Source organism: Agelaius tricolor, unplaced genomic scaffold (genome assembly GCF_023055355.1).
Source record: "Agelaius tricolor isolate 1412-34295 unplaced genomic scaffold, bAgeTri1.0.p SCAF_10, whole genome shotgun sequence".
In the NCBI taxonomy this organism is placed as follows: Eukaryota; Metazoa; Chordata; class Aves; order Passeriformes; family Icteridae; genus Agelaius; species Agelaius tricolor.
In genome coordinates this window covers 22645390-22767285 of record NW_027269270.1, presented here as the reverse complement: position 1 = coordinate 22767285, position 121896 = coordinate 22645390, and the positions used below count along the sequence as shown (strand labels likewise).

General features: G+C 39.0%; 1 long non-coding RNA gene across 1 annotated transcript; it reads right to left on the bottom strand.

Annotated features, from left to right (window-relative positions):
* Positions 1 to 12362: 12362 nt before the first annotated feature.
* LOC139593828 (uncharacterized) lies at positions 12363 to 113291 on the bottom strand. The gene is made up of 3 exons (XR_011680404.1): positions 113178 to 113291; positions 13660 to 13730; positions 12363 to 12410 (listed from the first exon to the last, which is right to left on the bottom strand). It is a non-coding gene; the product is annotated as an uncharacterized lncRNA (long non-coding RNA).
* Positions 113292 to 121896: the final 8605 nt, after the last annotated feature.

Genomic DNA, 121896 nt, shown 5'->3' with positions numbered 1-121896 from the left:
CTATTTACATTTTTTTCCTGTTTCTCTGTTAGCCTATTTTACTATTTTCTAATGTTGGTATATCTGGGTTAGAAAAGCTTTAAGGATAACTGCTATCAAAATTAAGTGTAAATGACCTGCTTTCTGTTCCTTTTTTAAATTGGGATTTTTAAGTGTTCTAAAGAATCCTAGTCCAGGGGGAGTATATTTTTGTCTAATTGGTTAATATCAATAAAAACAAATATTACTGCCTTTGACCAAGATCTGTGAAAATCCCCACAGGAGGAAATTCTGTTTCCAATCTCCATTTTGAGCTCTTAAGCTCTATTCAGAAATTGGGCCATTTTTTTGGAAACCTGAGCACACATTGCCTTGCAGACTTGATGCAAGTGCCACCTGGGAAAAAAACATTCCACTGCTACATGAAAAAACTTGAAACTTGCCAAATAATCTCAAAAAAAAAGATCCAGAAATTATTGCACAGTTAACTTTGTGCTTTTTTGCCTGGTGAATTCTCTCTTGCCTTTAATAAAAAAGGCAACACAAATACTGTTTTTGGAAACTATTAGAAAAAAAGAGAATAACAATACTATGGAAAGCTTAATTGTCCTTCTACCTGAAGGACACTTTCTAGCAAAGTGTCAATTATTTATATCACAGCTCTGATAAGAAAGATCAAGGAAGACTGAGTCCTCCTTGAGGTTGAACTTTCAGGAGAGTCTATCACAGCTACTTTTGTTTCCAAAAAGTCTGCACTTTTCATCTTGTCATACATTTAATTAAGAAGATATTTGGTGTCAGAAGATCATTGTTTCTGTTTGTACAGCACACAGCTTAGCAAGTCCAGCTAAATCCTTTGGATTCCTGCTTTCTGTGGCAGTAATGTTTTCTGTTTGTCAATTCACTTCTGGCCTGATAAATCCTAAGGCTGGGAATCACTGTGCTGCTTAATTAATAATAATAATACTTATGAAAACAGTAGAAACAATACACTATTTGAGACTGAATGGTCTTGTTCATTATGAAACACACACAGCAGAGCAAAAGAGGATTCTGGATTATGATGAGCACCTACAGCTACAGCAAAAATAATACTTCTAGGGACATCTGGATCTAAGAAAGCTGTACATTAAAACCAACCCCTTTTCTGTGGATTTCTAGATGTCACTTTTTAGAGGCAGAAGAACCACTGGTGTGTAGCTAATATACTAAGTTAAATGGAAATTAACCAAAGCAGTACAACTGCATTTGAAGCTGGAATCATATATTACTACAGTATTTTTTGTTGTGGTTATGTAATAAGGGAAAGTGAATCTTGGAACCATGTAGAGAACAGCAAATTTACTATAACTGCCAGAGACAAGTGGGCATGAAAAATGATCAGTTCCTAAAAGCTTTTAAAGCAGCAATGTTTGTCCTTCTTGGCTTTATGAAGGTCATAAGTCTCTCTGCTATGATCTAAGAAATGCTATAACAAGGTTCACGTAAATGCAGCTGTGTCCTGAAACTGTGCTCAGAGAGACAAAATTCCTTTACAGAAATAGCCACTCAACTTTTATCTGCAGAAGACAATATTCTGCAGAGGACTTTTTCAGAGATGCAGCCAACTCCCTACCACAGTCCACTGACAGAATGATCTATGGGAATTTTCCTGCCAGGAAAGCACTGTCCAAAACTAACACAAACTTAATTTATTACCTGCTTGGTTTATACATTTCTTCACTGTGTCTTCACTAGGTATACACAGATACACACACTAATATATTTTGGTATTTTATATGTAGACATATGTATATAATATATATACACATATGTACATGCATACACACACATCTATAAATACACACATACATGTATATATATATACTACATTCTTAATTGATTTTAGATATTATCTAGGGCACCCTACAGTCTGGTCCAAGCAAAGGAGCAGACAAATGTTTGCAATTCCCAGCAAAAGGAATGACCAAGTTGAAAATAACTTCTCTCTCAGGGACCCCAGCAGCACCTGGTCGTCCTCTGCCACAGCTCAGTCCCATGGCAGTGGGAACTTAACTGTGCTGGTCACAACAGGAGGCACAGGAGGAGCTGAGGCTCCATCCAGCCCAGATGGAGGAATTGGCAGTGCTGTAGGTGCCAGATACTCCCTCTTGCTGGACATTCAGTGCTGTGCATCACTGTGATTCAGAAACACACAACCTGGCTTCTGCAAAGCCTAATAAAAGAACCTGGAAACTGAGAGGAGTGACCTTCCCTGATGGGTTCTTCTCTGTATCCTTTGTAATTGCCTCCTACCTGGTGAGCAGCAGTAGAGCAGACACCCTGTACAGTGACTGATGATCCTATTCAGTGCTATTAGGAGTAAACTGTGGGCTCACCCTTTGCAATGCCATGTTATTCCTCAGGAACAGCTGCCATCAAATATTTCCCAGTTTTTGGAATTGGTACCATCAAAAATAACATAAGTTTGAAGAAAAGAATGGCCCTGGTTACTAACCTGCTGTTATTTTGCCTCAAGCTGTTTGGAATCAACTAAATAAAAATTATCCCCTTTTAGGAAGGAGCTCAACTTTCTGTACTCTGCTGCCCCTTCCAAATAAAGTGTCTTCCTTTGTGATGGATGTTTCCCTGCCCTTTTCTCCAAAATGCTCAATGATGGAACACTCACAGCCTTTCTAAGCAATCTGTTCCAGGGCATTTTCAGAGTCAGTGCTCCTTATTATCCTTGCTTTTTAAAGCATTTGTGTTGCAGTCAATACAAGATTAAATTTGGAAGATGGCTTTGTCCAGCTGTGTTCTTGTGCTCAGAAGACACAAGTCTGCACACAATATTAAAGAAAAAGGAAAACAAATAAGAACAGCAATACTTTTTCCATCTAATTCTTGCATAGCACTTTTCCCTTGATAAATTTCCAAGGACTTTATAAAGAAAAGACCTGTCTTATAACACCTTTCTGATAGATGGGGTAGGGCAGACAACAATCAATGAAATTTGTGCAATTCTTCCATTACTTCACCAGAGGAGAGAAGAAGAGAACACAAGCATTTGCTTAAACACCATCTGCTTTCGTACTTCATTCTTTTGTGAGAGTTTTGAAAATACTGCCCTAAACAACCAAGGAAAGGTGAATTATAGTCATCCCAGGTAAAGAATATTATCCAAAGAACATGTATATCAAGATATACCTTTCCATCTACTTTAGTGGGACTCAGGTGAGATTCATAAGCCTTAAAATGAGTATTTATAGTGCTGTTAGTATCCTGGAATGAAAACCTATTTACTCAATCATGAATAATGATATGAGCTCAACCTTTTAAAAAAATATGAAAAACAACTCCTTTTATCACCCACCATATTTATGCTAATATTTCAGTAAGGTTATGGAGTTTTGAAGTACATTATACAGTCCCAAACTAAAGTTTGACAATTAACCTTTGAAAGGAATTCTGGAACAAGAAGCCTCAGAAAAATGTAATCGTAGCAATTTGAGTTCTGCAGTCTGGATAGCCTGGGATACAAAAAAAAATCCAGGTCAACTCATCAATTCCAAAGGAGAAACTGTAATTTCACATTTTGCCTTTGCTTTAAAGGTACAGTGATTCCTTATCATCACACACTCGCTGCAAGAAGGGATGGATTCATAAAAATATGTCATTTTTAGAGTGAGATATGAAACAAATCATCAGCATGCTGTCTCTTAGAAGATAGATTATTTCAATTTTAGACTAAAGGAAACTGGAATAGTGAAGAATCTGTGTCAGCTCAAGAAACGAGACAAGAAATTCTGGCTTCTTTATGTCCCATACTTAGAGATCTGAATTGAGCCTAGGATTTCCAGGTTGAATACAGAGTATAAATATAATTTTTTTACTGATAAAGATAAGGTTATCCTAAAGTTCCATATCTGATCATTCTCCATTCTGTACAATCCTTATTTTCCGCCATAACAGCTCACCACCCCAAATGTAGAGACTTCTTTAAGTTCCACATCTGAGGGAGATTTAAGCCTGGTGCTTACCTGAGTTTCATATTTCCATGATATTTTCCATATTTGTAGAGAAATAGAGGCATAAAACAGGGGAAGCCTGTGGGAAACAATCCCAGAATTCCTGTTCCTAAATTTCTCTTTCCTCCATCTCTCCCTCACTCCTCTTTATTTTCTGTTAGCAAAAAGATCTATTATGGTGTGGTGAGCAAGAGTACATCCCAGCATGCAGCTCAGTGAGAGAAGAGCTGTTCCATGGGCTTGGTTACAGAGAAGATGAACTCTCCTATCCACTCACCTTCCAATCCATGCTCAAGAGATGAAGTGCACAATTGCAATGGTTACTGTGGGGTTAAAAGACATAAATTGGGAAGGAAAGCCACGTGTGTAGACCAGGCCAGAAAGCCACCTCAAAGTAAAAGACTCACAGACATCATAAAACAGCTGTTTTCTCCTTTTATTTTTAAATTCACACTCTGCATTGAAGATATAAAATCTCAGTTGGAACCTGAAGCCAAATCCAAAACACAATAACAGTCACAGTTAGCTCAGGGGAAGTGTGAGAAACAAGAACAAAATCACACTCTCTGATGAGTATGGATTCACAAATCAATGGAGACAGGAAAGGAAACAACACCAGGCTCACTTTGTAAGGCTGTGCTCTGGTTTGACAACAGGGAAGCTGGCTCATCATTTAGCCATTCCACCAGCTATGGAAACTTTGAAGGATTACATGAAATGCCACAGCGCAACATTTAATTAAAAAAAACCCCACAAATGACAACATCAAAACCAAAAAAACTCCACAATTTTCTGGTTGTTAATGCAATAGAAAGGAATTCCCAGCAGCTCTGATGAAGGAAGCATTGGGCAGCTAATCACAGGTCTTCCCCAGCACACAGACATTTTTCAAAAGGATCAGCATGAAAAATTGCTTTGCAGACTGACAGCATAGGAGGAGAGCTGAGCTGTGAAGAAAAGCTGAAAAAATATTCACAGTTCAGGTGTTGGCCCCTCAATATTTCCTCTGAGCATGTTTGCAAGGAAGGTCACAGGCAGTGAGTCCCTTGTTGCCCACAGGGAGCTGTTCAGTGCAGATGTAAAGGGGACAGGACGCCTTTCTGCATAAACTCATCCTAGAACCACCGTCATCTCCTTTTGCTCCTCTGTCCAAAGGCATAAGAGCTTTTCCAGACTTTTCCACAGATCTCAACCTGTGCACATAAAGCAGAGGTGGCAACCCCCCTTCTCTTGCCTTAGAAGAGCAAGACAAATCAAATTTACAGATGTGAATATACTTTTGCTGCATAACTACCCTCAGCCATTAGGAAGGCAGTGGAGCTCAGGCTCTTGGCAGACTTGCCTCTAAAACTACAGAGAGAAGAAAAAATACATATTTCTTTGGCTTCTTTAATATTTTCCTGATATTGATGCATGAAGCTACTAAGTGGAAAGGCAGTCATCATGCTATGAACATGGAGTACAATTAAGATATCTCAATGCACTTTCTGATTAAGAGAAAAAAATTATGTTACCCAATATTATTTGCAACTGCACAGTTGAAAGTTCTTTAGGAGAATCTAAAGGCTAAATTTAAGACTTCAGGGACCCTTTTAGGTTCCTCTTTTTCCATTATTGTCAGAGTTTCTGAGGATTTACTCAGAGAAACAGCCTCAAATTTCATTGAATTTCAAAAGCTTTTGGGTGTCTCACAGTTACCAACTCTTTTCAAATGTATAAAACAAAGAGAAAGAGAGAAAGAGGCCATTTGTCTAAATTTATAGCAGTTCTATCCATACTAACATCCTGATGTTATTACTGGCAAAATATCTAAAGTTTGATGATTGATGAGTAACTGAGACGAACATCAAATGCCAGTAATAGGAAGCGTACTTAGGAGGGAACTGCAAAAATTTCTTAAGCTTACCATTTAATCTTTTATATGCTCAGGTGTTGATATAAACTTGTCAGCAGTATGACCACTTCTTTCTTTTTCCTAACCACAAGAGCCATAAATTTAATGATGTCTATAATGTACTCCCAATACCCCAGAGGTGAGCAAACCTGCAGTTACAACAGCAATAATAAAGAAACAAAAAGATTCTGATTCTCTCTTGCGAGGCCAGAAGTGTTGGGCAGTAAACAGGAATTTACTCTTATAAAAGGAATTTTATGACAAGGATGATAACTAAATATGTGCCTAATTTATACAAGTCAATAGGTGTTCACCCTTGCATACTTGTACATAAGCACACAGATATACTGAGTAGTGCTCAAGATATGAGGAAGTTAAGAAAAAAAAAGAAAAAGCAAAATATATAGAAAAGAAAAAGAAAAAGTAAAATATATATTTCACGTAGCTCCCCCTTCCCTGCTGTTGAGATAAACAAGAACCAGTGCTGAAGTTCAGATTTTGGAGCTCTCTGCAGTGAGCTCTGAAGCAGCAGCTTGCAGGTGAAAAATTCCATTGCGCAACCTCGCCAAGAATTATCTTGGTATGGGAATAAAGAGGAACACTGACACACAAAAAATGTGCACTGGGTTTGCTTTAGAGCTCACATAGCAGTTTACAGCAGCAGAAGGCCAAATGATTAGAATTCAAGGCACCAACACTGTGCCTGATGAAATGAAAATTTCATGTTGGATAAGTGCTCAAGTGAGATAACTTGGTTTTATTTCTACTTTCTAGAGCATGCAGTCAGAGATGGCTGGTGCCCTCAGTGCAAGCTGTCACCAAAAATCAGCACATTAGGAAAATTTACCCTGGCATTGAGCTATTTCCTCAGATTAGAATAGGAAATCTGCTGGACCTGTAGGAATGGTAACCACTGTGGAGTAGATGAGCAGATTGGGTTGTGATCACAGTGCGTGTTGAAACTCTATCACTTTGCACGTGTTAAGAATACGTGTTTCCTTACTGTAGAACCACTTCCTTTTTGGTTTTTTTTTTTTTTTTCCCCTTCTGTCTGATTGACACACACCCAAAGAAAGAGCTTTGCTGACTGAGAAAGGAAGGTCCCCGACTTCCAGCAGAAATCCCTGAAACCAGTGTTAATGCTTTGAGTTTGCCTTACACATTTCAAAAGAGTTTTGACTGACAGAATACACACAGGCTGTTAAAATCTGCCTCCTGAAAAGGCTTAGAGTATATCAAAGCTATCTTCTTTGGGGTTTTGTGTATAAATATATATCTCATGAACATGGGGAGACAGTTAACCCACACTTGGTTCAGTTGATCAGAAAGGCTCTTTTATCTCTTAGACATATTCTAAATGCTTTTATCATCAAGAAATGATTGCAGTAGATACTTTGGTGAAAGCATGTCACCTGCTCCTTCCACACTTTGTTGCTTCAATTATAAATACAAATTAACACCCAGACGAATGCAAAGCTATTAACAATTTTGGCATTTCAAATACTGTGGCTTGTTTTACCTACATGAATCTGCTGTTTGAGTGTGGTAACTATTATTTCTTTTTCCCTTCACGACACACTACATAACACATTGCTGGAACCTGGCTAATTTAAAAGGATACAGTAGGATAAATTTCAGGATGGCCTGAAGACAAGACATCCTACATGTTGTCAATATTCACAGCCTAATCTCTCCGGCTACCTAGTATTTATTAGCTCTTTTAGCATCCTACAGTTATCCATTCATTTTTCCCCACAATGCTCCCTGGGAGGTAAGTCATGTTCCTCAGATAGGAAAAGGAAATTACTACGCTGTTTGGACAGAGTGCTTTTGAAAGGGGATCCATATTGTCTTAAAACAAGTCAGGTCTTTTAAAAATTGTTCAGCTATTTAAAGGGACCTCTGGAGGTCAGAAACTATCATCCAATTTCTATTATAGCCAGTTTATGCCCATTTTTAATGATATTAACATGCCTGGTTTTCCACTGCCTTTGTGCCTTCTGAATCTTCACCTTTTTTTTGCCAACCTCAATAAATTAAGCATGATTGGTCTCTGTGATGAAATAACAAATTCTTCTTCATGATATCCCTAGCCTCAGGGAACTGCACTGTCTTTGGTACCTTGTTTGAGTGTGCAGAGACAATGCATGGAGCCAGCTGAACCCGCACTGTGGGCAGGCTGGAGCCAACAAGCAGATTGCTCATCCCACTTTTGGGATGCTCCAGATGGGAGCCACACTGCAGTGGTCTGGCTAATGACCAGTGAGGCACAGCAGCTGAACTAACATGGTCACACACACCTTACCTGGAAGAGGAACTGAATAAGCAGCCTGAGCTACTGGTGGCAATCTGTAGCAAAACAAACCAGCATCCTTTCTACAGCACTAGGTCCTACCTTCACTGGTTAATTTCTGTGGTTTATAACCCTAAAGTTAGACTAGATATGTTAATGGTTTATAATTGAACTTCCAATTTTTGTTTTGTTTTGTTCTGGGTTTTTTTGCATGAACATATGACTAGAACTTGTTTCTCTGTGTTAAGACCAAATCAAACCTGTACTTGTGCCCATCAGTAGCATTTCAAAAACACAGAAACCACAGTCATGTGAGATACAGCACAGTCAAAACAACTCTACCTTACAAAGTTAAGCTGTGCAAGGCAATGGAGTGACATTTATGTGGTCTCATTCAACACTGCAGAGATTATGTGCATCTCCTTGGGTAAGTCACCCACACAAAACTTCTCAAGGATTTAAGTACCTAATTCCCAAGAAATCCCTAGGGCACCTAACTTCCTGTGAGGATCTGGAATTATATTAAAACATGTGTAAATCCTCAAGGTGTTAAAAATAAGGTAAATTTATTTTCTTCTACTGTTTTCATTGCTTTTTTATCCTCTCATAGCCTAACATTTGTAGGACCAGGAAGTTTTGCTCCTGCATGTGGATGGAGTCTTACAGGAGAATCAAACTTTGTCTCTGTTTCCTAAGGCCTTATCTCTACTTCAGAAGGCCTGTGTATATTGCTTGCAAAAAAGTTATTATTTTCAGTGTTTTACTGAGGAATGTTGGTTGCTGTGCCTTACCTGCAATGTGCTCTGACAGCACATCTTTCTCTGCATTATTGTATAATTAAGAAATAACTATTCTTTGCCAGTTATTCTCTAGCTTTGTTTCTCAAGGCACAGGAAGTTCCTGTGATCATCTGACATTTATTTGCTCATCTTCCTTGACTGGCCATTTTAAACAAAATTTGTCACAGTTTTGAAGGTACAATGTTCCTACAAGCTTAATCATAATATAAGTGAGGGAGACTAAAAATAATTCTACCTTCTTTGTGAAATTAATTTATCTTTATCATTAACATTGTCTCAATCATGTGTCAGGAATCTTAGACACACACCAGATTTCTAGTCAGGAAACCTCATTATGCTAGATACTGCACAGATACATAAATGCCCCAGGCATTCTGCAATGTAAATGAAACCAATCTCACCTTCATGATATCGGAATATCTCAATCTATTCTATTTTTAGTTAGAGCCAGAACTTGCAGATCCTGCATATCTTCAAGAACAAACAAAGTGACACAAACATAAAAAATTCTATGAAGAGATCTAGAGGAAAACAACCAACATTATGAAATTCAGGGGGTTTGAAACAAAAGAAAACCAAAATAGGCTAAGCGAGAAAACCATTTATCCACGCCAGTCCAATCTTGCTAGAAAGGAAAGATCCAAAAGGCATTAATTCCACTTCTGTGTTATTATCCCCAAAATGCATCACTGCAATTTGGACATATAAAGTGTCTTCAACAAGCTTGGAGAATAAAATGTTGACAAAGAAATATGTGTTATTAGTTTGAGCTGCTAGGTCACCCGCGGGACAGCAATACAAACAACCTGGCTAATATAGCCGAAAAATAAGTGAGTGGTTCAGGCTGTAGTCAGAGCAGGAGAGGAGAAAAGGATCACTAATCTAATGAAGAAGGACAGAAAATGAATACCAGGTTGAGAAGAAGCATGTTGGTGGAATAGGTGTGTCAAGAGAGATAGCTGCATAGTTCATCTAAATGACAATATGAATGTTCTCTCCTCAGGCTCTGTTTCTTTCTGTCTTGTATATTTTTTTTTTGTTGTTGTTCTTGTTCTTGCTTACAGCAAATAGCTAGAAGGGAAACAGTGTGAAGCAATGATTACTATCTCACTAGTCTTAAGCCTTTAGGCTTGTCCCCCTTCCAGAGGCAACCTAGAAAGAAACAAATTATCAGTTTAGGGAATGTGGAAGCATGAAAAGAGAAAAAATAAAAAAAAGGTGTACAGGGATGAATGTGATTTTAATTTAAGCCTTGTTATTAGATTGTTTACAAGTTGAAATGTGTTATCTATTCGGCTGCAGGTGAGCTCCAGCCATTCCCACTTGATTACAGTTTTTTGCTAATTCTCAGTGACCTGAAACCTGTCTAAGGAATCATGCATATCTTATTTTAGCTCCATCAGACTTTACTGTGATGTTTTTTTTAGCCAGAGCTGTGACAACAAGACATAAATCTGAGAGGAATATGCAGGAGATCTACTGGGGTTCTACTCAAGAGAAAGGTGTGCAGAAACATGGAAACAGCGGATCCTCCAGGACTGGAAGGAGCCTAGAACACAAGCTGGGAAAGTGAAGGTGTGCCTTGAACATTAACGTGTCTTGCCAGTGCCCTGCCCTCAGCAGTTTCACAAGTCAGTACCCAGAGCAGTCCTTTTGTGGTTTGAGAGCTACAGATCTACAATAATTTCAGTGGATCCCTACAGGAGCTGAGAAGGTGCTGCCACTTCCAGAATCATAGTCATGGGGAAACTTGGGCTGAAAGGGATCTCTGGAGATATCTAGATCAGCCTACAAGGCCAGAAAAGTTGTCTTCAAAATTGTGGGTGCTACAACTGGCTCAGGGTGCAGGTTTAGCTCAAGAAGAGCAATTGCAGCTGCAGTTTGTCAGGGTCAGGAGACACTGTGATATGTGCCCAACTCAGACCTGCTTTGCACAGGACAATGCACGGATACAGCGCATCCTGATAGTTCCCATATGTTCCTCAAAGAAAATCAGGTGAGTCTTTGTAAGATTTTTTAGTTTCCTCTTTCCAAGGCTGATCAAATTGGGTGCTTTAAAAGTAGGTTTTCTACTCTTCCACTATCAGAGTTAAACATAACAAAGGTAGGGATACACGACTGTAGTAGTGATGGATTTATTAGAATAATATTACCCCAAAAGCTGGAAATACAAAAGGATCCTTGAGGGAATGAGACAGTTGACTGTAAAAAAGGTTCAACAGTGATCCAAGATGCTGCAAAACCAAGATATTCCTTCATAGGATTTCAAAATAAGATTGAATTTTAGCAGCATTTGGAGCCTGAAAAAACATCTAATTTCAGGAAAATGTGTCTTTGAGTTGCAGGGTATTTTCTTTTGATAAAGAACAGAAGATTCAGCTTATAAAACCAGAGAGCCGAATCCTAGGATATTCAAAATGTGCTGAATGCTGACTGAACACTATTATCACTTAAATAGAAAGAGCAGATTGACTGCTTCTGAAAATCTCATCCCCAAATCCAACCAGAGTGTTTAATCTACCCCTCAAGTCCAACACAAGTTCACATTCTGATGGATATATGATACTGGCCAAATTAAATTGACCCAGAGTGTAAAATTTGATATTCCTCTGTAGTTTTAGCATCTTTCTTAGAAATATTTTCATCACCTTCAGATCATTTCTATCTTTTCTCCACCCACTTCTATTTTCTATTGTCTGCAAACAAGAGGCATTTGAAAACCCTCAACAGGATTTCTTGGGAGACATTAAGTACTATCACAAAAACAAGCTGCAAACTGTGCTGAAAAAAGCTGAGAACAAAACAAACACTTTCCTTTCAACATGATACAATGAAAACAGGTAAAATATCTAGAGGGAGTGACAACATAAAATTACAAAGTTTATCCATACTTAGAAGTTCCATTTCTTATATCCTCTCTGATTAGTTAGAAGTAGCTTATAGAAAACTTGTAACTTAAGAAGGCAAGGTGAGGTTTGACAGATGTTTCTCTTAGGTTCTTTCTTGATTTTAAATCATTGTTTCCAGATTTGTTTTTTTGGTTTTTTGGTTTGGTTTTTTGGGTTTTTTTGTCTTTCCCTTTTTCTTACAACAAAATGAAAACTTAAGGTCTGAATTGATTCACAATGACTGCATTACCTGCCTGCTGGGAAGTAGTAACCCCACATTGGCAAGATTACATTTACAGCTTTACAACTTGGAAGCAAAAAAAAAAAAAAAAAACAGCTCGATATGATGAGTTGGCTTAGCAATATTGGGGAGGAGAGAAAAGAAAAACTTTTTAAAATTGAAATTACTCACCTGCTGCTGCTGACAGTCTCAAGCTTTAACAGCGATGACTGCACAAATCCATCAGCAGCAACATGCTGCAAAAGCCTCTGCTAAAAACAGCAGCAAGACTTCCCATTCTGCCATTTATTTCCAAGCACATATTGGAACTGGAAAAAGTTCAGAGAGGAGCAGCAATGCTTAGCAAATATACAGAAATGCCTGTGGTTGAGAAAAGACATTGAAAACATCAGGACTGTGGAGAGTGTGGGGAGTTAGGATGGGAACTCATTGTTCATCTCTTCATGAGTACAAGATATAGGGTATCCTATGTGAAGCTTCTCGTTGGCAAGTTCAAAACAAACAGGAAAATAAAACAAACAGGAAAGACAGGAATTTTCTGCCCTTAGGTGTAGGAGATTTATAGAACATGAAGGTGGATGATGCTGTAGATGCTAACAGGTGATATGCATTGAACAATAAAGTAATTAAGTTTACAACAGAGAACCCATCAACTATTGTTATTGGCATGGCATTCCAGAGTGCACTGGGGGAAGTGCCATATATGCTTCTGCTGTTCTCAGTCTACTCTAGGCATGTGCTTGTCACCAAAGCTACAGACCTGGCTAGAGGGAATTTTTTTGAACGTGACCCCCTGTATCTACTCTTACATTCTAGGAGGGTGGCCATAGCTAAGGTAGCACTGGCGTTCGTCTTGCCTGTGAAAAAATGCCATCAGTGGCACAAACCACTACACTGAGAAGGTAACAAATATTGAGCTTAAATCCTCCTCCTCCACCCCAGTGAGCTCAACCAAGAGTGAATCTCGTGAGGTTTTTCTCATCACTGGCAAAGCAAATTCAGAGATTTCTTGCTGTCATGCTTTCGAGTTGGCATGCAATCTCTCTGCTCCCTTTCAAATGACTTTTTAAAACATTTTTGCAGCCCCTGTTTCCAGCTACTTGGCAACAGGGAACACCAGAGCTGTAGTGAGACACTTCTAATGGTTTGGGAAGCATGGCTCTTACTGAGATTACAGGAGAAAGCTTTTTCTCTTTGTTTAGGGTTTTGTTTGGTTGCTTGCTTTTTTTCCCCAGGTTGTTGACAGAAAACAGTGTCTGCAATAATTCTGGGCCTAATTTGATTTTCAAGCTGTTAGAGACCTGGCACAAGCAGAGCAGGTTTTGTCAGTGCTGAGGGATTTTTATTTGAGAGACAAAATTAACTCTGTCTTTTCTTCTTCACTTTCCTGAATGATATTGGAAAATGTGGAGCAAAAGCAAACAAAGCCAAAAAAATCTCAAAGGCCTGAAGATGTAGAGGACACTTAGATTTTCACTTTGCCCTGACCACTGGGATTAGCAATCCTTTGGGTGAGACACAAACTGAGGTACCTGAATAAAAGGGGATTTACTTTACTTGTTTTTTGATGAACTCTTCATTATCTGATGCTCACAAAGATGATGAACTCTTCATAATCTGATGCTCATCTGGAACAGAAAATATAAGGTCATCACTCATAATAAACCATCTCTTAATGAAAATTAAATAAATGCACAAACCCATGCATTTTGAGTTCTGCTACTTCTAATACTCCGATACCAAAACCCCGAGCCTTGTAGGTAGCTCTACTTCAGTACCATATAAAAGTGATGAACTCACAAGCATGACTCAAAGAGATATAGTGTCCCTTTGGGTTACTGAGTAAACTGAGTCATTAGTGATGTCAGACATGCTGCACAGGAGGGCAAGTGCTGTGGGAATTCCTGCTTTTTGCTGAACATCTTGGTCAGGGCTGAGCTCTGCTCAGAGCTTGCTAAACACCAAACGCTGCTAGGATGTGTCTGCAGTGACCACTGCATAAACACTGCCAAAGTGGTGTGGTTAAAGACAAGCTGCAATGAGAGCACTTCAGCTGTTAGCTGCAAGTTATACCAGATAATGAGTAGTTTGATAAAGCCTAGGAGGATGAATGAAGAAGGAGAAATGGAAATAAAAGTAGTGTCCTGAGACTGAAGAGACCAGGCGTCAGATCCTAGTGCTTCTGAAGAATTCTGCCCAACCATGGACAGGAGGCCTTGTCACCATTTATCTTTCCTTAGGGTTGGAGGATCGCAGCCCAGGGTGACCCAGGTCAGTTCTGGGAGCCAGGCATGGCCAGTCTGTGCTAATATTCATTGCACCTCTCCGTGACTCATTTCAAAAAAAGGACTGAGAGTTGTTTTTACTTGCCTAAATGCCTAAGTAAATCACCTTGAGGACTTTGAAAATAGCAACTGCAGCAGTCTGGATCCTGAACTGTCACAGTTCATCCCTCTTGTTCACTGTGGACCTGGATTTCCTGGAAGACACTGGGTTTTGGGATCCATATACAGTGTGATGCTGAGAAAGCAGATTGAGTGGTGAAGTCTTTGTTTAACATGCAGGGCCTCTAATTGCTATAGAAAACAAGATTCTGAAGAGCCTTGAAATTTTCACTGAATGAACAACTGCAGATGTGTATTTTGTTTATCTCATTTTGTTTCTGAGAATTGACTTCAGGAAGGGGGAAGACAAGGCCCCTTTTCAGAGCTCTGAACTTCAGTGAGAAATGGAAAGGGGGAAGATGGGAAGATTTCCTGCACTGGGACATCAGCAGATTCCAGTTCATTCAAAACTGTGCTGAATTCGAAAGGCAGTTTTGTGGTCTTCATTATTCAGGGAGGTTGTAATGCATACAGAACGCTTGGGAAGTAAAGTAATTGCTTGAAAAAATAATTAATTATCAATTCAAAGTCAAATTAATAATATATATAACAATACAAATCTAAATGTAGTCCAAATCATCCAACAAAAACAATGTACACACTGAAAGAAATAGGCAGTCACATGTGGAAGCAGGTAGGTAACAAATTGCATTTGTCTGCACTGAACCAGAAAGACAAAAAGATCCAGGAATCAACATCCTTACTCTCCCCACTGTTACACATGAGCTAGAGAAAAATAAATCATTTGGCGATTAATAAAAAAAATTGGCTTTCTAAAGAAAAGACTGATTTCCCCCCATATAATTGATTTGGCTTTCACTTTTCTTTTTACTTCCTTTCTTTGAATGAAGTGCCAGAGGCAGTAAACGAGGTGCTTTAATACCAAAATTACTCTGAGAAGTAACTTTAATCACATACCTCAAGGTTTTTATGAAAAAAAAAAGCCAAAAGAGTATATAGAGTATTTTGTCACTTGCAAGGAAGAAAAGTCTTGAGTTGGAATGGCTGAAATTTTTTTGTTAAAAACATCCTTTTTCATTTTAACAATTTTATTTTACTTTTGAGGTAGGCTCTCCTTCCTGTGGTATGACTTCATGCAGAACAGTTTAAGACTAGGGTAGCACTGCAGTTTAGGCCTCAGTCACAAAGTGATGCAAGGAGTGGGGTGATGAGATGGCCCCCACAGGTGGTGCCCCATTTTCCCTTGCTCTCCCCAGAGTTCATTTGTTCCCACAGACAGTGAGTGGGAATCCTCCTCAGCACAGATCCCAACCCACTGCTGACGCAGTGCCAAAGCACAGCCCTGGCTTCTGATGCCCAGTTCAGTCCTTCTCTAGTCCCACACTTCTGAGACCTTGAGCAGCTGTGTTCAAGACAAAGATAAGGATGAGGAACCTCAGCTGCTCTTCCAGCTTTCAAAAAGCACTCGAAGACCCAGCTGATGATAAAAATAAAAGAAAACCAGCAGATAAAAGTGTAACTCGGAGTTTTGATAGCAGCCAGGAAAGAGCAGTGCAAGTGCTGATTGTAAAGTGATAGACAGAGGTTTCCATTTCACACATTTCCATTCTAATCTTGCAATCCCAGTCCTACAATATCAGGACAGATCCCTCATGCAAGGAGGAATGAAAAAGGGACAAAAGAGAGGAAATAACTATGAAGCCCATGGTGCAAAAAAATAGAAAAGGCGAAGGGGTGTTTAAATGTTCAGAGAATTTCCACTCTGCAAACTGATGTAGAGGCAAAAAGGCAAGATGTGTTTTTGGCATAGTTTTAGGAAAAGCTCCATGTGAAGGTATAATTGACACCATTTAAATTCCAAAAGCACAAATGCCAAGAAACTCACAGCACTGTCAGACAATCAGACGATCCTCTTATGAGTCACCCTGATCCTCTGAGATAGCTGCCTCTATCTTGTGAAGAGCCAGGGGTCCTTCAGTGAAGAGAATGATGATATAATGGGAACCTTGGTAGCTCTGCTTTTAGGATCCTTCATAAGAATGCACATAATGAGACAATTTAAATTTTAGACTATCCAGAGAGGCAATATTGAGAACATGCAAGAGATGAAATCCTGAAAAAAAGGCATTGAGAGCCTCACCATGAACAGAAGCAAAAGCCTATTGAAGGAGCAGGTGTCATGGAGAGCTGTTGCTGACTGAAAAACAAAATCAAGAACAAGGCATGAGGGAAGGCCTGGATCTCTGATTTTCCATAGAAGAAAGAGACAATACAGTGAGAGGTAGCAAGGGGTGTAATGCAAAGAACTGAGCCAGCAGAAGTACAAGGAAAAGTTACACTCTAATGTTAAGATCTTTCCCAATGTTTCCTTGTATTTGTAACTATTTGTAAAAAAAAAAGTTTAAAATCTAGAATGTACAAGACATAGAGAGGCTAAAAGCAAAGATAGCAATGAAGATATAAAAATGGATGAAATATAAAAAAGGATGAAACATGAAAGAGAAAGAACAGGTAACAGGACAGGGGGCACAGCCACAGTTCATTTAAGTTCTGATTTCTTCTCTCCATCTCCAGCAGAACATATGTGTATCTTACTTTGAAAAAGCACCACAGACTCTTTGTTGTTATAGTCTTTAAAAATGCATCTTTAAACTGATTATAATCTTATGCCAGACTTATTATCATTTCAAGACATCAACTGAACTGGAATGGAAAGCCTTCATTTTCTTAGCAAAACTTTGCACCTCATAAAGGTTTTATCTGTTGCTATGGCAAAGGCTTTACCCAAAGGAGTTACTTGTAGAACACCACAAGAAGGGGGAATTTTTCAGTTCTTTTCACATGCACATTTTTATACCCCAGACATTTTAATTTAATCATATTTTCCTTTCATCCTCCAGACAGTTTCTTTTATTCCTGACTAAGATGCATGTCTACATCAGTGGCATGGAAGGATCCATTCTTATCATCTTCCCCACTGTGACTCAAAATCTACTTTTAATTATAGAATATCAGCTATTTCTCTTTGATGATATTCAAGTGCCTATTCCAAATTGAAAGAGCAATAGAATAACTGCCTTGGTATTTTCATACGTAGAGTGATGACCTTTTTAATATGATTTCATGGAAACAATGGAGTTACATTCATCAGGTTATATAGAAACTGGCTGCTTCTTATTTTTTTCAGACATTCCATTTTCAATTCACAATGACATTTGATAGGAGACATAAAAATGCCTGTAGATTGGTGTTTTTTCAGCCACCTCATCCGACAAGAATTCCCCCTCCCCTCCGCCCCATTTCTTCTTACAGAGCTATGTTGTTCACTCATTTGGGACTACTTCAATTTGCTTATTAAATATGTAAGATCTTCATTATGCAGCCAGGAGCTGAATCATGTAAGATTAACACAAAGCCCTTGTGAGAGGATTTTTTTAAACTTTATTAATATTAATAGTACGGGCAGCTCACGTAATTTTGTAGTTTCCAAACCCAAATGTCAATACAGGGGATAAATTGTACTTTTCTTTCTTGCCTTCTTAGCCTTCTTTGAAGAAAGGATGACATTCAACTTAAATAAATACAAAACTTTACACATTTCCAGTTAGGTTCCATTTTTATATCCCAAAGAATCACAGACTCTTTTGCCTGGCCATTGATAAAAGGGGAACTTGAGGAAACAGGTAAGAATCCTAAGGATTTTATTCTTTATGATGACTTATGCAGCATCATAAAGCACACATTTCTTAATCAAGTAAAATACTTCACTAATTACCTAACAAGAAGTACAGTAATAGCTTATGAGTGGGAACCTGGATTTGAACCCATGCACAGAACTGAAGGAAAATTCAGATGGTTGTATCCAAAGGAGGTTGTTTCCAAAGCGGGCAGCAGCTGAGGAGGAGCCTCTTACACCTAACCAGTACCCAATAGGAGAGAAGACAAAACCAACTTTTATCCCCCTTCCTGTAAGAAAGAAGCCTGAAATATGCTCCTGAAATGCTGGCTTGCAGGATCTTCTTTCCAAAGAGCTTAGCACACTTCAGTCCTTTCTTTCCACACTTAACTGGAGGAGGAAGTATCACGTACTTGCCCTGGATACACAGAGACTTAACAGATGAGGGTTCACCCAAGAAGTGGTTTCTATCCTCTGCTCTATCTGACAGAACTCGATTTCACATCTCAGAGAAATCTACAGTGGAACATTGTGACAATTTCCATGTTGTTAACATCGTCACTTCCCCATCTCCACTTCTGACTTTTGCTGCTGCGTTTTTCCCCTGCCTGCCCCGAGTGCAGCAGGCCAGCTCTGCCAGCTGCTGGAAAGCAGGGCCAGCACCTCACAGCCTTGGGCTGTGCCCCTCTCAGGAGGTGGTCCTGAGGACACATCATTGGGTTCGTTGGTTTTCAACATACAAACAACCCTGTCACCACTCTTAAAAAGGATCCTTCTATTCCTTTCTCCAGGATTGCTACTTATTTTACTATCAGCTAAAATACAGCACCACTTGTTATAGCATCTTCTAAAAGCAGGCTCCTTTCTCACAAAACAAGAGAAAACTGTTAATTGTCAGGCAAAATCTGCTGCTCCTCTCACCTCCTATTTCACAAGTAAGTAATAAAAATATTTTTTTCTATACAGAGAGAATTTCATCAGGGTACAACCAACCTACAGTCTGCTGCTTGTATCGTTCTAGGGAGAGAATATGGAAAAGCAACAGGTAGAGACAGAAAGAATCTGAGCCTTCTGCTGTTTCAAGTTTTCTATAAAAGAGAGAAAATCAGCTACAACTTAAAAGAAATCCATAATATTCAAACCTCTGGAGGTTATGGCTCATGGCACATCCCATGTTTACAAACTATTCTGTGCAGCTTCCAGGAAAATCCATAAACATTCAAATATATGTTTTAGAACCACAGCCCAGCAAAAGAGAATGAAAATTTACTATCATCTTGTTGGATGGATGGCACTGAAGTTGTAAAAGAATAAAAATACTTTGCAGTATTATGGAGCTAATCCTAAACCCATCAGCTAGATCTTTATTCATACAGATACCAGGTGACAGCTTGTGCATAGTTTCTACATTGAGAAATGAGCACAGTGATTGTCTATTCAGACATGTCCTTTAAGAGACAATTCTTCCAAGTTTAACATTTTTAAATATTGGAAGTTTTCTCCTTCCTTCTTCCTTTATTTTTCTACATCTTTTCTGCAAATAATTAAAACAAGAAAAAATCCTACAAAAAATTGAGCCAAGAAAAAAAATAACATGCCTGGAAGAAAAATAACACTGGATTTGAAAGGAAGGAGCTTGTCCACATTATACTTTCAGTCTCATTCCTCAGGCTGAAGACACTTAAATTTTTGAGGCACTGATCTAAAGCAAAACAGATTTAAAAATTTATTTCTCTTAATCATACACAGTGAAATGGAGTTTGAAAGTTGTAACCCACAGGGGCACTTCCTGATTCAGGGTGGTTGCAGCTTTAGCTTGGCATCAGTAAACAATGAGCAGCTCTCTCTTCTGTGGTGCCTATAAAAACCTTATATTTGCATATACAAGTAAATTAAACTGTGTTCTGGGAATGACTCAAAGAAAATGAAATCAATCACATTTATAAGCATCTTGTAACCTTTACCCGTTTCTCTGGAAGAGGAATAAAATGAAGACAATTGTACCTTGGTTTCCACAGTGTTGTCTGGGTGTTTGATAGTAATCTGACTGGGAAATGATACCGACAGCAAGATAACAAGAAAACCCATTTATCACTGTGACAGGTGCTGGGTTTCATATGAGTTTAAATTACCAGTGATGGAGTAGGGTTGTCTTTCTCTCATCTCAACCTCATAACCACTGTTTAGACTCAACTAAAGTTTCCATTTCGTGGTAATCAAGTTACATGGAGTCAAATTGTTATTCATGAATTCAAGGAGGTTAAGACTTGAGATTCATTAATGTGATGTTGTCAGCCACAGAGAGCAGGTCCATGGCCTAGAACAGTGTGGTAATTGGTAAATCTGAATGCTGGGTGGTTAATGGCTGTTTATTAGCCTCTAATACATTCTGTGTTATTTAGTCTTACAAGATTTGACACCAGATATTTCTAGTGAGTCACAACACCCTGACAGCTCACCTTTCTCGTATATCAGTGGACGTGTACCAGAGCTTAACTGTGCTATTGAGGGAAAGAAGTACAAATCACCACTTCTACCTTCTGCTGGGCAGAGTGATCTGCCCCCTTTGGATACCTCGGGACTTAAGTAGCTGTTTTGAAACCCAGGGCACCATTTATAGACAAAGATAATGCTGGCTGTGTCATTTCCATGCCTCAATTTTTTTGTTTTTTCTTTATCTTTGAGAATGCTCTACTCCCTTGACTGTTTTTCTAAGGAGAACTCAAAACTAAAAGAAATAAAAACATGCTTATGATTTCTTTGGAACTTGGTCTATCAAGAGCTGTTTAATTCAGAAGCACAAAATTTTACAAGGCAACAGTCTGTAGTAGAAATATCCCTTTTCACATCTCATTTTGATGGAAGGATGGATTGTTAAATATGAAAGTTTGCAAGAGAAATTCACATTCACAGCATGACACTTGGCTTGGAAGAGAGGCATGTGTTAAGGCTAGGCAGGGTTCAGCTGAGTCACCAGGCCCTTCACAGGCTATCAAAGTCCTGTCAACATTTGGCACCTCATTTAATTCCTGCCCTTAATGTAGTGTGCTGATCTGTGCTTACATAGGCAGGTTCCTCATCATTTGATACAGGACACCAAATCATAGCTCTGAAAATATGGGGTTTGTTTATATAATTCCAACATAATTACCTTATATGTACTGTATTCTTTTTTCACCTTGCCCTTTATGTGATATCCATCCTTCAGGTTCCCTCTCTTGAGAAAATTAGAGAGAGGAGGAATAGAGTTGAGTTTATTAGGTTAAAAAAGAAAAATATCCTTTAATTCTCCTTTATAACATCTCAAATTCCTTTATTTTTCTCTGCACTTGTTTCAGTTTCAAATCATTCTCTTACACAAATCAGAAGAGAAGTATATAAGGAATTATGGTGTGCTGACTGTGGCTGGAAACACGATGCCCACCAAAGCCTCTGCCCTCCTCAGCTGAACAGGGGAGAGACAATAAAACTAAAATCTTATGGATTGAGATAGTGACAGACCTTGGCCATCAGCATTCACTCAAACAGACATCAGAGAAGATTAAAGCAGTTTCTCACAGAAACAGTAGCCCCCACTTGTCACACGACCCTAATACAGGAATTAAAAACTGTACAGGCTTTGCATATTGCTGCTAATACTTTGTTATTTCTGTGGTAAACACTTTGAGACATAGTAGAATGATATTCTCTTTTTTCTATAGGAGTTTCATACCATGACTGAGCAAAACACCAAACATATTTTCCTTCCCTCCTAGTGCTAAATACTGCCCAATTTTTTTTATTAGTTTTGGCATGCATGACCTTCTCTTTCCATTACATCAGGACCTCAAGATCACTCAGCAAATTCTGTATAGTACCTGGATCCTTACTCTTTATTGGCATCCTTTTTATCATTGAAATATTAACATGTTTCAAAAGCATTGCATATCGTGCTGGTCACAACAAAAAATGTGATGGGCATATGAAGCAACATTAGAATGTCAATTAAAAAGTTTCCTTCAACCCAATATTTTCCTTAGCTGTATTTCAGTTTCTCATGCATCTTTCCAGGCTTCTAGTAGTTCTCTTTCTTTTAATCTTAGTCAATAATTTTTTTTTTATAGAAAAATATGAAAAGCTTCACAGAAACCTAACTAGGTTACATCTATGGAAACTGGACTGACAAGGAGTTTTTTGTGGTTTAATGCCATTGAGGTGTTTTTCACCTAAACTCACAGGAACATTTTAAATTAAACCCAAACCAAATGGAAACTCCCTATATCTTGTACCATACTTTGGGTTCCTCCTAGTTTCTCAAAAGGATATAAATATACACTGGGGTCAAGGTTTGGGCAGCATTCGCAGCACTACAAGGCTTTGAGAAGAAAGAAGCAAAACTAGGCAGCTCCAGCTCAAATTGTTTTTCACTCGGAGTCAGGGCTGCTCAGCAAAACCAAACCCAGTCACAGGTCTTTGGGTACACATCCTCAGCCAGCCTTAACTGAAGGTCTACTAAGGAAACTCTACATTGTCTATCATAAAACACAAACCCCCAAATGTGTGAAAATTATTTCCCATATATATTGTAAACTCAACTGCTCTTTTTGAAGTGTACGTAGCAAAGGTATTATGCATATAAATTAGCTTTTCAAAACCATGATCACATCTTGGTTCACATCTATGAACTGAGATTGAGCCTCTGAAAAGACACAGAGATCTTATTGGTGGGGGTGTTTTTGCTTTTAAATGGCATTCTATCAAAGAATGACAACAACAACAATAAAATAAACAAGCCAGACTTGATACGTTTCATATTGTGATGCAGTGTCATGCATATTAATCACCATAATGAAACTTATTCCAAGTAATTCACATGCTGCATAAACAGCCTTGTAAAGTGATGCATTTTAATTGTAGGCAAGAAGATATTATTGAAATCTATGACAATTAGAGAAAAAAATTGTGTCTTTGTACTATTTTTGGTGTGTCTAGTTTTGCTTTTAGCAAATAATTTCAATAAAATTTAAAGACAGAACCTTAGGAAACAATATGAAAATTCTTTTTTCCTCAGCAAGAAATGAACTTGGAGAAGAATTGTGCAACATGACCAAAAGCATGCACACCTGATGGGTTAAGCCTCTCACACATGGTGGGTTATCAAGTCTCCAAAATTATTGCAGCAGTCTCTATTCATTTGTGTACACTGGTGGTACAGATGATGAAAGTGACACAGTTGCTTTCATTATTAACTTCATTATATGATCTGTAACATTATTAGCAGCAAGACAGCAAGTACAGAAGGCAAGCTGATAATGTAATCAAGCACAATACACTGAATAATTGTGAATAATATGCTATTTGCATAAAAAAACCCCTTCTTGTTAAAATCACAGCCAGGGCAAAAAGCTTAAAAGTAAACTCAAAATTTTTTTTCAGTAGAAACTACAAAAAACAGTAAGAACCTGGAAGAAGAAAGGTGTTTTTCAGAGGTTTTTTTGTTGATATGTGACACTAAAAATGAAAAATATTAGTGGTTTTGTTGTCATTCATATTGCAATTGCTTTAAGTAGCCCCAATCAACAATTGATTTGAATCTGTGCTTGAAGTTAGTGGGAACTAAATAGTCTTTCTCTTATTGGACTTTTTTTCTCCACCTGTGGTGGTTTAACCCCAGCTGGGAATGAATTGCCATGCAGCCACTTGTTCACTCCCTTCTCCTTGGTGGGATGGTGGGGAGAATTGGAAAAAAAAGCAAAACTTTTGGATTGAGATAAGAACAACTTAATAATTGAAGGAACGTAAAATAAAGAATAAAAGGAATGACAATTAAAAGAATAATTGTAGTGAAGAGGAGAGAACTAAAACTCAAGGAAATGAAGTGACGCACAACGCAAACACTCCCTACCCACTGACTGGAGCCCAGTCAGCCCCCAGGAGCAGCTGGTGCCACCCCACCCAATTCCCCCAGTTTATGCACTGAACAGGATGCTCTGTGGTATGGGACATCCCTTTGGCCAGCTTGGGTCAGGTGTCCTGACTCTGCTTCCTCCCAGCTCTTTGTGCACTTCCTCACTGGCAGATGGTGGGACACTGAAAAGTCCTTGACTTAGAACATGCAGTATTTAGCAACCACTAAAACACCAGTGTGGTACCAATATTATTCTTATACTAAACACAAACACAGCACTATACCAGCTACTAAAAAGAAAATTTTCTCAGCCAAAACCAAGACACCACCTAAGCTTTCTTTTGTGGTATAGATCTTTCTGGAAATTTTATCTTCTAGTTGAACTATACACAGTATGTAGAAAGATGATACCATGTGCATGCTTGGAGATCTTAATAACTAAGATAATATAAATAACAAGACAGCAGTGTGGATTAGTCCGGTCAAATTCTTCATGTAAAATGGATCTGTAAAGCAAGATATCCATAGAAGCCAGGTCTTTACCTTTTGGTCTTTAAACAATTCCTCTGGAAGGGATTAAAACTTTGATTTTTAACAATGGTTTCATTATGTGTGACAGCACAGACTGAAGACTAAACTTGAGCTGTGACTAATCTGAGACCAAATAACCCCACAATTATTCTTCTCTGTCTGCTTGGCTTTCTAGTCCAGCTCTGTTCCAAGAGGAGAGTTGAGTTCTTTGAATTGCCATGGGTCACTCTTATACCCAGACTTGTCCTTGTAGTTACAGCAATGCAATAACCATACTTGATGAGTTCTGCCTAAACCCAATTACTCCAAGGGCAAAAGAACCACTGTGAGCCAATATCCACAAAGGTGTTCAGATCTTGAACCTCTGTGAAATGGACCTAGACAACTCTGTTCCCTTCCTGGCATAACTTGCTGCAACTGTCAGGTATTTGCTGTGTTTGTAAACTAGTGGTTTTAATCACAGTACAGATTCCATCTCAGTCATCAAATATAAATGCTTTAACAGTGCACTTGTCTAATTCTATCTATAACATCAGGAGCTAAGTTAGGGTCCTTGAGCATGTGATGACAGGTAATTAACTGCAGTCACGGGTGGGTTAATTTCACTGAGAAATCTCGAGCACTGAAGGCCTCTGAAATTTGCTGTATCCCTTGTTCCTCAGGAGAACTGACTCCAAGCTAAACCTCAAAAAATTCATCACAAAATATTACCATAAAACAAGATAAGAAACACAAATCCCTCTTCAAGAAAATAAATAAAACATCAGGTTTTATCACTCTCCTCTAATTAACATGGCAACCATTCTCTTCCTTCCTGGAGCCCCCAGGGCAAATGATATCAGGTGGTGACATGATGCAAACACCTCGGTGAAAAAGGGAAGCAGCTGGTGGGTGTTTGAAGGGGGAGTTATTTCCTAGCAATGCAGACTCCTCTGGAACTCAGCTCACACTTTTTGCAGATAAATAACTTACACATGCTGTCAATATGTCACCTTTGGAGAAATTACAGTATGTATAGTATGCAAATTACATACAGTCACTGTGCATTTTGATTTCTTCCCATTTGTAGAAATGGAAAAGATATACAAGAACATAAAGAGAAGCACAGAGGACTGGGTGGCCACAGGCAGAGAAAGCCTTCATTAGTAAGTGAAGTTCTGCTGCAACAGAGGAAGACACCTACATCTGATGTTTTGATAATAGAGTTACAGATGTGAAACTGTGTTACACTCCTCTTATCTCAAATCCACATCTGTGCAGCCTAAGAAATGGCTGATAAACATATATGATTGGTGACTATGTGACTGACATTATAAGGGTTAAATAAGGGGATAAAACCATCATCTTTGGGCCTTAAAATCTGTGATAGCCTTTTCTGCCTCTTAATGTGATAATATCTGTCACACACCCTGAACTAATCCCACAACATGGGTCTTTTCATACACTTCCTGACCTAATGTCTGAAATCTATCCCAGGACTTCTCTAAAGCAAGTTCAACAGTCTGCATTTTGTTTCTGTTGAGCAGCATCTAGAGATGGCAGCAACAAGGGATTTGCAATATATTTTGCCAACAGAAAAACTTTGGTATCTGTTTTTACAGCCAAAGATCACCTTCAGTAGTGATCTAATCCAAATGTTAATGCATCAGGATTCCTTCCCTTAACTTCAGTTCTATCCAGATCACAGGAATTTTCTTAAAGTGCATCTTTGCCATGTCATTGGCCAGGGTATATAGTAAACAGAGTGGAAGGTGGTCCACATCTTCTGGTAAGACTCCTCTGAAGCTTTGAAAAGCTGGAGCATGTGTAGATTGTAAACCTGGAAGCAGTTGTGTAGCAGCGACAGCTACACATGTACAGTATTCCCTCTCTGATAACAATATTTTGAGGAGATGGACAGCTGGTGACCCAAGTCAGAGTGCAGCAGAGGAGTACAGAGCATTCACCACACACAGCTGCTCAAAGGAGATGAAAATTCTGAATATAAAGGTCCTTCTTTGCTTTCCCAGACATTTTGGCATCAGGCAGGCAGTCACAGGATTTGTCAGAGCAGGAATGCACTAACAAGTGAGGGCTGAAGCCCTGTAGATCAGGCTCATCACTGCCAGCACACCCAGAGGAAGCGCACAGTGAGGATGGACTGAGCACAGGCCTGGCTGGGCAGCAGGTCCTGACACGTGGGCTGCGGCAGCCTGTGTAGATTAATAACAACGACTGTGCAAAACAACTGCCCTTTTCTAGCCTATGACCTTGTTAGCTTGAGAAGCATTATAAGAAGTAAGAGATTATGATTAGCAAACAATGGATAATGTTGACAACAATGGTAAGGAAAAGCAAGCTGCTTTTTGAGCATTAGAAATGGCAAAGTACAATTTGCTGTGCCCATTACCAGGAGACAAGCAATGAGATGATAACCATTCCTTTAAAGTCACTGGTGGATTTAAATTTCTGCCTTTATAAAAGAAATTCCAAGAGAAAAGTTACCAAGAGGTGGAAGCTCAGTGGATTAGGGGAATGAGTGCAGCTGTAGTGGGGAAAGACTTTAGGATGTGCAACAGACATCCAGAAACACCAACACACACACACACCTTTGGTGCTGAGAAGGATCTAGCCTGAAAGCACATAGCAGAAACTGCTGATTCAATGAGGATTTTTCCAAAAGGCCAGAAGTTTACAACTGTGTTACAAATTCTAGACAACAGTTGAGGCACAGATAATAATGAAGAGAACAAGAAAAACAACCCACAGTGCAAATAATTGACAGCTCATGACAGAATCCAATACAAAATGTAGTAAATAAAGGTCTTTGTGATGGGATGCAAGTCTGCTTATCCAATTACAAAGGCAGTCCCAGAGAATTTGTAATTCATTTAGCATCATGGAGTACCTTAGCACAGCATCTTGCCAAATGTTTAATTTAAAAGACATAACTCCAGAGTATGTTATGACTTGTTTTACAGATTAAAGAAACAGCTCTTAAAATGGAACTTGTAACAGAATCTGTGCTTTCTTCTGATTTCTTCAAAATTGTCAAGACTCTGCATGAAAGGTTGATTTCTGGGAAAAACAGCAGCAGCAGCAAACAACAACTCATATTAGCATTCTGACTTTGATGGACTATTTACAGAGCATATGGTCCCGATTGCCAAAATGCTTGTTTGAAATTACGTCAAATATTATATTCAGTTACATGGCACAGAAAGCAGAAGGGTGAATACTCTTCTTTTTTTTTTTTTTTTTTTAATTCCTTTTTTTTTCTTCAAGGAAAGCAACTCTGGAGCAAATTGTAAATTACACTGGAACTTACTTCATACACAAACACTTCTAATTTGCTGCAAGTTATACCATCACACATGTCATATTGACTCGTTGCCATTCTGCCACAGTGCAGATTACTGCCTGAACTGATGCAGAACTAGCAATCTGTGTCCTATCAGCCTAACAATCTGCAGGTTCTAGCTACAGCTGGCTGTGCCAGCTGTGAATCTCCCCGTGACAGAAAAACCAATCCCACCTCTTCAAGTACTTATGGTGAACTGTGAACCATTCTTTTCATCCTTTTGCCCTAAAAATAGTAAGTTCTGAGGTCTTTTTTCTCCTTCAGGTCCAGAGCAGTAATTTGTCAAGCTTCTCCTGTAATGTCAGTAATGTGTACTCCCTTCACATATTTGCATACAAGGAGTGTAGCCTATGTGCAAAACATTTTTTGTGTGTGGAATCAAGCAGGCTTTTTTTTATTAGCAATGGTGTTTACAGGGTATGTTTAATGATCTAGACATGTTTACCTTCAAGAGAAATCTACAAATGGACTTTTAAATGGAACAAGCCAATGAGAAAACAGCTCCATCACTCAACCAGCATGGGGAAAAAAAATAAAAAAGGCTAACTTTCATTACAAAATTAATCATGTATTCCATGCTAGCTTGACCTATTAAATACATCACATTCAGCCAACCCCTGTATTTACTATGAATGACCTTTGGTTCCAGGAAGATATTGCCAATACAGCAAGAGAGGAAAGTTTCAGCACTTTTTCATCTCCTGTGTGAAGTCTTGGAGACATTTTGCAGAGACTGAAATGTTGACAGTGTTTACATGCCCTTTCACTGTGAAGAAAGGAAACAAACAAAGTAGAAAATTGGGTTATGTCCTTTTCAACAGTTTATAGTTGCCTTGGGTTCTGTCAGAGGTGATGATCTACTGATGTACTCCCTTTACATTTACCCGTAGCTAACACTCAGGGCTGTTTGAAACTCATACACAACCACGTTGTCTCATCATGTTCTTGATGTTAATCAGGAGAAAGAGCAGTAAGATTGAAAATGTGAAAATTTCACCATTTGAAATGAAGTTAATTACCAAAAAAAGGAAAGAAGAATGTAAAAACTGGCATAAAATTACTCTTTTTTACTCTTTTCCCCCCTACTTTCATTCTTCTAAAACTAGAAAAAATTACCCTTCTTTTCAGAATTTTTTTTTTTTCAGAATTAACTTCTTTTCAGAATTTTTTTAACAGTTTAAGAATAATCCTGAAAATTCCTGGTAAGACTACTTTAACAAGAGCACCAGGAACTGAGAGAGAGTGACTGAAAGCAAGTCCATTAGATTCACTACCTATTTACACTCTGAGACTGAAACTTAACAAACTAAAGTCTTGGTGAAATTAAAACAGCATTAGAAACCTGCAACATCATTGCAAGTGCAACAAAGAACACCTTGGCATAAAACAACTATAAAGGAAAATAAGAGATCGATAAGTTTTTAGAAGAGCCAATGAAATAATTTGAGCAGAATGATATAAGACACATTAAAATAGCCTTATTGATGCATGTCCAGGTGCCAATACTGTCATTTAAAGTGTACCTAACTTCAAGCATTCTGATTCTGATCAATATGGTCTCCTTTCTGAAAAAGAGATTAACCACCAGTGATAGATGACTACTTTTTATCCATGTTCAGTATAATTGCTGATCCACCATTTTCAATCAGCATTTCCAAGGACGTGATAGAGGTCCCTATTTAATCTTTTGTGAGACTCTGGAAGGCCCCAGAGGACAGTCAATAAATACTTGTCAATAAATACTCTAGAGACTGGGCTAGAGCTACATTTAATTTCCCACTGGAAGAACTGCTTGTCATGCAATGAGGGAGTGAAGTGTGTAGGCTTCCAGATGTTTGTACATAAATCTAGCACTGGACACTGTATGCAGAAGATGTTTTCAGAGCCCCTCAGGTGGGTCTGGCAGCAAAACCCCATGGTTCAAACCCTCTCTGGAATGAAGGATGAGCTCCAGGGACCTGTAAGGTATATTGCTTGCAAAGATTGCTTTGTTGCAGTCTCCAAGATGTTTTGAACAATCTGTCTCTGACCTTGGCTCAAGAATATGCCATCAGAGGAGAACTAAATAAAACCACCTAGTTTTCCAAAAATGAAAGAGAGTCACACACCAACCAATTGCTTGCTGTATTAACCTGTGCTTCTCATTGCTCCTCCCAGTGTTTCTGAGGTTCTTCACTCCATGCAAATCAAACACATTTGTGAACTCCTCAGGCTATTCAAGCACATGGAAGCAAACAAAACCCTGCTGCTATCACACAGAACAACAAGCACTCTTATAAGTTTCCCATCCCTGAAAATATCTGATGGAACAAGCGTGTCTTATGCAAAATCAAAGCAGAACAGTGTATGCATCTGGTGTGATAGGAAACTTCAAGGGACACGAGGTCCTTGCCACAGGCAATGCATGCTGCCAGTACTCGTGCTGGTGTCTGACTGTGGACAGGAATTGTTTTGCTCAATATTTCATTAGTGCCTTATGTAGCACTCAGATGCTGAGTACACTGAGCCTTCCACTGCTATCGGTGCTCAAGAAGTTCTAGAAAAATTCTTAGGGAACTGTTCTCAAATGAGCATTTTATTTGTGGAATGCTTTATGTTGGCAAAATCCAGGGCTGGTATGAGACAGTGAATGAGTACAACTGGCACCTGGAGCAGGCTGGAATACCTGTGTTAGCATTTTGATGTGCCCAGGTGGCACCTTCTAGGTGTAATTTTGCCTCGTGTTTATAGGAGGAGGTGCAAGGTACTGTCTCAAGGGTATGGTGTGTGCTCAAGCAGCTCCCTGTGGCCAAAGCCTTGGGCCAGTTGCCACTGAGAGTGTCCCACTCGTGAGTGGGTGCATCATCACCTGCCAGGCAGAGACCTGGGGCTGGCACCTGCATGAGCCTCTTTGCTGGAACACCTGCCATGCAGACATGCGATTTGAGAGCTCTAATGGAGTGCAAAATCAACTCCCACATCTTTCTTTTTTTTTTGTTTTGTTTTTTGTTTTGTTTTGTTTTTTTTGTTTGTTTGTTTGTTTGTGTTTGTTTGGTTGGTTTTTTTGGTTTTTTTTTTTGGTAGTTGTTGATGGTTTGGGGTTTTTTTGTTCGTTTTTGCACCGCACTGGTAGGTAATAAGAAAAACCTGGCAATCCTCCCTTTTATGTACAACTGATTGATGCAGTAATCACAGTCAAGGCTTATGGCCAAATGCCAGTGGATAATGCACCTACCACGTGTGACCCTTCAACAAACAGCCTGAGTTTAACTGCTGCTTATCTCTGAGATTTCCCAGTGGCACCTTTATACTGTAAGCAAGGTGTTATCAGCACTTGCTAGGGACCACACAAATGTGTCACTTCTTTGCAAGGATCACAGGAGCCCAAAACGAGTTTCAAGGAAAGATGATACTGCCATCATCTCTGTTTTATCTAGAAACCATTGTGATTTTCGGTTCCTTTTCCTTTAGGATGCAGCACACAACTGGTTGTGGGATATTTTTGGGAGTGACACAGTGTGATTTAACACAAGAATAACTGCAAGAGTCTTCTGTGGAGGACTGTTTTACCCAGTAATTCTGTTTGGGTGACAGTTGATGGTAGCTACTGGTACTGGTAGATATAATTACACAATAAGTTCACTCTGCAGAGCAAATAATAATGCTGAAAACTAACATCAATACATCTCAGCTTCAGGCACTGGGGAAAAAAAAGAAGTGGCAGGATGTTTTAGAGCAAGTTTATAAAGAGACAAATTTTTCAAGGTCAGTCAACAAATTCTTCACAGCAGTGTTATTCCTAAGAAAATAGATTTTAAAATTCACTTCTAAAATTAAGTTATATTTTACACTGGAATTTGGAGTCCAGTAGAGTTGAAAGGATCACCCAGCAAGTTCAGTATTTCTGTTTCCCATGCCTGGGGTCAATAAAGGACATAACTATGGTATTTAGAAATCCTCAAGTTATTACTTTGCTTAAGTCACACATTTTATTTTCATTTGGTTGCTTAGTCTGTGATATATCCCAAATACGCTCATGTAAAAAATGCTTTTCAAAGGATTTTTAAGTGACTTAGTGACAGGTCCCAGAGCACTATGAGTTGGATAGAATTTATTATACTTAACACAAACAGCAATTTTGGCAGTACCTGTCAAAAGAGTACAAGAGATACCCTGTTATGAAAAAATACATGGAGTGAAGGAAGTATGAAGTTGCAGAGCACTACTTCTCCAGGGAAATGACCTGCCTGACCACATTCTGGCTCATTTGTCTATGGTGGTTCTCAGCTGCTGAGTTGCCAGGTTTAGGTAATCTGAGATGAAAACATGTCACTGCTGGTCTGGATTCTTAGTAGGGGTAAAATTAGATTTCAACATCTGAAATATCATATCAGGAATCAGAAAAATTTGTTTTTTACTTATTTTTAGAGAACTAATTTCCATAACCTATAAGCACATGTTTTCAACTAAATAAAACAATAAATTTAAAATTAATTTCTTATTTATTTATGATTATAAATCATCACCCGGATATGGAAAGGAAAAAAAAAGAGAGAAAGCTGTACCATAAAAAAGGCCAAAATAAAAGAATTCTAGGGAATATTCTGATAGTTTATATGTTAATAAAGCCAAATCATGATGTAAAATAACAATTCAGACACCAATTTTAAAGACTGAAGTGTCAGCTGATAATTTCCTCCAGCATTCTCCATATTACAGTCTAAATAACTTTGACCCATTTATTTACTCTTGATTGTGAATTTGTGCTTTGGACAATATGAGTCAACCATTGTCTGCATTTCTGCATCAAGGCTATAATTCTAATTTGATCTATTTTTCAAAAGATCTCCAGTCTTTGATTTCCAGGGATGGAGAATTCAACATATCTCTTGAATTACTCCAATTATTAAACTACCTTTTGTCTCAAAAAGGCATTGGAACCTTATTATTAAAGAGTTGAAAGTCTTCAAAATCCTCCCACCATGTACAGTTTTCTGATACAGATCATCAGTCTCCTTTCAGAAGTCTTTTTACCTTGCCAGTATTTGTTGACCTTATTCAAATCATATCCCTTACAAATCTTAAACCCCCAAAACTGTCCTGATTCTCGTGCTCATGTCAAGTCTGCTGTACATGGAAACCTTTCTGTAGGTCAATTTTAACCCCTTGGACCATCAGTGGAACTCCCCCTCACAAAAGCCGCATCCCTCCTAAATAAAAACGGAGCACGCACCAAGACCTTTTCAGTCATTTACTCCATGTCAGGCTTTGAACTAACAGCCATGTTGGTTATGTGTCAGGTCACATCTACACAGAGAGTTTGTTTCCCAGCAGTCAGTATTCCTTCTCTGAACCGGGGCTCCAGCCCTCTGAAGAGATGTCACATTAATAAACTGAAACGGAAAAATGGCTGCTTCTTCATCTTTGGCATTCCTTTTTCATTTTTTACGTCAAATAAAAATAGTAAGTTCTTTGACACCTGTACTGAATTAAGACCTAGTGGCAGATCTGAAATATATAATCCTATTTCCAACCACAGTTTCTGGGATTTCACTCAGCAGTGACTCAATGCTAGGGACTTGACTCTGAGACCAGAGCTCCTATTTTCAAGGCAGCATCATATGGTGATCTCATCCAAGAGCCTGGGAAATCTGTGGGAATAACCCTCTGTGAGAAAAATAATTTCCAACAAAAGAGGAAGAGTAAGAGTAAGATATGAATTATCCTCCATACCTAGGTTTATTATTGCCCTCAAGTTTACACATTCAATAAACCCCAAAAACAGCAATAAAAAAGAAATTGTTCAAAAGGTAGGGGTGGTTAATTTTAAATTCAATATTTACATATCACAATGGCCTTTTTCATTACCAGGGCTTAATAAACCTACTTAGAGAAGCTCTAAATATTATGTTTGAAAACTCATTGCCCACATTTACACTTAGAAATTTTGTCAAAAGTTAAGATGAAATTATTTAAAAACATGTTTGAAAGAACTTGTCATGAGGCTATAATTTCAGGTCAATAAAGATCATAACAATTTACTACTGCTTTTGAATTTGTGTTTTGGAGGATCTGAGACAATTGTCCACATAAAGCATTAAAACATTAATTCAGATCAATTCATATACATGATGGATTTAAAATACATAGCATTATGGAAGATAATGAAGAAAAAAATTAATTTTGCTATCTTGTCACTGTGATAATTTCATGCATTAGGCACAGCCTATTCTTGTTAGGAAACATTAGATACTATTATAATTTGAGCTTGCATAATGCAAGAGGCAAGAGTTTGGGAAAAATACACATGTTAGCTGATAATAGATTCAAGTGCACATTTTTTTCCTTTTTTCCCCCCTCCTCTTCTTAAAGAGGATTAATCTTACTTTGGTGCTTAGCAGCCAAAGACAATAATGTGTATAAAATTAAACGGGAATTACTTTAGAATTTTAGATGAAAAGTTGCTTTGGGAATAAATTGATAAAAATCAGGTCAACTGTCTGCACTGAACAGCAATACAAGCAAATCCAGAACCAACAAACAGTAACCTCAGCAAGACAAAGATCATTTTACAAAATTACTACTTTTCCAAATTTGCAGGGTGAATACTTAATAAAAAGAAGATTTGGGATTTGTACGTGGATTTAAAAAAAAATTAGAAATCGCTGATTTAATGAGGATTTGGATCAGCAATACACAGGCAGTCAGAGGACTGTGTTGAAGATGAACATGATAATAACAAATGAAATCTTGTTTAAAATTTGGGGTCTTGGCAGGTGGTAGGCAATTAATGCTCCAAGGAGAATTACATTGCAACTCAACAGATTTAACTATTTTCATCTAGGAGATAAGAGAGTTAACATAGGATAAAGACTGTCTCTACCCAACTCTCCTGACAGCCATTTTCTAACTTTTTTGGACCTCATGTGTCCCAACCCTGACTGCTGCTTCCCCAACTCCCACTACTAGGAATCTTTCCTCAGTGTCTAATCTGCATGTAGCTGAATTCAGTACATTATCCTCAGAAATAAGTCCATTCTTTTTGTCTTTTCAGTGATATTTTTCACATTTAGGGAACACCACAGCAAATTCCTATGAATTTTCTTTTTCTGAAGTGAAAAACTCCAATTTCTCTCATCTTTACTAATTTTATAGCTTTTTAAATCATTGTCCTCTTCTGGACGGTCCTCATTACGTACCTACTCTATATAAGGATAGCTTGGAGAAGGAAAAAATTATCCTTCTTCCTGTTTTAATGACATATTAAGTGCTTTTCTTCAAAGAGTGTTGAGGTGAGAACAAGCCAAATTTGAACATGAAAGAGATCTGAGCACTTTTACAAAGTAACACCTGTTCTATGACTTAGTCAAGCAAGTTTAAGTTTTTCAGAGAAATTTTCAGAAATTGCCACTGCTCACTCCAAATTATTCAACATCCAAAGAATGTATTAAAATCTTTCAATTGATTTTGAGGGGCTTTAGAAATCCTCCTTCATCCCTTCTCCCAGTAGCTGATGGTTGTTGTGAGTGATTAGGGAAGAAGTACTAATGAAACTCTTCTATTTCTATTGTTTTTCCATTTCCAGTGAAAGCATAAGATATTTTTGTGCTTGCATAAGATGAAGACCATTTGAAATATATTGGTGATTTATACAAAGCCCTTCTCCCTTTGAAATAATCTCAAACTGCACTATTTTTCACATCTACATTATCCTTTTATGTACTACACTCACTGCAAAACTGTGAGAAAACTCTTTGACCTAAATATAAATACAGAGTAATGCATCTTTCTAAACAACATAGTGATATGTTACACAAGGCTCCAAAACTAGTTCATATCTGGCTGTGCATAACTACAGATCAGATACAGGGTGTGAAATAAGGAAATACAAAAGCTCCAAATATTGCATCACTATTTTACAGGGAGTAATTCTCCAGAGACATTTTTCCTTGTAGGTAAAACTAGAAATGTCCTATTTTCACCTAGGAAATTTTTTTTAGCAGTCCTATCCAGCTTCTACTGACATTAGTGGCAGTTTTTGTGCTTGCTTCTGGGACCTGGATATTCATTTTGCTGTTAATCCCTACGAACACATCCAGCATACATCCCACATATCTCAGGTAAGCCCTTTAGCTCTTAGAAATGCAACCCTAATCCAAATTTTGGATCTGACAAGGGGCTCATAGAAGTCACTGTAAAAGTAATTACTTGGGGATCCAATTCTTTGTTCATGAAGGAAGTGTCAGACAGCTGGTAATCTGTGTTTGACTCGTCCTGATGGAAGAAAATGCAACCTCACATAGCAGCTGGAATGAGCATCCTGTGGCTCCTATATTCTGCCAGTAGAGACTCAGGCTCCCAGCCACAGATGATCACAACAGGATAAAAGCAAATCTTTCTTATGTCACCTCAAGCATCATGGTTTTGATACTCACTTTTGATTTCTTTTCTTTTTCCACCCAAGTCACAACTGATCATAAAAGGAGTAATTGATTTTGGCAATTTTTAAAAAACTTTTTTGTTCTTTTGTAAACCATGCCAATATAATAACCAAGAGATCTGCAAATTATCAATCTGCTGCAGAGGGAAGCCTCTTGCCTCTCTGCTGCACACTGAGACATCAGCTGAACAGTCACCAAAGATGCACACTGAATATTGCAATTATCACAAGAACAAAAAGAAAAGTCTGCAGATGAAGGGTAGACAATGTGACAGTCAAGTCAACCAGGAGAGATATTTCCTGATCTGAAACAAGTTCTTTAAAAACAATAAAAACTAATATCCCTCTCATTTCTGTATTTTATAGCCAAGAAGGACATATTATTCAGCTTTTGAAAGGTTCAAGTGCAAGAAAATACATGGCTCTGTCACAGTGCTTCCCAAAAAACAGATTTGTTAAGTGTTTGAGCCTTGATACTATCAGAATTTGCAAAAAGGGGAAAGCAACATACTACATTTATGCAGGAAGGGAACCTGAGGTGTACAGTAACACAGTGGTTGACATGAGGTCTTTGGGATGTCCTTCCACTTTGCTCTGCCATATTTCATTCTGCTGCCCCTCAAATTCCTTGCATGTTGCTGAGTTTAATACACAAAAATGTTCTTTTCAGCTGAACTATAAAAGTGTGAAAAAAACTGTCACCTTGGCTCACAAACAAGCAAACATGGAATCTTGAATGATTTTGTTGGAAAGTTAGAGAGTTATTAAGCCACATAGAACTAAAAAACATCAAAACCAAAAATCAAAATTTAAAAAGCAAACACGTTTTTGTTTATTACGTCAGACTAAATGCTATTTTTTCAGATTGATAGTTCCCAGATACATTTAAAAAAAATATTCAAAGTGTAATGCAGTCAAAATAATGGGAGAGAGGCCAGGAAAACAGTCACAAAAAATCTTACTTCTCTTATAGCATTTTTCTTCTCTGAAGCCCAAACAAGACATATGTCTTTTCATTTGCAGAGTCACAAATCAGATGAATGAAAATGGATTAAAAAACAACTGGGTACCTAGAAGCATATATATCTGCAGTCCAGCTATACCAGCTTGGGAACTACAGAAAACTGAGACTATTGTCATAGCAAAGAAAAATCTTCAGATGCACTAGGATTAGTCCAACAAGAAGTGAATGAGAAGTGGGAATGGATGAGGGAAAGCTTTAAATAAAAACAATAACAAACTAGGTTTGTGTCTGTGTAGCTTGTCTCTGGTTCCTCTGTTAAATGCTGACTCCAGTCAAGTGTCCATGGACAGTCACAGAGATCTCTATGGATAAATAGATCAAGGCTGTTTTGGAAGGGTCACAAAATGTTGTGTGGCTCATAGGAAGAGGCAGGACTGATAAAACATGCTGATGGCTTACTTAGTGGCTTTACAGTCTGCATGAGTTGACATATTGCTATTTTTCCTACTTGAAAGAGATCACATTAAAAGATTAGTATGTTTGTTTATGTATACTCATACCACACAAAGTAATTCAAACTGCACCACATCGCTGAAGCCCCATATTTGTTATTATATTAGTGAGGCAGAGATGGTGCTGTAGAGCAGCATTTTTTTCCTTGATCATAACACTATAATGATTACACTGATTGGATACAACAGCCCACAAATCTGAAGTCTGAGCATATCAAATTACCCGGCTGTGCTTTCTTTAATGCAGGTCTGGACTAGAGCAACTCTGCTGGTAGACTTAAAAGGGTACTGCATGCTTGTAGAGCTCAGGTTCTTCTGAGACCTCTTGAAATTTACTCCAAATGTCAGATGTAAATCTGCTATACAATAAAGCCTTGAAGTTAGAAAGCTGAAAAAGTAAAAGGTTTAGAGACCCTTCAAGGGCTTTTTTCTTTTTCTACGTAAATCAATACTCTGAATTCAACCTCTTTTAGAGAGATATAAATGCAATGCATTTCCTAAAGGTGTTTCTTCTTGACAGCTCTTCAATTTTAAAAGTCATAAAGTTGAAAACACTTTTAGTAATGGAAAATAAGATTTTGTTTTAAAATCCCCGATTTCTATGAATGTGATGAATTTTTTTGCTATTATTTAGGAAACACTGAAATTTCTTCTGCACTCACAGAACTTATTATTTTATTGGAGATTAACTTCTGAGCGAAATATTTTTAAATCAATTCTTTCTGTTCTTAGCTTTTTTTAATTAAAAATAAGATATAGGAAAACACTGAAATCTAAATATAATGGACAAACATGTTCTGTAAAAAAAGCTATTCTGTTCACAGAGGCATTTTGACAGCAAAATATTTAATCACAGCTTTATGATCAATGTCTGGTATTTCATTCCCAGACTGCTTTGTTCCTCTCTTTATATTTCTGATATATTTTGAGACTCATGTGATTAAATAATTTTAATGGAAAAAAAACTCTGCTCATCTGCAATTTGGATATCTTAAAATAAGCAGAATCCTCAACAAACTCAGTTCTGCCTGGTGTATGAAGTCAAGTTTCCCACCTCATGCACACCCTCCAAACACTTCCAGATGAAAACATTTAGCCTCTTTCTTCTCTTCCCTTTTCCACCTTCCAACACTCTCCTCCCTGGAGGTTCCTGCTGTAACATGAGTCACCTAAACTGCAAGCCAGAGAAAACTGGGATGAACATGGAATAGTTTACACTGCCTGGGAATGGCCAGCCAAGTCCCATCAGGTTTGTCAGAAGTTTAGATAAGAATTACAAAAAAGCTTGGCTGGTTTCTGGCTATTTGTGCAGGTACCTGTCTGTGATAAATTTCTTCCTACCATGTGAGCTTCATTGCCTCTCCAAAGAGCAGTTTGCTGCACCCAGGCAGCTTTTTTTAGGCTGAAAAGGTCTGCAGTTGAAGAGGTCAAAGATATGTACCTTACCTGCTGGCTGGGAGCAAGCTGGAAACAAATCATTATTTTGCCTTTCAGGGTGGAATTTTTCTTGGGATTTCTCTATGAGAAATACATATTTTTAAAGCTGTTACTCAAACTTCAGATTTTTTTTTTTTTGCCAATATATTCTAACATTTTTTATGCATTTTTATTTCTAAGCTTTTATATAACTATGAAAATTCACTTGACCTTCGATAATGTGAGAGGAACAGCAATATGGTTACCCCTCTGAATTTAACTGTATTTGAAAAATGAGACAGAAATATGGTTCTTGTGAGCATATTTTGGGATATATTTCCCAAACAAATAAGGGCAGATGTGTCTCCTTTTATATTGATTTTTTTTTCTTATCAGATTATTAATTTTTCTTTGCAAAAAATCATGGAAATATATATGTGATCCCAGTCATAAAAGTATCCCTGCCACCCCCCAGTATCATCCTATTTACTGCCAGGGCACCATGCAGCAGTCCAGGGCAGAATCAACCTTTCTGTAAGACCAGATCCCAAGAATGCAGCAGAACCACTGGCATGGAAAACAGGAAGAGTCATTTCAGTGCTTCACCTGTCAAATGAGTTTGCAAATAGCATTTGATTTCAGTGTTATTTCTGTTCGTTCACACATGTAATAGTCTTAAGAAGGCTTTCAGGGGATTGATAAATAAACTTTCCAGCTTGGAGTTAAAATTTCCATGCATATTCAATGGTTTTTCCTGCCTTTTAGTAGCTAAATGCAAAAGTCAAGATATGTGGCCTTTTATTACCATATTCAGCCTAAATTTTCTATGTTTATTTATATCCTGTAGTTCTGGAGAAGACTGATATAACAACCTGAACCTCACAAGCATTTTTGATCCAGTTGTATGAGCTATAAATCATAAAGCTTGTACTGAAGATTGACTGCTTGTCAAAGGCAGGGACATAGGAACAAACCCAAAAGCAAACCAAAACAAACTTAAATGTTTGGAAAGAATTTTGAAGTCTTAAATTATGTGCCTTTTTGTTATACTGTTAGAAGAAAGATAGAGATGGATTCATCAGAACAAAGAAGAGCTGCAACGAGGGTTTCTAGCAACTGAAGTCAGAAGTCCTAGCACAAAAAAGCATTACCACAGCCTAATTGTTCCCTGGTACTTATATATGGTTACTTGACAAAGTGACTAATTTTTTAAGGTTCTTTCAAGTTAAACACAATCATTTTATAAAAAGAGTATATCTATAAAAAAGAAAAAAAAAAGATGAAGAAGAAGAAATAACCACAGTCAAAAGGAATAAGAATGGTTAATTGCTATTCACGATTTCTTTTCTGAGTGATTGTTTGTTTTAATTAGCAATCATTTTTATTTTTTAAATTACTGAGTTATTTGTTGGTAAACAGGATTTGTTTATTTTTCCAAACAAAGGGAACAGCATAACATTTCTTTCTGACTTTCAAAATATTTGATGTTTTAAGCTCAATAACATTAAACCAGTTAACACTTCTGCCTTGGCTTTCCTGTTCTTGCTTTTTCACTGTTTTTCAAATAGATTTCATTCCTTGTGATTTCGGAGAAAAGACAGAAAATGTGACATAAATGCAAATTGAAGACTGAAGTGATAAAAAAAAAATCAATAAAAATCAAACTAGACTTTTATTGCTATTAAAAGAACCTTCACATTACTCTGATTTTTCATAATCTCTTGGGATTTGGAAACTTTTACAAGATTTTCAGGTAGACACTACAGCTGCTTCTTGATACATTTTTTAAAGAATCCTTGATATACGTAGTGACACACAGCTGAAACCTTGTACAGCAGAATATCAACAGCTTGAATAGTAGTTAGTTTAACTGGGATTTTAGTCAGTAGAAGAGCTGCAGTGCTGGGCAATGGGAAAGACTTCTATTTCTGTGTGTCTGGGCTAAATAAAGCTCCCTGTTCGCCTAGCAGGCAGTCTGAGAGCTTGCTGCCAGTGGTAGGAGGAGGTTTCTGCTATAAAATAACGTTTGAATTGCACACCAAGGCCACCCTGGGGGCAGCTGCCAACCCACTGCTGCCACAGGGCCCTTGGGCAGTGTCTGTCTGTCTGTCTGTCCAGGAGACATGGCACAAAGCAGATGTGGAGTGCCAGCCTCAGCCTTTCCCATGAGTGCTCTCGCAGGGCCTGTGCCCACCCTGCTCATGGGCAGGAGCTGCAGGGGCTGGGCCTCACCAGGGCTTCTGCACGAGGAGGTGGGAGGACACCAATGCTGTCCCTGCTGAGAGAGGGGCAAAAAAAATCTCCTTTCTGGACCTCACAGTGAGGATTAGTCCTGGCTTTTACATGGTGAGAAATGGAGACATGTTGATGTCTTGTTCTCTTAGGTCGTTTGGAAATGAAAATTTTAATTCAGAATCTCTCTACTTAATCACAACCAATTTCTTTCTCATTTTTTAATGTTTACTTTTCAACTGTTGAATTTTTATGTTTTTTAAACATTAATTTTCTACAATAGAGAAGAAATGACTTAATGCATAAAATCCTACAGATTATTAAGATTCCAAAGCAGGATTAGAGAGCACTTGAGTGATACACGGATACACACTTCCCTCTGATACCTGTCAGACATACAGAGATTACTAGGGATCTTCCCTCCCTCTCCCCTTAACAAACCCTTAAGAACCTGGATTTATTGTGACATGCTTCTATCATCTTTTCTTCTTAATGCTCTGTGATTCAACTCTTCCCGTTCTTCTGTGCAAAACCTTCATGGTTCAGCCCTTGAAGTCACTGAGCTCATTGCATACTGCCAGAGGAAGGTGAGATGGAAAGAGTTTCTACCTCATTACTATGTGGAATACTGGATGGCAAAATATTCTCTTAAAACCCATGCTTAATGTAATCACAAATTTACTCAAAATCACTTGAAACTAATTTAAGTGAGAGATGTCACGAGCTGAAATGTCATTTGCCACAAGTTAATGCCGTGCTATTTCTGGAGAAAACAAATTTAGTAAATAGCCTGATTAAAAAGGATTTGTGAGAATGTAAATAAAAGAAGTTCAAAGAAATCAGCAATGTGTTTTATACACAGGCAGTGAGATCTCTCTAGAGCAGGAAGAAAAAGTATCAACCACGTGGAGAACACAACCAGAACAGATATTCTGTGTTTGCAGCCCCGTTCCAAGCTGGCACCCAGGCCAAGAGATTGCAGAGAATCATCCTAACAACCTCAAGACAGATCACACTGAGCTTAGTGCCAGCTGACAGAAAAAAACCATTATTTTCCTCCTTCAATGGAAATTTTATTCAAGCAAAGAGTACGAGATGCACCTCAACAGACTAATTCATTCTCTAGATCTGCTCTTTCCAAAACAGATCTACACTTCAGATATCTGTAGAAATGGCCAGCAAATCTCATGGGAACCATGTTAGCAAAATCCCAAGTGGAAAAAGCCAGCAAGGGAGTTCCAAAGGCTGCTTTTCCTCAAGCCAAATAAATCAAAATTAATTTTTCTCAGGGGGATGAGCTACATCTGAGAATCAGGTTGTTTGAGGATAAATAGTTTTTTTAATTCTTTTGCTTCTGCAGCACCTTTCTTCTTCATAAAGACACCCACTTTCATGGAACAATTTTTGTTTCCTAAAATTTTCATAAAGAGAAAGGATAAAAAATAATCAGGGATATGTCAACAATGTATCTCATTTTCCTATGCTCTTTTCAAGGGAAAAAAAAATCATCTAGTTTTAACTGCAAGTTGTAATGCTTTTATTCCTGTTGTGAAGGACCCAAGCTGCTTGTGGCTGCAGAAAAAAATCCACTCAAAGGGACTGATCAGGTGCTTGCAACAGCAAGCAGCAGAATTTCACCAACTCTAGCTCATAAAAACTGGCAAAATTCTTATGGCAGAAATGGAATTGACAAGTTGAAATTATTTCTATGAAAGTTGCTTTATGGATCTGCAGGGGGAAGATATCTGCCCACATCACTTCCCACAGAACAGATTTCAATGAATTCCCAATAGTGTGTCTGATAAATTTTACCTTTTATTTTTGGTTATCACTGGGGAGGATAGAGTTCCTCAAACATATCCATTATTCAGATTTCTGCATTGATTTTTTTTTTTGTTTCAGATATTAAACCTACAGATTATTATGAGCCATTTGAGCTAGCCTATCATTTTGTTCCAAGGGTCAGGGAAATCATAAAGTACTGCTGTTTCCACTCTCCTTCTTGGGCCATTAGCTTAAAATCCACCACGACTTTCATGGCTCTGAAATTCTCTTTTTGTGATTGTTCATGCTAGCAAAACTTGGATGGTGTGCTGTTACTAGGTGAGGTGTTACTACAAGGTCAAGTTCCTGTAGATAGTCCTTAAATACTTGAGGCATATTTTGTCTCTAGAAGAGAGAGAAAGATACATGGTCCTTGTCCTCAAGCATTTAGAATCATGGGATATATGTTGTCCTATCTTAGCTTAGGTCATGCAGAACCATGGCCTGGGCTTATACAATCACATCTGCAATGATTAGTCAAAAAATATTCAGATTTTGACTCAAAATTTTAATGTGTATGGATTTTTCTTCACCCATCTTTGTTCTACCTGACAAAATCAGTAAGTTTCCAAGCATCTAACCAACATACAATAAAATTCTCAGACCATAGCAACAGTGATGTTATCAATTGCTTCCATTTAGCAGGCATGCAGCTCCACCTTGGAGAATGAGATGCTGCAACACTCCTTGTCCTGCCATGGGGTGAAATCTGGTTTTGTTGCTGCTTCTGTCATAGAAAGATGAAAGAAAGGCATAGAATGACTAGAAGGGAATGGCTGGTGGCTGGCTTCCTTCACTGGAAAGGTACCAAGGGCTATTACATTAGGTGAGTGTCGGATAGAGTGTTGATCTTCTGAGCAGGCCCAAAGCTACACTGTTATATAATAATAACAATAGCAATACCAAAAGAAAAAAAAACCCAAACGTTCCATTAAATTACAAAAATCCACAAAAATTGCTGCCACAGGAAGCTGGAGGCAGAAAGCAATACCAACATCTTCAAAAGAAATAAAATAAATCGTGGCAAACAGCTCTGCAGAGACACTGAAGGTAATAGGCAAGGATGTGCAACCTCTCATTGCTGATGCAGTGCCTGCCCATGCAGGGAAGCACGAGGAGAAGCAGAGAAGCACCCACAGACAGGGCCCAGGCTCACACAGCCATGCTGAGCCCTTTGGTGGCAGTGCCAGGCAGGGCAGCCCTTTGGTCCCACTCAGCAGAGCCCTTCCTCTGCTCTCACCAGGGCACGGCCCTTTCCCCATTCCTTGGCAGATTTGTATTTCATTTGAGAGGTTTCCAGGTCTGAAAGCAGCCTGCCAGCTGGACACAGGGATTTCCTTGTGTGTGATGGGGTTGTGAGCTGCAGAGGCAGCCCTGGGCATGGCTGTGTGGCACAGCAGCTGCCCTGGGGACAAGCACAAGGAGCTGCCCTGGGGACAAACACAAGGAGCTGCCCTGGGGACAAGCACAAGGAGCTGCCCTGGGGACAAGCACAAGGAGCTGCTGCGCTGGGAGCAGCCAGGCCCTGGCACTGACCGTGGGACTGCTCACCCTGCATCCACACCCTGCATCCACACCCTGCATCCACACCCTGCTCTCCTCACATTCATCACTCCTGCAGCTCACTCACATCCTTGGACTGCTGCACTGAATAGCAAAGCTATTTGCTTTTTCTATTTCTTTGCAAAAGGCTCTGTCAATGTGGTTTTGTCTAGGGTGCCTTCCTATGGCAAAACTGATTCCTCCCTGCCTTGTGAATTACCCCTGCATGTTTATGCCACTAGCAAATTTCAGAAATTATGTATATGATGCTGATGTTCTTTCCTTTGGATAGAAGTGAGGTGAGATTTCCCAGCTCCTGCCCCCATGGTGGAGGCAGGGAAGTGACAGGTATGATTCCTTTCCTTCCCAACACTCTGCCCCATGGGACAGGTACTTCTAAATATCCCAGCATATACTGGGAAGTAAAAGGTGTCCTGATGGGACACAAGGAAATCTGAGAAGCAGATAAATTAAAGTCACATCATGTTTCTCATCACATGAATCTGACCACTGTGAATTTAATGTAATATACTCTGATCTTTGCAGCTAAAGGGACACTGGTTTGAAACATCTTTGGCACGTTGATCTCAGCTGCCTGTACTTCCTACCCTTATTCAAAAAAGGACCTGGATATGTCAATGAAAGATGGCTGGTGACCAGAGCACTCAGGATAGACATAACAGGATTAATATTCTAAGCTGCCTTGGCATCCAAACACCTCAAAATAGAGGGAAAAAAACCTTTTTAGTGTGCAGGTACACAAGGACTGGAACTGGTTGCAAAGGGTGGTTATGGAGTCTCCATCCCTGGTGATGGTTAGAAAAACAATGGACATGGTTGGGGACAATCTGCCCTAGCTGTCCCTACTTTGATCATCGTGTTTGAATCAGATGATGTCCAATCTCAGCAATGTTGTGATTCTATAAAAACCTGCTAAAGGTCATTCCAGAGGTGTAGGATGTGCTGAGTGACATCCAGCTGCTCCTCTAGAGGGATTCTGGTAGCCTGCAGGCCCTGTTTCCCTCAGCTCACTGCACACAGACCCCTGGTACCCTAAAGCAGCCCAAATGGCACCTCTGTGTGTGGAGGGGCACACTCTGCCCAGCCTCCTCAGTTAGCTTTGAAAGCAGATTTGTAAAGAATCCCACAGGAGCTTGATGGAGCTCTGGGTGTAAGAGCACACTTGGGAAAGGATTTGAGGGCTATGGAGGCTCTTGTCAAACAGATTTGGCAAATCTAATTACTGCTACTACTACTAATAGCAGACTGACTCTTGGTAGTTTTTGGATTTGTTTCCTCAGCAACTGAAAATTGCAGAAACATTTATTTAATGAATAAACTGGGGATTAGCCTCAAGAAAAAAAAAAGTTCTGTACGTTTTCAGGAAAGATTTAAACAAGTTTCTTAAGATTTATTCATAAACCTTTTAAGTCACACCTCCCAATTCTCACAAATTCATGTGGGCTTAAACTTTTACTCAAAATGTCATTGTAAGCAAATATTTCAGATTTAATGTAGAGCAATTATTTTCGAAAAAAAGCTCCACTATGCTGATTCCTGATTCTGCTCAATTCAAACAAGAGAAACAAAGCCTTGAAGTTAGAGAATTGAATGCAAAGAGCTTGGATGTTGAATCTCAGTGCTGAGTAAACACCATCCCTAAAGAAGTGATATACAGCCAGTGAACCAGCCTTCCTTTTCCATTTTCCCTCAAACTTCATGCTTCAATGTCCCTAATTATTCTCAAACTGAATAACTTCGAGAAAATGTCGATCTGTTCACCAGAGGTCCACAAATAGAAGGGAGAATAAAGTCTTATTTTCAAAAAAACAGTTATATATTGTACCAAGTTCTGCAAGACAGCTAATACCAAATGCAGCAGAGAGAATTCAGGCCTTTGTGGAACAATAGGGAAATAGGGGTAAAACTATATTTAACTATATTTATATTCACAGCCTCCTACACATGGGGGAAATAATTGCTTATGATCAGGAGAGTAGGCACTGATATCATGGCCTCCTGTTACCCTGCTCCAGGTAAGATAAATAACAGGCACTGAACACAGCTTGGGTAGGCATAATTTTAGTGCTGCAGACAATGAGCTACAACCTAATCTTAGACATGCTCCTGCAAGCCCCAGCCCCACTGCTGGGCTGGGGAGGAGGTGCCCAATCGATTTGCAACAGCTTTCTGTTGGGAAAGCTGCACACACCGTTCCCACTCTACTCCATTAGCCCATGATTAAGTGTAAATGACTATAAGTGCCCCATAAGTTTTTACAATATATCAAATTTTCTAAATTCTCTGTGGTTAGGCATGAGTGGGATTCTATTAATATTTTAAATCATGCAGGAAAGCATAAAGCAAACACGCCCTCTTTAAAACTGAGCTGGGGTAGAGGGATCATTCTTGCAAGGTGTAACAGTGTCTACATGACTTATTTTCTAGTATACAGCTGTTTTTGCATGAAAGGATCCTGGAGCTTAAAACCAGCAAGATATTTCCCATTATGTTCCCCTTTCTTTTTACCCAGCAGCTGTTCGATGGAAAACATCAACAGTACACGAGAAAATAAATGGGGGAACATCATCAATAGTTCAGACCAAAGCCAAGTAGCCAGGGTCTGGTGATGGCTAAAAGGACTAGTGAAGAATATAAAACTAGACCATGCATGTTCCTTAATCTCCAGGCATTTTTGGTTCAAGGATCTTCTGGAGACAATTTATTTTGAACCTGACTGAAAGGAAACCTCTCTAACTCTAGAAACCAACAGAAATTATGGCTAGGATGAAAACTAACAAATCTGGTGTAGTTCAAAGCTTTCAAATATATATCTGTGTCTATATATATATATATGCATATTTAATTCTCAATATATATCTGCGCCATGAGGATGGCCTGTTACAGCAATGCCCATAAATAAGTGTTCCAAGGTCTTCATTGGAAAGTCCACTGACCCAAAGGAAAACCCTAGAATGTGACAGCTGAAAAAATACCCCAAAACAAAAATCCAAACAAAAACCAAAACCAAACAAACAAACTAGTCTTAAACTCTTAATATATGAGTTCAAATGGGTCAAAATAAATATCTGTAAAGCTGTGCTCTACCTAGTGGAGCCATGCAATAGACGGCAGCCAAAAAAACTTGCTCCTTCCCCTGTGAATATTCATCTATAAAATAAATGCCTTTGCTACCTGGGAGCAGTGCTCTGTCCCCATGGTCTTGCAAGATTAGCAATAAAACTAATTCTGTTAATTTCTGCAGCTGCTGCTCTGTCTTGGGGAAGGGGTTCTGCTTGCTGTCGAGGCTGTAGTTACAAAGTCTGTATCTCTAAGAAATACTTTTATTATTTTTATTTTTTCTTTAAATGTCAGCACACTTGCCAAAAGGCATTACTATTGCAGAAAAGCTCATCTTTAATATCTGCATCTTATTCCTAAAACAGTTTAGCTTTTTATTGCCAGTGTTTATAGAAAGCCTACAGTAATATAAATGGCATTCATAAAAGTTGCCAGGTTTTTAGCAGCACGCTGTGCCTTCACAGCAGTTACAACAATTCTGCTGCCACAAAATAGTATCCAATTGCAGTATCTACTGGCAGAAGCACAAATTGTTCTCTTAGGTTGGACATTGCTGGAATAAGATCACATTTACTAACACCTTTTTTGTTGCTGTTTTCTGTTTTTTGGCAGGATGAAATGTTTCTCTTTCTTTTGCCACATAAAAAGGAAGGATCGGGGAGTTGTTTGGGTTTGTGCCCTGTTAAGAGAATTATTTTTTTCTTCTTATGATATGAGGCTTAATTATACTTCCCTGTTTGATGCTTGTATTAGAAATTCAGCTTCCCACAACAGTATTTCTCTATGGAAGGTACGTAATGTGTCTAGAGAAATCTGAACTTCACTCATGATATGATGCCAAGATTTTGGACAAAAGTACTTGCTCTCAAGCACTCTAAGGGGCTGCCTCTAAATCAGGATTAAGCCCTTTTTCTCTATAAGCCAAACCATATCCAAAGCAAAAGTCTGTTCTGCAAAAGTCAGGTGAGAGAGGAACACTGATAAATCCCTGTCCCAGGAGAAAATGCACAGACCAGAAATGAACATCAGCTTTCACTTGGAGAATGCCCTTTGCTGTGCATGTTATGAAACCACAGCCAGACATCCGAAAACTGGAAAACTTCCCTTTGCCAGAGCTGAATAAAGACCATCTCCCTTGCCTGTCCCATGCCCAGGACTCATTTGTTTCTAAGCAGTACATTGTACCTGATTCTGATATTGTGGTCTGTCACATGTGCTCAGTGTATATCATGACTGAGTCAATGACCCAAAGGTATTCCCTGGTCAGTTCTGTCTAGGTCTTACCACAAGGCTTTTGGAAACATTCTGTCAGAGCTTTTGTACATTTCTGACCTCTCTCCCTCTTTCAAGAAAAAAGCACCACCCCTAAAGCTCACCAAACCACAGCTGTGACCCATGCAAGCAGCCAGAAATATCCCATTTGAGTACAGCACTGCAAGCTGAACTGAGCTCTCCTTTTAGGACCAAGATTAGAGTTTGCTGGCAAAAGATCTCAGTACCTTAAAAAGGACGTGAGTTTTTCCCTGATTCACACTCTGTTTATGATGGCCTGCCTGGCATCTGGCTGCAGTGCAGAATTTCAAATTTGTTTTTCCTCCAGGGAGTCAGAGTACTAATCTACAGTAACACAGGCTGCAGGAATCTAATCATTGTACCATGACCCCAAATGATCTTGTATGCATTCTGCCTCTGCCCAGTCTATCTTGTGGATTGACAAAAGTTTCTGCAGTCTGGAGATAAGGAATGTGGTCTCATCCATTTATTCTTACTTTACTAGCCTGGAGACAGCAATATATTCCAGTCATTCAGATGAGAGACTTGCTGATGAGCACATGGGAATAAATGGGAACTAGTGAATTATGTGCACAGCCACAATGTGGCTTTAGTGAAGAGCAAAGCACACCTCCAGAGACGTGCTGCTGACAGAATCAAAAAGGTGAAGATGGGAGCATCAAGCTTCTTGGGACATTTTGGACTTAAATAACAAAAGGCAGTACCATGACTTTCAGGGAGATTTCCAATTAGATTGAAAAAAAAAGCCCTAAGCAGAAGATGGTTCACCCACCCTTTCTGTTCTTTTGTTTCATGGTGGTTTCTTCCTGTAAACTTGGAGGAAACATGCAAGTTGTGGGGAAAAGAGAAGGCTGCTTGTCCTGACATCATCAGCTTTCCCTAAAATGATGGCTCTGCAGTGAATAGTTTAGACATGCTTCCTCTTCAAAGGCATCTCTATCCCAGGCTGGGGAAGACAATTCTACCATAGCTTTTATGGACACTACACTATGGGAGGCCTAAAGGAGGCAACATCTGCCTTCCTTGTACACAAATAAATGATTGCACACAACTATCAAGATATAGGGACTTATTGCATAAAACTCAGCAAAAAATGAGGGGATGGTCAGAAATTAAACATGATAAATGCCTGGGAAATCATCTACCTCCTTTGCTTTGAGAGGAATTCACCTATTGCTCCCTGTAGCCCCAACAGGCCAGGCAGGAGAACCAGCCGTGCAACAGAACAGCTCCGTGCTCAGCTCACCAATGTGACAGAAGGTTGTATCAATTATTTAGTGCATGTATATCTCTCAAATATCATAGCAAGTCTTTCCCTATCTGCACAGCAATGCTTCTCACAGTAAGGTAATTTCCAAATTCACAAATTTAAGTAATTTCCAAAGTCACAAAGGTGGACAGTTTTCCTTTGGACATCCCAGTACATTTTCAAGTTGCTTCCCCAAGGACTCCTTACTGCACTGGACCTTTTTCCACTCTGTAATGTTCTCAGAAAATCAAATCATCTACCTTGCCCCATATATCTCCCCATTCTTATTCTATTTGCCCACAGATCCACCAGGATAAAAACCAGGTAGGTGAAGCAGTCTTCAGCTTCACCAAGGTACTCCAGCTAATCTAACATATCTTCCAGAGACAAGCCTAATACAGGATGAACTGAATTTGATTCTAGGTTGGTGCACTGCCAGTGAAATAATTATCATTTAAAGGTTAATTAAAGAATCTGCCTTTGCAGGTTGTGAGGAAGGCACTTAACAGCAGGAACTGAGCTCAGGAGCTGTCGGTTTGTGTGCATAATACATAAAGTTACAGGCACTAAAATGCATACATCTTCCAGACTCACTTTGATCTCAGCCACAGCAGAGTAAATGCCATCCAGCCCTGGATTCGGTGCAGCTGCTCTGAATTTACATGTTATCCGGTGCACTAGGCCCAGGAAACAAAAATGCTTTGAAGAAATCCATTTCATCCTGTCTTTTTATCTGCAGCACCACACACAGCCTGCTCCTGACATACAAAGAGTTACACATTTAAGGTTTGCTAAATTTACCAATCACGCCGCACTGAAAAATAATTTCTTGGTGATGTTCAGCTCTCAAGACCTGGTCAATGAGTGGAGGAGTGAAATGTGATATCTCAGAACAGTGGTGTTTACCTGGTTCCTGCTGCAAGGAGTGAGCTGCTTCCCCAGCCAGCCACAGCTCCCTGCAGCCTAAGTGCCATGGTCAACCTGTACTTCCTGCCCACAGAACTTCACTTTATTCCCCCATGGACATACATCTTTGGAATGCCTCTCTACACTACACCAAGAAGGACAGCATTATTCAAAGCATTTTTTGCTTGGTCTACAAAACCTACAAGTCTTAAGTACATGTGGGGCTCAAAACTTCACTCCATCCTCATTACACGTTGTAATGTATCTACACCTTAAGCATTTTGTCCCTTTTGTTTTGACATGTTCTACTGGAAAGATCAAATATCCATGATGATCATGGTTATTTTAGCTCACCTAGTTTACGCACTACCAAAGTAATTTATGTTGCTGCCTCTGTGTTTTGTTTTTCTTAAAAGGTATCAGTTTGATGAAAGAGATATAATGATGGCAGTGGCATACATCATTTCTTCCTTATTTGCATTAAGATTAAAGTAACATCATTTTAGGATGTGCATATATTTCACACTGAGAGCACGGAAGAAGTTATGGAAAATTCAGAATGTGACAAACCAGCCAAGGATGGAGAGAGAGATTCAACAAACTGTTTAAGAGCTGGAATAAGGGCTTGCCTGAGCAGTTTGTGCCCGTCTCCCCACTGACAATGCTTCTAACAAGCATGATCCTGCATGCTTTTCTACCAGCTCTCCCCACTGTATCTCTTGTGCTGGCACACACACACACTCAGAGTATCATTCAAGGCTATTGGCAACCATGTTCTGAACAGAGGATGGGAGCTGATGTGCAGGTGCAGAATTTTGCATCAGATGCCAGGGTCAGCCCTCCCACTGATGGCAGCTTACAAACAGGAAATAAGTAGCTGAAAATGCTGAAAATGCTGTGGAACAGGGCAACACCAGCAATCTCAATGTGCAGCCTCTGTGCAAAAAGGAGAAGGAGGAGTTGGCAAGAGCTGCTAAGGGATAAGGGAAATAATGTCAATTAAGGTAAGAACAAATTAGATAAAGGGAATCCCAAGAGTCAATATCAAATAAGGAAGAAGGGAGAAAAAGGAGCAGGCAAGGACAGGTCCCAAACAAAATGGAAATGCAGCGACAACTTCTACAAGGCCTACGTTCCCAGGGCAGCCACTCAGGGCTTCTCCCTGCTTAACTTCCCCTCTGTGTCCTTCAGTTTGGTTTGCTTTGCACACACTCCATTTGATCTCCAGCATGCTGAAGGCAAGAACTCCTAAAAGCAATGTTGTTGTCAATTTGGAAACAAAGAAGTGAGTCTAATGAGTTACCTGAGATGTCTTTTACAAAGTCAAACCTCAAAAGGTTTCATTCATGTGATGAAGAGCAGACAGAACAGATATGAAACAGGAAAAATCACAAACAACAACAGAAACAAAACAATTTAGATGGAGCCTCATATTAAAAAATATGTATTATAATTAGATATATATTTTTAAAACAGGACAGCTTGTACCTTTCTGATAAATAGCTACTGTCTATTGGGAAAGACTTTCCTGTAACAGCTACCTACTATTTCCTCATTCTTATTTTCCTACTGGGAAGCAGCATCAAGGATGTGATGCCCTTATATTTAGCAAACATTTAACCAATACATGTTTAATCATTTAAGAAAAAGCATCATAAATATAATGCTTTGTGTATGAGAATCATCAGGGAGTAATTAGAACTCTTAATGCCTACAGAATAAATATGACATACTCCTGTTTCAGAATCACTCTCTAACTCTCCCACAGAGCAGAAATACAGAGGAAGCAATTAAGCAGACAAAAAAAAAAAAAAAATTGAAAAATGTACGTTGAAGGGAAACACTTCTGAAGTTCAATCTACACATTTCATTGTACTTTGGGACTCTGAGATCCCCTAGTGAGCAATAGACCTTTTAACATAATTGATCTTATTTCAGTTAAATTATTCTACTTAGACATCTTTTGACAATAAACAGATTCAGTCTTTTTTTGTCAGAGTTATCTCAGCTGGTCTAAGAAAACTTAGAGCATGTTCATAAGGGTTTAGTTGTTTATTGCAATGAGAATCTTGGTGTGCAAACAATTGGGTGCTCACCAGAAGTCACTGGAGAAACACCAAGCTACAAAGCAGAGATATGGTGTGCCTGGGACTTAAATACAGAAAAAAATGAGTCTTCAGTTTCATTCACCATGACCAGTAATGCAATTTCTTGGCTCTTGCTGATTTTTATAGAGAAATTTTACAAGATCAGTTGGAATTTTCAATAAAAACAAAGACAACCACATTTCATCTAGAAAGGGGCACAGAGGTGTCTGTGTAATTTCCCCAAACTGTTCTCTCTTATTTCATAAGATGTAACTAGAAAGCCAAGCTTCATAGCACAGTTTTAAAAAATCACTGTCAACATTCCCCTAGGATTTCTTAAAATCATTCTGGACAAAGAGAGACCATTCTTGCAGGGGTCACAGAACGAGATGGCCTTCTCAGACAGATCCAGCGCATTTCAGCTCTCCCTGCCAGTGTGACTAAGTAACATTACACACACATCACATCCTGTGCGTCCCTACAACAGACCATGAGCCACTTATGCAAACAGATTATAGCCTCTTACCATACACTGCTTTCTTTACAAAGAATTCCTTTCTTTACAAAGAATTCAAGAAATGAACGCTTTGAAGTTGTAGACAGAACATCAAAATGTAGCATAGAAAAGTTCGGCACATTATATATTTGCAATATTTACGTTAAAATATAAACATAAAAGACTGAGTGCAAATATATTCTTTTTATAGATGAAAGTGAATGGGCAACCTCATTATTTTTCTTTAAAAATGGATAGTACCAGCTGCTTCTAAAGGAATCAACAATAGAACTCTTTTCAATAAAGTACAAAATCCTGAAAATTACTTCATCTTAGCTCAAGCTATAAGAAACAAAGGTGTCCCACACCTGTAAACAGCCACATGTTTCAGAAAGCTAATCAGTGTATTTCTCCTTTCATGAAGAAAATGGGACATATTTGATGTCCACAATTAGATATGGATTAGTTAATAAAGAAGGAGATGCAGAGAACCAGTGGTGAGGGGTCTTCTACCTGCTGTAACCATAGAATAATCACTCATCTCTTTGTGTCTTAGATCCCCAGTGGCACAAGACTGCTGTGAGGTCAAAGCTCCTAAAAAGCTGAACTTCTGCTTATTTGCTAGAGCAGACACCCATATTCTTCCAGAGCCTTTAGCTGACCCTTTACCATTGAGCAGGAGAGACTATGTCATGGACAACTGGACATTGCAAACAATTTTTCTTCTCTCCTGCAGCCTGATAAGATTTGTTTGATCCTCCCATTCCAGATCCTTAATTTGATGTGCCTGCCTGTTCTTTGTATTGATGAAAGGAAGAGGAGTTTCAAAGGCAAAATGAGAAAATAAATAGAATAAAGTTGTGCCCATCATCCTCCCTTGTTTGTAGGAATCTAATTTGTGGCTAAATCTGGTGAAATCTAAAGCAAATACAAATTGATGCCTTTTTCTTTTATCTGTGGTGAGATGGAGTGTGGTCTCTGAATCAAGGATGTTATTTTCTTCAAGTAATCCCTTACATGGATTCAGCAGACTCAGTGATCTACTGTTTGCATTTTGCCCTCTCTGACTAAGCAGAGACTGAGCCAAGCTAATGTGCAGTGCTCTGTACTGATGCTAATTTACAGATCTGGTCTAAGAATGAAAGGTTCATTAGAAGGGTTCATTAACTAATTACCACCATGCTTTAGTATAATGCAATGCAGAAAATTGAAAGGATCTGGCTGGATTGTTTAATGTAATAATTTACATTCCAGAAGTAACAAACTTCATGTTATTTAAATTCACAGATAATTTAAATTTAAGAGAAGCTGCAACACCCCTCAAGAGAGAAATAACAAAGAGTCCTGTGAAGGAGCAAAAGAAAGTACAAAGATATTCAGCTCAAGAAATAATGTCACATGCTGGTATTACACAGAGGAAACTTATCTACCAGGCAAACAGATAGAAGGAAGGAATAATAGGAATATTCAGCATTACAGGAGGGTGACCATCCAGCTGAATCCACAATCCTACATTGTTACATTGTTTGGGTTCAGGGAAACCTCAGGGTGCAGAGCACTGTATAAATGCTTTCCACAAAACCAGTGCCTTCCACTTAACCACCTGTCCCAATCCCCGGTGCCTCTGCCTTGCTCCACTCCTCTGCTGGTTACTTCTTTTCTCTATTTCATCCTTATAACCTCATCCTGCCCAGAACTGCTGTATCCACTGAGAGCAGCCTGGCAACAGGACAGCTTATAAAACTGCAAACCCAGCTGGTGACCCAGTAAAACATTTGGTACCTGGGAATCGGTATAAACTTTTAGTCAGTAAACTACAATCACAAGAGAAATCAGGTTATAATACCCACTCACGGACAAAAATACTCTACAGTGTTGCCTCTTCATTTTCCAGGAAAGAAGTGTGATATGACAGCATTTGGAGGAGGAAAGTAAACATTTGCAATAATGTTTTCAGTGTGTTTGCCCTATTTTGAACTCCTACTGTTGTGAATAGTTTTGACCATCTCAATTCTCCATTCCAATCACACTACTTTCTTTTTTTGAAAGGAAATAAAAGAAGGAAATTAATTTCACAGGCTGGCAATTTGACCCCAGCTCCATCCCTCTGCTCTGCTCTGCCATGCTGCATTAAGAACTAAAGGATTCTTGGGCATCTGGTGGTCAAGGGATCCAGGAACCAGAAGCACTTGTTTCCTCAGAAAATGTTACCAATACTGTCTGTGCATATGCTTCTCTGAACATTGTTTTAGCTCTTTGGCCTTTATCAACCAGATTTGACAGCAGGAGTTAGACATGAAAATAAGCAGCAACCAGTTAAAGGAACAAGACTCTGTAATTAATTCACAAGGAAAAAAACCAAAAACAAACAAACAAACAAAAAAAACATAAAAAATCCCAATCCCTTAAAACTGCACTGTGAATTCAAATGTCATTAGTTGATAGCTGGAAAGGAAAACAAATGTTGCAAATAGCCCGTAAGCTGAAAAATATTTAATTAGAGCTCAAGACTTACTTGGGACTCCAAAAGTTGTTCACCAGAACAAAACTCATGGAAATCTGCTTTTATTATTCCTGCCCCTTCCTTGGCATCTGTGGCAGTTTTGAGATCTGCACTGAGTTAGAGCTCATTTGTGCTCATCAGCTCTGCAGAGTCACTGCTCGAGCTTCATCAAGCTCATTACTTCCCATTTCAAATAGTCACAGAGCATTTTGTCTCACACGTTTGCAAGGGGAAAAACAACAAAAAACAACCTCTCAAGCAGTTGTTTTAAGAATATTTCTGCTGTGCTTTAAAATGTGGGCAAGTCTATAGCTCAGATCCTATAGATTCTGCTAGCAAGGGTAGGAGTCTTGGCACTTAGTTAACTTAGAAGAGGTTTTTACATATTTCTGCCACAAGTGTTTATTACACTGAAGCCCTCAGATCTTCTCCAGGCATTAATTTTTCAGTAATCAAAAATTACTTACTGATCAAGCAGAATATTTTCCTAATCAACACGCGGAGTTCTCTGGGCTATACCTTTCTTTCTTGTGAGGCAAGCTATACTCTGCTGAGGAAATTTCTCTCATCTTTTCTTCACCTGTGAGGATGATATGTTCAATACCAAAGAAAAAATGTTGTCACAGGAGAGGATTCATCACATCTCCAGCTTCAGGGACCAGTGATTAGGACACTTACAATTCCATCAGCTGAGCTGATAATTCCTCTGCACTTTTCAACCACAGGGATTTTCCCAAAGCTAACTCAATATCTAAATATGTTTAGAGACATATTTCTTGGTCCAAAAATGACACAGAAAAGGTAATAATATCCCACTGTTACCAAAAAACTCCAACAAAAACAAACAAAAAAACCCCCAAAAAACCCCAAAAAACAAACAACAAAAACCCCAAAACAGGTACTTTTTTTTGACATATGAGCTGTAATTTTCTTGTCCCTTTACAGCTTCAATTTTCGATATCCTTCCAACAAATGATTTCCCAAATGGAAATTTTACGAATGGTGTAATTCTGAAAATACAGCCATAAATACTTTTATCATTAGAAAGATATCAGAGTTCAGGCACAATGTCACTTCCATTTATTTCATTTTGATAGGTAACTGATTACACCACCATCCTTCCAAATTAAATATCTCAATATACTTTCAGAGGGAAGGCTCTTTCCAGTCAGAAAAAGCTTTGCATGCCATCATTGACACTGTAGGTGGAAAGTATGAAAGATAATCATATCTTATTAATCAGCTCTAATTTGTCACTGCAAATAGACTAGGGTTCAGCACAGGGTTATTTTGGCTCTTTGCTTTGTGTATGTTTGGGATGTGAGGTGGTGTTTGTTCTTCTGTTTTTCTTTCTTTTTTTTTTTTGTTAATGAGCAAGTTGCATTCTGAGTAGTGCTTAGTGAGAGACATAAAAAAAACCCAAAACATCTTTTAGCAAGAAGATTACACCGTAGCAAATCCTACAAGGTATAATAATTCACGAGATCCTTGGTTACATAGCACAATAAATTAGAGTTTGGAATCTCTGAAAGCTCTTTAACCCCAGATGGGTTTGGGGAAGGGAGCTGCTATATATAATTTTTGAATAGAAGAATTTCTGACATAGCCAACCACAGTATGACATTCATTGAATGATTCCTTTGCTTTTTTAATTTGCTGTGTGAGCATATAATTTGAGGAAAATGGCTTTCACTTGCTTTCCCCCCCAAAAAAATTTCAGAAAGGTTAAGAATAGCAAATAGTCATCTCTTGATTTGAAAACATAAAAGACTGTATAATTGCTAGATGACATATCCAGCACAATATTAATTTTCAGACAACTCATTTTCCTAGATGAAAACATAATTCCAAACTGTGTGTTCTGTCTGGGCATGAGTGATCCAAACCCTCATCTGAGGCCATGCCTTTGATTTTGCTGCTCTCCTCAACTCCATTTAATGCAACTCAGACTATGAGAAAAAGAGGTGTGAGAGTTTTCAGTTACATCTGGTCTTTTGCATCTATAATATGTTGCTTTAGTACCTCATTAGACCCAATGACTTTTGCTTAAAGGGATTGCTTTTAAATAACTCAAAATGTTGAAGCTCCTCCATTCCCTCCCAGAGGGTTCATCCAGTAGTGACTCTGACAGGCTGCAATGAAGAGCAATTGGAAGTACCAAAAGAAACCCTATCTTCCATTCCTGAAATCTAGTCCTCCTGGAATCCACTGCAAGCATTTTTTCTAGTCATGCATCCAAAATAAAGTCATGCATTAAATACTCTAAGCTTTTCAGAGGATCTGATCCAAACTGAGAAGTTTAGCACAGTATTTCAGTGGTTTGACCTAATAATTTAGGTTATTTGATTAAATAATCTTTGATATAAGATTTGATAATGCTACCAAAATATATAAACCATGTGGATTTTCTACACTTAATCATTCATTATGTACCTCAAAGGACTGGAACAGAAAGTTGAGTATCTAAAAGTCCAAGGTCATCACAATGAACAGAGGTCTTACATTAAAAATACTAGCCCAAGATGTGATTCCTAGAAATGCTGAACTTTGCTTCACCTGCCTTATCACCAGCAAACTTGGAAGCACAGTAATTTTTATCTTACAGGAAATCTGGCCTTTCCAAGGCAAAAAAAAGCCTGTGAAAGATACATATATGTCAGAGTTTTGCCCAGGCATATGTCTTGAGTTTTACCTCCCTCTTTGTGGACCCATAGTAAAATGATACCAAGAAAACAAACCAAAAGAAAACATCAAATTCTGAAAAATTAAACCAACATCCTGGAACTTAAGATCAAATCCCATTTTGGGCCCCCCTTTTTCACAGCAGAAGAGATTAAATTCTTCAATTTTAAAGTGTCTGACTGCCATAAGGTTTAAAAACTCCAAAGATAAGTAGAGAAGGCATTAACTGCTCAATAAAAGCTTCAGAGTTCCTTCCTCCATCTCTTAAGGAAACATCCAATTTCCATACATTATTTATCGTGCTGCTGTTTTCCTGAGCAGCTTAAATTTGCTATCATTTCCTTCTTTATTCAAAGAGATTTTTAGTGCTTCTAAACTATATGTTTTGGCAGTGTTGCCATGCTATTTGCAGTGTATAGAGACCTCTGGATCCAGAGTAGTGCACTGGCAGAAGCAGGGAAGAGTTGTCGGGAGCATCACAGCACAAACCCCGCAGGTCCCGCGCAGGCTGCGCGGGGGAATGGCAGTGACAACACAGGGGAACCTTGGGGTCTCCATTTCCTATCCTGGTGGCATGGAAAAAGAAGAAGAGAGAAGATGGCAGAGGAGCTGCAAAGTGGTTATTTTACCCAAGTTGATTTTCAGCAAGCTAATTCAGAAACCTTCCCCTCTACCCCGCTTGTTTCACTGGCAGAGCTGGTGACGGATTTTGAAAGCAGCCTGCAGCAGCCAGTTATACTCATCCATCAGCTTTAAGATCTTATGAACATGAATGAAAAAAGTAAAGGAAAAAGAGAAAAGCATTTTAGTCTAAACCATAAAGAAAAAGCAAATAAGATCATTAATTTTTTACAGAATCAAATGCACTCAGTTATCTTGCCTTTGTACAGGAAGGAAGAATTTCAGTATGAATTGATTTGAGGTGACTTCTTTGACAGAAAAGGGAAGGAAGGGAAGGATTTCAAACTTGGTTGTTTCCTCCCATTCCCCCCCTCCCCACACACCCCCTTTATGCACTTAGTCCTCTGCTGCAAAGAGTTTTAATAGTGAAGGGTCTGCAGTGCTAATACTGATAACTGTATGGTGCTGTGCCTATTTGTCAGTTTAATGATTATGTGCATGAGAAAAAATGTTGCCTTCCTTCAGAGGCTGATGAGCTTTTCAACACATTATTACCAGAATAAATGTGAAAAGTAAAGTAAGAATTTTCAGTGGAGGGAGTAATTAAGCAACCTCATCACTGAATTTTAATTAGTGATACAAGGACTATTTCATTGCTCAGCTCTAAATGCACTTTCTGATGAGGGCATAATACCTAAATAGATCTTGTGTAGTGTTCCTTTTGGAAGACAAGGGAAGAGCTCAGGTTTGAAGCAAATAGGGCCATTCCTCCCAAGTCTAAGGCCTGCTCAGCACTAGGGGACTTGCAGCAGTGGCATTATCTGGGTACATTGCCTTCCTCTTTTTTAATAAGAAATAGCACAGAAGGCAGTGTTATGTCAGGATCTGGATCTGGCTGGATAGTTCAAATATTTTCTTAATTATTTTGCAGTCAACAGAAAGCAAAGCAGACAGTCAGACTGTTATTACCTAGTTACCAAAATTTTTGCCCCACAAATTATTGCAAACCTTCACAATTTCTCACAAAGCACCTTGTCCCCGTTTTGAACTACTCTTTTATTTAAAAAAACCTTGACAGTAATATTGCAAATGTGAGGTGTACTTTTGCTACGACCTCAAAGATCACCACCCCCATGTGCACCATGTCCGGCAACAACTTCTACTGTTGTGTTGTATGTTTTTGTACTGAAATCCTGCTGATTTATAATCTGATTACCTCTTTTGTTACCTGCAGAATGCTTTGAATGTGCAATAATCTTAAAGGAGTTGCTTGCATGAATTCCAAATACTGTTTCATAACCTGGCATTTGCCTGATTGAGAATTGTGTGTAACCATATGTTTCTATGCTTGTATATCCATGTATGAGTGCAAACCCATCATATTACACACTACTAATGGACACAAGAGCACAGGCTGCAGCATTAATATGCAAAAGCCATTAAGTTCCTGAACACACTGCTATGATGAAACCCTTAATAGGATGTAGACTGCTGAATTAATAACATTCATCGTGATTATAGTGAGGTGCCAAGACTAATTGGAAAAGGTATTTGATCATAAAAATAACTACCAGTATTTTTTTTCCATTTTTTTTCCATAATGAATTTAAATGTGCAATGAATAGAGAGAGAGAGAGAGCAGGGGTGGTTAAAAAAATTATGCCTGGTATTGTGTGTGTTAGAAACACAAGTTAAATTAATTGTACATATATTTCAACAATCTTTCATGCTTTGTCAAGTTTCTCTTTTTAAAGTCCCAGCTTAGATGAATATTTATAAGAAAAACGATCTTATTGGAGTCATGTACCTGAGCAAACCCTTTCAGAGGTGCTTCACCTCTACAGCTGATATTCATATAAGTAAAAAACAGGCAATTATACTTTATATAAGAGTAAATTCTCTGTTCTCCCAACTTTGCACTAGCTTGCAGTTTCAAATCCACACCCATGGAAACATACACCAATAAACGTCCTTTTTGTTTAAAGAGCTGGCAATATGAAGCATGCTCCTGATTTCATACATGCCATGACTGACATTATATAAATACTCCTGAAAACAAAAGAACCCAGAGTAAGAGTAACAATGGTGGGCTGTTTTCACTGTAACTGTTTAATATTTTAAACTGCTAAATATAAGAAGCCAAATTAATTTCAACAGTTTTTCCTTTTATTTAGGTAGTGTTGGGTTTTGGGGGTTTTTGATTTGGTTTCAGGGTTTTTCTGTTAGAAAATTGTGCTTTCCTAAAGAACCTTTCCAGGAGCAGGTCTTAAAAGTAATTGTGGGGTAAAGAATAAATTGTGGACATGATTTTTTTTGATATATGAACAGCAGCTGCAAATGGGATCAATAGTCTTCTTCAATGGGAAGCCAGACTGAAGTACTTCATAGACACTTTTATAAAAGGTACCTCCACAAAGCAAGGAAAACAAGTTTCCTAACCTCAGCTGACTAAAAGAGTAGTCCTGAAAACTAAGAGGTTCAACATTTTAAGAGAGATTTATCTACAATGTGGCTGGTTCAAATGATTCAGATAGAAGCTTCCTTCCTCCCATCCCTCCCTTCAGGATAGCATTTCATAAATTTGTCATATAATGCTTAATACGATCATTAAAAAAATAAATAAACAAAAGACAGACATTTCCTTTAGTCTGTTTAAGCATCCTTCTGGAGACTTTAATTATTCCTTTATTAAGTAATAGAAGAAAATGGAAACACAAGCAACTGGGTAGCCTTCCTTTGGAAATCTATTACTGTCCCTTAGAGTTTTTCTTTTCCACTTACTCCTTCAAACCTTGCCGTTTCCTTTTGCACTGAATCCTCCCCATACTCCATATCCTGCTTATTTCCCTATTCTTACCCAACACTGCTGCAATAGCCCTCGAAGAGCAGCTGGGATGCTCAAGCATTACAGGAGGCAGAGGCTTTTTCCAGGCCATTTTCTGCTGCTGGCAATGTCAGCCCATGCTACAGGGGCTTCCTGTGCTGCAGAGACACAGCCACACACCCAGGAGGAGGCAAATCAAAGCCTCCAGTCCCTCTGAACCCCACAACAACAGATGTCAAACCTGTTTCCTACTGTGGCTCAAGCAGTCCAGCTGCAATTGGGCAGTCATATGGGTCAGGAGCAGAGGATCAAATGCTGGGACACCAATACTGGGTTTATTTTTATTTTTTCTTTTTAGCTGGCTTATAATCCTTTAAATACATACATATTAAAAAAAAAAAAAAAAAAGTCAGAGAGAGCCTTGACCTCATGAAATTAGAGGCAGAAAGCTGAAGAAGGAAAGAGAGTATTTCACAAGGATATCACAGCAATAAGGCTCCAAGAGGAAGGAAACTCTGGATTTAACTTCCTACTACATGATAGATACCATCATTCTTTGCTGTTGGAGCTAAGCGGTTTTTTTGGTTTTTTTTTTTGGTGAAAGGATTGTTTCAAAGTACCGATTACCTTTATTATATATATTAAAACATATCTAAAACTACATACACACACTTCTGAGTTTGTTTGAGAGCAACTTCTCTTCTACTCTAAATCAAATAACACAAGATTCTTAACAGACATGACCAGAACAAAATCTGAGCTTGGAGAGTTCCAGAAAACACCTCCCAACTGTGATAAAGTTGAAATTTGTTGTCTTTATTTGAAGCTTAGCAGAACCAGAAGTAATTTGTAAAATCTATTTTTTTTCCAAGTTGCTAAAAGCCATGTTGTGTGAAATTCAAGAGACTCAGTTCTTGCTACTGTCTCTAGTACACAGGGACAATGTAGAAATACATTACTTCTATGCATTTTGGGTAATAAATAAAACCTAGCACTTAACAACTTGCAAACACATACTTCTTTAAAATGTATGGGGGGAAAAAAAGTGGTTTTCATCAGTAAACACTTCAGAAATAGTGTTAATAAGAAATAGAATAGAAATAGAATAGAAATTTTTCAACTGAAATAGAGGTCACTTTTCTATATCTGTACTAGAACTAATGGAACTTTTCAGTGACTTAAATTCATCATTTCATCTTTAAATTGACTGTTTATTGAATTAAAACTATAAAATAAAATAAATGTCAAAACAAAACACTGGATAAAATTTTTGAACCTTAAGAGTTCAAAAAAAATTTTTGAACCTTAAGAAGAAGAGACAGCTTATTCAGATTGTTTCACAATAAAATAAAATAAACCAAAATTTCTACCTTACTTCATAACTTGCATTATAATATAACTAACTTGCATTACAATGTAACTTTTTTATTTATTTAATACCAAACAAATTTGGAAATGCTGGAATCACCTATCGTGGAAATTCAAAATTTAAGGCAAGAAGTCTAGACTCAACACTTTATGCACCATCTTACATTGCAGACCAGTACACTTTAAATAGGGAAATTCAGAGATAAAATTGGTTAAATTCCATTACTTTATCTTCTTATGCAAATACATGCAACATTGCTTTTCTGATCCATTTATAAACACTGCCTGAAAGGCAGAGCCTGAAGTCATCAGTCATTTTTCAATAGAAAGACTATATATCAAGACAAGAACTTCAAGAGTACAAGAAAAAAGATTGCTCCTCTTGAATCAGACACTTCAAAATAAAATACATGAGGCTGAGTTCAAGAAAGATAGCCTTGCTACTTCACTGTTTTTCACAAAAAAAAAAAAAAGGATGCAAATAGAAAGAAGCACAGCTCTCAGAGGAAAGTGGCACTTGCTAAACCTAAACACTTTCTCAGGCTCTGTAGATGCTTCTTGCAGCTCATAATGAGGCTCTCTGCACTGAGCTTTCAGTCTCATACACCCACCCTGCGTTCCAGGTGTGGAAGCATCAAGGCACTGTTGGATGGAAAAGTCTGTGCAGATATTAAAATATGATACCAAAAAAAGGAGACCAAACTTGAAACTACAAGCACATGAGAATACACCTGATGAGGCAGCTGCAAACATGATGCTCTGGGGGATATTACTGCACCAGCAGACACTGCTCACATCAACAGGGCACTGGACTAAGAACGAGCAAAGTCCTAATGAAAACCTCTCAGTATAAAGCTTGCCACTATAAGGTGCCTGTTTTAGCTGACTCCAGAACACTCCTTTAAGAGGCAAGACATTGTGGAACTAACCATGGCAAAGAAAGCGTAGGCAATGGTAGGTGTTTAATTGCACTGAGCAGAAAAGAAGTCAGAACTGAGAGATAACAAAAGAGACATTAAGGCAAGGGCAGAAACAGAATCCCCTTCCACACATGACTTGGACAAAGGCAACTCCTCCTGTCAATCAACACTGAAAATTATTTTAAAAACCTCTATACAACTGTAATCCTAATCTATATATTTGCATCCTCTGTTCTTTTACCTCCCTCACACCTTTGGGAAAGGAAGATTTTTTAATTCACTTTAGTAGTGCTTGGAGCTTTCTGTGGATAAGCATGTATTCTGTTCCCTGGAAATCCTATTTACAAGAGAAGCCAATGTGGTGAGTGCATGGCTAAAACCTGCACAGGAAGAAGAGCTGCACCTTCAGACACTGATGTACCCCAGCCACCAGTGCTGAGGTGGGGACAGTGATCTGTAGTACCAGGAGCAGTGGAAGCAACAAACCCTGCTGCTTTAAATCCAGAAGCATTTTCCAAATTGTGGTACATAGCAACAGATATTTTACTAACCAAAGCAAAAACTATTAAAGATCATAATGCATGTGAAGTTATTGAAAATTTAACCCATGGTTTACTGCCTTTGGAGTACTGCTGCAATCATAAGTGCTGAAGGCAAAGTAGGTTTTGGTTTTTTTTTTTAATTTTTTAAAACAGAGGGGAGTGAGAGAGAGAGAAGTGCTTTGGAAACTATTTTTATTCTGGCAGAGTTTTCAGTGCTTGCTTAATTTGGTTCCCGGACTCTGTCCTCTTTTAATTCCCTTGTCATCCAGAATCTATTACAGGGAGCTAATGCCTTAATGGCACCATCTGGCATTATTTAATATGTAACACCATCTTATAAATCAAATTATAATTTACAATTATTCAAACAATTTGTATTTTTAATAATCATAAACTCTATTAGAAAAACCTGCATTTATTAATGCACCATAGCATTGTGAAAATATTTATCACCTGGTTGCTCCTTTTCTCTCTTTCAGTGCTTGAAGACAAAGATTTTTATTACAAAAGCAGGTATAAATTAAAATGCTTCTTAAAACAAAGTATGGGAATTTTCCCAAAGTTTTGTAGAAGTATCCCAAATACAAGATGTTTTATAAAATATTAGAAATGAGTTCAAATAGGCATCTGAAAATTGGTTTTCCATTTTACTCACTGTCTGTATCAGTCATTATAGATGCTGGTCTGTGTTCTGCATCATTGGGATCACCAGCAGGAATTCTCTCCTTCATTTTAAGTATCCCAAACTTACCCTATAATGTATCCAGCTATATTCAAGGACAAATAGTTTTTACTAATTAGATGCTGCCTATACCTATTCAATATTTTATCTTTCTTTCATCCCACCTCACAAAAAACAAACGCTGATTATCATTTCAGTAGGGAAAAATTAAATTGGGAGGTTTTACTATAAAAAGAAGTATAATCCTCCCCTTTTTTTTTCAATGTAAATTATTGGATAGGTGTTAAATCAATGAGTTTTTAGTCTGGGATGATTCAGTGGAGTTTTAACAGAAGTGCTAGAAAGAAAAGGCCAAGGATGAAAAATTACTAATACTTGCGTCATCCTGCACCAGATTACAGCCTGAACTCTGGGTTCCACAGCATCAAGGGCAGGAGTAGTGCACCAATGCACATAAACAAAACAGCTAAAGATATCTGTGGCCTGAGCACTCCACTGCCATAAAACTTCTGCCTAAGACAGTAAGTTTCACCTGCTTCCACCCTCTGTGAACAGCTGCTGTGGCTGCAAGACAAAACAGGGATTTTGTGAAGTTCCTAAGAACTGCAGAAGTGGGAAGAGGATCAGCAAGCATCTTGCAGCAAGCCCTGCAAATCTTCCTATGTCAGAAAGCAGAGGAGAGAGGAGAGGGGTGGAGAAGAAGGACTGACTGGAGCCATGCTTTAGCTCCTTCCCATGGCACCAGCTGGAGGGTGGTGACATCTCACCTGCCCCTTGTGTCACAAACCATGGATTTGACCCTGTGGGAAACCACTTCTGAGCTGGGTTTAGTGCTAAGTGCCTAATTTGGGGGCAAAGTGGTGAAAATGAAAGAAAAATGGGAGAAAGCGCTCTGAATCTGGCCAACATCCCCAGCCACACCAGGTCATATGCCCCTGGGGTCCAGTGACAGGAAAGGAGGTACCCTGCCAGCAGACAGGGTGTCCCTGTCACTCCAGCTGACCACTGACAAACAAGCACTGACAACCCCCAAAACCTGTACATCCAATTTCTCATTCTAGACTCAAACCTGTGCTTTTTATCTAAAAGTTCCTTCAAAACCTGTTTCAATGAGATATTCCTAACCAGATTTTCAAAGAAGCGATATTCATTTACTTAAGGGTTTTGCATGGCAGAAAGAAGACTTTATGGAGCCTTTAAAATGCATCTTGGATGTACTAGCTTATATTAATCTTAGAAATTCTCTTTTTTTACCCTTGCATAGATCTTTATTACTAAGATACACAAGAAACAGGAATTTCAAAGAGTGTTTAAAGTGCACGTTCTTCTGCTGTTTCTTCACTGCATGCAAGCATAATCCCCTGCTTGTAATGTCACGGTTAGTGCTTGCAAAGAAAAGAGATTAATTTGTCAGAAAGAGAGGATTACACATTTAGCAGGGGCACAGACAGGTGAACAGGGCATACCCCTGTGATGGCAGCCCCACCGTCATGCAGATCTAACCCACCAGGTCATGGACCAGGATTATACAAGAGAAGAGTTGAGATAACCAGTGTAAAGAAAAACATGAGATCATGTTAGGTATTCCAGCATCTTTTGGCTTTAAAAACACACATTGAGGTTACTATAATGAAAAGAGAAGTGATTTGGGAAAAGCAGGATCTCTGAGCTAATGTGGACCTAAGGAACCATGTCCACACTGAGTGGTACTACAAAAATATGACATTTAAATTCCCTGTTCCATTAACTTGGAATGTCTGGGGCTCTTCCCCATGCTCAGAACCTTTGTGTTTGAAGGCTTCCTTGGGCAGCAAATGTAACACCTTAAGCAGGAGATTGTTAAAATGGACTCATGTACAGTGAGGTAAATCCTTGCATTGTTTTCTGGCCTGTATAATTCATGATGCGTCCCATTCAGGACATTAAAGTGTTTATGAGCTTTGAGTTCAGTCACAACTGAAGACTCATTATATCCTTCCAGGGAGAAGAACCTGGAACACTTAAGCCAAGCAGCTACACCATTTTTTTACCAGGTGGGCACATAATTGAGCATTCAGAAAGATGTTTGAGAGGAAGAGGATAAGCTACACCAGGAATCTGTGCACTGCAGAGTTGTGTGAACTCTAGTGACTCCTGCCTCAGCCACAGATGTGCGCTGGCTCTGTGGTACTTGGGCAGTGAGTGGGGAACAAACCAGGCTTCAGGCTTGGTAGTGCAGCCAAAGGGAAGGACAGCTCACCATGAGCTGAAACGTGGGCACTGGCAGCTAATTGCATTCAGCCCCTGGTGGAAGATCCATGGGTTGATGGAAAATTCTATTGAGGGGTTTGGGATATGTTTGAACTCTGAAAGAAAAATGCAGCCTGTCCTAAACTAAAAAACCATGCTTAAACTTACAATGAACACTGTGCTCACATATAATAAATATTCACTTCAGTATTTAACTGAAGGCTCTTTTAATTTGGGAGCTCATAGAGAACATGGCTTTATGAACCCCCAAACTTCCCAGGGAAGCTTTGCTCTGCAGTCCAAGTATGTACTTAGACCCCATTCCAGTTTGGATAACTGGAGCACTTGACTTAGTTCAAATCCTGTGCATAGATCTTTCATGAATTGGGATCTATAGGAGTGTGTGCATCCTGCTAACAATGACAGAGTGTATATGATTGCAGGAAGAGAATGCCTACAAACCTGCAGGTGAGCCTGCTGTTAATTTATTGCTGCTGGCATCACTTCCTGCCTTAAATACTACACAAATTTACTTTTCAAATACTCTTCGAGTAAATATATGTCTAAAGGGGAATATTTTATCAGATGGACATTTCAATGAAATATTTTATTTCTAAAGTAGAGAGAAAGGAAAGTAGCTAAGGAAATATGCTGATAATAAAATATGCAGTCAAGGGAAGCACTTTCATAGCAGCTCCATGAATGACTTGCAGAAAAATATAAACTGTGTTTATAAATAAACAAATGAGAATAACATTAATATATGTGTTTAATTGAAACCTGTAAAGCCAGTGAGCTTTTTATCTCCTACATTTTAGCATCTTTTATGTTCCTGTGAAAAAAATCAGGAAGCAAGTGAGGGGGAATATATGCAATGCACATAGTATTGAGTGAAAGAAATGAGAGTGCCTGCTTTATGTTTACCTATTTGCTGTCAGAAGCATGGGTCCAGCTCTGCAGAAATGCACCCAATGCATGTATGCACAAGCAAGAGCAGGATCTCCTTGGTACTGCAGGATTTGAGCCTCATGGAGAGCAGCAGCTCGGGGTGATGACATCAGGGTTGTGTAAGAAATGCTGTGAGATGGGGAGAGCTCTGAGGCCCACCAAAGAAAAGGTTCCTTAGGCCCTGTTCTATCATCATGCAAGGAAATTCACTCTAAAGTCACAATCACATGCTGTGTTTTCTCAATTTAGTCTGAGGTGGGAAAAAGCAGTTTCACAATACGGCTGGGGGAACAGCTGGCACCGTGACTGTTCACTGATCTGGGTCTGGTCCAGACTGGCTTTTATTAATGTCTCCCACTTACTCTAATCAGCAGTTTCTGCCAGATCCAGGTGGTCTCACCCTCTCTGCATCTCCTGGGCCTCCATCAGCCCCTGTGGAGTGTGTGCCTCCTCCCTAGGCTGCACTCTGCACATCCTCCAAAAGCCTCCTCCAGCAGGAAGGGATCCCCAGTTTTTGCCCTTCTCCTGCACACAGGAGGAGCAGTGGGAAGCACAGATTCCTCTGCTGGGAATGAAGACTGAGAATGAAGGGAGAGGCAAGACAGGAAAAGAAACCTAACTTCTCCCAGTTCTCACCAGTTCCTGCAATGGTGTGAAAGAACTGACAAAAACAGGCTAGCAGACCTTAAATAGCCTTTATGATTCAGCTTTGCACTTCTTTCTCTTACATGGTTTACTTGCCTTGAAAATTTGACTTTCCATTTTCCTTTTATTGTACTTACAATGGTTTCTCTAGGGATAATTGCAAAATCCCAGTTTTTTATGCCTTTTTTTTTTATCTTAAAATAGTTGATACATCCTAAACCTTAACTTGATCTAACATTTATATGCTAGGTGAAAATTAATACCAAAGCATTCATCTCCACCTGCCTTAAATTCTAAAGCAGTGTTGTGTTTAATAGAGACACAATTTCCATGTTTCCAGTTTGTGCTGTAAATAAAATCTGCTTAATCACCCTAAGAAAGTGATTCCCTCCTTTCTCTTATATCTCCCATAAACCTCGATCACCCTTATGCTGTGGCACACTGTCTGAAAGTGTTATATGCCTTCACTCCTGCAATGCTACTTCGTAAATATATTCTGAAGCTAGCAGAAAAAATGTTTCATCAGATGGTCAGCTTGGTAAAATATTTTACTTCTAAGAGGGGATGAACATCAGGCTATGAAAGAAATACAGCTCTAATAAAAGACACAGGCAGTGAAAAGGCTGTGGTAAAATCAGCATAAATGTCACACCCCCCACCCCCCAACAGAATAAATTTTCTTTATAAATAAATACTGTGAGAATAACATTAATATCTTTAGCTGAGAGTGGGAAAGTGTAAGAACAGTAAAAACTGCTCTTATATAAACATACTTTTCTCTTCTAGGGCAAGAGATATGGGATGAGAGATATGGTACTTATTTAACTCCAGCTTATTCCATGGTGATTTCTCAAATGAGGCAGAGGATGGCCACTCTTAACTCAGGCAAGATGAGGCCAAATCTTGATTGCCATTTAGCAGGGTTCCTACTGACCTAGTGCATGCTACCATCGGGTTTTATGCCATCTTCAGACCCTCATTTGCCTCCTGACTCTGTCTTGTTTGTGGAGAGTGTTGGCAATTTAGGACCTTAATTAAACCTATGCACAGCACCTCTCCCACCAAGCACTTCCAGGAGCTGCTACATCACAAATCAAAGTGAAGGATATTTGCACTCTGCATTGCATTTGGTGCTGAAACTGGATCTGAGACAACTGGAGAATATTATCAATAATTTTTAAGTGTTGGGGTTTTCTTTAAATTTATTTTTAAAGTTTTTACAATTAACAAACATGCCATTAACAGAGTAGGACAGGATCTTGATTAAGTGGGAAAGAGAATTAATATAAACAGGGTTGATAAGATGAAAAATATATCAGAAAAGCAAGCATCAGACAATGCTTATACCTACTAGCAAACAAAATTAAACTCTCAATTCTAATAAGACTGGTGATGATCTCAGATGGGAAGATATTTGTACGACACTGCCAAAGTAAAAAGAATCTATCCTTGCTGCTACTAAAAGATAAGGAAAGGGAAGAAAGAAAAAAAGCTGGACAAAGAATCATGAAGGAAATCTTGCTGTCCAGCCTGGTTGCTAAATTAACTTCTTTGTTGGATAGGGAAGTTAGGGTATCTTTTAGGACTGGGAAGACCTGCATTCTATTCCCTGATGAAATCTTAAACTCTCCTGCCACTCTGAAAAAATTAACTGGATTCAGATCTTTAAATGCACCTCAGATTACCAGCTAACACTGATTTTAAGAAAATATTGACTTGAAAAATCAGATAAAAATTAAATTAAATTAAAGTTGCTGAAGCAAACAGAGTGGAATATCAATCAAATTAGAATGAACGACTACCTAAAAAAAGAAAAAAAAAACCCACGAGCAATTTTGCTTGTAGTGTTTAAAAGAAAGGGAAAAAAAAGTAAGGAGGTATTTTTCTTCTCTAAAAGAAGAAAACAAAGATGGAGGACTACAGGATTATATACAGTTTTCACACTCTTTGCTGGCTTCTGATCTTTTGTATTTTAGAATTTTAGATGGACTTGCTGATTTTTTTAAATTTGCTTCCTCACCTGCACTGCTGACCACAGACAAAATCCAATACCAGGATCCCAAGGGACGTGGAAGGGCTGGTGCTGTGGCAAAGGTACAAATCTCAGGTTCAGTGTAGCTGTTTATTATGGTCCAGCCACACTAACTCAAAATTTCACACAGACAAACTCTGCAGAATCCTGGCTTTTCTTCTCAACCAACTTCTCAGCACAGATCAGGGAGAATGGAAAGGAGGCAGAGGAGGGAAGGTATTACAGTAACAGAGGACACAGGGGAGAAGCTAAGATTAAAGAGAGATTTGGAAGCTTCTTTTCAGGAAATAATTCTGCTTATTGCATGATTCTTCCTCCTCCCCCAGTATCTTTTACTCACATAGTTTGCTTCACACAAAAAATGACAAAATAATCCTTCACATGAGAAAACCTCTTAAAAAATGTATTCACCAAAGCATGTCTGGCCTGCTAATTCCTCAAATGCTTTGTAACTGCCCTTGCATCAGTGACTTCCCATTTGCATTTTAGTTTTGACTTACATCTGTGTAAATCTGAGGATTTCAGCTAATGTTTAAGAAAAAAATACAAACAGTTATTTTGAGGTCAGTAAAATTTGGCAGAGGTTTTAATATTTTTCTCCCTAAAACCAGAATAGACTGGAACAAAATGCTATCATCCTGTAGAATTCTTAGAGGGTAAATTTATGCAGAAGATCCTGGTCTTGTTGCCTTCCTCAGCATGGGGAACAGATTTCTGGTTTCTCATTGCTAGGAAGAAAAGCACCAACTTTTTCCTCTTTATGTATAACAAGAGTTATATTCCCCCTGCTCAGCCCCCAAAAAACTTTAACAATTCTGCCTAACACAGACCATTTGGCCTCAAAATGGTCAGGTTTTATAAAGTAGATGGGAAGAACAGAACTTATATGTGAAAGTTTTCAGCAAACAGCACTGTTGAGACATTTAGACAAGCTTCACCCATCACAAAGGGACAAAAATGCAACCAGAACAAGTCAAATGCACAGCATTTGTACTGAACACTGTGTTTCATTGGCTGTTTTTTCTTCTTATTCCCTTTCTGTCAGCTGATAAAATCAAGCTAAAAAAATCAAAAAATGAAAGAAAAAAAAAAAAAAACCAAAAAACCAAAAAACTCCTGCTCCTAAATCTAACTCCCTCCAAACACATTGCCAAATGTGTTTGCTTACATTCACAGCACAGAATCTGGGTGTCTGGGTGTATTCCACTATTATTCCAAATTCTGGGTGTAGGTATGACCATTAGACCATGCATGAATCCTTTGGTGGCATCTGCTCATATGGTCCATGCTGGAGAGAAAGCCAACAATGCAAGCTAATATTTTAAGTTATGTTTTAATAGGATACACAGCAAGGAGCAGCCAGCTGCAGAACAGAACAGATGGGTGAGCTCAAATAGTTTCAGAGGTAAAACAGGGGAAGTTCACAGTGTGCTAATCACAGCATTGCTTTTTATTCCAGAGCAGGGTTTAATGATGGTAAATAGTCTCAACACATATTCTTCTCTACCTTCTAATATTACTCTCATTATTTACTTATCTATCGTTATACCTCAGCTTTGTTGGTAAAGGAAGCTGCTTTAAGTTCCCTGTGCTCATATAAGCACACATTACAGCTTCAGTTTTCCACACCACAAAATTTTGCCTTTGAAGAACAGTTCAGTCATCATTCTTGGCCTGGTTGATACACTCAAAGCAAAGACACTGAGAGTTACTAATCCAGGAACACATAGCCCCAAACCATAGTTCTGTTTCTGCCTGTGGCCAAATGCCAGACACTAATTATTGTCAAATATGGAAAGAGTCAATAACTTTTAAAATATGACCTTTTCCTTAATATTTGTCTTTAAAATATTTTCATAACTAATTACTTTAAAAAAATGATAACAGTATTTCCAAATGCTGTTTTCCAAATAAGTGCTGTTGCTTGCAAACAGATCAAATTCTGTATAGGAGAGCCAGGATGTGTAACAGGCACATGGATCCTTTCCCATAGAGAATGGGTTGGGGTTTTTTTTTTGTTTTTTTGGTTTTTTTCAAATTAATGATTGATATGAACTTCTGTTATTTTGTGCATACTCAGGAATGATTTTTGTATTATTTTTCAGGGATGCACAGTTTGCTCATGCCTTCACAATAGCCTTGGCATGCTCCATTTTCATTACTTTCTGCTGGGACAGAGCTGTTCCTCTGAATTTACCCAAGTTATTCTCCCCAGGATGTCAAATGAGACCAAATAGCTCAGCTCTGGTAGCTCATTTCCAAACTCCTCAGGGGAAAACATAGCAATGCCAGTTTTTCTCAGAGCAATGGATTTTTCCCACCATCTCTTCTGAAGCTGTTAACCTAAGGACACACCACACAGATCTCTCTGCCAAACCCAGCATCACAGATGGGGACAACATCCCCCAGTGACCCCTGGAGAACCATCCCCTCTGACACTCCTCACAGGGGAATATGACATCACCTACCCATCCCTGATCCAGTGATTTTGTGGCTCAGCCATTAATTTCCTCTGCATCTTTTGTTCACAGAGGTGTACCGAGACAACACAAACATTGTACAGATTTGGGTGGCCACATCATCCAAGATTCTATTCACTTCTCTTCCTGTAACTCCCTGATAAGATTTTACTGGGAGGTGTCTGCTGTCAGCTGCCTACAAAGCCAGCATAAATCAGTTGCTAAGCCACATCATGCTTGCAGCTATTGTGCCAAATTGAACCCTGGTGTAAGCACACGCAGCTTGCAGCCATGGCTGGCTGTGATCCATTGGGCCCAGAGAGAAACATTTGTTATACTCCCAGAGATCCTTTATGCTGTTACCTTAGTGAAGACTACAGGAGGTGTAAACCAGCACATTTTCATTGCTGTCAGTGGATCTATATTGACAGAATTCTTTCTTCCTTTTTATCTCTGATAATACTTGCATTCCTGATCCTGTATTTCCTGCTTAGTTACATTGCTGCTGCCAGTTGTCAGCTTTCTGTATCAAAACCAGACTGTTTTTGGTAAAGGTTTTACACATAAGGTGAACACAAACATTACACTGGGGTGTAGCTGAGCCCATTGAGTTCAGCCTCACAGCTCTACCAGGGGTCTAGAGCTAATTGAGAAATGTAATAATGAGGACATATTGAGAACAATTTTTTTGTCAGTGCAGTTTCCTAATTTATTGTAATTAGTGGTAGAGAGACATCTGGAGTTGGAAGTAACAACCAGGCTACTATTAAGAGACATGAATTTATCTAACCCTTTGGTGAACCTGTTGGTATTTTTGACACTATTATTTTTTTTTTCTTGGTTCTGCCAGTAAGAAACCTTGCCCAGGGTGGGCACAGACACTGGGATTCTTTGCTTCAGTCTTTTACAATGTGAAACTTCAGGAGATTCAAAATAGCCTGGATACTTTGAAATGAGTTCCAGAAAGGGGAAATGAAAGAAGTTTAAATGAATGAGGGTTTTATTGGTTTTTTTCCTCATGCTTTTGCATTTAATTTACAGGAAGTAAATGAAAGTTGTTGGTGCATAGGGCTATGTAGTACAAAACTGATGGGAATGTCACTTCCCCTTCACCACACTGGAACTGTTCCCCTCAAGGTGCCCATCCATGTGACAGCTGTTTAAGGCTTCTTTGTACCTTTGTCCACCTAAAAAGATGCTCCAAAACCCAAGCCCAGAATTCAACACAGCTTTAGACAGTTCCCTTTCATCAACAATAAGTAATAATGAATGATAAGCCGTAAGGGACTATCGTGTGAGACAAAGCTTCATTAAACATGCTGAAAGGATTACTATATGCCAAGTGTCTATTGTTTTTCTAGCAGCAGCTGGCTCCAGGTGCATTCTCAAATGTTACACATTAATCCAGGCCCTTTCTGAACCTAAGCTTTTTTGTCTTGCCCTACCAGTCATATGACAAGGTTTAGATCAGAGTTTGCTTCTTGACCTGCACAGAAAAGTCTTCAGAAAATGACAGACATCAAAACGGTGTGACCTTACCAAGTATTCCAGTCCTACAATTTATTTTTTTTTTCTGGTATGTGTTCATTAAATTGGCTCTCTGTGAAGTCAGGTTATGGTTTTAATGGCCTCCTTTGATATTCAAATTTTTACTGAACATTCCCTCCCTCTTGCTTGGTTGGAAAGCTGCACTATTTCTTCATCTTCATCAGGGCCTTCTGGTGGCTCCCACACATGTTTGCAAATCCCTGGGTGGTCAAACTTTATTTTGTTCCTTTTTCACATGCAGCTAATCTTTGAAAATAATTTTCAAGGGCTATTCTGAATAGCAGGATCCCAGCTGGAGCTTTTTAAGGTCGTGACATAAGATTTATCTTTAACACACATTCTGATTTTCTTTGCTTTTCCTTTTCTTTGATAAGAATTCGTTTTTCTCGGGTGCTTTGCTTTGTATAACACTGTGCTTTTTGTGACCACACACCATTTTCAAAGGCTTACAAGTAAATTATTGTAAGCAGGGTCTTGCTATTGTATGCAGTTATTCTTTGGTGAGGGAGGATGTATGCCAACTGATAAAAAAAAAGAAAAAATAAAAGAGTTCAGCATCTAATCTGCCCCATGGTGGAAATGAAAGCATGTTTTTTCTGCAAAACACTAAATGTTCACAATCATTGGGTGCAAGTGAATGTGGTGAGCAGTCACTGTATAAGACTCCAGGGCCAAAGGGCTTCTAGCTGGGGATATGAGGACTGGTAGGACCTTGTTGTTCTGGTCCTAGGGAATCCCTCCTTAAGCAGCCCTTGAAAACAAGGCTTGTTTTATTACAATACATAGAATTGTCTGGGGTTTTATCTGATACCACTGATGTCAGTGAAGGCTTCACCAGTCAGGTCAATGAAATTATACCAGGCTTTTATTTACTGCAAATTTTACTTATTCAGGGGTAGAGGCAGAGAAGTAGAAGATAAAATGGACATTACCAGCTAGGTGGGAATGATATGATACCACATCAGGTGTCAGAGTGAAAAGGCAAAAAGGCTGATCTTGCTTAGCAGCTCCCATATCTAGTGGTGACAAGGGCTGTTCTATACATTTGTTCACAGCCCTTTCATTAATATGTCCTCTCAGGTTAATGTATTGTCCTGGAAGGATTTTTCAACACTTATTTTCTTATTCACTTTTTTGATAGCACTTTTTATGGAGAGAAGAACTTGCAGCCTCTCTCAAGTCACCAAGGACACAATGAAAGCCTCCTTCGCACTGCCCTAAACAGCACCCACAAACACAAAAAAAAGCAGCTTTCAGCAATTGAAGTAGAAGTAGAATCACACTTATCTGTAATTTTTCCTCATAACTGACTAATAAAGATCAGACAGATTGTCTTGAATTCATATAATTAATCATGAAGCACAGAACACAATTTCTAGTGGGGTCCAGCTGGTGTTGACTGGTCTGTTACTTTGTGTTGACAGGCTGTTATTTAAATACTAGCCTGTTCATCCAACAATTCAGCTCCTAACTTTAACCTCAAAAATAGAGACAAAAGTGCTTAATATTCATAACCTTGGCATTCCCATGAACCCAGGTCCATGTAGATATGAGTGGTAACACAGTATGGTTTAGTCTACTATGAAAATATTAACTGCACATGAGGTGTGACCAACAGAAATAATCACCAGATAAAAAAATCCATTTAACTCACTTTTGTAAAAGCACTTGGTCTATCCTTAAATATACTGACCACATCTCCATGTAAAAACCAGTTCCTTTCTGCTGGCTTCAGCAGAACTCTTCTAATCTACCTTAACAAAACATGAACACACCTTTGACTACTGAGCTACCCTGCCATGTGAGGGACCATGCCTTTAACAGCTATTGCATCAAAAAATATTCTGGTTCTACTCTGTGTCAAACACGAAAACTATCTTTTCAAGAAAAGAAGGATAGACAGGAAGCAATTAATCCAGTAAAACATAAGATGAACAGACTTTCAACACAAAGAATGTATCACTAGAGACCTGCAGACTACCACATCTACCACATCCTAATGAAACACCAAACAGATTGTTTTTTAAATAGAATGTGTGTGTGTGTATGTTTGCATATGCACTGCCTTTGTGAGATCTCATGGGGAAAAGTAATTATCTGTAGAAGAAAAATGATCTTGTGAGACCAGTCTGCCCATGCATAGCTAACAAATTTCAGACACTATTATAAAATTGCAACATATAAGCATCATAAGTTAGCCCAGCATGAAGCTTATCTTCTAAAGAGAGAGATTCTAGACAACTGAGGCCAGCATAACCTGCTCACTGCTCTCAATAGTAGGAAAAAACCCAACATTCCCCCCTCCATAATAAACAAAACAAAAACCCAAAAACAACCCAGAAAAACTGAAGCCACAAAAAAAAATCATAGCCAAAGTCCTTGCTGACACTGATGGAGAGAGGGTCTAAATATCTTTATTGCTGTAGTTTAACACCTTATCAGATGCAGCTGCAATCTTCAGTTCCTGTGTGGAGGTTAACACAAGGGAAACACAATGGTGCTGACAGTTCCATTGCTACATTTCAGTCTGGCATCTTATGTCTAATGCCTGGGGAAGTCATGTTTGTGCAGTGACAATGAACTGTGACAGCTGAGGGATCATGTTTCTCTTTTTCCCCTCCTGGTATGGATGGTAGCTTCCCAGGACAACAGGCAAGGCAAGGGCATTACTCTTTGTTTTGGAGACTGAACCTGTTTTTCACTTGATATGGTCCAATAACAGCGAAACAGAACCATTTTACTGCCAAAACATCTATTTTCCATTCATAACCAGAGACACAGCATTTGAAGATTGTCACTTCTCATCACACTGACACTAGATACTGCACAGCTCTTAAAAGGCACTTTGTGCTTTGCAGGATCAGAACCTAAACGCCCATAGCTCAGTCTATCCAACACAGTTGACCAAAACTTCACTCACAAAACAGCTCACAGGCACAGGGTCAAAGTCTAAGAGAGGAGAAGATGACAGTTCAAAACAGGAATGCTGTCTTTGGGGATGGATTTTACAGTACAGCTCTCCTGTCTTCTGATTTTAGTAAGATGCTACATAATCATTTCTAATACCTTACTTCACAGGTTTACTTCAGAACACTTTGACGAGATGCTTTAGCTGCTAGTAATCAGAGAACAATTTTTGTGCACCGTGGCAGCTGGAAAATGAAAGTGTTATCAGGATATTAACAGTGTGTGTCTAGATTCATATATAAATGTGCATATTGAGAAAAAAAATGTACCTTGCATTAGGAATTACTATACCTTCTCCCTCCCCACAATGTTTTACAGTCAAATAAGAAAGAAAAGAAATTTAAGTCAGTCAAACTCAGGAACAGAATACAACACGGTTCCTAATTTCTCATTAACAGTGTGTCAGACAAACTGATTTATCAGGAAATCTGCCTTCCTGCAAGCAGCATTGCAAGAGCACCTGTACTTTTCTTTCTAATTAATTTAGCCATGGAGCTTTGCATCTGGTTCATCTCCAACAAGGCGAAAAAAGAAAGAATAATCTATGATTGCATTGCAATACCTATTAAAAGATTATTGCATTCTCAGAGGAGACATGAGGAAGTAACCAGACATGAGTTTGTTAGTGTTCTTTGCCAGATAGATGACTATGGCTCCTGTGATATGCAAACAATGGAATTCAGATCACTGCAAGCAAAAAAAAAATTATATTCCTGCAAAGGAAGGCTTGCCAGGACCTGACTGAATTTTTCTGTAAACTTCCAGGCTCACTTAATTTACAAAGATCCCATCTTCTTCTCTGCACAGACAGAGACACACAAGTGTCACACACTGCCAAGCATTGGATGAGGTTTTGGAGATCTTCTATCATCACTGAGAGCTGACTGCTCATTTCTTGGGTTTCAACGTCTCAGAGGATACACTTAGCAACTGAGGGAGTATTCATGGGGTATTTTGGAGAAGCTCAGACCAGGAGTGGGTTGTATGTACCAGAAATGTAAATATGAAAAGCTAAGCAGAAAATGGGTTTGTGACTAATTCTTGACTGCCACCGATCTGTAGCACGACCTAGAGCAATGCTCTTTCTGCCCCTGCTTCAGTTCCCTCTCAGGGGAGTAAAGATCATGACTCTGTGTTTACCCATCCTTTTCTATCTCTCTAAGAAGGCAGCTGAAATAAGCTGGGAAGAATTCAGAGGGTCACTTGAGCCAGGGGAGGTTTAACCTCCCCGTGGGTCGCGATGCCAATCGGTAGCTGACAGTAACATCTTCAGCTGCTGGGGCAGTGAAAAGCAACGCATGACTACAGGCATCCAGGTCAGGAGATGTTCTCTCACACTCAGGAAACTGCTGAAATGAAAATGTTCTCATCTCAGCCCATTTTTTCCATTACACTTCTACTAGGTTTTTGTTGTCACTCAAAGGTTTTGCTCCCCCTCTCTTAAGATTATTTTATTTTGGAGGGAAGTACTGGGAAAGTAGGCTCCTATTGAGCATACATAGAATGGAAATTAGTCATCAATCAACTGAATCCCCACAGAACCACTAACTTAATGCAGTAAAATGAATGATGGAAGGGAAAATAAATGCATCTGAATTTAAAAAAGCAGAAATATTATAACAACCAAAATACAACACACAGAAGCTATTCTTGTAAGCAAGGGAGTTGAGTCCTTTTTAGATTTATTATTTGGATTATTAATACTGATGAGTTGGGGAGAAGCAGGGAGAAAATCAGTCTTCCATCCTGTGGTGCAGAAAGCAAGTAGCACGCAGTCTAGAATTAAATTATACAGATGCTGCTGTGTCTGGACTGAAGTTGTAGCAAAGAAAACCTTTTTTTTGTGTCACTTTTCTTACCAAAATAAGAATCTTTGCAGAAGTTTACCATCACAAAAAGACATAGTGCACTTTTGAGATCAGCAAGATGGATCCTTTTAAAAGGAAACACATCCTAACAGTTTTCTGTACAAACTAACCTGCTCAGTCAAGGTAGGAGAGGGACAGAAGGAAATATGCTCTTCAGTGAAGAGGTGCTGTATTTCTCTCACTGAGAAAGCTTTTGCTTTAAAGAAACTGGTCCCAAACAGGTCAAAAGGATCAGATGCAACCTACCAGCTCCCAAACTGGAAGCGTCTCCAGACCCAGGGGTGTGAAAAAGAAAACTGGTGCTCTTGAAAAATGAGAATCAGTACAAGAAGTTTGCTATGTCCTGCCTCTGGGGTACAAAGGCACTTTTTGGAGCCCAAAATCCCAGTCCATCCCAACTGGTGCAACAGCAGCAGCTAAAGCTGGCAAAAGCTCCCTGCTTCCCCACAGCCCCTTCCTGCTGGGAATGTCACATCCTTGGCACATTACAAAAAGAAATAACCTCTAGCAGCATGAGAGCAGAGGAGGGAAATGAGGACTGAACAACCTCAGGCCTTCAGTCAGGTCCCACTTACACTCTTTATGGCTTATAGGTTGGGCCCAGGAAAATTAGCCTCAAATTAAAGTGGGCTACTGTGAGCTTCATTAGCAGTAAACAATCCATGGTTCATTAAGGGGTGAAAGACCAGGCTCACTAAAAGCTCTCCTAGGAAGAAGTTACAATAAACCAACAACTGGATATTAAAGGTATAAAACAGGTATTACTTTCCATGGGGGGAAAAAATCAGAGCTGCAGAGATGCAAATTCCCCCAACTTTTATTAAAAAATCTAGCTTGCAGCTCATAAAAAATTCAGCCACTAATGAGAGAACAGAATAGGATTTCAAAAAGCACTTAAAAAGTTGGGATCAAATACTATTTCTGACTTGATTTGCACAGAGCCTTTCAGAGGTAGTAACTGCTTGGTGAAGGCTGCAACATTCTGAGCATCCTTGCATGCACTTTATTTTTCTTTAGAACAGGTTTTTCTAAGTCCTTTATTTTGGTTATGTCTGAGATTTCCCACATGCTCTCCTCATCATACAAACAATTCAGTTTACACTTTCCTGGCAGAGCTAAAGAGATTGCCCTACAAACAAGTCAACATGTAAGCAAATACAATTCAGACCAAAGAAATGCTGCTGTAAAGGGCAGCCCCTACCCCTGTGCCAAGCAACAGGGAAATTGGCTCTAAGCCCTTCCTGATGCTTTATTGAAATGTGTTATTTTCTCACACAGAAGTACCCTCTGGTTTGCACAATGCAGTGCAGACTCAGCTCTGAGCACACAAGTTTTGGCTAATCAGAAGCAGCAAGCATGCCAGAAATCTGCTTGCCCTATGCAAACAGTGCTACCTTGTATTGATTTCCTCAGCACATGTTAACATAAATCTGACATTAACACCAGCTCACCCACCACTCCTCTCATGGAGAGCACACTGATTTACAGGCTGTGTCAACGCAGGTTGTGTTCAGACAAACAACTGCTGGTCCTCTCTGCACAGTGATGAGGCATCCTTTGCCATCACCCATCAGGTTCCTTGACTGAGAGCATCTTTTGTTTGCTTTCTCTTTATTTTTGGAGGCTCCACCACTCTACTGGTCTGTTTTTCTGCATTCTGCTGTAACACATTACTGTTATGCCAGGCAGGAGAAAGACTCAATCTAACATTGTTTCCCCCTAGGATCCCAGCAGGGGAGACTGCAAGGAATCGTTCAGGAGACAATTTGTCACACCTTTAATTTATTAGATGTCATATAACAACTCAACCCTCATTTAGGTACTTTAAAAAGAACTTGTCTCTGCCTTTCCAAATGGAAAACTCAACAAGCATATTTACAATTCATTTGACACGTTTCCTCTTCAGTTAAAAACAGGTCCCTCTCTTCTATTCTGTATGATTATTTCAAACCTTTTTAAGCAAAATAATTTAACTGTCTTGAATAGAGATGTTTTGCAATTTCTAACAAGACTTCTCTTTTTAGCCTTTCCATTCAGGCAGAAAATCATAAACTAGTATTCCTGATGTTTTGTGCAACTTCCTATTTCTTTAGGTTCTGAAACCAGGCTGGCACTAATCCCATTGTATGATCACGGGTGCTCTACACTTCTACTTTGACAAGGAAAAATAAAAAAACACAGCAAATCATTCTTTATCCCACCTGATAAAATGTCCCATTTGCCTTCTCTGGCCTTGCTTTGTTCAAGGCAAACCCTGGCCACGAGCCATGCTTACACACCTGATGTGTCAGAATGATAACACAAGGAAAATTCCACAGGAGAATAGGAGGTATGAGAAATACCCCCACCCCAAAACACACAGGAGCACTGTACCCAAACTTTCAGTGTACTCAACATCCTGCCTCATTGCTGTGGTTTTATCCCTAGGATAGGTTACCTGTCTGCCTTGGAGCTGTTTGTTCACAGAATCTGCCACTGACTACCCTTTTAATGTCATTTTTGGTACATGACAGCTATTCTTTGCTTATAGCTGCTTTTCCCTTCTTCCTTCTATAAAAACTGGGAAGTGACATTAACTATATAGTTTAAAAAAATAGTAAAACTAAAAAATTAAAATTAAATTTGAAAAATTGAAATAACCCACAATATTTTCTGAATATAATCCAACAGAAAACGAACAGCTATGAGAACATTGGAAAAGAGCAGAGGTAGAGGCAAGCAGTGTTAGAAAAACAAGCCACAAATTAGAAACCTGGAGAGTCATTGCCCATATTATGACAAGCTGTGTCTTTAAAACCTATTAGAAATAGACAGATTCACAGTAGTAATTAGGGAATTGGCAGTTGGGTACAAGAAAAAGGGAAGGAAAAGAGAAGGAGATATTCTTGAAAATATTGAAATTGCAAAGCTCTTTGCCTCCATTAGGTTAAATGCTACAATTTAAGCACTCTGTATGTCAGCTCATGAAACTGCAGTGACAGAAGTCTCTAAAATAGGGCTCCTATTTTCCCTGCCTAGTGAGTAATAGCTAATAATCAGTCAAAAAACCAGAAAATTCCCCTGCTTTGCAGAAAGGTACAGTTGTGCTATTGGCTTCCACAAGGTGGCCTCTGCCAATCGTTTTACCCTGCAGTGACACCCCTGCACAAGCTGTGTGTCCTTTAGGCTCAGATTTATTCCTGCTTTTCACCCCAGCCCCTCTTCCTCCCCTAAAGGACTGGGCAGCACACAAAAAAGACTTTAGGAGTGTGAAAAGGCATAAGGACCTAAAAAATATGTGTGGAAAAAGCACAGAAACAACCCCGTTTTTTCTTGACAATCTATCCCTAAGCTTTTCATGCTGAAAAGAGAAGATGCCACCTTTGTCTCAAGTGACAAGCAACCACTATTCAGATCATAATCAGCTTTTGAGGCTCTATCTTTACAGTAAGATTTTACTCTGACTGTTTCTCATATAAATTCATTAACAGTGAGTTAGCTCTCCTCACTCCATGGAGGAGCCTGCACAACAAACTGTTCCCTACATTTTTTCTTTTTTTTTAAAACACTTTTCATCTTAAGTGAAGCTGGTGTGGCCTTATCAAAGCTGAAATGCTGAAGTCAAGTGTCAGGCATTAACACAAATGTCAAGTGACTGCAAACTTCTGGATGAAGAGATATTTCAATGATTGTAAGGCTGGCCTCAGATTGGGAAAGCCTGGTTAAATCTCATCGTTTGTGACCTTGAAGAAGCTCTGAACTTCAGGTTCCCAATAGTCACAGAGTGATTTTTCTTGACTCCCCCTCTGTGTCCTCTCCTTCCTTTGGCCTGTTTGTTCCTTCAGCCCAGAAAGTATAAATTATTATTTATAGCATTGTATACAGTGTGATTCAGTTTCTGTAGCAATATTCGGTTTGACTGTAATAGAATAAACAAAAAAAGAGAGGACCTATACAAAGAAAAATAGTTCTAATTTAAGCCCAAGTTCTTTACTTAAAAGTAACAACAGTTCACAGAACATGGTCACAAGTAGCATTAAGTCCAAGGATGTAAAAACTTTCCTATCTGCTAGAAAGAGGTCTCAAATTCTTTTATTTGCAATATACAAATTTTACAAGGAAAAGAGATAGATACTATGACCTACCCAGTCAGACAGAAAAGCCTGTTCTTAAAATCTGGAATCTTCACATTTCTATTTCTGCAGTTTCCACAATGAACTTCATAAAAGGTTGATACCAGTTTAAAATAGAGCATTCTTTGTGCAAAGCTACATGCTTTATTCAAAGCACAAAATATCTTCTGGACAAAAACATGTTCTGCTGAAATAAACAAACACGGATCAGAGAAAAGATAAACTTAAAAGAACCCTCTGGGTTTCAGCAGATTGCAGCTTACAAGTGACCATGTATTTTCTCCCCCATGCAGACTCTTTCTGTCCATCAGTTGCTGTTCTTTCTTCTTTTAAACTCACGCCTCAAAAGCTGCAATTCTACTGTGGTATTTTTATACACTGAGGACTCCTTATGAACCTGCTTTGTGTGCCTAAATTAATCCCTGGCATTCAAGTATGAATTTGGAGGCATCAATGTTCCCTGCAGCTGGCTGTTGTGGGGCAAATCAGAGGGGGAAAACAGCTGGCATTAGATGATAAATTGGGGTGCCAGAGCTACAGTGAGGCTGGAGGACTGTCTACATGCACAGAATTCTGCCCTGGCCTTTATGGAATGAGTACAAAAAGATAGAAGCTTGAGATATCAGCTACTGCACAGGACTGGATAATTCTAGAAATGTGATTCTGCATTTTTTTTGGATAGAAAAAGCTATAATATCACATGCCTTCAGAATGCAGGAGGACAGCAAAAATGTGGCAGATGACATGAGGACATAGCAGAGATCTCATGCCATCTCCTGACAAGACTACTTGAAGAAAAAAATGATGAAAATTTTATCAAGAAATTTTATTTGCTTTCTGTTTCTTTAACAGAAAGCAAAGGTGTTAAGTCATAGTTTTCTGATCACAAAGTCGACTTGAGAGGAAAGTAAAGAGGTAGGTTAGGATCAATTTCACATGGCCTCTGGTTTTGTTAACACCTTCCTCAGGATGGTGGGAGAAGTTGTTTTCTGGAGATCAACCTTCTCCATCAGGGGGACCTGGATAATTTGGCCAGATTCAGCCTGGCAAGAGGAATGCCTTGTCAAGCAAAGTCTGAAAGGCTGCCCACTGACACCTTCCTTCAGTCTCAGTTCTAATTTTTAATGTTCCTCCTGGCAACTGCCCCACCAAACCTCAGCAGCTTACCAGAGACCAGGCATTCCCAAACAGACAAACATCCCAGAATAGCATGTATCCTCAATACCTGCTAGAGGAAACTTATTTCTTGAAACTGCCTTTCAGAAGCAGTTTTTAGTGAATAGCTTATTACAAGATGGACTTGAGAAAATTAAGCAGTTTCTGTTCTCTCCTAGTTCATGTTCTAAATATTTTATTAGTCAACTTGTCCAGTTTTGTGGGAAAAGAGGGGTTAAATCAAGAATAACTACCCAAAACTTGTTCAATTCTAAATTAATAATAAAAGAAAATTCAGGGCTTTTTCAGTCCATACTATCTTTTATTTCTTCTTTCACCTTTTCAAAAGGAAGCAAACATTAAGATATCAATTCAGTTGTCTCGACATCAACAGATTTAGAGGTGCTCAGGTGAGACTGCCAGGTATGGCACGGGATCTAGAGGGTAACTTTCCCCTTCTGCAGTGTTTGAGGAGCCTGGTTGTGCCCCTTTCTCTGTATTTTTGCTCTGGCAACTGAATTGGAGCCCAATTATCATGATTGCATGGAAAACAGCAAAGGCAAAAAATGGCTCAACACATACAAAACCTGCTATGAGGTCTTAAAAGTAAAACCAAGGCAATTTAAAACTTTTAATCTCATTTCTAAAGCTGGCTGAAATGTGGTTCTGGAACAGTTAGGGATTTGTATGACTGAAAATCTCACTAATCTGGTCTCCAATCTCTATTACATTCCTCATGTGAATCCTTGGGAACCTGCACAGTTCCTAACACAAACCCACATCCTCATCAGTGGAAACAGGACTGGAGTCCTCCTTTATCAGCCACATTTACTGTTGTTATCTGAATCCAAAGTTAAGAAAAGAAGGGACTGCTGGCAAAAATGAAAAAAATCAAAAAAGAGAAAACATAGAATAACATAGAAGAGCAAAGATCATATAAACTTTATGCCTTGAAGAAAGATGAGTGCTTTTATACTATCACATTACCTGGGGGTTTTATTCATATATCGGTAGAGAGAGTGAAGATTTAACCAGTGATTGAACCAGTCTTTGGGTTTGATCATGGATGTCAAAACACTTCATAAAAGATACCTGAACAGAAAGCCAGTTTTTTGGGCTGCTTCATTAAAAAATAAAAGCACATTCAGAAGTGTCTAGAACAAAAAGCAACATGAAGATATCTGGAACACACTTAAGCATAGACTACACAATTTGCAGACACTCATAGAAAATTCAAATCAAAATCACAGTTTACACTCCAGCAGAAATCACTACTTCAAGGAGACCCTAACCTTAACATGCACTAGGCTTAAAAGGAATTTCAAAGTCTTTGCTCTTTGAAAAGAAAAAAAAAGCATGACTAAAATTTCCATTATCTTAGCCTTAGAAAATAACTTGGAAAAGTTATTGAAGTATGAACAATAATAGCATAGGGATGCAATATTTATTACACAAATTTTTTGACCATAAGCTTTGGAAATGTTTTATTATTATACAGAAGTGCCAGGCATCAATCACTTTCTTGTGAAACAGCAAGGAAAGATGATTGACCTCTCTGGCATTTATGAAACAGTTCAGGATATACTTCCATTTCTACAGCCCCAAAATGACCCAGAAAGAGGGGAAGTTCATCTGTAGAGTGTGATCTGGGTATCAGATCTTTGTGGCATGCCTAAAATCGAGCAAACTCAGGATACCCATTCAAACAAGCTCTAAGTGAATTTGGTAATCAATTCCCATTGAATTTATAATTGCAGTAATCTGACCCCACCAGAATGAGAGCAGCCAATGGAGCTCATTCACAGCCCAGAGCTGCCTTCAAGTCAGGATTCCAGGATATCAACACTTCTGGAGGGCATCTGCCCCCTGACTGGATTTCAAGCTGTTTGTTCAGTCATCCAGACCTGCTCCTTGAAGGGATGGGTTTTGCAGGCACCCTGGATGCTTTGAACATTCTGCCCAGGTGGCTTCTAAGGAAAGGAGGCCACACACAGACCCTCTGAAAGTCCCTCTCTGGCAGTGTAGGACAGCCCTGGAGCTCTGCAGAGGCACTCAGATCTCAGTTATTTCCCACAGCTGGGAATTGCTTCCTCCTACGCTTCCCAGATATCCAAAAGAAATCAGGTTCTTCCTAAGTATTCAAGCAGGGCATAAATTACTGCTAGGGAGGAAAGGTCTTCCACAAGAAATTGTATCCAGTCTCAAAGCAGCCCAACACCAATTTATTTATTTTTCCCTACCAAGCAGCACAGCCCATAATCTTTATTTTTGTACTCTGTTTTCACTTGAATGCAGGCCTATGACCAGTCATAGATGAGTGGCATTGTTTTTCTCAGGGTGGTGATTGGTAGGATGAATTGCCAGAATTGTGAAGCTATTTCAGTTTTGTCATATTCCTTTTTGTTCCAATACCTTGAAAAGCTAAAACACATACCCCAACCCCAAATTACCAGAGCACACTCTGTATTTTCATTCCTGATCACAGGATGAAAAACTGGTATTCATTTTCAGCCCTAGAAATGACTACCAACACCTCAATTTCAGAGTTTCTCACAGAGACAAATTTCCAAGTATTTTCAAACACCCATTCCCTGAAAAGTGAAGGCATTTATGCAGGCACAAGAAGGAGACTCCCCATTTCAAAATTCAATGCATACAGGGAGACTTAGTTAAAGTGTGCAGGGAAGCAGCTACCCCTGTTGTCACAGTGTGCTTAACCAGCCAAGTGCCAACAGAACTGCTTTTTCCTCTCCATCACCAGAAGAAATATTGCTTAAGTTTCTATATTCACAACACCTTTTTTGTCATTCTTTTCTTAAGCTACTCTTGTTTGCTCAGTGTATTTAGCAGACATTTATCTCACTCTATCAGCAAAGATTAAAGACTCATACTACCTAGTAATCCAATTACCCTGCATGAGAAAAGCAAATGTATCTTTGGTCATTGCCCACAGAGCTCCAGGAATCCATCACAATATAAAATGAAATCTAATTAATCGTGTGCTTTGGTTTAGCTTCATCCACATCATTATTTCATTCATTTCTAATGGATATGTTAGCAGAGATTTAATAGTTTTAAATGCACAGAGCCAATGGGTCAGCTTACCCTAAGGTCAGTGTTCAGATAATTATATTTTAAAGAATTGTATCTGAAAAAAGTTACTTGTGGTGGTAGACACAAAGGAGAGAGAGCTGCAGAGCCTTGGGATAACATAGCACTTATGCAGAAGTCTGAGTGTTTTACAATTCCACTAATCCTCATTTCACATTTCAAGAGAAGGGGACTCTCATCAAATCTTTTTTGCTTCTTCAAACACATATTTTCCCAGAACCTATTAAAGCAAATGGGGAACCCTGAAGTAGCACAACACTTATCCAAATCCCAGAGGCAACCAGTCATCTGAGTAAGGTTTGGTGAAGAAGAAAACAACAAACCCACGTATAATGCTATAGATACTGAGGAGTAGAAAAAAAGCCTGCAGTGTGGCCTTAAAACAAGTAGAAGAAAGTATTAAAAGAAATCACACACAGAGTCATGCAAAGCCATTGTAAAATTGAAATTACTTGGAGCATTTCATGCTTAGAGTTATTTGGGACCCACACTGCATCTCCAGGCTTCAGACAGAGTCACAGGAGAGCTGTGAGAGCCAGAGGATAAACCAACACTTCTGTAAAACTGCACTAAAACAGCAGAAACAAAGAAAGCTTCTCATCATCATTTAACCAATATAGCATTATAAAGCAACTTGCCCACAACTGACAGGTTGAGTTTTTAGATAGTGAGAGACAATGACTGGAAACATAAAGCAGACAAAAAAAAATCATCACAGTAAAGTTACAAAACAATCTGTTAACAGCAAGGTGTTAACAACCATTAGGAGAAACTACTTATAGATGTGGTAAAGTCTTCATTATCTGTGACAGTTGAATAAAGGCTAAAAGCTGTCTAAAATACATGACATAATGCAAATAGAAGTTATAGGGAAAAAGCCCACAGAATGCATTAAACCAGAGATCAATTAGGCAGTAACAAAGTTTCTCCCCCAACCCTGAAAGCAATTGAAAATAACATTATTGTCTTGAATGTATTAAAACGAGACAAGATATAAATATTTTACTGAGTCTGAATAGCTTGTCTGTAGGAAAAGAAAATGTTTTATTCCTTAAGTGGTTAATATCTTGTTTAATCAGTGCTTCCACTTTGTGATATACCAGAGCTCTAGGAAAGGAGCTGGGAACAACAAGATCTGTCTCACCAAATAAACAATCTCTTAGGAATATCAACATCCATTTTCCAACAACATATATGAAATTTACTTCCATGACTCCACTCCTTTTTAAAAAGCAAAATCACCATCCATGAAGTCAATAAGATTTTTAAGAACGGAATGCACTCTGTTGGCTCCTGGTGCCCTTGGTCTTTTCCTTGCTATCCTGCAGTGCAAGTTGGTAGGATACAAAGCAAGCTTCCCCAGCCTTCCTGTGGTGAGCACACAGGCTGGCAGTAGTGTTTCCTTGGGCACAAACCTGGGATGTGTGCCTGACTGCTCCAGGGGAGTCAGCACGTGGGCACAGGGACAAAATTTACATGCCCACAGCCCTCCTCCAGAGAAATGCTACCAAAAACCTGACATGACAAACCCCTTTACTTTTACACACCTACTGAGCTGCTAGTCTGTTGCATCCACAGGCTCCATGCAGAGAAGCCATGGGAAACTGCTGTGTCCCATGGCCATGATCAGAGCAGAGTCCTCGGTGCAGAGCAGCACTCAGACCAGGTATTTTGTGCTCAAGCCATAAGGGAAGACTGTGTTAAACCAGACAAAAAACACTGATTGTTTCAAATAAAAGCAACCTGCCCTCCAAACAAACATGCACATAGAGAGTCAGGCAAATCTGGGGAGTTGTACAGCAAAGTACTGTTAATTTGACATTGAGCTTTGTAAGCTTTGCTCCCTGATGGTTAATTGTCAAATATAAATGAAGCTGTGTTCACACTGCAAACTACACACAGGTCATTTTAACTTGAAGTTGAAAAATATGAAAAGCCCGAGACACAAAAGAGAATCAAGGGGAAGGAAAAAGAGAAAAGAAAACAAAACCAAAAAATCCAACAAGAATAAAAAAGAAAAAACCCAAAGGAGGAAAGGACATGGTGACAGTTCAAAGAAAATATAACACAAAGATTATTCTATTTGCTTGAAGCTCATGCACAGTTACTGAAGTTGTCTACTTTATGAGGATGGTCTTAAAGACAGGTACAAGGGGAAAGTTAGAGAATAGAATTGATTTTTTGACTAAGTTCCCAGCAGTTCCCCTGCATCCATCAATAAAATAACTGCTGCAGTATTTTTTGCTCTGTGCAGTGTGGCCTTAAAACAAGTAGAAGAAAGTATTAGAAGAAATCACACACAGAGTCATGCAAAGCCATTGTAAAATTGAAATTACTTGGAGAATTTCATGAATGAAGCTAGAAGATGACTCATGCTGTCCTCCTTTGTCCCACAGGGGAAATTTAAAAGGGCATCTCAAACAGGTATTTCACAACCATGACTTTTTCCAGGAATGAAAGGCAGAAGCCCCATGGAGAGGCTTGAAAAATGTAATGCTTGTCAAGAAGCACAGCGATCTATATTTTCTTCAAAACATCACTTGCATCTTTCCAAAAGACAAAAATGGATATAACAACATGGGATTTACTTAACAAAGTGTAAATGAATTAGATTTGAAGTGAATGCAATCTACCAACCGGTCAACACAGCCATGACAAGCAATTTTTGAAGAATGAAGCAGCTTTTTCCTCTTTAAGTTAAATATTTCTAGCAAAGTAGAACTTGAAGCCTTCCGAGCCATTTTCTCACTTGGTCTTGAAGAAAGAGCAGCTCACTGCACACAGACTGCAAATATTGCAAATCCCTACCTGTCTGCACTGCACTGAGGCAAATGGAGGTACAGATCATTACTGACCCCTTTGGAAGCCACACACAGCTTGACCTTCACTGGGCTCCTCAAGGCCTTCACGCTGCTCCTTCTTGAGGGAAGGTGATTTTTACTTCTTTAATTATAAATTCATTATCTCAGTTTGATGGCTGCTTGCTAATCTCCTGCTGATGCTGTGATCTTAATTTAGCACTCAGATTTTGAGAGTGCTACACTGGCTAAAGCCCGCTGTAAGTATGAGGTATGGCAATCTTTGTGATACTGCTTTTTATTTAAAAGTTATGCACTATCCTTCTGAACAATTTAAATAAGGTACTTATTAGAGTTTCTGTCAGGTTCTTCAAACTTGGCATAACTGCTATTGAGGAAAAAACACCAAAAGTCCCATGAAATTAGAAAAAAAAAATAGAGCAGAAAAAATCCTACACAGGCCTTGGATAACAACTGGAGTAGTCACTCGTGTGCAACAGTTAATTAATCTCCTCATTTCCAGTAGAGAAATGGAGTTTGACTTTCTACAATATATAACCAATCTCCCTAAAATAGACATTGCAAGGTAGTTGTGACTCTTAATTGCTTTTGTTATTATTCACTACTCAATCCCTTCAAAGAGCTGAGCTACAGCTTGGCAGCTGCACCTTCCCCTACTTCAGTGGGATTTTCAGGTGCTCAGCAACTGCCTGGATGTGGTTGTTGGCTGTTTTGACAGCTATGCTATGCACATCTTTCTCACATAATAGAATAACACCTTGGGAAGCAGCAACCTAGGTAGGATGAAAAACATACTTGTTTGAGTCTGTTTCTCTCTTCCTTCGGGATGAAAATATGTTGGAAACCAGAGCTAATTTTCCCATTTGGCTTAGTGTAGGTACTTGTGTGGCATACCAGCCCTCACTGGTTTGCCCTTATATAATTCTAGGCACATATGTTTCACTTTCAGTTCTTTCATTTCATTTCAAATGTCATTTACATTTTTCATGTTTACAGGCAGTGATTCAGTTGTGGATGCCGCTGAAAACCAGCAGGACTCTGATGGGTCTCACAAAGAGGTTCCTAAAGCAGCCAAGGAAATAATTGTAAAGAAATTGAGTCCATCAAGGCAATGCTGGGTGAGCCAACAGTACCTGTTGTAAACCAGAGCACACAGAGATGATTCAAAAGCCTGCAGCTGCTGTGCTGATGCAGTTCTACCATTTTACTATGATTTGCTCACATGTCCTTGATTCTTAGAAATTTCAAAGGAACTCAAAGAAGATGTTGCACTTTGGGGGTCCCAAGGCTCTCTGTTGTGGGATCTCAGCACATCGTTCCCGATGTCCAGAGATGCCAGGAGAACCCTTGGGGGTCTCGGAAATCCTGGAATGTTGCCAAGAGTGCTTGGTGGCTTGATTTTGATCCATCCACAGAGGTGACAGCAGTTTGAGGACATGAGAATCACTTTAGAGTGAAGGGTGTAAAAGGGACACATTTAGAGGGTGAAATATAAACTTTAAGGTTTTTGGTACAGGGGGGTTATGGAGACAAGATGGAGGGATCAGGGCGTGTCTCGTCCTTCTTCTTTCTTCTTCTTGTCCTCCATCTCCTGTGATGATGTTGGCACTTGGGGATTGGTTTATGGTGAAGGTGCACTTGCTAACATGGGTGAAAAGTATTGGAAAATAAAGGTAAATATCATGTACATAGATTTTAGTATAAAAGACATGACCGCCTCGTGGGTGGTCAGAGAGTGCCTTTGGCTGCCTTGCAGGTCAGACCTCTGTTGGGCAGACAGAAAATTTTGTAGATAAGAAACAATAAACAATCTGAAGACCGAAAAGCTGAAGAGTCCAGACTCGTCCTTTGAAACGCGTGCTACCCAAGAACCACCCTACCCGTGTCAGGGCAGAGACAGACAGCCGGACCCGACACTCTGTCTGCAAAGACACTGCCCTGAAGCCAACAAGAAATCAGCACAAGAGAACCAGGTGTGGAATACAGCTCCTTGCAGGCTTTGTGCCAATGTCAGCACAGCCAAAGCATGGCATCCCTCACGTGCCCTTCCTGAGCAGTAGCACTGAGGGTGAGCTTTGAGCAATGGAGCCAACACTGGTTATGGAATCACTCTCCAGACCTGAATTATGAGAGGCTGTCAGCACCTTTCATCAACATGCATCATATTGCTTAGCTAATGGACCCTGAAAAGGATCTACTATTTTTCAATATTTTTTCCCATTATTGTAAATAGATGAGATTCTGCTCCAGGCCACATAAGAAAGATGAAAAATTAAGAGGAAGAGACATGAATAAATGCAGAGAATGTGAAGAAAGAATGTGATTGCTCTTATTTTTTTCCCCTCAGCAAGGCATTTTCTTCCCCTTGAAAAAACTAGCAGCTGCCCTGAGAAGAAGACAGCTGAAGTTACCAGGAATGCAAAATGGGACAAGCATTTGAAAGAAGCAATACTTCCAATAAAAAAGTATTTACTAGTTTCAACATTGTATCAGCGTGGTTTTTTTTTTCCTAATTGGTGATTCTAAATCTCTTTTTAAAACAAGAAACCTCCAAATTTGGTTAATGGCACAAATATGAAATCTAAGCATAAAAACATGGAAAGTTTTTACACAGTGTTACACAGATTTTTGTCAAAGTAGATCATTTAGCTGTAAACAACAGTTCTTCTGAAATAAAAAAGGTACCTACATAAGCTGTCTGGTCTCAAAAACGACCTCTGTGAATCCTAAGAAATGAACCAAACCCCACATTCTCAAAACCCCTATTTTTAATGCTACTTTTAATCCAAATTTTAGCAATTCACCTGTGCATTTGAAACAGAGTTACTGAACTTATCACCATTTAAGCCTGTGTAAACACATACAATGTCATGGCAGTGCATGAGAGCAGAATCTTGACAGAGGCAGTTGCTGCCATTTGCAGGCTGAGATGAATGTGATGGGTCTCTTCTCAAATTCTCCCACCTTCTTTTTCTGATTGAAACCGGTTTCAGCTTTCAGGGTCTCTCAGCTGATACATTTATTATATATATACTTATGGTTTTGCTATTAATTTGGTGAGGAGAACCAAAGCAAATTAAAGAACAGATGAACTCTGTGATTTGCAAACCTAACACTGAGCAGTGTGAAAAATTCAAAGTATCCTTGCTCTGGGGACTTAACTTGAAAGTTTAAAGGAAGGAAACAGACTGATAACCCTACCTCCATAGTATTTCCACAAATATAACCTGGATTCTCTTCTCCCTGGGTTTTTTTTTGGTGAGGGTGTATTTTGGATTTTGTGGGGGTTTTTTGTTTGCCTTTTTGGTTTGTTAGTTGGTTTTTTGTTGTTGGTTTTTTTTCTGTTTGTTTGTTTACTGAACTAGTTAGATAGATGTATGAAGACAAAATGAGCACAGAGAAATTGTAATCTTGTAACTACCATAGTTCTGACTGCTGGATTGAATCTTCAGGGCACCATTTAATATTCAGATGCACAAAAAAACATTTAAATAATGCTAGGGTTGGGCTGTGCCACAAACTAACAGATGCTGGGCAATTCAAATTTAAGGATGACACTTCATTACCACTGTTCTTAACAAGGGAAAGCAAAAGCATGTAAGTTAAGAATATAATTTCAGCCTTTCAAATGAATTCTTCGGGATTTATTGGTGTGTTACAACACTAATGTTATTTTAAGCACAGTTTTCTGTATGTTAAATGCCAGGGACCTTGTCTTTATTGAGGCAATAATAAGTACCAAAAACTGTAAGAAAAGTAAGTGCTAAAACAGAAGAGTCAGATTCCCAGTGAAGTGCTAAATAAATCCCTGTAAAAATCCTACCATATTGTTGGGAGGGGAGTGGGAAAAAGACTGTGATGGTGTGAACTTCCAACATCATACCAAATGCAAACACAGAAGGTAAAGCTTGGCAAAAACTGAAAAAGAATGTTGCTGAACTATTATTCACACATGGAATACAAAATATTGTGGAATTAATTCATCTGGTATAGATAGTTCTCTCTAAAGTCTTATTTTTTAATTCTTTATTCGTGATGTAAATGCACAGCAGTCACAGCATCAAACTTCTATACAGAGAGTTATGTCTCTGACAACGAGTCTTGGTGATATTTAAAACATAAATTTAAAGGAACTGTTTTTTTTCTCATGTGCAGTGACTAATTAAATGCCTGAAAACAATTATGTTTAATACAAGTGATATAATAAACGAGAAGCTAAAGGATACAAAGTACTGAACTTCTCCAGTACAGGGCTAAAACTGCAGACATTTCTGATGTGATCACTCCCATATTTTTTGCAGTTCATTACAGGTATTTAATTTATTAAACTGCAAGAACCCCACGTAACATTCTCAAATATTTTCTAATAGTAAAGAAAAGTAAAATCATTCCCTAGTCATGCTTGATCGTTTTTAGAAGAGAAAAATGAATGAAAGAAAATCTATCTGAAATTTAGAACATTTGTTACTACAGATTCAGATTTCCAGGTTCCTCATTAGTTGAGTCCCACCCATGACACAGGATTACATACATAAGCTATAAAAAAAAGACAGAGAAAAAGAGATTTCAGCAATAAGAAGCATGAACTTCTGTGGATCTGAATTAAAGAAAGAGACAAGAAATGGAAAAGGACAGAGAAATACCTTGCTGAGTAAAGACTGAAGGGACAGAACCACGAATATGGGACTGCATAGTACAAAACACATCTTCAAAGCAACTGAAGCTTAAAAATTCAGAGGAAGTCTTTGAAAGCATATGTAACCACATAGTAAAATGTCTGAAGCCTACCTGTCAAGACAAACAATTAAACTGTATGTCTAAAGGATTGTTTTACAGGTCCAACTTACATTTTCCTGAATTCATGCCTTTTATTTCAATGCCTTGTTTAAAGAAACCATACTACATATAACGTTTAAGTACTAGCCTCCTTTAATGCTAAAACCACAAAGGTTGTCTCACTTTTGATTTGAAAGATTGAGGCTTCTTATGCAATAAGAACACTGGTACTCTTCAAGAAGTTACTTATTTCACCCCATAACAAACTCAGTTGGATGTTTGCATACTCTGGAACAAGCTCAGAAACACCAAAGTACCACAAATTAAAATATCAAGAAACAAAAACTCCAAACAAACATCAAAAAACACTAACAAAAACTAAACTGAAAAAAACCCCAAAACCCCATAAAATAAAATAGAATACTCACTAGGTAGAAGCAGGCACACAGAGACAGGTCACCATGATACAGCTGCAACACCAAAACCCACACCTGTAAGCCTTTACCAATTTAAAGGCAACTCCACGCAAGTGTGCTGCAGGGGGGAAAAACCCCAAAAAAACAACAACAACAAATAAAAGTTTCAGAAGAACACAAATGTACATGGGTTATGTTTCCAAAGAAGGCAGTGTTCCTACCTTGCTATATTGGTTCAGAAAAAATATTTACATAAAACATTTAAAGTTGTCAGCAGTGGCAAATTTGTTCAAGTCCTTATGAAGAAAGATTTTTTTTGAAAGAAGTGTGCCTTTTTTTAGTTCCACTGAGTTCTCCGAATGAAATACTTTGAATCAGCAAGTGAAAAGGATGAGTGAAAATAGCCTAAGCTTCCTTGATTCTAGAGGATATACGCATCACACTGTCTAAAGTTAGCATATGAACCAGTTATCTGATAAGTCACAGAGAAAATTATTCATCAAAAAATCCAGCCTCAATCCTTTCAAAATCCCTTTAAAGGAAATATACTTACAATCTACCAATACTGCATTAATTTTATTTCATGGAATTTAAATTTAATATAATTTGCTTTTCCTCTTTTCTTTTGTATTTTTAAATACTTGCACCTCAATATTTTTTCCTTCTACCACTTTCAGCTCCAAATTCTTCTGTATGAATGAGTGTCAGTCCTGTTTTTTTTCTCTCTTCTCTTGCATTTAATTTTCTTTACATTTACAACCTTTGAAATCAATAGCTGCACAGTCTGAGAAAAAAAAAAAAGTAAAAATACCTATTCCAAAAAATCAAGATGCATCTTAGACCATTTTGGCAACAACAACAAAAAAAATTACTTTGCCTTACCTTTTAACAAGTCAAGGCAGATGAACAGCTACATAAGTCAGGAAAAGAGCTGAATCCCATAGTTACAACTTGTCCTGCTGTGCTCAATAGCAAAAACTGCTAAATTAGTTAACATTTTAAATCATAGTTAAAAATTAAAAGAGGAAAAATTATAGGGAGAAAACATATATCCTAATGGGACTTGTTTGTGTGTATTTCCTAAGCCCTGCTCTCCAAAGTGATTGTAGGAATATAAACAGCACTGAAACTTTTAATTAGAGATTTTCTAAATCCCTTGTGTTTCTTGCACCTGAGAGAACCCAAATTTTCCCTTCTCCCTAAGGGACATCAGTCCCTGTAACAGAATTTTGAACCTTGAAGTTAAAATGGAGGGGGGGACACTGTCCTCAGAGTGAGCCCACATGTGGCAGAATTCCCCAACTCCACTACTCCATCTGGAGTAATTCCACAGGATTGGTTTACAGGCCAAGAACCAAACATTTCTCTCTCCTGGAGAGCTGCAGGAGCCAGAAATGTGCCAGCAGGACCTGCCCTTTGGGCAAGGGGAGAATTTCCACTCTGCAGCTTCCTCTGGCTGGGGCAGCACGCCAAGAGATGCTTCCAGCCTGGCAGCACATCCCATGATACCCTAAAGCTGATGCAGAGGGTGTTTTCTCACCCTGAAGCAATTTCCTGACACATTCGTGGGGACTGCTGTGGATTTTGTTTTGTTTATCGTCTTGCTAATGAAGTGTTTGTTTGTGTGAGTGCAAGTGCTCCGGGAAGAAACCTCCAATTTATCATGCTTGTGTTGACACTGCTTCATCTGCAGCCTAAACACAAGCAGAGGCTGCACAGAAATCTTATGGGTGGTTAAGTGTTTAATACCATGTCTAGCACACCAAGAAGAGCTGGCAGGAAACCCCATGGATTTGGTGACACGTGTCTCTCCAAATCAGCAGCTGATTAGCAGAGTTGTATGACAGTCAGAACAAGGCTCTGAGTCCTACAGCTTGGTGAAGAATATAAAGAAAAAAGGAAGATGTTCCAGTAACTTATACAATACAGAGCAGATCTTAATGAAAATTCAGTTCTATTCTAAAGTGGCAGATTACTCAATATATATACACCTGCAGCAGGCTCAAGCCCATTGGAAAATTCCCATATTTGAGAAGGAGGAAATGTACTGATGAACAGAACTGCTGCTGCCAAGCAGGAGAAATAAAGTGCAAAGGAATAGGAAAAAGAAATCAATTTCCCTTATCACTCTCCAGCTGCACATTGTGTTTCTGTCTGTCATGCTTATATAGGCAAATCATTGTATTATCTTTCCTCCTGTGGACAGTTCCATTGAAGCATTTGTGAAATGGAGGACGTGTATGACTCGTCAAAGGCTGTGACCCTGATGATAAATCTGTACACCTCCCTGAACAAGTCCCTGCTGGGCTCCTCTGGTATAGATCTGCTACAGAACATATGGGTTCAGAGTCAACCTTGTATTGTCTGGAAGATTCTCTCCTTCCATTAGAATTTAGCTGGGGACAAAGCAGACTTTAAAAATGGTTGACATATCCCTGAGAGCTGAGGTTCAAGCATTTCCATGGTACTTGTAGAAGATCCACAAACTTTACAGTGCTGAATAGGCTGCTGAGAAAGGTGTAACCAGTGTTACCAAGAGTCAGTGTGACACCTCCCAGCTTTAAACAGAATGTGTTTACTTGTGAGGGCTGCCAGCTGAGAGGAAAAAAACCCAACCCACAGTGAACATCTTTTGCATCAAGAGGTGCAACCCAGAAGTTCAGGTATTCTGGTACCCTGAATTCTGGTGCACCCTCCTACTACCCTGAAAGTTCTTCCAAGTAGAGTCCTTTTATATCTCTTTGCTCAGTAAGCCACCACCAAAAAAAAAAAATTAGGGAGCCATTTTCATAATAAAAAGCATCCTATTTTGTAGCCAATAGTGAGGGTCCTGCCAACAAAAGCAGACTGTGTGCATGGTAAAGAGGCCCAAGCAACATCAGAGCATTGACAGCTTGCTGCAGCTCAGCATCTTTCCCCATCTTCTCCCCCAGCCTCCAAATCTGTAGTCATTCAATTAAGTGCCTTGGGATTTGGGACTGGAAGGTGCTAGGAGGATGTCAGTCATCATTATGATAATTATCAGACTTAGACATTATGCATTATTTATTCCAAATATTTATTCATTATTGTGTCCCAGATTAATGCAAGCTATTTGAGGCAAATTATTTCTTATGGAAGTATTAGTGCAAGAAATTCTGAAGCAGAAAAAAGCAAGCTACCAGCCAAAAAAATAAACCTTGCCAAGCTCCTTCAAGGGGTGATAGAGAGAGGGGGAAAAGAGAGAGAAGAAAGTTTTAATAAGATGATTGATCCTAAAGCTGTCAGGTTGTATTATTGACAGTATGCAAGCCTCTTCTGGGAGCACAGATGTTGATCTAATATATTTGGTCTGTGATCTAATTTAATATGTTAGATGTCCTCTTGGTAGACTGTAAATTTTCTTCCAGTTCTTTGGGGGAAAAATGAGGAAAAAACCTCATAGCTGCAAAACCTGTGTGCTTAAGATTTCTTCAGCAAGTAAGTTTATGTATTATGTAAGGTAAACTAGAACAGCTTTTTGGACCTAATAGCATTAATCTGATTTTTGTCTGTCAAAATCCAGTTTAATATGAATACCCCACAGAGTAGAATTCTGGTTAACAAAAATTTCACCTTAGCTTTGCTACCAGTTGTTCTTAATATGGTTTTAAATTTTTCTTAGCACTACAATGACAGCAAAGGACTGGGGCACAGCCACCCTTTGGGCTGCACAGACATGTAGCATAGCAGGAGGTAGATGAGATACACTTTGACCAAGAGGCAAATACTAGAATTATCAGCAACAGACCACTTCTGCAAGCTGAAATGAGGGCAAAAGAAGCTAAGAGATTTGCTCAGCCTTGTAGGTTCATCAGTAGTGGAATTAGTCACTTGTCAGCTCAAAAAACTTTCTGAGGCTTTGTGAGCTGACAAGTGGCAATTTTATTGTAAAAAAAAAAAAGGATATTGAAAAATAATTTTTCCTCTGTATGTATATATTTTTAAAGAAAATTTCTTTACAAAAGAATAAATAACCAAAATATATGGGTGAGTGAATATGTTGCAATGCTAAGTTCTTTAACCTGCTACTCAATATTTTTGACATGCTTTTCCTCTGTATTTTCCTATTACTGAATTTGTCCATATAGTCTCTTCTAATATTTACATGGGAAGGCTTCAGAAGAAAAAGGCAACTTTTCTATTTTTGTCTTTGAAGTCACCAGAACCCAGGAAATAATGTTGCACAAAACCCTAGTAATATAATAATAAATCTTAAAAATTAATTTAAAATCTTATATCTTACTTTTTTTGGGTGTACTTCCTTTTTTAACTCTTCTGACTCTTTACACTTTTAAAAAATCAGAAGGGACCAGAAACAGAGGAATAAGAAAGTGGATTCATATATCCATATAATTACTTATTATAAAGGCCAGCCTTGATGTGCTTTTGCTCTTCTGCTCCTTCTCTTCAGTCTCAACATCAGATTTAAAAAGAGAACATGTGTCCATATTTGGCAGTCCTTCCACACCACAGGATAGGAAATATGGGATTTTGATCTCTCAGAACTATTTACTTAGCATCTAACCATAATACATCACTTGTATTAGAAATCAAAACTCTCACAGGTCCTGACCTGCAGCAAGCCACTGCCAGGAGATGCAGACACCCATGTAAAGCCAAGTCCCTGTGCTCCTGCCTTGCACTGAAAGCTTCTTTAGCCCACAGATACAGAGCAGCAGCTGGGCAGCATCAGCACAGCAGTGTATTGAGCACAGGATCCTGCCCCAACAGCAAACAGCAAGGGCCAAATACAGAGTTAACACAATTCTGCAGTGATATTTCTGTGGAATACTCTCCCAGCTTGCAGTGACCTTCAGGGAAGGTCTTCTTTAAAACACGAGTGAACTCAACAGCTGAGTATCACCAGAAGCCTGTTTGGATCTTGACATATGATAGGAAGAAAGAAAAAATGCTTATGTTGCCATGACATAAACAGTGGAAAGTTTCCTTCTGACAGTCCATAGAGGAGAAGGTGAGCAGCAGGTTAATTGCATTCTGATGGGAGATTTAGGTTTCCTATCACTGTTTCTCTCTTCCCTTAATGTTGCCACAACATTGTGATGTTAGTTTAATGCAAACAAGATTTAAACAATGAGTATTTCTATTCTTGCTGGTATAGTTCCAGCACAGTGAAAGACAAGGAATCAGCAATCTACCAGGCAGCTAGAAGCAGAAGGGGCAGAGAGAGAAGAGAGTTTCTGTTTTACAGCAAATGAAACTTGGAAACTTCTTCGAAGAATTTAAAATGAGAACCAGATTGGCACTTGCATGTAAATGACCACTGTGTTTATCAGAGCAGGAGAGTGGTGAATTTGAGCACACCAATCCTCCACAAATGGGTCCCTTGGACACTGCTTGAAGCCTTCTCCTGTCCTAAGGCAGTGTGAAGCAGAAATCTTCTGCCTGACCTCTTTTAACCCAGATCATTTAAAAAGCGGGAGCAAGGAGGAAAGAGGTTTTGAGTGAAGGAAATAAAGAAGAGGTGCTCACAGCTTCTTACTGAATTTTATAGTTCTGCAAACTGAGACACAGTGAGGGTAAGTGGCAGACCAATACTGTTCCAAGGATGTAAGTCAGCTTTTCCATCACTCTACTGTCCTTACCTCCTCTCACTGTGTGCAGAGGTTGAGCCTCTCCAAATATTAAAAAATGCCATCTGCTTGAACTGAAGATTTGACTTTGGGAAACAGGACTAAACAACAGGTTTAACTTCTTTATATACCCGATGGGAGGGTTGGAGGGAACCCACCTTCTGTTAGTACTTATCAATTCGATGTAAAAAATAATGTTGATATGGAAGAGAATGATCTAAGTGAAGCTCCACAACAGTTGGGAAGATTAAATGAGTTCTCTGCATCATACATACCCAAAGAAGAAACTACACATATGGAACAGGGAAGAAAGAGGGAAGTCAGGAGCTCAGAAACTGCAAAGAAATGAGGAGTTTACTTAACAATGAGCAATGATTTTAGCTAATACATACATTATGTTTTGAATGATGACTTTTTCCTTTGAAAAGCATAAGGATTTTATGGAAAACCTGAGGAAGAAAAAAGTATATTAAATACTTTTTATTTTTGAAAATTATTTCAATATAAAACATTATTTTCAGTTTTCACCTGATGCTGTGACCAGTGAATTGTTCTCTGAAGAGCTTTACCACATAGCCCATATATTAAACTACCTCTACACAGTGATAGATTTCAGGCCACAGTAGCATTCCTGGAACACAGGACAGCATCATCACACAGATTACAATGGTCAACAGAGGCTTCATTATAATAAACTACTTTCACAGTTCTGCAAAAAATTCCATGATGAATCTTGTAATCACAGAACTTTTAAGCTTAGAAAAGAATTATAAGTTATCGCATCCAACTGTTAAATCTACTACCAAACTATGTCCCTACATTGTGACATTTACACTTTTAAATACCCTCAAGGATGACAGCTCAACAACTTTGCTGGGCAGCCTGGGAATTGAAGCCACATGTCCTGAAACCTAATTCAGAAACACATACTTAACTTAATCTCTTTTCCAGTTTGTAAAATGGGAGCAGCTGATGGAGAACTACACCTCATTCTCTCACGTTTGCATGGTGGGCATTCAGAGCCATAAGGTTTCATCTGAGTCTGCGAGGCTTTCAGATCCTTTCAGATGTCAGAGGTCCTTGGTTTGTGTCAGATCAGAAAATGTACATAACAGTATTTACAACCACGCAATAGAAAACTTTACTTTTTAAAATCACCTGTAAGAGCTTGCAAAATGCAGAGACAAAACTGTGAACAAGACTAAGGAAAGACAAAGAAAAGAAGGAGGAATTTGCCCAGTGCATCATTTTACAAAGTAGTGATGAAGAAGGTTAAAGCTCTCTTTTAATTATTTGGTGTTGAATATTTCCATTTATTTTCAGTCTGTCTCCTTTAAGGGAATACTCCTGGCTGATCAGATAATGCTCAATACAAGTCCCATCTTTTAACTTGTGTCCTTTCACTCATGCTTGAACACCTCAACTCTCTCTCCTCTTTTCTTTCTTTTGAAGAATAGAAATGGGGTGGGGGGTGACGGACAGCTGACACACTCTAAGACACTTGAATGGCTAAGAATTTTTTCTTTGAGACACAAGTGCTGCTGTATGGCAGAAAGCAAAGCTGTGCAGGATAAACCCAAGAATTTTTTGGCACTAACAAGGGACAGGAAAGTTTGCAGGCTAAGCTGAGGGATACAGCCTGATCTCTGGTGTAGAGATGTGCTGAAGAACTTTATGAAGTAACTAACAGGAACTCACTGTGCCTACCGATTTCTTAAACAGTTCTACACAGTCTGGAGCACCCATGTGTTGCCTCTCTATTTGCATATCTATAGGCAGGGCAGGGCACTGTCAGTTTAGCACAATATGTCAAAGGAAATCTGAATACTACAGAATTTGATTCTTGAAAAAATACCATGTGAAACTAGAGATCAGACCATGCACCACAAGAAAAAATGTGGTGACTACTGAAATCCATTTAAGGTTATCAGCAGTAAGACCCAGTAAAATGCTATAAAAAGGGCTATAAATATCAGAGCAACTTCAATAGTTATTCAATGATATAAAACACACCATTCCAATTAAAATAGAGATGACAATGTAATACATCTTGATTCTTATGTCTCAGAAATTAGACTTGCCTCAAGACTTTCAGACATACATTGGATTTTTTCTATATCTAACTTTCTTCGTTTATTGGGTCTGCTAACTCAGCAAAACCATTGTAATATGTCACTTGCTATGTTCTAATTCTGCTGAAAAGTCTCTTCAGTTCTCCTTTAAGAATTCGAGAATCTCCTACAGGAATCTGTCATCAGCAAAAAGCATTGCTATTCAAAAGAAAAAAACAGCATGTCTTTCTCTGATAAATATCAGAAAAGTCCCTTGGTGACAGTGATGTACTTCATCCATTTATTTATTTATCACACAAATGCATTCAAAAAAGCTCATATCATAAAACAAAACATGGGAACAATCTATGGATATTCCCCTTGCTGGGCTATTCCTCCCACCACTTGGGTCTGATGCCATGTAAAACTGTCATCTCCAAATCAGTTCATACCTCAAAAATTCAGGCCCTTACAGCAGGTAAGGTCTGCCCATGTAACTCCATGCTCCTCATCTTCGTAAAATTTAGATTCCAGCTGTCAGCTCAATGGCAAATTTCTCATTGAAATGTCATTTCACACATCACTAAGTTTTCTCCTCTCCCCCACCCTCTCCCTTTCCCTAGCAGAGCTGTTTTGAATCCAGTTAGTTCTGATCTGTGTGATAAAAGGGCAATAAGACCTAACTAGAGTTCCATTGCATCAGGTGCACCAGGGACTTTCAGACAGACAAATGCTGGATCTTATCTGAAACCCAGATTGGTTCTCTGAACAATGGGGGCACCTGCTTCTACTCTCACACATTTCCACAGCAGATGTAGCTCCACAGGCTGCAGGACAGTCACTCACAAGCTTGGACTAATCCAGAACTTCTACTTCAGGGAAAGTGCTGCCACAGAGCAAAAATCCATCATGTGTGGATCAAAATAAGTATCCATGAAGAAAGTACCTAGCCGAGAACTGGTAGCTGGGAAACCCTGGAATAATCCCATGTTAGGATCTGCTAGATTTTTGATAAATTCTTAGATGTACCTCTCATTTATTTGTCTGACCGCAGAAGGGACACTGGTACACAGGTTCTTGACCCTGTCTTAAACGATGAAATTTACAATGGATTAGTTTGGGTTTAAGCAGCCTAGCTTTGTGAAGATGTTTTAGTAGATCACTGAGGTTTGTAAACCACACTTCTGGATCAAGCTCAAGTAGATTTAGGAGTTTTTCTTCATCTAGTGTTGCTGTCATTGAAATAACCATACATTGGAGTCTAGAGCCCTATCTAATTCCCTTAGACAATTCCAAGCAGCATTTCCTGCTTGTTCTGCACAAACAGAAACACTCACTAAAAACAGCAGTTGAGATGTGGTGAGGCCCCCTAGATGTTTATGTTTAGGCACCTTAATCCTGCTCAAACTACATGGAGAATTAGTCTGTCACAATTCTGTTCATCTGATTGAGCTGCAGCATCCCTGCTGTGAGTGTGCCTCTTCAAGGCTCTTTCTTGCACAGGCTAAATGAGAGCTCAGCACTTAAAAGCTGGCCACATGCTGGACCTGGTTAGACTCTGGAAGCCTGGCCTGAGTGTCAGTACTGTGTTATTATTCCCCAGGGCTTCCAGATGTCTGTAAGCAAAATTTGAGCTCTACATAAAAGCTTCCCCTGTCTAAATAGGCCTGCCTTGTAAGCATGGATGCAGCAACAGGAATTGTGAAGAGGTGTCACAGTATCTGGGGTGAGAAGCCACAAGCTGGTCACTGCCACTGTTCAATACAGCTCCACTCTGACTGACAACTCAGGAACTAATAATCAGCATATTCAATTAAACTGCACTGGGATCTGGACTCTCACATCCTACTAGCTTAGGTATTGCTGTATTGCTGAGGCAGTGGCTTTTGTGAGTCAGAAATTAAATCCTGTTTCCTCTATTGTATTCTTTATGTAATGATATTATAGAGGGAAAATAAATATGTAAACTTCAGGTTTTGTGCTTCCTCCAGAACACCAAGGTTTCTTTGATATGAATAGTAATTAACCAGGGGAATGAGAACTGAGAACTGTAGTGTTACAGGGCATGTTAAAGTTAAGACAGGTTTACATGAGTTTTACTCAAAGAGATAACAATGTTTGAAGATAAATTCAATCAGGGAATTCCTACAGGAGCAGGAAGCACTCGCTGACAAGCAGAGTCTCTCTGCAGATTCACAAACCTGTGAAACTCCCTGCCTTTGGACCATTCTCAAATGACTTTCCCAAGGCCACACAGGGGATGTGTGACAGGCAGCCAACATCCCCCAGAGACAGCACAGGGCTGGTGCTTCCCAGGCCCTGGTCCCAGGTTGCTACAAGAGCAGCTCCTCTCTGTTTTGACAGAAAGACTCATTATGGCAGATGCCAAAAGTTTATGTTCAGGAATGCATCTCCAACAGGGAGATCAGTAAGACTCACACACATTGAAAATGTCCCCCAGGAACTCCTACAGCTAACGACATCCATTTAAAAAAAATAAAATTAAAAATACTGCTTTCAAACACCAACACTTAGAACCAAGAATCTTGTTAAAGTGAGTGAAGTAGGAGAGATGAAAAAGAAAAGGAAAAGGAAAAGGAAAAGGAAAAGGAAAAGTCATAATTTTGATATTTAAGTGTACTTCCTTGACAAATGCTTTCTTATTTGCCCCAAAGAAGAAAAATTCAGGAATACTTTTTTCCTTGACACGATGGCAAAATTACTGAACATTACGGAAAGCCGGGCTGCAGGTTAAAGATGGAGGTTATTTGTGTCAAAAAGTGCTCTAACTTTGTGCTGCTGCTGCATTGGAAACCAAAACAAGTTTTAAGGAGTACCTTTCCCCCATGGAGATTTGATATGCTTCTTGATGTTTCAGGTAAGGGAGCAAAGGCATTAGGAGGTCAAAAAACCCAAACCAAAGAAAACACAGGGGAGCAAAAACTGGAAAATAACAGATGCAGTGTTAGAGTCTTGATGCCCTCTAACCTGTGTTTATCACATAGCTGTTCAATAAACACAGCAAATACTTAGAAGGAAATTGTCATTTGTAAACAGAGATAAGCTGCCCCAAGAACTGTTTACAAGCAGAATATAAATAAATTATAATTGCAGTTCCCCAAAAAATAAGCAGATTCCTGTTCATAAAATATATAATTAAATTGGAAAATACTCTGTGAAATTTTTCATGCTGGTTTTCCATGGTCCTGCTCCTTGGTTTTACTCATAGGTGATGAAAATGCAGATGCTGCACCATTTCTTCATACCAGTGTTAATTTAATCCTTAATCCTCATTAAAGTTCTTTAAACTCAGCTTTAATTCTAAAAGTTTGGGAAAGCTTATATATTGGTCCTTTCCTGCAAGTGAAGTCAAATTCCTCCTTTAAATGCTGTGCTATGAAAATAAATCAGTTAGCAAATGGCTACTCCTGGTTTCAGACCCTTACTCCTTGAATGGAGCTCACAGAGAGCTTCTGCTCTCCTGCCATCCTCTTGTGTATTTGGAAGGAGCCCTTTGGGAAGCAGGAGCCACCCTGTGCTCTTTGGTGCAGCAGAGCCTGTGACAGGAATATTAAAATATCCCAGCAGATTATGGGAGGTTTTACACCAGCTGGTGTCTGAACAAACCACGAAGGAAAGGACTGATTTAGAGACTGGCCAAGCCCACGTGATTATGCCAGATTTTATGAGCTTTTCCTGTTTGCAGGCTTCAGGTCTTCAGGGTTTTTTTTTTTTTTGGTTTTTCTTTTTTTTTTTCTTTTTGTTGTTGTTGTTTTGGTTTGGGTTTTTTTTTTTTTTTTAACTTACTGGTTGTTCATGGGGCATGAATGCATCACCTGTACTGTGGCAGAATCTTTAATGCCATGTACCAGGACCTTATAGCATGGAGGCACCCAACCCAATATCAACACTTCTGCCCAGCCAGAACACAGAAATGACCTTTCCTAATTTTTCATTTCAGTTTTGCCAATTTTGACCATGATCACAGCTCATAGAATCATTGAACAGTTAGGGTTCAAAGAACCCTTAAAGCCCATCTAGTTTGATCCCCCTAAAAGGTGCAGGGATATCTTCAACTAGATCAGGTGCCTCAGAGTCCTGCTCCATCTGACTTTGGATGTTACCAGGGATGGGACATCTCCCACCTCTCTGAGCAACATGTTCCATTGTTTCACTGATAGTAAATGTAAATTATAAGAGTGAAGAGGGGTTGTTAAGCCCTTGACAGTTACATGTGGGCTTTTAGTGGTACAAAGAGCATACCATGAAGGAAAGATGTTCCACTGGGACAACTTAATTTAGGACTGAAGAGTTTAGGTGCTTTCTCCTGGAAGTAAATGGCTCCATGCTTGGAAACAGCATCGATTAACATTCTGAGCAGCTCCTGTTGCTGAGAATGACAGATAATCTCACATTGAGCCCTGAGTATTGTTGTTTTTATGATTATTCTTCCACAAGGTCAGAAGGAATTTGCAATGTTGCAGTGCTGCTAGATTTTCAGTCATTATGAGACAAATCAGATGCTGTGTGTTTCTTTAGCCTCAACAATTAAAACCAGACTTAATATTCTATGGAATATAAGAAAACCCCAACCAAAAGAATCCCTTCATTATCATTTGCTATTTAATGTATTTATTACATATTTGTGATTATCCATTATCAATCTGCTATTTGAAGAAATTACAGAAGAGCAAGAATCACAATCCAATTTCCTATTCCTGTTCCCAAGCTGGGTGTACAAGAAATGAAGATGTGTGGGTACTTGACAGTCACACTACCTGGCACCATGCATCATGAAATGATGGCTTTGGCTGCTTCTGTTCTGTACAGAAGACTTCAGTTTACCAAACCTAATAGTATAAGGAAATCAGTCATCTGAAACATAACTATCTAATCCACATCAGCTTCCACTAGAGCCAACAGAGAATGATTATCACCTGAGATGATTAATCTCAGCCTGAGAGAGGTGTCTGAAACTGGAGGGACTTATTAACCTCTCCACCATGTACAGAGGGATCTGGGACAAGGCACTGAGATCAGAGCTGTATCTTGTAGATAGCCAATGTCAGTGAGATGAATGTTTGCCTACCCACTCTTCACAGCCATGGGCTCTCATTAGATGCACCTGCTGCACTTGGAGCAGTGCAGGTCTATCTCTGCTGCTGCACAGACAGCAAACATTGGTATATTCATCAGAAACATCCCCTGTCCCTTATCTCAGATGTGTATCTGGGCAACCTCGAAATACAAAGTGCAGTGTAACCAGCACCACTTCCCCTCTCCCTGAAACACAATGGCTTTTGCAGAGGAACTCTGCAGCCATGTAATCATACATAGAAACTGCTGGTGAAAGAGCAAGTCTTCACTTGCCAAGGGCTGAAATGGGGATAGATGGGGGACTGAAAATTGCAAGGAGAAGAGGGTGGCTCACACTATAATGTCACCTTGAAAGTCATCTGAGCAACCCCTTTTATTTAGTCAGAACTTGTTGGGAATGAGATTTGCCACTGGGATGAGAACAGCTAAACCAGCAATGTAATTACATAAGGTTGTCACCTATAATACAGCTATTGGACCTTGCACACATATCAAATGAAGGTTGACATTTTTATAAAATATTTTTGTTCTATTAATTTATGGGGTTCCTCCTGAGAAATGCAGTGCTTATACTTATGCAAGCTTTGTGTGCTTAAAAACTGAGGAGCTGCTGTTGAGGGTAAAAGAGGCAAGATAAAATTAGAAATACCAAGCTACTCCCTAGAAATCCATGAAATCTGTAGCACTATACCTCTCTCCTCTTTCAGGAAGGAAAAAGCTGTTCACATACTGACACTGAAGCTGACATCATGCTCCTGAGCAGAGCCTGAGGACATGGTCAGCCTGCAAAGTGTATTGAGCTAAGAGATCATATGGATAATCACCTCTTTAGTCCTTAAGGATCTCCTTCTTCTTTTTCCTGGACACAGCATTCCATACAGCATCAGCTGGGGAATGGGAGCAGCAGCTGTTCAGCTTGGTGCAATCCTGCTTGTGCAAGGCTGGGATACTGGGACTCCAGCTTGGCCTGGCAGTGGGACTTCTACATGTCCAATATTAAAAAAAAAAAAAAAAAAAAAAAAAAGCCCAAAACCAAACCAAACCAAAACACAAGTGACTGAAAACATGAGTGCATGCATGATCTGGGGCCTGATGCAAGGACAGTCACAAAGTACTTTGTCCAGCCATGGCTACTTTAAGCTCTGTCTTTCAAAATCTCTTCGACATTGTCGGAACACGTTTCAGGAGCTCCCAGACTGGCTGTGAATGTTTCCAAAAAAAGCAGAATGTTTCCAATAAATTATGCTGGTGGGAATCAAAAGCAGTTTGGAGCAAATCATGCCCCAGGCTCTTCTGGGTCTCCCTCAGGTGTGGGTTTTAGTGTGAGACAGTCTGAAAGCCATATGGAAATGATAACCAGCTCCTGCATGCACAGTGAACTTGAAATTCCTGTCAGTTCTTTCCCTGGCTTAATGCTGAAGCAAGAATATCAATGTCTTTAATTGGTTTCCATGTCCTGGAGGCCCCTGGTATGCAAAAAATGCCCTGAGGACATGAGTGCTGATCTATTACAAAAGGTAAGCAACAAACAAAAATGAAATATTAAGAACTGAAGTGCATGAGTGGTTTGCAGCCATCGTCACTGCTGATATCAGGTTATGGCTTTTAGTAACATTCTGCATTTCAGAAAGCTTCTAATGCACATATCCATTGTCCTGCAACAAGCTGAGTTTCTTGCCTACCTGTTTATTACATCTGTCAATCATGTGTGAAAACTGATGCCAGAAAGTAATCTGAAAATGCTGTTATATCCAATAGCAGTGATAAGGATGAGCTCTAGGGCTCAAAGGACTTTGATGGCAGTAAACTATGCACAGCTTGGATCACAGCCTTTTCTGTCAGGCTACCTTTCATTAAGTTTTTACCAGCAAAAGAAAATGAGAGAACCCAAACAAAACAGAAAGAAGCTAATATTAAAATGTGAGCTTCTGACAAGAGCTAAAGCAAGTCTCTATGTGCACACAAGATTATTTTAGAAACTTAAAGGAAGAGAGGAAGGGGGAGAAATTTAAACAGAGGATGTAATTTTCCACTATCTATGCTCTCTTGATTCCTGTTCATATTCCTAGAAAAACAAGATGGCTTTGTACCTACATGAAGAGTTTTGTGTGCAGAGGGTTGAGCCATACAGGTGCCTTTTAAAATCTCATGTCAAACTGGAAAAACTGCACCTTGGTGGGAAGGGATTTTTAGAAAAAGCTTTTGACCAGGTGAGGGAAAGGAATGGCTTTGCAGAATGACAGAATCAATTAGGTTGGAAAACACCTCTGAGATCATCGAGTCCAGCCTATAACAAACACCACCATGTCAATCACACCATGGCCCTGAGTGCCGCGTTCAGTCTCCCTAAACACCTCCAGGGACGTGACTCCACCACCTCCCAGGGCAGCCCATCCCAATGTCGAATCACCTGTTCTGTGAAGAAATTCTTCATAATGTCCCACCTTACCCTCCCCTGGTGCAGCTGGAGGCTGTGTCCTCTCAATCTGTCCTTGGCTGCCTGGGAGAAGAGCCCTACCCCTGCTAGCTGCAATCTCCTTTCAGGTGCTTTGAGAGAGTGATAAGGTCTTCCCTGAGCCTCCTTTTCTCCAGGTTAAACACCCCCAGCTGCTCCAGACCCCTCACAGCTCTTGTCTGGACTCACTCCAGCACTTCAATGTCCTTCCTGAGCTGAGGGGCTCAGAAATGGTCACAGCACTCAAGATGTGGCCTCACCAGTGCTGAGTACAGGGGGACAATCACTGCCCTGGTCCTGCTGGCCACACTATTCCTGATACAGGCCAGGTGCCATTGGCCTTCTTGGACAATTTTTGTTGGCTCTTCCCTTTGCTTACTTATACCTGAGCCACTGTGAACAATTTGATACCACAGAATAGGGAAAAAAGTGGAAAAGGTTTGCATGTTTTAACTACTAACTACTTCCCCCTAACTACTATCCTAATACCTTTCATTGGCTGTACCTAAGGTCATCTAAACAATTGGATGACAACTTCAGCTGGAAACAAACAAATCAAACTTATCCTATGCAGGACAATGACTGGACTTGGTGATCCTTGTAGGTCCCTTCTCACCCAGCATATTCTATGATTCTATGAACAGCATTAAAATCAGTGGAGTCATTCTTGATTTAAACCTGTGAAGAGAATTTCCCAATAAAATTCCTCCCTTACCTTGTGAGGAAGGAAAAATATTCTTGCAGTAGCAGTATTAATAGAAACATACAGGTGGAGAGTGGGGAGATGGGGAAGAGAGCCCAGGACCCTCTGAGATGCTGAGCACTGGACTGACCTGGTGCATGTTCAGGTTCCAGCCTGCTCCATGCTGGAGGCCAGGGCTGCAGTTGTGAGCAGACAAGCGAGATGAGAGTGATGTGCGTATGCATCCTGCTGACAGATGGTCTCGTTGCTTTAGAGTCTCCAAATTCAGAGTAAGGCATCCTTCCAGTCATCAGATTTCCTGTGCTATTAAAAGAGGAGAAGCATCTGAATCTCCCCCATCCTTCCAATGCCAGCTTGCAGGCTGGGAATACTCTGCTTAATGCAGTTACTCCCTGAGGACTCACGCTGGCTCACTCAGAGCTGACTGCAGCACTGCTCTGCAGGGTGACACAGGCTTTGCACTCACCTTTGTTTTCCAATGTCTTCCCAGTTCCATGCAATTAGGAGTGACACATTTAAATGCTTAGATTAAATTTCTTTCCCCCCTCTACCCCAAGGATGAGATATGCTTAAAAAGGTGGCCAGAAATTGTCTCAGCACAGATACACAGCAGATTCTGACAGCAGTTTCAGCACCAGCAACTGGTTTCAGGGTTTTTTTTCCCTAATTGGATATCACATTGTCATCATGCATCGGTTTCCTGAACTTTCTGTCCGGAGGGGAAAATGCAGGAGAAAAGCTTTAATTTGAAAAAAAGAAAAATAAAAATTCCTAAATAATGGTTTTGTGGGCACTAACACGATACACTTAAATTTTAATTAATATTGGGTATACATCCCCAGAAATTCTGCATGAAATATTTTAAACACATACATATAAATCAGTATATTTTTTTCTTACCTAGGGAAAAACTCTCATTTACCTAAATCAATGCCTATTGATTTATGGATGATGTTTGTGTCTTTACTTATTACATCAGCTTGGACAGATCCCTTGGCTTTTCTTACTAGGTTCACTGCTTTGCCTTAGGAAGTAAATACTTTGTTCAAATACATGCCAAAGGCAACAGCAACACTGCTCAAACATACATGTAATTTGCTCTTCCCATCCAGTATTTAAAATAATCCCCCTGCTTTAGATGCTTGTGCTATTTAAATCAGACACACAGGTATTCAGTATTCAGAAATACTCACCTGGATGGAAGGATGGATCACATGGAAAATCCAAGCATGCTTGTAACCCAGACAAAAGTTTGGCCCTGGAATTCATGAAAAAATTAGCAGAATGTCAGCCTGTCACATCTAATTAACCCTAATAATAACAACTCACACTTCAGAATGCAAATTCCATCTCCATATCCTAAAGGTCTCAGCAAAGATCAACACCCCAGACCTAGAAAGACAAACCATGACATTTTCTTTAAGCATGGGGAGAAACTGAGGCAGGAGGAGCAGCAAGAACAGAGAAGGACTCCAGAGAGTGCCCAGAGGAGGGAGCAGACAGGAGAGGAAAGGGAGATATTACAAGGGCAGCCTTGGGGTAGCCAAGGCAGCATCAAGTGTGACTGGGGAAGGGTGTTGCTATTCTGATGGAGTTTATTGTTAAAGCAGAACCAGATCTTGTGTAAAGTAATACAAAATTAAATGGTACCACACTGATATGCACAGTTTAGTCCAGTTGTCCACTAAACATCAGCAGAGATTGGCAGAGTTGGTTTTTGATCTGCTTCACTCTTTCCAAATGCTGCAGATATCTTTTACTTTAAAAAAGAAGGTGTGCTCAAAAGCAAATCCAGCAATAACTTTCACTAACTTGACTCTAATTGAACTGTCGTATGTGTAACCATTCTAGAGAAATGGTGATTCCTGCAATCAGCTGAAAAGAAAGAGGCTGCAGGAAAAATAAGCCAGAGACACAGATAAGAAGATTTTATTCAGCTTTATTTGACAAGTTTTATTACACTGAGAAAACATAACGTATCTAATCTCTTTGCAGCTGTTGCAGCCCTTCAGCCTTTATTACTTAAATCCTATTAGATATAAAATTGTTTCTATTTGTCAATGGCATGATATCTTCTTTTATTATTATTGTTATTATCATCAGAGTCTTGCAAGTATGGCCATGAACATAATTTCTGGCCTATCTTCATACCAATAGTTAAGGTTACTCTGTGATATTTGCCTGTTTAAATGGCCTACTTTTTCAAAAGTCCTGGAGAGCTGTGTGTATTGTTAGGATACACACAGTGGCACTAAATAAAGCTCAGCAAATAATGAAAACCTGTGCAAATGTACCAGTATAGCTAATTACTTCTATTATGGATGCTGAAATTCCAATCAGGCAGGGCTCAGCTTTATGCTTACCCATATGAAGACCTTGAAGCAAAGCCTTTCATCACCGTACACAGGTTTTTCAATTTTTCACTTGTAAAACTTTAATTCTTCATTTTTCACAGCAGGATAAAGGACATCCTTTTTCTTACAGGAATTCCCACCATTGCAAATAAATATCAATCACAGTGCTTCTTTCTCTCCCTGTCCCTAGGATAACCCCTTCTCTGGTTCACCATTTAGGAGACTGCAAGGGACATTCCCACCATGATGTCCCATGGAAGGCTGGGGGCTCATGGGCAGCCATGGCAGGACATCCCCTGGCTGCACTTCCTGTGAGGAATGCATAGGTCATTTCTACAAGGACACCATCTCATTTTTGAGGCAAAAGATTTTGCTTGATGGAAAAGTGATTTTTTTAGCCTGACAATGAAAATTTTAATATGTTGATATAAAAATTATTTTGCAGCTGTTTTTAAAAGGTGTGTTTTCACCAGATGTTCTTGTAGCATCAGTAGGTTAGGGTAGAACAACAGTGGAAGAAAAAAAAAAGGCAAAAAAAGTTTTGTCCAGAAACTTCCAGCGGAGTAGAATATACCATTAGCATCCCCCAGATGCCTGCTCTTGCTTGCACTGGAAGCATTATATTCATCCCATTAAAAAGGGCACTTTCATGCTGAACAAAATTAGTATTTGAGACTGCCAGTGCCATAAAAGTTTAACAAATGAGTAAGACACTGATTCTGAATGCATAACAATAAGGAGGGGGAGTTGTTTTCCCTTTTGCCAATTGTTTTTTATTGTTGTTGTAATCTCTCTCTCTTTTTATTAGTTTAATTTTCTTTTGTGTAATTTTGTTTTTATGGAGCAGATTCATCCCTGCTGTACCTCTGGTGGAATTTCAGGAGAGACAAAGACATACTTTTCTGTTGTCAAAAGATAAAGAAAATGTTAATTTCTTTCTCAAAGCTGCCATATTTAGATACTATGGGCAATTTTTCTGTACTTTCTCTCTATCTATCTAACTATAATAATGATGGCCAAAAAGTGGCTCACAAACAGCTCACGATCTGCTTGCTTATCAAATGTGCTGGTTTTCTAACTGCATATTTTAGCATGCTGAAATGTGAAAGGCATTAATTTTGGACAGCAATATGTATGGAAATGAACTACAAAGTTCAAGAGCTGGGAGCTACTGCCTCAAGCAGGAACAAGACCCTGCATGGCAGCTGATCTTTGGGAAGTAAAGTCTTCTGTTTCTTGCAGTTTTCTACTGCATAATGGGCAGAAACTTGCAAAGGACTTCTGTTGAGCTAGTGACCAACTGACTAGAAAGCTGCACAGCAGAGAATTGGGAGTTGGATGAGATCACAGACAGCAGACTGAAATACATCCAGAACCAATCATATCCTCCAAGAGGTTAAAAAAAGATAGAGAAAGATGTGGGTATACAGTGGTGTATTTAAAAGTTTGGGGTGCTGTTTTCCAGGGATGCAGGTTCTGAAAATGTAGCATGAGGTAGGTCTTATCCAAGTGGGGATTTCCTGAAATGAAGGGTTGAGAAGTCTGTCCCTCCATAACACTCTTTATCACAGAGAATGTAGGTAAACACATGACAGATATATCTCACACCTGAAAACTCTTATTTTAAGGATGTCTTTTAGTGACAAATTGGATCACTGTCTGCAGGCTGAATTTATGAAATTCATCTGTGATTCAGCTTTGGCAACAGGAAGTCCTAGGACCAACTACAGAAAGCCATGAAAATGCAGATACAACCTGAACTGTTGAAGGAGACAAATCTCCAAAACCCACAGATCAGGACTAATGAAAAAAACTTGTACATCTAAAACTAGACTTGAAGGACATCTTAATTCCTTAGTCTTACAGTATAGTACAACACTAGTTAGCAATCCAGTTAAGCAGCATCTGATGTCATCAGGCATTTGTATTTTTGATCCAGAAATTCCTAGGACAGGTTTTTAACAAGCCATGACCATGGGAGCTGCTTGTTTGCTTTGCAGCCTGTGTGCAAGGAAAGCCTGGGGTATCCCTAAAGTACAAGGTAACCCTCACCACAAAGCCATCTGCCACAGCAAGAAGTCAGGCCCCTTCCCCTGGAGGGGGTCCCACCACTGTGAGGGAAGGAGAGAAAGTCATTCAACACCCAGGGATAAATTCAGCAATTTGAGATCTTCATTGCACCCAAGGAAGAACGTGACTCTCGAGTGCCATAGTCAGAGCGCTGCACATAGCAGGGTATGCCAAAGGCATCTGAGTCACACAGGGATTTTTTTAATTGTTTCTGTTCGTTTATATCTCTTCTATAAATCCAGCAAATATGAGTGTGAAGTAGATTCACAGTTTCTGGAGCACTGAGACATGCTCTTGCTTGCTTTGCTCTCCATCCACTTGCATCTGGGCTGTCTGGTGTTGGGCTTAGAGACCCCAGCAAGTGAAATGAAATAAATGAGAGCCTCTTAAAATAACAGTGCTCATGACAAGTGGCTGCCACAGCCAGAGAGTGGCTGGTGTTGAGGCCTGAAGTTCTCAACTCAGTACAAACAGCAGAGATTTTCTTCTGCCAGCAATTTTAGTGACCCCAACCTCACTATTCTTGTGCTCAGCTGCACATACTGAAACTTGTTTCCAATTAATGAGTGATGAGCTTTTATTAGACTCCTCAAAACTGCACTCGTGTTTTTGAGCACACCTGAAATTTGATCATATAAATAGCTCTATCCTCTAAAGGTGAGTGCTGCAATAAAACCTAAACAATCTAGGCCATAGGAAGAAGAAAATATCTAAGAGCCTTCTTGAGATTAAAAACAAATACAGCAAGACTTTTTCTCAGTTTTGTATAAAATGATTGAAACATATTGTGTTTTAGGAGCAAACATTAAGCATTGGAGTATTTTTCTTAGCATTATTAAAAAACACCACATTTGTTCTTTGATGTTTGAAACATTGCACTCATTTATGTTTACAATTTATCATTCAGACTTTCAGTCTTGAAAAAATAAAATAAGTGATCAATACTCCAAGGATACAACACAGTGTCAACCATCTGTAACTGGGACATTAAATAATTATATGGTATTTAGCACAGATAAAATGCAGCCCAAGCATTAACCAACAAATCTTTGTAACACTTCTCTAGGACAGAAACTCTATCCCCACTTTGCAGATAGAACATTAAAAAGAAAGCAAAATCTTTATTGTTCTATAACAACTATGACCAAATGATTATGTTGTGAATCATTCATTCCAGTTTCCTTGCACAAAGTAAAATACAAGAATTAGAAATGGTTTATGCCAAAGACAAAACTTAAAAAACTTCTCTTCTGAACAAAAAACTGCTTTTTGCCCAGTGCTGGATTTAGGCTAGAAAAATCTGCATGAAAGGAACATATGTTGTCAAAGATTATGCACTCAGAATGGTGATGTGGTTTGCAGAAACTGGAGTGCTGTTTCTGAAATGAACCAAATGTAGCCCATCAAAATAACCTAATTAATTTAGTAAGATTTAATAGCCAATAATTTTGCTCATCTCTGGAGGATTTGCAAAGCTAGCAGGTGAGATATAATTACACTGAACCAAGACTTGTAGGAAAGGACCAGAGCCATCTCCATCTTGGGCATCTTAAACTGTTCATTAAGTATTTCTGAGTTCTGGTTCCCATTCATGTTCCATCAACACTGAACATTTTTATACAGACACTACCAAAGTGGGTAATTTATGATTAATATGAGTTTTGGATAACTGAGGATTCTTCAAATCTATGCTCTGTGCAGCAGGAAGTATTTCACATTTCCCATTTACATTCCCATTTCCATTATGACAATGTACTCAAGACTGGCATAAATCTCTCCAGATTTTTATTTTAAGTTCATTTTCACCCAGGGCAGCTCCTTGGCCTGACTCATCAGTGACCTACACTTGCTTTGGTGTGGCAAAAAGTGAACAAGGAAACTGATAGCCAGGGATGGAAGGAGAAGGAGCAGCATCGTTCTTGAGAATGGTTTGGATTTTAACTGTTTTAAATCCAATGCAAATCTCAGTTATTGTATCTGTCCACCAAATAAAGAAAACAAACTGCTACAGAAAAAGGCTGCAGGAAAATAAAACTAGCCAACAGTAAAATATCAGTTAAGTGATAGCTAAGGAAAGAAAATTATATCTCTCAGCTCTATAATTCAGTCCTAATGAGTGGACTCTCTGAAGAAACTGGATATTAGATGATATTTGATTACTCATCAATTAGTCAAAAGCATGGGGAGTTTCACTAATTTTCCAGCCAAAAGGGGTTGTAGAGCTGTTACCATAAACACACATGGTAATGTTATGCTCTGATTCAGCAGAAGGGATCTCAGTGAACTCGGTGAGGAAAGGGTTTGGCTAAGGCTCAAAATTATTATTTTGTGGTTTAGAAATCTGCCAAACAAAAAAGAAATTTCTGGAAAGGCACTGAGGTATTTAATCTTCATCATTTCAGCAAAAGCCAAGGAATTTGTTTTCACTTAATTTGACAATCACACCAACCCAATTTTTTTTCTGTTACACATATAGCTATATATGTACCTACATATGCATGTATGTATATGCACCTATACATAATATATATCTAATACATATATAATTGGTCCTTTTTTCATTTTTTGAATTTTTTAAAGAATTTTTTAATGTCTTACAGAAAAAAAAAAAAAAAACCCAGAAAAAAACCTGCCTTTTTTATTGGTCAAACTTGCTTTGCAGTGGATGGTGACTGAATCCAGCCAGCTTTGTCAACTGCTGTGCTCTTAATTAGACTCTTCATCTGAGTACAGTTTCATCAACATATCAGCAAGGGATTTCAGGACTGGGAATGGCAGAATAAATTATTGATCCTTTAAATAGCTTGCATTCTGGTACACTAGCTATAGAAGGAAAACCAGGAAAAGTGTAACAGACACAGATTATCCCACAGTTTTCAATGCTGAGAATGACACCAGTCATCTGTTCAGCCTGGCTTTGTTCACATTTGTGATCTTTGATATGGCACACTGTGGAAGCTTAAGGAATATACCTTCCCAACCCCTTTTACAGGTATAAGCCAGGCCTGGAGACACTAAAGGCTTTTGCAAACCAACTTGGGAATACAAGGTGTTTTTTTCAGTGGTTATCACACCAAAACCCTGTAAAAGACTGTGTGGTTACAGGCTGGAGACCAAAGAAAGGAGTAAACATCCTATCTTATGCTACTCTTGAAGCTGGGCTTACACCAGCATGTAAAATGAAGCTTTCAAAACATGCTGGGCACATTCTGCCAGCTCCAACAGAGAGGCAGAGGCAGGGCACGGTGGGCTCTGGGCACAGGAAGGTCAGCACTGCACCAGTTTGTTTCCATGCACCAAAACCAGAGCTGCAAGGACCACATTTTTGATGACCAAAATGGTCCAGCTTTATGAAAAGTTATATTTGCATTTTTAAGTCTAGTTTGACTCTGGATCTATCATGACAGCATATGCAGCTACCTTGGTTCACAAGCACACCATGACACAAAAATTTGGTGTCTATTAGATCATGCATTGAACAATGATCACTGAGAATACTGTCCCCCAAGTTTAATCATACACATTATTACTCATCCCACTGGATTTTTCACTAAAAAACAAGCAATACTTTCCTTATTATTCCCCCCAAATGTCTTGCTGCTTTCTTATAGAAAATCTAGATTTTATGACAAAGCTTTGATTTCTGGCTGAAGGCAGCTTCTTTCTCAGCTATGCAACACAGAGTAACAAAGACTAAATAGCTTTTCCCAGACTCTTCTTTTCTGAGGGAATTTTCACAAGCATACTTTACTCATGCAAGATAATGTGAAGTAGTAAATGCAAGTGAATGAAATATTTTGCCACTCAATAAACTGTCTCTAAAACTTGCAATACAAACCTAGTTAATTTGCTTTATTTCTTTAATATTGACCCAACTGTAGCTGAACTTATGGGGCCAGCAGGAAGGGTTGACTGTCAAACTGAAGGCTGCATCCCTTCTGTGCACACACACATATGGTTTTAGAAAGCCTTTCCTGGAAAAAGAATTAGAAGGTGAACTAAAAGTGACCATGCCAGCAAGCTGGAAGAGAAAATAAATCCATGACATGAGCTATGCACGAACACACACTGGCAGAGAGTTATAAAAAATATTTCTTTCAATGTGAGAAGCAATTACAGAAGGAGAATGAAAACTGGTGGGGACTGGCTGACCTTCGTGTGTAGATAAAATAGGTAAATAGAAGGCTGCCAGCAACGTGTTTGCTGCTGAGATTCAGTGCAATAAAGCAGTGAGGTGGGGAAGGGAAGTTTATTTCCCACTGCAGACACACCTGTCTGTACTTTGCAAATATTCAAGCTAGGAACAGAGCCTCCTGGATAGAACATATTAAAGAACCCATCACCTCGACAGAATTTTCACTGACAAAAGTGCACTACCCAGCAGAAAGCATCAGCTTCTTCCATTACACAATATAGAATTTTAAC